Raw genomic sequence first — 119,145 nt, forward strand, 5'->3', positions numbered from 1 at the left:
CCCTACCTTCCCTATCTGGAGCTCCACAGCTCCCCAGCCCTGAGGACCTTGGGGTGTCCCTGGGCTGGCTGCTACAGGGACTGCCGAGGAGGTGAATCCTCTGCCCACACCCCACACTTGGAGCCTGCAAGGTATCACTGTGGGGCTGTGGCTGCAGCTGGAATGTGGGCCCGGTACAGGAGGGATAGCAAGGGGGCTCCCCTGAATCCCAGCCTGGGGCCTGGGGGAGAGCTGTCCATCCCCATCCCATGAGTTCTTGTTTGTTTGTTTGCTTTTTGTTTTTAAAACAAGCGGCCAGTTTTATTAAGGAAAAATTCTGCGTGATATACTTTTCACCAGTCTGTTCTGGCATGCTTCTAATCACCTGGATCAATGATACTCTGTAGTATCTCTGTAGTATCTCCCACATGCTGTACCCCATTCAATATTATTGCCACTGTAGTGATGGACACCAGTTTTGGCCAACATGGCGTAGTATTCTATTTCAGATTTCCTCAAGGCCAGGCAGTTGTTGGCGAGGATGATCAGCTTCGCTTTGCCATGTCTCATCATTTTCAAAGTCTGCTTGTACCCCAGCACGTACTTTCCACTTTTCATAATGAGCTGGAACCTAGAGTTGATCAACTCCAGCGACTTTTTCGCCTTCTTTGCGGCCACCATCTTCCTGCCTTAGGTGTGGGACAGCCCCAACCAAGAGCAGCCGCCACAATGACAGGGAGAGAGAAAGGGCTCCATCCCATGAGTTCTGAGGCAGTTCCCAGGGAACCAAGGAGACTCCGGGAGTGCCTCAGTTGGCACAGGGAGCAAGTGTCTGTGACCTGTCCCAGTGGGAATCTTGGGCCACCCCTTTAGGTGCCTCTCGTGGTGGCTCCCTGTAGCTCAGGCCTCCCACCAAGGAGGGGCAGCAGCTGGGATATTCACCTGTCTCTGCCTGCACCCCCGCCAGAGCGAGCCCTGTCTCTGCCGTGTCTGGCCAGCGCTCCCAGCTCCAGGCTCTCAGTTCCCAGATCTCAGGCACCCTGGGCCCCCACAAGTGTCCCTGCCTTGACTTGACCCTGAGCCTCCTACATCAGTACCACTACAGCCCCTGGTCCTTCTGGATCACCTGCCCAGCAGTGCACCTGTCCTGGGGCTAGGTAGCACTGCTGTGGACCTGGCCTGCACTTGGCCTAGGATACCCCAGTGGCACAGGGGAAGAGCCCCCCCAGATTGTTCTCCTTGCACATGCAAGTCGTCCTCCATATGATCATCAGATGTGTGCTGGACAGCCTGGGGGCAGGTCACTAAGGGGCCATCTGTCCCACACCTGCCCCCACCAGGGAATCTGGTCCCTTGCAACGGGGGTGCCTCCTCTGCTGGGGAAATCTAATTTCCAGGCTGAATCCAATTACCATTCTGTCCCTGGAAATCCCTCTGCTTTCCTCAGCCCGCAGGTGGCACTGCCTAGGCCCCTGGGGAGCTGAATTCCCAGGCTGCCTCCTTCACTTGTCTGCCTGCTAGGGCTGGCGACTGCTTTTCTGTCTCTTCCTTACCTTCAGCTGTAGCAGTAGCTTGGCCCCTCCCTGAGCCCTGGCAACACCGGTGGGTGCAGAACTCTGCCACCTAGAGGGTCCCTGCGACCTGAGATGCCTCTCCCTATAGTCTTTCCGCAGGGCGTGGGAATCACTTGCTGTTTTCCATGATCATTGCTTTGCATCTTACATCTCTGGCCACATCGCTTGTTTATGGCCTTTACTCAATTGGAGTTGGGGTTCTGATTTTTCCTTATGGATTTGCAAGTGTGCTTTATAGATGAAGGGTGTCACTTTACTGCTGGGTGTCACAAAGACCTGATGTCCATGTGTTGATTGTCTTTTCGTTGTCTTTATATTTTTTTCTCCCGCTTTCTATTATGGAAAATTGCAAATGCACAACAGCAGAGGAGTTGGTGTGATGCCTCCCCAGGCGCCCCTCACCAGTTTCTGCCGTGATGAAGTCAAGGTCTAGAAGTAAAGTCATTGCCTGTCTTTCATCTGAAATGCTCACCGCATATGTTACTCTAAATGGTGTCCCTTCAAAAACAAAACCACCATAAACCACAGTTTGTGACGCTGTTTTGCGAGGATGTACAGAAATGCTTCGTTCTTATAAAGCTGAGCTGGTCTGTCTTTCCTTGGCAGTTTGTCCCACTGCTTTGAGGTTAAGAATAGCCTTGTCCTGCCCAGACACCCCTGGCCCTACACTGACCTCCAAGCAGCACTGCAGTCCTGCTGGGGATAGACAGACGTGGACTCTGCCCTGTGTGAACTCCCCAGCCCTGGCCTCCTCCTCCAGCCGTGGCCCAGTGCCCATCCTTGTGGGCTAGCCAGAGGCTATCCCTGCAGCTGTGGGCACCGTCTGACCATAGTACAGGTGACAGGGTAAAGATGGGCCTCCCTGCTGGCAGTGTGGAGGGTAGGGAACATGACGCCCTCCTGGGCAAAGAGGGCCTTGGAACCACCAGGCCAGGGTTCTGCTGCTCACACCACTTCCCTATCTAGATGGGCAAGCGGGGGTGGGGTGGGAGGAGGGAGGGGCAGAATGGGGTTCAACCAGTGGCCAGTCCTCTCTCCCCACTCTTGGGGGACAATTGGCAGTGGGCCAACAGATGGCCGACGAGGAGTCGGGACTGGAGCCCAGGCCTCCTGCCTGCCTCCCCCTGCCGGCCTGACCCTTAGGAAATTCCTCTAATTCCTCAACCCAGATTGGACTAAGGCCCCATAATTTGATTTTCTGGAGCAGGGTTTGGCTGGACTCCTCGTGAGGAAGAATGTCTGGGTCAGCAGGAAGACGTCAAATGTGGGTTTAGGTTTCGGGGGAAGGAACAGCGTCTCCCTCTAGCTCCTCTGGTGGTGTCTTTGCTTTCCTGATAGACCCAAGTGTTGGCCACAGTTGTGCCCTGGAGTGCTCAGGCTCCATGCTCCCCCTGCTCAGCAGCATTTCAGAGCCTTGTTCTTATCTACCCACGCACCCATTCATCCACCCATCTGACTCTCTGCCCACCCACTTCCGACCTACTCATTCACCCGCCCATCTGACTCCACCCACCTTTCCATCCACCACCATCTTCTCGCACAGCCACCTACCTACGCACCCTCCTATCCATTTCCCATCCATCCTGCCTCCTGTCCTTCCATCCCTTCATCCACTCAGCAATCTATCTACCTGGGGTCACTGGTGGGATGTCCAAGCAAAGATAGGTTTACCCCAGGTTCACTACCTTCATTCCTACCCGGGGTCAGTGAGACTGGGTCTGCACTGCATATTTTTTCCTGGGCGGTCGGGCGTGGTGAGAAGCAGCCTCCACCAGGGACTGCAAAGCCAGCAGCTGGGGTCTGGCTGAGGGTTGTGAGGGCTCTGCCTGATGGGCAGTGTGGGGCCCTTGCCAGGTGAATGGAAGCTGTGATAACCCTGGCCAGAGAGGAGAGCAAGGGTCAGCCAAGACCCCCACAAGCATGGTGCTTCCCTGCTGGCCTCAGGCCCTGCCCAGGATTGGGCCCCTCCCTGATGTCCCCCTGGGGATGATGTCTTTAAAGTTTCATGGTCCATCTTAAAAATTCATGCATAGGGGTGCCTGGGGATCTGAGTCCATTAAGCAACTGCCTTTGGCTCAGGTCATGATCCCAGGGTCCTGGGATAGAGCCCCGCGTCTGTCCATCAGGCTCCCTGCCCAGCAGGGAGTCTGCTTCTCCCTCTCCTTCTGCCCCCACCCTCCTGCTTGTGTGCGTGTACACGTGTGCTCTCTTTCTCTCTTTTTCTCTCTCTCTCTCAAATAAAATCTTAAAAAAATTCATGTACAATTTGCTTTTCATGTCATCATATATTTATTGTTTAAATATAAACATAGCATTTTGAGTTACCATCAGAAAAGCCGCCCTCTGGAGCACTGGCCTGGCTCGCCTGTGCCCACACGCACTACTATGCACAGCCATACACTGCGAAACCAGGAAGGCCACCACGGCAGGACCTTGCATACCCTAGGCCTGTCTTCAAGGCCACTGAGGTGAGGAGGCTGTGGACTACAGGCCCAGCATCCTCCCCACTCACAGGCAGAGAGAGGGGTGCACCCTCGGGCTGGGGCACAGAGCCCGGGCCCCAGACCCAGAGTCTCTGGTCTTCGTAGATGACTACAGGGTATTCTTCCTCCAAGCCAGCTGGCGTTTGGGGGTGTCTCCTGGGAAACACACAGTCATTTACCTCCAGCTGAGAGAACTGGCCAATGGGAAGGTCATTGTGGGGTTTCTCCCCATAGCCTTAGATTTCTGGGCCTCTCGCTGGCCCCCAGCCAGAGTAAGTGGGCTCCCTTTATGGGGGGGTTCCTTGGACCCCCTTGGAACACGCTGGAGGGCCCAGGGCCCCAAGCTGGAGGCTGGGGCTGCCCCTCCCCTGCTGTCCCCTAGGCCTGGTCTGAAGGGGAGCCTGAAGTCAGTCAGGAACCCATGTCTCGGCACAAGGAAGGAGGAAAGTCACCTAGGTACAAGGCCCACAGATGTCCTGATCCCAACCTCCCAGGGCCTTGAGACCCATGCTGTGACCTTGAGACCCACTCGAGTGACCCGGCTCCATCCCCTGCCCCACCTTGGGCTGCCCCCCAAGGAGGAAGACCCCACCGTGCCTACCTGGGGCCACCAGGCTCAGTCCCTACTCTACTGCCGGGTGGTACCAGCTGTGGGGCTGTGTGCTTCTGGGGCCCGTACCCAGGTAGCAGTGGGTGTGTCCAGGAGGTTGTGTGCACACAGCCGTGGACATGCCATGCTTTTTGTCCCTTACTCCTTGCTGGCCTCAGAACCCAGTCTATACTTTCCTCATCCCCTCTGCCACCCAAGCTCCTCCCCTCTCCCCAAGATGGTCACCGCCTCTCCCAGCCCAACATGCTGACTTCGCTGCCCCTCTGCTGGGTCACGCTGACAGTTTTCTTTGTGGCAGGTGCTGAGGAAAATGAAGCTTAGCTTCTGGGACCTATGCTGGCCTCTTGCTTCATCGGGCCTTGGTTTCCCCAGCTTCAGAGTGGGCTGGGCTCCATGGTATCTTGAACTCCGTGTCCACGCATGCCCCCAACCATGTCCCTGGCTCAGTTGGTACCAGTGGCCAGGCCCAGCACCGACCCCTCCTTTCTAGGGTTCTGTTCTTGCAGCTGGCCCTCCGAGGGTGTTGCCTACTGCGCCATGTCTCTAAGCTCAGGCCCTGTGCTGTGCAGGGGCCCTGGGGCTGGCCGAGTCAGCCTCAGCAGGCTGGTGTGGGCTGGCCCAGGAGGAGGCCCCGAGCAGTGCTGGGCATCACACCACACCCCGAGTGCCTAGCCATGTGGTCTCATGGCCCACACCCCGCCTGCTGGCCTGTTGCTGTGAGCGGGTCTGTGCTCCACATCCTTCCCCCGCTTCTTGTTGCTCATGAAGAGCACATAGGCTGGGCAGCCAGGGAGCCAGCAGTGAGGAAAGTGCTGGTGTGTGCTTGCAGTTGCTGAGTCCTTGCCGCCCCTTCCCGCACCCCTGGGGCCCTCCCCACAGACGGGGCTTTACATGCCTGGGACCCTGCCCTCCACCTTCCCTCCATATCCGGCGTGAGCTGCATGGGCTGCTTCTGAGTGCAGCATCTCAACCAGATTTTTACTCTGTCATGCGGGTAGATAGCACTCTTGTCCCCAGCCAGTGTGGCTGTGAGTGGAGGCCTACCTGCTGGTCTGTAAGCCATTGTCATCCCCTCACCTTCCTAGGGGTCTTGCCCACCTGGCGGCTGTGGAATGCCTTCTCTCTCCCTGCCCACCGGGGCACCAGCTCTGCCACACGAGCTGTGTTGTGTTCCCTACCCTCTCTGGGCCGGAGCACTGCCTCCGTGAGTTGGGCCTGTGCTGGACCCATGAGGTTGGGATGAACTGGCATGCGCTGTGGGCAGCAGAGGGCCTGGGTGGTCCAGGTAGCACCTGGACCAGGTAACACCCCATGACTCTGGAAGGGTGGAAATGGCCAAGTAGGGAAACATACTAGCTCTTCCTACCCTTCCCTTCCCAGAAGGCCCCGGATGCTCATGGTCAGTGGTTCTGCTGGGCCGGGCAGGAAGCAGGGGCTCCCAGCTTCCCAGAGCCCCACACTCCGCAGGGAGGGAGCTGGCTGCTTCTGGCCCGCCTCGGATTAATGGCTTTTAATTTAGAATTTAATCAATGTGGCTTCTCTCTCGAGAGCTGGATGCTCTGGTCTGGGAGTGAGTCATATGATCTGTGAGTGGGTTGGGCATGAGGCCTATGATGGCCTCTCTAGGCCTCTGTCCTGGCCCCACCTTGACCTTGCTCTGCTTTGCCTGCAGCCTGCTGGCATCCTGGTCATGGAGGACTGCAACGTGCACTCAGCTGCCAGCATCCTGGCCTCGGTGAAAGAGCAGGAAGCCCGCTTTGAGCGACTGACGCGAGCTCTGGAGCAGGAGCGGCGCCATGTTGCCCTGCAGCTGGAGCGTGCCCAGCAGCCCAGCATGGGCAGTGGTGGTGTGGGCAGTGGGCAGCCCCTGCCAATGGCCTGGCAACAGCTGGTCCTGCAGGTAACACCCCATGACTCTGGAAGTGTGGAAATGGCCAAGTAGGGAAACAATCAAGGGGCCTTGGTGGACCACAAGCCAGTATTGGATGACTTATTGCAAGATATCTTGGGGCCTCTGAAGAGGGGAAGAAAGTGGGATCCCAAGGGGACTGGAAGTCTCACTTGGGTGTACAGGGCACCCTGTGATGAATGGGCAGGACATAGCCCAACCCTCTGATGGCACCCTCCACTCAAGTGAGTCCTCAGAGCCCAGGTAGCTGGGCAAGGTCTATTCTGGGCAGCTCAGCAGTCACCCTGGTGACACTGAGGGTTTTGCCAGCCCTGGAGTCTGCTTGCCATGGTATCCTCCTTTGTCGCATGCATCAGTGAGTCGGCCTGAGGGGAAGGCTTGAGCAAGGCTCTGGGGTCTGCCTGTGGCTCAGAGGGTGACCTGGAGCCTCAGTTTCTCCACCAGCCAATGCCCTTAAACTGGGCTCAGGCTCCTGCTCAGCCCCAAGAGGCATGAAGCCCTGTCTGCTCTGTGGCCAGGCCCTAAGCACTCTAGAGTCAGAAGTAAATGGCCTGGACCCCTCCTTCCAGCCACTGTACCCCAGTACCTGACCTACAGATGGGACACAAGAGCATCTGGTTTATGGGGAAGGAGGGGCAGAACAAGAAAACGGGGGAGGCCTGGAGTTTGGTTTGATTTTTCAGTTCATATTACTGACTAAGGCACAGGGCAGGGGCTGGCAGGGCAGAGCTATCCCAGGAGCCAGGAGAAGGAGGGCCCTGCGTGGGAGTCCACTCTGCAGACCTCCCACTGTTGCCCCTCCTCACTACCAGATCAGAGGCTGGTGGCGGGGGCGCAGCCTACTTAGTCTCCTCACAGGGTGACCCTAGAGGGCTCTCCCAGTGGTGGTCTGCTTCTCTGGCTCAGCTCCCTGAGCAGAGGTAGCACCATTGCCCTCCTAAACCTGGCAGCCAGACCTCTTCCCGGTATGTCCCCCAGCACATGCTGTCATCACTGGGCTCCCACTCTAGGGAACCAGACAGGCTGTTGGCAGCGTGGGGCAGCCTGTACCTATGTGGCTGGAGAGAGAGGGAGCAATGTATTGGTCTCTGTTGAGACTGACTCAGTTGGGCTAGCTCTGCCTGGCCAGGGCACGTGGGGCTCAGAAAGCAGCAGCTCATGTCAGGTCAGGGGACCTGGCACGTGACCTTCCCCCCAGACCGTTGATGGTCTCATCTGTCAGTGGGCAATCCACCTGCACAACCCAGCGTGGTATACAGTCAAAGCCAAAGATGTGTCTCTGAAGGGCCCATACGCACCAGCAGTCCCCACCATTGGGAAGCTATCTTTCCAAGCCTTGGGTGCTGAGGTGGGCCAAGGACCCAGTTCTCAGGAGGCCAGGACTGAGGCAGAGTGGGTCCAGGTGCAAGAGCCCACGCCCACCATCCTCTGGATCTCAGGCACCCCGGAGGCTGAGACCTGCACCCCCAGATGTGGGGAGTAGAATAGCCCAGCTGGGCCACATGGGGACAGTGGCAGTCAGTGACCTCAAGGCCATCCTTCAGGCGCCAGGCCCTCTTTCAAGCTCTCTCAGGCCGGAAAGGGCTTTAGCCTCCAGCCCAGAGGGCACTGCTGAGGGTCAGTGCCCCCACAGTGCCCCCATAGCCTGGAGCTGCCCTGGCCTCCTGGGGCCTGTGAACTAAAGACTTCAGGCTGTGATCTCTCCCCGCCCACTGTCCTCCTGGCCTGCCCTTGGTTTTCTGTCTCTGGGGAGGAGATGGTTTTCTCAGGGCAAGATCCGAGAGAGCGTGTGTTCCCAGGGCTGGGGGTGGACTGGCAGGGCTGATGGGACATTGGGGGAGGCGGGGCCACATCCGCTGGCCAGGCCTGGCAGCCTTGATCCCAGAACTGCTTCCCAGATTTGTCTCAGCAGGAGATGCCTAGTGACCTACCTGCTGGGCCCCAGGGCTGCCTGGAGCTGGTCTTCAAGGTTAGAGCTGGGGTCTGTGAAGCTCAGGGCCAGTGGCAAGGCGGGTCACTGGGACTAAGAGGCTGAGAGGCCAGAGGCTACTGCTGTGTTCCCCAGGGGGCAGCGCTGTCCTGGCCACCTGCCTTTAATCCTCCAGCAGGAAGAGCTCCCGGCTCCAGACACCTGTCCGGAGCAGGGCCAGCCCTCAAGCAGTGTGTGTGTTTGTGTGTGTGGTCAGGGGGAGGCCTTTAGGGACCTGGCCAGCCCTGGGTTAGGCCGAGGTGGGTTTGTGGCTGGGGCACTAGCAGCTGGTGAAATAAGGGAGAAGGCAGAAGCAGCTGAAATGTAAGTTCCCTTAGGGCAGTGGTCCAGTCCTCTTGCTGCTGCCCCTGTTCCAGGTGGCTCCCTGTGGGGCTGCCATGGATGGAAGATAATGGGGCCAGTGGTCAGGGCAGCTCATCCCTGTGCAGATGGGGAAACAGAGGCTTGGAAGGACATGTAGCCAACACTCAGAGGTGCCTGAGCATGCTGGTTTCGTGGAAGAAGGGTAGCCTCTGGGGGTGGCTGGATTTTCTGCATGGGGTCTGGGGCAAAGCAGGAGAGGGGCAGGAAGCCAGGAGCCCTCCTCTCTTGCCAGACCCATGGAACCTCCTTGCACTGGCCCTTGCCCTTATTCATCTCAGAGCCTAGTTTCCTTATCTGTGATACAAGAGCCGTTTGGCTTGCCTTTGTGGGATATGACCCAAGAGGGCTTCAGAGCCCAGCCCAGCCCTTCTGGGTCTGCATTTCCATCCAGCACCACCAGACTCTCCCGGGCGTGGCTGTACCTTCATTCCCGCCTGTTTTGGAGAAGTCCTGATTAACCAGCTGCTGTGACATCACTCCCCCACACCCCCAACGGCTTCCGAGTGCATCAGAAGTATGGAGGAAAGACGGTCTGCGGCCCTCTTGGCGTCGGGAGCTTTCACCCAGAGTCACCCAACTGCTGAGCACCCCACAACCACTCTCACCTATTTGATCTGCTCTGACACCCCTAAGAGGGTGGGGGAAACCCTGGGCCTCTGTGTCTTGATGGGGAGAACCCAAGACAAAGTGGATCAGTGCCAGGTCCATCTGGCAGGCCCCAGCTGAGCTTTGTTGAGGCACTTGGGGGCGGGGGGAGCTGTGCTGGGGTTTGGGCAAGGGCCTGGGGCCCGATCTGGGTCACCTGAGAGCCCTTGTCATGCCGAACATGGCTGTAACTACTCTGATCATCCCTCATTTCACAGCAGGGCAAAGTTTCTCGCAGTCTGGGTGAGCAGCCTGTGCCGAAGAGGATGGCTGCCCTGGCCCCAGCTCAGCCAGAACTCAGTTTCCCTAACTCTGCAGGGGGAGGGGCCTGTGAGTTCTTTTACTGGAGGGAAAATGAGGCCTGGGAAACCGCACTCAGCCAAAGTCACTCGGCGGGAAAATGTCAGCCCTGCCGGGGAAGTGGGGGCACGAGGAGTCCAGGCCGGCTGCTGGGAAGTTAGGGGTGACCTCGGCCCCACTCTGGCAGCGGAGCTGCTCCCCGGGCGCGGGGGGGGGGGGGGGGACCTCGCCCCGCCCCGCAGGCTCCAGCCCCGCCACCCCGCTGGCCCCCGCCCCGCCCCGCCTGGGCGCGGCCCCGCTCCATTGGCTGCTCGCCGTGACCGCCGCCAGATCCGCCCCCGCGGGGAGCGAGTCCGCCGAGCCCGAGCCCGAGCGGCCGAGGCGCCGGAGCCGAGCCCGGTTCAGCTGCTGCCACCGCCGCCGTCGTCCTTACCGGCCCGCGCCGTCCCCCTTCCCCGAGCCCGGCCCGATGCCGGCCGAACTCAGACAGGTTGGAGGGAACTTGGTCCCAGGCGTGGGGGCACCGTCCCGGGGGCCAGGCGGCAGAGGGCGGGGCGCCGGCCTTCCCGGGAGGACCCGCTTTTGTTCCGCGGAGCCGCCGGCCGGAGGAGGCTATTGTCTGCGCTTCGGGCCGGCGCGTTCTGCCCCGGGGCGGGCGGGGCGGCGGAGTGAGCGCGCCGCCCGGGGGGGTGTGCAAGGCGCGGGGCGGGGCCGCGGCGTCTCAGGGGACCCGGCGCGGGGGCCCCGGGCGGTGCGACTCCGCGCCGGGAAGCGAGGACAGGATCGGGGTGGGTGCACCCCAGGGCAGCGCCCAGGACAGGTGTCTGGGTCGCGGGTGGTGGGTGAGGGCCTTCCTGAGCAGCCTCTCTGTGCGGGAGGGATGTCGAGTCCGGAGAGGGCAGCCGGGCTAGGCCTCCAGCTCCCTGGGGGTTTCGGTGGGCACCCCCTCCTCTCCACACTCTTAGCGCGGGCTCCGACTCTGGGGACCTGCGAAGGAGCTTCCGGAGCTTTAATGGAAGCCCTGTCTGCCGCGGCAGCGCACGTGAGGGGAGGGGTGGAAGAGGGCCCTGCCCACGTGCGGAGGCGGTGGGAGGGGGGGTGTCTCCGAGGAAAACCCGGTCAGTCAGCCTCCCAGTGCTGAGAAGGAGCGGGAGGGAGGCGTGTGAGCAGCCAGCACCTCCGTGCTCAGAGGGTTTGGGATGCTGTAACAGGCAGGGAAACTGAGGCTGGAGGAACAACTGCCCCAGGCCCCTTGTGTTTGGGGGCCACCTGCCTCTTCCTGGCAGCTGGGTTTGCGCCTGCTATGCAACTTTGGTGTGGCCCCTGGGATCTACCTAGTGACTGTCCCAGAGATGTAAGGGGCAGCTGGGGGCAGCTGGGGCCACCGTGTAGCTGATGGATGTGGCCTGGGCTTGGAGAAACTGCAGTGGGTGACAGCCAGCCCTGCTATCCCCCACAGCCTCGCTTCCCCAGTCTGCTGGGCACCCACTGCCCCATGGTGTCTTGGCCACTCAGTGTGGACTGCAAGCCCTAGCAGGTGGCCTGCTGCCCTGGGGAGGCAGTGAGCCCCCCATCTTCCTGGGCTGGGCAGAGGCTCTGGACATCAGGAGAGGGCATCTGTGGGGGCCAAGGGCTTGCCCTCCGATGAGAGATGCCAGCCTGGATTGTCTTGGACTCTATCAGGGATGGCTGTGCTGGGTGGAGGGGATAGGGGGGCATGTTCATCCCTTCATCCCTCCATTGATTTATTCAGTGCCAGCTGTCTTGTGCCCTTTGTGGGCCAGGACTGGGGGTTATGGGAGCCAAGTGTGGGATCCTACCTTAACCCATTCTCTGAGTGTGTGGTGGGACCATGGGCAGGGTGGGGCACCTGTCTTGAGGTTTGCTCTTCACAATACACACCATGGGTGCTCATCTGTGAAGTGCGGTTGGTGACATGGATCCATGCCTCCGGGACCCCAGTCCAACCCCCCTTCCTCATTATGACTTGGCTTGTTTCCCTATCCCCTCTCTCTGCCATTCCCACATATACCTCGGATGTGGTTGTGGGCCTTTGCGGCCCACAAGGGTGGTGGCCCCTCTGTACGTTGGCCTACATCTTGTATTCTACTCCCCATGTCCCTTAGATCCAGCCACCAAGGTGTCCGGGACTGGCACTATCCCGCTTGTCCTTTGGCTGTGATATCCTGGGTGCCTTCTGTTTCCATATGAGGAAGCTGAGCCCCAGGTGTGTGACGGGGCCTATGGCCCTCTCTCTGTGCCTCTGGTGACCCTCTTGAGAGCGGTGATGGCTGGTTGGGTTTACCTTTCTGAGTACTGGCCACTCTGGCCTCAGACTTGGACTCTTGGGCCAGGCCCCTTCCACAAGTTCAAGGGAGCTCCTGGGAAACCCCAGGTCTGGATAGCAGCCCCGCTCTGGGCCAGGCCTATAGACCTTGGACCGGGTAGACCATGGATGGGAGTGCCATGGGGACAGTTTGGGCCGTGGAGGTAGGTGATGGAAGACAGGTCAGTTGTCCCAGGAAGAGGGGCAAGAATGAAGCTAGGGGTGGGGAAGGGTGGTAAGAGATAGTTGACAGGATTTGGCTTGGGATGCGAAGGGCTGGGGGTTGTGGGTCCAGGCTGGTGTTCATGTCTGGGGTGCAGGGGGGCCCTGAGCTGCATGGCCAGGGGTCTCTGGGGTGTGCTGCCCCAGGTAGGTGGACATGTGGCCCTAGAGCAGAGTCTTGAGGTCAGATGAAGATGAGTGCCATCTGTTTGCCAGTCATCATTCCACAGACCCGTGCCACCACCCCAAAGATGTTGCAGAGGCCTGAAACGTGGTTGACCTTGGGCCTTTCCCCACCGCAGGCTTTGGTTCCCTACTCTGCTGCCAGCTCTGAGACCACCTGGAGTGGGTGGTTGAGGGGGTGTCCAGGTAGTCTGGACACAGGGGTGGGAGACAGGAGGAGGTGACGGGGATATGTTGGCACATGCAAGTCCCTCTGGGGGCAGTGGGCGCTGTGTACCGGGGGCTGTTAGGACAGCATGCAGATGGACGCGCTTGGGCCCGTGGGCCAGGCTGGGTGCTTACACACACACCTGTGTCTGTGCACGTGTCCCTGTTGGAAGCACCAGGTACATGCACGCATGTCCAGTTCCTTATCTGCATGTGTGCCCAGGCGTGTGTAACGGGGGCCGGGCCTTCCTGTGATCACCGGCTGACTCACGCTCCTGCCTGCCTGCCCGCCTGGGTGAAGTCATCGCCTGTTTTTAGCTCCCTGAGGTCATTTGCTAGTGGGGGCTCTTGGGGCCTCAGGATCCCACTACTGGGCTGCCTGGACTGGGCATTGGTGGGTGATGCTGTGGGGTTGCCAGGCCTTGGGGTGGGTTGGGGGTCCTGGCTCTTCTGGACCCCCATCCCTTCATCCCCTGTGCTGCACTTTGTCAGACCCTCGTCACAGGCTAGAGTGAAAATAAACTGAGTCACAGTAGCATTGGAGTCTGAGGTGTGCTTCCTCCTCCTCCTTCCTTATCACACCCAGCCCCTAACTGGGGAGTTGAAGGCTCTTCTATCCACTCTCAGGGCCACGTCCTCCTGGCAGTGCTCTGGTCCCCTCTTGTCCATCTTGCTCCTCGCTCCTCCACTCCACTTGCAACCACAAGGCTGTGGCCCTAGGCCCCTCTATGCCTGGCCTCCCAGGGCCCAACAGAGGAGCTCAGCGCCTGACACACATTTGCTCCCACAGTTGCCATATACAGGTGGGGCAGGCGAGACACCAGCAGTGACAGGCTCTCCCTGAACCTTCTGGTCTGGAACTGTCCCGGCTCCCAGGGCCCTCAGAGAAGAGCCCAGGCCGCCTAGCCTGGCAACTCAGCCACACGTCCCTATTCAGGGTCTCAGCTTCCTCCTCCTTCTCAGGGAACATCGTTCCTCCTTCCTGGCCACGTCCCCATCATGCTTTCCACCTACAACCCCAAACTGAGTGGCAGCCAAGGCTGCGGCCCACAAGGGGCGAGGTGTTAGCTGGAAGGCCTTGCAAAACGGCCTTCCCTGTGGATGCCTGAGATCCCCTGTCAGTGGTTTGTGGAGCCCTGGCTAAGCCTCTCCCTTCTGTCAGGCCTCTGTTTTCTTTTCTATGAAATCAGATACTGTTGTCCTCTGCAGTCCTGCTTCTGGGAGCAGAGGCTGCATTCTGGGGCTTCGTTCTGTGTCTCCAGAGCCCAGGGCATACGCCTGGAGGATGTCCTAAGGTGGTGCAGGCCTATATCTGGACCTCCGAAGAGTCTGCGGGGGTCCAGAATCTCAGCACTGTGTGCAGTTGGGTACTTAAGCATTTTGTCAGGATAGGACTCCAACCTGAGGAGACTCTGCACCCCAAGAACCTTGAGAGGCAGGCCCAGGGCAGCCCTGGGCATCTAGGCTTGCACACCTCCCACGCCCAGGGCCAGGAGCAGAGTAGGGCTCTGGTGGTGGGCAGATAGGGGTGTGGCCTTCCTTGGGCCTCAGCTCTGCTTCTGGGTAGGGCCTCAGAGGCCTAGGGGCCCAGACAGGGGACCCATTCCTCAAGGCACAGCATCTGGGCCACAGAACAGGGCCTGTCCTCCTGCTGACCTGGCCCCCGCTGCCCAGGAATGTGCTTGCCTGCCCACGGCGGCTTGGGTTTCAGCCCTTATCCATGCTGGCCAGATGCTAATCCTGGGACGTTGGCATGCTGTGGGGACCCGTGCGGTCAGAGGCCCAGGGGTGGATGGGCTTCAGCTCTCGGCCCCCTTTGCCAGTCAGCACAGTCAATTCAGCTCTGCTATGGAGCCTCTGCTTCCCCACTGGCAAGTCTGGCCCTAGCTGTATGGCCTTAAAAAGGCCTCTGTCCAGAGTTGTCTTGCCTGGAATTCCACCATGGTCATCTCCTGCAGGGATGAAGGCAAGGGGAGCTGCAGTTGGGGAGACCTTGGAGGGAGGTATATGGAGAGGGGACACCAGGGCTCCCATCGAGGACTAACTGGGGACACCTGGCCTGAATCACCACCTCAGGGTTCTGAGAAAACACCCAGCACCTCAACAGGGAGTGCCAAGTGCTGGCCCAAATGAGGTAGGGCTAGGCTGTGCCCACTCAACACCCCAAGAGTGTCCAGGCCGGAAGGAGCAAGGGTATTTTGGGCATTCTGACAACTGGGTATTTCCGTCCTGTGAGAACGTCTGGCTGGCCTTGGGAGCAGTGGGGGCCTGGGTGTGGCCCTGGGGAGTTAGTGAGTGGTGCTGAAGCTGCTCCCTGTGGCCTCTGCACTCAGGGTTTCTTGGGAAGAGGCCCAGGACACAGGGAGGCCCAGCCGGGGTTAGTGAGCCGTGTCCAGAGTCCAAGCTCCAGGTCCCACCAACCTCCTTGGGCCACCAGGAACCTGTAGCAGCCAGGCTTGCAGCTCAGCCCAGGGAGGCACCAGGACTGGGGGAGGTCAAGCCCCAAAGCCCCTCATGGGATAGGGCAGCAGGATCAGTCAGCCCCATGGCATTCAGAGGCAGGAATGGACTGGGGCTGAAATAGGCTCTGGGGCCTGTGGGTTCCAGGGGTGGGAAGAAGGCCCTCCTGGCCTCTAGGCCAGCACTAGCATCCGCACTCTAGGGCTAGCGAGTTGTGGGTCCTCCCACTGACAACCCCTCACCCCCCCGCCCCCACCACCTAGGAGCAGAGCCCGGGCAGCCAGGCCTCACTGGCCACAATGCCAGAGGCGCCCGAGGTGCTGGAGGAGACTGTGACAGTAGAGGAGGACCCCGGCACCCCTACCTCCCACGTGTCCATTGTCACATCAGAAGACGGCACGACCCGGCGCACTGAGACCAAGGTATGGCCAGGCCCGGGCAGTAGACAAGTAGGCCATATAGCCACGGTTGTTGCACGTACAGAGGGGCCTCCCAGGGCACCTGTTGGGCTGGTGTCTGGGCCTCTCAGGCTGCCCAGCCTGCCCACCGGCCACCCACTTCCCCACCAGGTCACCAAGACGGTCAAGACGGTGACTACGAGGACAGTGCGCCAAGTACCCGTAGGCCCAGATGGCCTACCCCTGCTGGATGGAGGCCCCCCGCTAGGCCCCTTTGCAGACGGCCCGCTGGACCGGCACTTCCTGTTGCGCGGGGGTGGTCCAGCAGCCACACTTTCCCGCGCCTACCTCAGCAGTGCGGGCAGCTTTACCGATGGCCCTGAGCCCCGTGATGTCCCCAGCTATGGCAGTCTCTCCCGGGGGCTGGGTGTGCGGCCCGCACGTGGCCCCGTTGGCCCAGGCCCTGTCGATGGCTGCTTTACACTGCCTGGCCGACGTGAGGCCTTCCCTGCAGGCCCCGAGCCTGTGCCGCCAGCTGGTCGCTCCCAGCCGGAGCGCTTCCAGGCAGAGCCATACGGCTTAGAGGATGACACCCGCAGTCTGGCTGCTGACGATGAGGGTGGCCCGGAGCTGGAGCCTGACTACGGTACTGCCACAAGGAGGAGGCCTGAGTGTGGGCGTGGCCTTCGTACCAGGTGAGGACCCTCAGTCTGGCCACCGCCTCTAGGAAGTCTGCCTTCCATTCCCCAGTAGAGACGTCTAGCTGTTAGGGCTCTGTTAGGACGTCTGCAGGACGTCTAGCTGCTAGGGCTAAGTTAGTTACACACTAGTTTGAATCAGCTTCAATTCAAGGACAGCAGCAAGGGAAGCTTCTGGGATAGTGGAAGTTGCACCAGGCACCCTCCCTGGAAGTCTGGAGCATTAGGGAAGTCAGTAACCATACCCAACACCCACTATCCCTGCTCCAGACAGATTACCATGAAGGTAGAAACATAAGATGCTCAGAACATTTCCTCTGAGTCTGAGGCTCCAGCCTTTCCCCAGGCCTCCGTTGCCCCTGTGTACAGAAGCAACCAGAAACTAGGCTATCAACCTCTTCTCAGCATCAACTCTGGTTCTGTCACCTCAGCCCTCAGTTTTTCCATCTGTAGAGTGAGAACATGATCACAGCCTTGGTATGAATTATGCTGGGTGACCACAGGCAAGACACCTGACCCCTCCTAGCCTCAATCCCTGCCCTAGGAAGTAGGTTTGATGGTGACATCCCACAAGGACATTTTGTACTCTGGGGGACTGGTGGCCTGAATGCCCCTTATATTGTCCCACCAGGATGGGTGTGTGCGGGGAGGGTCACCTCCTGCCCCCACATCCTGGCAGATCTCATGTCACAGAGATGGTTCTCATGGGAAAGCAGGATCCCAGTCACAGATAGATGTTTCATAGAAATGCATTTAACTCCCAATTGGGGAATGGGAGCGAGTGAGCTCCCCATCTTAGGGGGATCCAAGCCCCGATAACCACTGGCTAGTGTTTGGCCAAGTCGCTGGCTGTGAGTCAGTTCTTGCTGGCCTGGGGTGTGAGTCGCAGCACCCACTCGGTACTTGGGGCTCCATACGAATGCTATAGACCTATCCCCACCCTTCATGGGTTCCTGCTCCACTAGAGAAAATAATGGTGGGTGGCCTTGGAGTGGGCATCCTCAGGCAGTGCTGAGATATTCCTGTGCCCTGCCTGCCTGCACAGGCCCTATGAGGATGTGGCAGATGATGGTGGTGAGCTGATGGAGGAGCGGCCCCCGTTTCCAGCTGCGACGGCCCCCCTGGCCCAGCCGGAACGGGGCAGCCTGGGCAGTCTGGACCGAGTGGTACGGCGGTCGCCCTCAGTCGACAGTGCCCGTAAGGAGCCACGTTGGCGGGACCCCGAGCTGCCGGAGGTCCTCGCTATGCTGCGACACCCCGTGGACCCTGTGAAAGCCAATGCGGCCGCCTACCTGCAGCACCTGTGCTTCGAGAACGAGGGTGTCAAGCGACGCGTGCGGCAGCTGCGGGGCCTGCCCTTGCTCGTGGCTCTGCTGGACCACCCGAGGGCAGAGGTGCGGCGGCGAGCCTGTGGGGCACTGCGAAACCTGTCTTATGGCCGGGACACGGACAACAAGGCTGCCATCCGGGACTGCGGTGGTGTGCCTGCCCTGGTGCGCCTGCTTCGGGCTGCCCGGGACAACGAGGTCCGAGAGCTCGTCACCGGTGAGTGACACCTGGCCTCCTCCCATCCCTCAGGGGGTGGAGACTGAGGCTCGGCCAGGGAAAGACCCTCCCCACCACCACCCACCCATTCGGTCAGGAGTTCAGCTGCTGGAAGGCTTAGGCTGAGGTTAGGCTTAGGCTGAGGTCCCCAGTTTCTCTACCTGTGGACTCTAAGGCACATTCCCTCTCCATCTGCTGCCTCCCACCCTCTCAATCCCCATACTCCAGGTCTAGCCTCCTGGTCCCACCCTCCAATGGGGCTGGTTCTAGGGGATGGTGCCTTACGGGACCCAATTAGCCAGGTAGGGTCATGTGACCACCTTTAGGTGGGGCCAGTGGAGCAGTAGTGCCACCTGCCCCCCCACAGGGCTCAGAAGGGATTGGGGAAGGGAATGTACCTGCTTGTCCAGCCACAGGCTCCCTGCCAGCCTTTCCTCTGTGTCCCATCCCCTCTGGTGCTTCCTCCTACCTAGCTACTGTTAGGTAACTTGCCTGGGCCAGGGTGGGCATCCAGGACTTCTCACGGCTTTTGTTACTTCCTGCCTTCCGGGGCATGTCCTGAGTGAGGTCTCGTGGGGAGGTCGGAAGGTCACTGCTTGTGTGGTGAGCACGGGCTGGTTGATGGCGCCCTGCAGGCACACTCTGGAACCTGTCATCCTACGAGCCCCTGAAGATGGTCATCATTGACCACGGCCTGCAGACGCTGACCCACGAGGTCATTGTGCCCCACTCGGGCTGGGAGCGCGAGCCCAATGAGGATTCCAAGCCAAGGGATGCTGAGTGGACGACAGTCTTCAAGAACACATCGGGTTGCTTAAGGTGTGGGTGGGGGCTGGGCTCGGGCACTCTGCAGCCACCCAGGACCGTTCTTGGTCAAGGAGGCAGGAGCCAGGCACCAGAGCCTGTACGCACACCTGGGAATGTACTCATGTCCTGTATAACCTGGAAGGCAATTAGCCACCCAAGTCTCAGGAGCCTCCTAGCCATGTCACAGTTCCTGCCCAAGTCCGGAGAATGGGGCCTGATGGGGCTGTACTCAGCCCCAAGGGCAGCCTCTGGACAAGGTCTGCCACGCTGTCATGTAGGACCCCATGTCTCCAGCCCTGCTCAGCTTCTACCCACATTCCCATCACCGTGACAGCCAGGTTAGGGGGAGCCAGGACCCTCATCTTCCGTCTGCCTCCGGGGCCTCATTGCACGTCCTGGTGACCTCAGCCCCAGTCCTCCAACCCTGGCCATCACAACAGAGTCCCGGGGGATCCTGGGTTCCCATGGTCCTGCCTGTCCATTAGGATGTAGCCCTGTGGCCCTCTGGGGTCCTCATCTCAGGGTAAGGTTGAACTTAGAACTGCTACTGGGGCAGGGGGAGCAGAATTACCTGTGCATGGATTCAGGACTCTGGACCCTCCCAATTCTGCTGGGCATCAGAAAAGGCCCCCTGCTCCACACAGATGCCAGGCCAGGGCTCCCTCCTAGAGTTGCAGTCGTTGGGACACTGTCAATAGCCCTAACAGGCTGGTGTCAGAGCTGGTCTTCCAGATGAAGACCTGCCCCCAAGGCCTGGTGTGGGGGAGGGGCTGGGAAGTCCCCATGGGAGCCAGGGATTACCAGGCTTGCTCTTGGCCACCCAGGAACGTGAGTTCGGATGGCGCAGAGGCCCGGCGGCGGCTCCGGGAATGTGAGGGGCTGGTGGATGCCCTGTTGCACGCTTTGCAGTCCGCGGTGGGCAGAAAGGACACGGACAACAAGGTGGGTGGGACAGGGGGCGGGGTGGATGTCCCTAGCAGGTCTCAGCTGGGTGAGTCTCATAGTCCTCCAAAGGGTTAGGGAGACGGAGCAGGGACTGGGCCCAGGGGGCCCTGAACTATTGGGGCAACGCAGGAGAAGTAGGTATGCAGTCTGGGGCAGTGCCCTGGGCATGGGCCACACCAAAGTGGCCACTCCGAAGTGGACATGCTATGAAGTCCCCCACCAGCTCCTACCCGTGGTGTGTTCTCCACCTTTTTCCTTCCTCAGCCCCTCCCTGGGAGCCCTCACCCCTGTAGGCCCCCTGGCTTTGGTGTCCCCGTCTTTGCACCCTCAGCTCCTTCTGTGCACACTGGCTGTAGCCAGGCTTCCCTGGGGAGGGTGGGCAATCTCTGTGCTCACCTGGCCCTGCTCCACCATTTCTCCTCTCCCCGCAGTCGGTGGAGAACTGTGTGTGTATCATGCGGAACCTGTCCTACCACGTGCACAAGGAGGTGCCTGGGGCCGAGAAGTACCAGGAGGCTGAGCCAGGGCCCCCGGGCAGTGCTTCGGGTTCCCAGCGCCGGAGGAGAGATGACGCAGGCTGTTTTGGTGGCAAGAAGGCCAAAGGTGTGTGGGAGGGACTGGGGTACTGCACTCTAGGACTCCCCCTACTACCCCAGGCTGAAGGGGCACCATACCTGCGGCCATCCCGGAAGCCAGAGACCACCTGGTCAGCTCGTGATGGGCAGGTGGGGAAGCAGGGAGCCCGGAAGGCCGTAGGGTCATCCAACTGACAGGCCAGCCATCCCTCATCTGAACTCTGGGGCCCCCCAGTGGAGGGCAGGGGTGAACCTACATGGTTGTCCCTGCTGCTGCCTGGGCTCAGTCCCTCAGCCCCAGGAAGGGTTCTTTGGGCCCCTGTTTGGAAAGTACTGAAGTCGATGCTGCCTCCTGGCATTCACAGAGCACCTGAAGACCTTGAGATGGCCTGGAGGCAGTACCCCACCCTGCCTTCATGCCATCCTACGCAGTGTTCGCTGGGTGCAGGTTCCGGGATCCACATTCTCAGGCACCTGCTGAGTTGCAGCTGTGCACCGCCTTGACCTGCTCCCCCCCGCGCCCCCGCCCCACCCCCCATGTGGACCTGTTCTGAACCCAGGCCTCCCCTTTCTTGTTCCACTTGCGGGTGCTCAGCCCTCCCCAGTGATTGGGGTGGGGTTCCCTGACCCATCTGTTCAACCTGGGGTATGCATTGGGAAGTCGAGGCCGCCTAGGAGGGCATGGGGTGGGGGGTGCTGCCCGCTCAGGCTCATCTCCTCTCTCCTGTGCTTCCTCCGGCCGCCCAGAGGAGTGGTTCCACCAAGGTGAGTCCCTCTTTGTCCTGCTGTCCAGGCTCAGTGGGTGCAGTGGGCACCTGGGAGGTGCCACCCACCCTGTTGTCCAGGCAGTCATCGCTATGACGACTGCAGGGAGGTCCAGCCTCAAGGCCCTGCCCCATCCCCAGTCCCCTTTCTGGGCAGCCGTCTCCATGACAACTGTGTGGACATGGCAACGGCAGGAATGTCAGCCCTGGACTCACTGGGAGGCCACCGGGCTGTTCCTCTGTAACCTCAGACCCAGCTACCCAGGCAGGGCTGGCCTGGAGCTGGAACAGGGAGAGTCAAGGGGGGGCAGGGTCTGGGTATATATGTCCCCACAGGCTCCAGGGAACAAAGTCTGCCCCTGGGAATGAGGTGATATGTGGCTTAAAGGGACCACACAAAGTCCCCGTGAGGCTGGGCAGAATAGGGAGCCCAGATCATCTGAACTCAGCTCTGCTGCTTTTCAGAGGAGAAGATGCTCCCTCATTTGAGATGAGGGTGACTGTGAGCTAGTGAGCTCACCTCCGCCGCTTCTCTGTTCCAGGGAAGAAGGATGGTGACATGGACCGGAACTTTGACACACTGGACCTGCCCAAGCGAACCGAGGCTGCCAAAGGTGAGTGGACAGCAGCAGAATTCAGCCCAGGCCCATCAAGGTAGCAAGGCTTTGTGCTACAGCAGGCTTGAAGGGCCTTGGGGATCCCGTGGGGAAACAGTCCACAGGTGTGCCCCCCCCAGAAGGCTGTCCAGTCCCTGGGTACCTGCTGTGGGTTCAGAATCAGGGTCAGTTCCGTGGGTCACTCCAGGCAGGGTGGGAGACAGAGGCACAGAGAGACCAGGCATTTACCAGGTCACACAGCATGTGAAAAAACTAGAGGGGATAGAGTAAGGCCTTCATTGAAGGGCAGAGACCAGTTAGGCAGGACCTCTGGTGTCAGCTGAGAGGCTCATGTTCACTCCAGGGGGTTTAGGAGCTGAGGTGGGCAGTCAGGTCTAGTAGGGAGGCTGATCATGCAGGAGGCAGAGTGGTTTGTCTTCTCGTCCCCTGTGTCTGTTGCAGTCCTATTGTGTGCTGGTGCTGTTCTGTACACTGGGAATCTAGCCTCAGTAAGACAGCTCTGCCCTGGTGAGCCCCAGGCCACAGCCTCACCCTGCAAGCCCAGATACCTCCAAGCAGGGTGGAAGACCCCAGCCATGGGATCTAGGGGAAAACATCACACGCAGAGGGACCAGTGCTGGCAAACGCCTTCAGGGGTAAATACCCTGAGTGGTAGACGTGCTTGGAGCATCTGGGGAAAGGAAGCCCAGCAGAGCTGGAGTGGAGGGATTGTGAGGCATGAGGAATGGGGAAGGGGTGAGAAAATGTGGAGTGGGAGGATAGGAGAGGAGGAATAATGTCCAGGTACAGGACAACTGAAAGGCTGTTCAGCCCCTCCTCTCTGGAGTACCTTGGGGCAACTCTGCCGCACTGGGGGGCCAGGGCCTCAGCTGATAGGGAACCAGGAGTGGTTGAGCAGGGTGCAGACTGAGAAGGCAGGCCCTGTTGCTAGGGGTGTGCACTGGTAACAGCCTAAGTTACATAGGAGAGAATAGGGCCATGTTACTAGGAAGGATGGGTCTCATTGCTAGGGCTCCTCCCACCCAGTTAGTTGCACAGCCTATCTACCCAGGAGGGCTGGCCCTGTTGTTAGGGAGTTTGAGTCCTATTGCTAGGGGAGCAGCCCTGGTTGCCACCTCCCTCCCTATCCCAGGCCTCCTGGATGCTCTGGATACCAGGCAGGTCCAATACCATTTCTTTGGCAGCAGGGTCAAGGGAACAACGACCTGGCTTAGATCCACTGCCTCCTCACTGAGTCTCTGTTCTTCCATGAAATGGGAATTCTTTCTCCCTTGGGTGGCTCATAAGGGGTGAACATGTGGTTAAATTTTCCCTGACTGCACATACCCATCCCTGGCCCCAGCTGACTCTTGCCCTGGGGGCATTGATGGGAGGAGGGGGAAGAGGGGGTAATGGGGGGGGGCCTGGGTGACTGTGGGCGGTGGGTGCTCTGTGCCCAGGCTTTGAGCTGCTGTATCAGCCCGAGGTGGTACGTCTCTACCTCTCCCTCCTCACGGAGAGCCGGAACTTTAACACCCTGGAGGCTGCCGCTGGCGCCCTACAGAACCTCAGCGCTGGCAACTGGATGGTGAGAGGCCGAATCTGGCAGGGAGGGGACATAGAGAATCCTAGGTACCCCATCGGTGCCGGCCTCTGCCTTTGCCCAGTCTTGGGGGGGGAGCCACAGGGGACATGGTGCCTCCCCAAAGTCCGGGGAGGTTCGCAGCACAAAGGCTGCAAGGTGGAGGTAGAGTTGAGATGCTTGGGTAGGGCTTTGTCCTGCCGGGGAGGAGGGTCCAGCCAGAGGGAACAGTGAGGGCTCAGGTAGGAGAGTGTCTAGGCCTGTGGGCAGGACTCAGTGTGCTGAGCACCCTCCCCACTCCACTGCCACAGTGGGCCACCTACATCCGTGCCACGGTGCGCAAGGAACGTGGCCTTCCGGTGCTCGTGGAGCTGCTGCAGTCCGAGACTGACAAGGTGGTGCGTGCTGTCGCCATCGCCCTGCGCAACCTCTCCCTGGACCGGCGCAACAAGGACCTCATTGGTGAGGATGCTGGTGGGGCAGAGCCGGGATGCAGAATCCAGGGGGCTGCTCTGGGGTGCTTCCCCATGACCCCTGGCAGGGTGGGGAGAAGGTCAGGGGCCCAGCCCTGCTCCTGTCATTCCATCCCAGCTGCTGGAGCTCAGGTCTTCCCAAACAGTATCAAGGCCTACACCCTGTGCACAATGGGTGACTTTGCAGCTCCCCAAGGGCTCTCCTGGTGGATCCCACTCCTTCCTGCTGGGGAGGGCAGAGGTGTGTCCTGACAACGGCCCCTGCCCTTCAGGGAGCTATGCCATGGCAGAGCTGGTGCGGAACGTGCGCAATGCACAGGCTCCGCCGCGACCGGGTGCCCGCCTGGAGGAGGACACGGTGGTGGCCGTGCTCAACACCATCCACGAGATCGTGTCTGACAGCCTGGACAATGCGCGCTCACTGCTACAGGCCCGAGGGGTGCCAGCGCTGGTAGCTCTTGGAGCCTCCAGGTGGATGAGGGTGCAGCCTGGAGAGGGGGAGGGCGGGGCCGGTGGGGAGGGCGGGATGGGCCAAGTGCTGACCCCGCCCTGGGGCTGGCCGCAGCCAATCGGTGCGCGAAGCGAAGGCCGCCTCCCACGTGCTGCAGACTGTGTGGAGCTACAAGGAGCTTCGAGGTGCCCTACAGAAGGATGGCTGGACAAAGGCACGCTTCCAGGTGCGGCCTGCCTGGCCTTTCTTTTTCTCCTCCACTTCTCCAGGCTAGGTCCCCCACAGGAGTGCCCCTGACCCCACACCCTGTCTGTTTTGTGCCCCTGCCCACCCCCAGTCAGCCGCTGCTACTGCTAAGGGACCCAAAGGAGCACCGGGTCCTGGAGGCTTTGACGACAGCACCCTGCCACTGGTGGAGAAGAGCCTTGGTGAGTATGGGGCCGGGGTGTGGAAAACTATCCGAGGTATAAGAAATGCTCTTCCACCTAGGTGCATTGACTGTGACGAGGCAGGTGAGGGATGGGAGGGCCCCTTTCCTGGCTTGCAGCCTCCTACAACCTCCTCTACACCTACGGTGTCCACATTGATGGGAGGGCCGGGCGTGTCCGTGGCAGAGGACCAGCAGACTGGTGCTAAGATGTTAGTGACAAAGGATACCCAAGGTCACAGAAGCCATCCCTGCTGTGGGTTTGTCTGTCCTGGTGTCCCCATTGGTTCTTGCAACCAGCCAGCCACCTGGCTTGTGCTTTGCAGATGGTGAGAAGCCAGGCAGCCGGGACGTGATTCCCATGGAGGCACTTGGCCCAGGTGAGTGCAGATATGGAACTGCTTGTTTCCTGTGAGGGGGCAGGGGGTGGCGGAGGGCAGTGGAGGCTCTGAAATGGGCCAGGTGGTTTTGCCTTGTGTGTTTGGTGCTGGGAAAGCCTACCAAGGAGGCGCTGGTTGGAAAAGAGATTTGATTTAGGGGTGTTGCTGGGGGCGGGGGGGCCAAAGGAGGAGTCTGTGCCCAGCCAAGGCCTTTAGTCTGTCAGCTGAGGGGGGCTGGAGGGTTCTGAGCCACCACGAAACGACCTGGCCCAAGTCTCCAGCACAGTGTTGGAGCAGGTAGGGGTCATCTCCCAGTGCGCCCTGTCCCAGGGGCCCCCTGTGCCTGGGCTGAGAGGGAGAGCTGCTCCTGTGATGCCTGCCCCTGAGTTCCTCTCCTGTCCCCACCCCAAGATGGATACTCCACTGTGGATCGGAGGGAGCGGAGGGCTCGAGGTAGTGACCCTGCAGGGGAAGCCTCTGAGAAGGAACCGTTGAAAGTAAGTGGCTGTGGGCAGGTGCCCAGGGCATGCCTGAGAGGGGCCCTGGTTAGGTGCTGAGTTTAGGCCACCTGGTCCACTGGGGTGGGGCTCACCTGCAGGGCAGCTGGGCTGGGAGACAGAGCCTGGAGGACTGCCCCCCACCCCCAGCCTCAGGAACTTTACTGTCAGAATTAGTTTCTGGGTGCGGGTGGTTTAAAGCTCACACCCATTGGGAGAGCAGGGGCACGGGACAGAGGGCCCTGCCCCGAAGATGCACAAGGGCCAGGGGAGTCTGAGCAAGCGTGTCTTCACCCTTCTCTGCTTGTGTGGTGTGGGGAGGAGGGTTGGGGGAGGGCCCATTGTTGTCCTGCCTTCAGGGCAGCTCCTGTTAACCTGTTCTGTGACAGTCCCTTGGCTTTGGGCACAGGCCTGTGTGTGTCTACACATCAGTGTGTATCTATGTGGGCCACACTAGCTCAGCTCCCCCATTGTGTGCACCCTGGCTCTGGCCTCGCCCACTCAGCAGCCCAGCCCCCACCCGTCAGCGCTGACTAACCTGCTCTGTTCTGCCTCTAATGCCCTCCTGTCCACTGCCCACTGGTCTGCTGCAGCCCGACCCCAGCAGGAAGGTTCCTCCTGGGCCCAGCAGGCCCGCAGTCAGGCTGGTGGACGCCGTGGGGGACGCTAAGCCTCAGCCCGTTGACTCCTGGGTCTAGTTGCATGCCTGGTACGTTCTCTCGTCTGGTTTTTCATTCAGCTGGTTTCCTGTGCTCTGGGAAGGGGCTTCTCGTTAATCTCTGCTGGCTGCATGTTCTGTCCCTTGGTGCTCCCTGGTGGGACTCCGGCTTCAAGCTCAGCAGGCTCAAATGCCCATCTCTGGGACAGGCTGGGGTTTGAGATGGACATGCCCCCCGGGCATGCAGTCCCGGCTGAGGCACTGTGTCATATGGGTCCAGAGCAGGAACAGGGCCCCCACATTTAAATGTCCCAAGCACAGTGCCCCCCAGTGACCAGCAAGTCGGATTGGCCCTGATGCTGAGATTCGCGAGGTCAGCCTCTGCCACCTACAGCAGCTGCCTTTGTCCACACTTTCATTGGCCTAGCCTGTGGAGGGGTCCGCCCAGCACCCCCCCACCCCGCCCCCGGGCCACCTTGCTTAACCTTCCCCTCTCCCTCCTTAGGTCTCCAGCCTAGCCGTTTGTTCTTAGGGATCTGATCATGGGAAGAAGGGAACTCCAGGGCTGGCCCTCACAGAACCTGCTGTGGAGCTTGGAGCCCCCTGGCGGCAGGGGTTGGCAGCGCCTCTCACCCAGGAGCCAGGGCCGGACATTCTGGACATGCCTCCCTTCCTGCCCCTCGCTCCCTCCCTCCTAACTCCCTAGGCTGAGTTAGCTGTTTACTGACATGGTGCTGTGTGCGAGTGAGAGAGAGAGAGAAGGCAAGCCAGTGGAGCTGCCAGGGTGGGGCCCAGGGAAGCGGCAGGATAGGGCACCTGGCTTTGCTTTGGGGCTGGTGGTGTAGGAGACTGTGCTCCTGTGTGTGCAGGGCCCCAGAGGAGCCTGGCGGCGGGCCCTGAGGGCAGGCAGTGGGGAAGGGAGGAGGGGGCTCAGAGAAGGAGTTTGACTCTGGAAGGTAGACGGGATCCGCTGGGCTCTGTGTCCCACCCTGCGTGGCAGGCAGACCATGGTGTGGGGGGGTGCTGGCCCATACAGAGAGGCTTTGGAGGTAGCAAGATGGGGGTCAGGCTGTGCTTGCCCCCCACCCTGCCCTTGGCTCCATGGAACCCCAGTGCAGCAGGAGCCTTCCCTGAGCAGCTCTGGCCTGGCCGTGGCTGCTGAACCCTGTCTGCTGGAGCCCCAAGTCACAGCTCCGGGACTGACCTTCGGCAGCAATGGGGGACTGCTGCCTAGTGCCTGCTGTTTGGGACATAAACACAGAAGAAAAACACTGACAAAAAGCATTAAAAATGAAACCAAAATAAGACTGTATTGGTAGACACCTAAATTTTTTTAAGAAAATTTAAAAATTAAAAAAAGCAACAAAGGAACTTCCTATTTTCTGTGGCTCAGATCTCTTGCCTCCAGCTGCTTGCCCTTCCCTGCTTGCCAGATGGGGCATGGGTGTCCATGTGCTACATCCGGAGGGGGTTCAGCTCCCTGGCCCCAGTGTGAGGGGAGGGTTCTTCACATGTCCTCCCAGGCCCACTGTGATCCCCTTTCTGCACACACACAGAAGAAGGCTTGCTTCTGGGTGGTTGGCTGGGCCCCAAGTCCCATGGTGGTGTCCTGGCCAGAGGCTGGTCTGCACACAGGTTGGCTCAGCCAGAATTGGGGTGGGTGGGATCCCTGGGGAGCCTCTGAGGTAGCTAGGGGGCCTTGGGGCCAAAAGGCCAGGGTTGGGACTGGGGATTTGGGCAGCTGGGGATTTGGGGAGATGAAAAGCAATTCTATCTCCCTTGCTTGCTGGGCAGCTGTGGAAGCACCAGCACTGACCCAAGTCTTGTCTTCCATAAACAATGCCACGTCGGCTGGGGGAGTTGCTTCTACTTGTGCCACATAGGGACCCCAAGGGGCCAGATGCCAGAGAGCTCACACCCTGCACTGTGGCAAGGACCCCACATCCACCATTCCCTAGTGCCTGCTTGAGATGGACAGGTAGGCTGACCAACTGCTGTGTTCCAGTTTCCCAGGACAGGCCTCCAGATGGGGGCTCACCTCAGCCTGCTGACATCCCCCTGGGGATGCAGCGGGTAACCTCAGCCTGACCACATAAGCCGCCCCCCACCCCCATACCCCGGGCCAGCATTGGCATCCAGCAAAGGGGAGCACTACAGGAAAGGAGGAGCAGGGAAGCAGTTAAGTTGCTTAAGTTAAGTTAAGAAGCACTAAGTTGATCTATGTAAATATTTAAAATTTTATTCCTCTTTTAGCATCTTTTAAACATGATACTGGTATACAAGATTGTTAATAGCTGATTTTAGTAAAGAAGTTGCATTTCATTCTTAAAAACAAAGTGAAAGAACCCAGGAATCACAAGTGGGTGTGAGTTGTTGGGCACGGTGCTATCACTGAGGCATTGCTGCCACCTGGTGACAGCAAACCTCGAGAACAGACTACAAGTGCACAGTCCATTGGTTTCCAAATGTTCCTACTTCCAGGGTCTACTGCATAAGTTGATGCCTGAAGACCCATCCGCGTAAGAAACCCTATTGATTGAAATGCTGGTGGGAGAGAGAGACACTGTCACAGGCACCACCCATCCTGATTTGGTACTCACAAACATACTTTACAGATTTATTGCAGTGATTGTGTATGGCGAGCTGGCTGTACTTGGGGCAGACCAGGGGTGACAGCCCAGAGTTGCCCTCTAGAGGGGCCAGGGCCAGCAGGCTTGTGGGTCAGAGGCCTCAAGTGTCATACACTTGACCCCAGAACCACAAAAGTGGCTTGGCAGGAGCACATCCCTGGTGCCCTTCATAAGCAGGCTTGGCAAGGGATCCAGGAGCAGGGTGGGTGGTCACGGCTGTGTTGGGGTGCCTGGGCCAAGGTAGACAGCCTTCTCTAGGCCGTCCATTACCTTTGAGTACTCCAGGTATGAAGGGAAGTGTGTGCACTCAAAGTGTCTGTTCCCACGCACGTATGCCAGGAATTCTGGTGTTCCTGGGCAGATGACGTTGTCAGCCAGCAACACTGTCCCCTTCCGTAGCAGGCCACACTCCTGCGGGGGACAGATGGTGGGAAGGGGTGAGGGTGATAGAGACCCAGCAAGCCAGTCCCAAACTGGGAGGGTAGGTGCTCTTGGCTAGAGGGTGGGTCCGTACATTGGCCTGTGCCTGGCCTGGAGTCAGCCCCACTCCAGCTCCTGGGTCCACAAGGGTCTCCCCACTGCCTTCCATCTCCTCCCTGGCAGCTGCGCACAAGTCCTGCCTCCAGAATATGGCTCTGGGAGGGAAACTCTTTTGCTCCCCATTAGGTCCTGTGTCCCTGCCCCTAGAACAGCATGTGGCAGCCACACAGTAGTTGTTCAGGGACACTAGCCAGAGGAGTAAGTGGGAAGAGACAATAGAACCAGGATTCAGGCCACAGGCCCGACTCCAGGCCAGTGGGTCCTTCGGTCACCTGGTGCCAGGAACATGGGGCTTTTCCAGGTGAGCTGCCTAGTGCCCAGTGCATGGGCTACCGCTGTGCGCCATCACTGGAGATCCCCAACAGCCCGACCAGGGTGACCCTGCAGGGATGGGGGCAGTGGCAGGGTAGACCTCACCACCCACAGGGGTTTGCTCTGGGCATCCCCAAAGTCTGGCAGGTGAGACACCCCTCTACCAGCATCTGGGCCTGGGAGCTCTGCAGAAGGAAGGACCAGCTGGACACGGCCAGGGAGGAGCGCTGGGGACAAGGCTGCCCAGCTTATAGGAAACAAAAGAAAGAAAGCTTGGGAGGAAATGCTTGCCTGTGGGAGAGGGGCAGCCCAGGGCAGTTGGTCACCCCAGTTGCCTTGTCCTAGATTTAATTTTGGAAGTGTAGAGCTGCTTTTTCACATGATCATAAAAGTTAAAAGAAAAATAATAAGCAATCTGAGACATCAAAAGCAAAATCAGAGTGACCCCGGCATGTCTCAAATTGCCAACAGGACCACATGCAATGGAACATCTCTAAGTGGTTTAAAAACATGGGCTTTAACTCCGCACCCCTCCAGGGATGTGCCCTAGCACAGAGTCTTACAAGTGTCTCAGTGCTCCTGGAGGCCATGGTCACTTCCAGCCTGTGGGCTGTGTGGGGGAAGCCGAGGATCCTCCATCGAGAGTGGAAAACAGAGCTGTGAGATCAGGGAGGCCAGGGACAACCCATGAGCCGGAATTGGAACAGAAAGTACCACTGTGAATCATGGAGCATTTCCTCATATAAAAAGAAAGCTCCCTAGCAGTCTTGGCTAGAAAGACCTAGAATGGAGAGCTGTCCCAGAGGAGGCGGCCCTGGCCCAGGCCCCGGAAAGGCGGCTTAGGTCTCTAGCCAGAAGCGGACAAGGTGAGCAGGAGCTCAAGATGGGTCAGTCAGTGGTCTGAAAGTCATCAGACCCTAAAAACCAGTGAGTTGGCTAGGAAAGAAGGAACGAAAGAAAGCAGCTCTGGGCACGTTTGGAGGGTGCTGGGCCAACCCACCCTTGAGGAAGCTGGAGACAGCAGGAAGGAAAAGGCAGCACCTATCCTGCCCTTCCCTAGGCATCACACACCTCCCAACCGAGGACACAGACCCTCTGGAGAACTCTGCCCAGAAGCCCACCCCGTCTGAGCAAACCTCTTGTGCCAACCCCTGCCTGTACTGGATAATGGTTTTAAACTGTGTCCACAGTTCCTTTTCCACTGGGAGTGCTCTGGGCTTAGTGACTCGCTTCTAACAAAGGGAAGGAGGCAGAAGTGGCGGTGTATGTCTTCCGAGACCACAGCTCCCCTGTTGCCCCTTCTGTTTCCATCCCCTGACCCCAGCTGGGGGAAAGCCAGCCGCCATGTTGTGAGGACACACAAGCAGCCCCATGGACAGCCGGTGAGATGTGGCACTGAGGCCTCCTCAGAGAAGCCATCTGATTTCAAATTGCCACCTGCCCCTGCCAGCCTCCAAGCCCGGCCAAGAGAGGGATAGCTGGGCTGCTGCAGAGCCGGGCTGACCGGGCAAAAGCCAAGGGCTGGCGGAGCCCAGCTGCAGGGCTAAAGAATGCGTATTTTTTAAAAAGCACAGCCATTCCCAATTCGTGACTTCTTTTCTTTTGAGATAATTACCAGCTTTGAACAAGCAGCACTGAGAAAACTATCAGTTTCCTAGTTACTAAACGGCAATATTTGCTACTTTCCTATAATGCAGGCCCCACAATTATCACATATACCAGAGCTGCTGAAATCCCTCCCTCCCTGTGCAGGCCCAGCTGGGTTGGCTGACTGGCCTTTGCCTTCAACAACTGATTTCCAGGTTCATGCCTCCAGCCTGAGGCTGGGCCCTCACCCAGCTGGCCATGCTCCACACACAGCTGCCTGGCTCCTGGCCCAAGGTTATCCTTGCATCACCCCCACTGACCACCTGTCTCGGCAGGTGGCCAGTCCCCTGTCCCCCTCCACTCTCAGAGCTCAGCACCTCCGTGGAGTTTCCAGGTCTCTGTACCACCCTCTATGGCCATCAGTCCCAACCCTCCACGCACCCAGTGGAGACCTTTCCTGGGGACAAATCTGACCTTGTCCTCACCTGCTTAAAACCCCCCATGTTCCCCTCGGTGTGTGCCGTTCAAGGCCTCCACGTGTGGCTCTGACTTACTGCCCTAGGTCTGCCCATCCCCACGATATCCTGTGCCCTCCTAGACCCCAGGCCAGGGCAGGTTCCGTCCTGCCATGTCCAGGCTCCTGGCCTTCCACGTCTGGACTAGATCCACAAGGTGCAAGGTCCTGGCCAGCCTCTAGCCACGGCTCCGGTGGCCAGGCATCCCCCCCTTCACAGTCCCGCTGCGCAGGGCAGAGTGGCCAGCCCATGGGGAACTGAGGTGGGCAAACACGGGACAAACAACACAGAATCACTCCATGCTGACCGCCAGGAGGTGGGGCCAGGGTGGGGCAAAACTTCCAAGCCCCCAGTGGAAGGCCAAGGAGCCACTAAGTGTGACCTTGACCGCCCAGGTAGGGGAAGGTAGTAATCATCGATATTAAGCTCTGTGCATCAGCTCATGAAGGGCCCACCCGGTACTCCACGTGGGGACCAGGCAGCCTCTCTGGTCACCACTTGGGGCTAGCCAAACAGCGGCACTGAGGACTGGGACAGGGTAGGGTGTGAGGACAGGGACCAAGGGGTGGAGAGGAATGTGCCATAAGGAGCCTCAGGGGAAAACAGGCAGGAGATGTCCCTTTGGTGCTCACCCCTCCCTGTCACCCCAGCCTAGGCCACCTAGCAGGCCCAGCCAACTCGTTCTGCCTAGAACCCCCTTCCTCCTATCTCCATGCCACCCTCTGGCCCTCCATACTCCCTGCCCAAATCACCTCTGCCACTGTGGCCAGCCAGGGCTGCCCCTGCACCAGCAGCCAGCAATGAGGCCCACGTGGGCCAGGTAGCTGCACAACTCACCTCCAGGAGCCGCGTGTCCGGCAGGTACCGGTCCTTCCAGTGGTCGAGGAAGACCATGTCTAGTGTGTCCACATCGTATTTCTTCTTCAGCTGGGGGATGACATCCTGGGATGCCCCGACCACAACGGTGACCTAGAAGAGCACTCTGTCAGTGTCTGTCCTCACAGATGGCTCTGCCTGGACACCGGCTTGAGGGTCATCACCAGTCTTCTTTGGGGTTCTGGGGAGACAAGTCCCCACTCTGCCCCCCTCCTCCCCTCTCCCCCCCCACCCCCGGGCCCAAGGACAGCCTTGGGAGTTTCCTCTGCGGGGGTTTCTGGGAAACCTGGCTTGGGAGGCAGCACAAGGCCACGTATGACAGGATGAAAGAACTATTCTGGGGTGACCCAGGCCCTGCCCTTCCCTTTTGCACTCAGCCCCTGGCACCTGGGTGTCTGCACTCTACGCCCCGGGGCAGCCACACACCCTGTCCTGCAGGCCTGCGAAGTCCAGCATCTGCTGGGTGATGGCAGCATAGTCAGGGTTGAGCTCAATGGTGAGCAGGCGGGCCCCGGGCTCTAGCAGGCGGGCCATGCGCACGGCCGAGTAGCCGCAGTAGGCACCCAGCTCCAGCAGCACTGACGGGCGCTGCTCCCGCACCACTGCATCCAAGATCTGGCCTGCGGGGTAGAGGGGAGGGTGAGCAGATCGGGAGGAGATGACCCACTCCTGGTCCCGGACCTGCTCCTTCCAGATGGAGCATCGGCCCCTACCAATGCCTGCCTCCCCCACCCCCACTGTCGCCACCCCCCCCCACCATCGCACTAAACGCACCCTCAGAGCTTCCAGAGTTCCTTAGGCCTCTGGGTCTCAGCACATGCTGGTCCCTTTGGCCTCTGGGTCTCAGCACAAGCGGGTCCCTCTCTTTTGCCTGGTTCCTGACCCCAACTCATCCTAACCCAGAGCTGCCCTCTGCGGAAGCCCTCACGCCACTATGCCCACGGGCTGCATCCTGGCCCCCTGGGCTGGACACTGTCAGAGGCTCCAAGGGGACTGGACAATGGCTATCCTATCTGTCCCCAGGGCCCAACTCCCAGGGGTGCAGCACAGCACAGGCCTGTGCCCCAGGCTGGAGTCCAAAGGTCAGGAGATGGAACTGGGGCCCCAGGGCCCAGGAGAGTCCAAAGAGCTCTGTACACGCCCTCATGCCCAGCAGGGCCAGCTAGGAGCCCGCAGGCTGCCGTGCACCACCACCCAGCTCCATCAGAAGGCATGCCAGGGTCAGGCCTACCAACGAACGTGGGCTGAGCTACTGTGTGGCAAGGAAGGGTCCTGGGCAGTTTATTGAACGTCTGTCCCTCCTCACAAGGACAGTGATGTGGCCGTCAGGGGTCTTTGCACAGCCTTTGCCCCTGGCCGGGGAGCAGCTGGATGAGCAGCTCCAGGGACCTCCAGGTCTCCAGGCAATCCCCCACCCCAACACCCAGAAACACAGCAACAACAGGCCTCCCCTTTCCAGGGCCAGGCTGCCCCCGCCAGGTCCCCTTTCCCATGCCCGCTACCTGCTGGCTGGACTGCCCACCTTTCTTGTCACCCACGTTCATAGCCCACTCCTTTTGCGAGCAATAGGTATCGATGGCCTCCAGCACACTTTGCGGGTCCCCGGCCACTGCGTGTTGCAGCACATGACGCAGGATGCGCTGCTCCTTGGTGTCGCCCATGAACAGGTTGTAGAGGGGCTGCAGAACCAACTCGTTCCAGTAGATAAGGAGTTTGCCCGAGCCCCAGTGTCGCAGGCAGAGAAGCACCAGCAGCACCAGGCCCAATGAGAAGGCTGCCAACAGCAGGGGAGGGGCCTCCGGCATCTGAGACAGGGCAGGGATAGGGTGGGGTGAGGAGGAGGGGAGAGAATGGGGAGGGAAGAAAGGCGGCGTAGGGCAGTGGGTTTCCTCGCTTTGCGGCCTGCCAGGAAGCCCCGTAGCAGGCTTGGGGGCTCGCAGCCCCTCGGCATTAGTGCAGATCTGCCCCTCCCGGCTTACCCACCCTCTCCTCAGTTTGGGGGTGCTGCTATTGCCCCCCATTGCTGACGGGGGCCTTCAAGAGCGTAGCCATATGTCCCAGTGGCCCAGCTCATCTCAGTGCTGGGGGAAGGCAGACCTCCTGTCTGGGGCAGTCCCCTGGGGCTGCTCCCTCAGGTGCACAGAGCAGGTGCTGGGTCTGGCCCTCCTGCCTGGGGACCTGCTAGTCACAGCCCTCCTCCCCCCATAATCTCCCAGACAGCCCTGATGGAGGTGGGCACTGGGGAGGCCCCGTCTGCGTCTCTTGGGTCCTCACACCAGAAGTCTGCGGCCCTTTAAGTGAATTTCCAGGTAAGAACACAGGCAGTCCCCAGGCCAGGCACAAGAGGCAGAGACCCACTAGCCACTCCCCCTGGGGACAGCCACCCACGCTACATCTGTCCCGGGTGAAGGCCAGACCTGCTGCCTGCACCACAGGTAAAGGGGACCTGCCAGCTATAGCAGACAACCACGGGGACGGCACCACGTCCGCCTGGCAAGCCCCCTTCAGGTAGCTAGGTATCCAGCCAGATGGGGCCCCTAGAGACACTGGCAAGGTTGAGCCCCTCAGCCCTGGGCTCTTCGCGGGCACAGAGCAGACTTCACAATATTCTAGGCAGATGCTCAGAGTTCAGGCCAGACACCTTATAAAATGGGAAAGGACAAAATAAAGAAGAACATGGGAGGCTTCTGTTGGGGCCAAAGGTCGCTCACAGGTGACTCACAAGGAAGGGCCATGGAACCCCAGCAGCCATGCAGAGCCTTGCTCTCCTAGAGGCTCTGATTTGGAAGGCACATCCAGGAGAGCAGGCAGGCCAACGGCCTTGGTGGGAAGAACGCTGGAGGAACGCTGAGGGCCCCAACCCCACCACGCGGGACCATGAAGAGACGGTGGGTGGTTTGGGGAACAGGGCAGAGGAGTGGGAAACTGAGGCTCTGCCCCAGGTGAGTACGGACACCCAGATTCTGGTGTTTTGGGCATTGTGGCCTATGGACACGGAACACTTTATCAACGGGTTGGAGTGTGCAGCCACAATGGGCCCCAACCCTCGGCCCACATTTGCTCTTCTGCTCCCAGGGGCCATCCTGACTTTCCGAGCCGCTCTCCCAGGCGCCTCCTGCCCTCCATGCTGAAGGGCGGGTGTGTGCACTCCTTCTCTGAGCTCAGCAGCAAAGCAGAGAAAATTGGTGCAGGATTCTTTTGCCTTTAGATATCACCAATGGAAACCATAACCTGAAAATGACCTGGGTCCAGATATCTGGGCCTCTTCCTCTAGGCCAGCCTTGCCCCCTAGGGCAGCGCTTCACCCTTCCGTCCTCAGCTGAAGGCCCCAAAGAGGTAGGGAGATGTCAGCCTGGGACCCCAGGGACACAGACAACAGCAGAAGGCCTGAAGTCCTGAGCAGATGTGGCAGGTCTCAGCACCAGAGGCAGTGTCCCTGCCTGGGGTGTGCTCCTTGGCCCCACTGTGCCAGAAAGAGTACACCTCAGGGGTCTTGTCTGCCGTATCTCTGGGGCCCACCCTGGGCAAGGGCCCCCTGAGAGGCAGCATGTACCATGACCCAGGGGGCCAGTGAGGGGAAAACACGGGGTGAGGCGGGGGAGGATACAGTGGATAAGGGTAGAGTATCTCTCTTCTAGTGGATAGCCCACAGGAAACAGTGAGGGGAGACCCCTGCAGCCTGAAGGAGCTAGAACTTTCTACCGCTCAGGATTTCCTAACCACGCATCTGTGTTGCTTTATTTGTCATTACCATTATTACTCATAGCACTGTTTGGGTGATGCTACAACGCACCACTGTTTTATTCTCTGTGTTTAAAAAAATATCCAGTAAATGTTGGAAATAATCAAAATATCAAAAATGAGAAGTAATATTCTACTTAGGTATCCCATTACTTGACGGGTTCTAGAGTCATAAACTATAAATTTCAATCTCTGTAATACTTGGCTTGTGTTAAAAACCTGGCTTGTAAATCGCTAATCTCTAGGTCTGTCTGTTTATAACTGCACAGCACTGTGTGCCTCGGGGCTTAAAGGAGGGCACAGGGAGGGCTGCAACCCGGGGGGAGGCTCTGCTTTGGCTCTGAGTCCTGGTTACCTAATAATTATGCGAACAGAAAGGGCAATAATGGGACTTTAAACCACTCTGGGGGGAGGAGGAATCGTTGGGAGGATAAAGGAAACTCAACCCCGGGCCAGGAGGCCAGAGCACGGAAGCCAAGCAGCACTCTCGGATCCTCTCTGTTCTGCATAGGTTCAAAACAAGCCATAAGGGAAAGTTTTTAAGTGGCTCGCCGAGCACAGTCTCAAACGTGGCTTCTTGACCACATCGAGGGCTGGAGGCAAAGCTTTGGTGCAGGATCCTGGGTCTCCTATCTTTCGTGGCTGTTGACCTCAGGGTAGCAGTGCAGGGAGAAGCTGCACACAGACTTCAGGGTTTGGCCAAAGAGGCTAGGCCTTTTATAAGGCTTCCACAGATGATACATTTAGTATCATGAGAGCATGAAAGAAATAAAGGGAGACACAAATTAATGGAAAGACATCCCATGTTCATGGACTGGAAGATTTGATATTGTAAGATGTCAATACGAAAGTCATCTACAGATACAGTGCAATTCCTATCAAAACTGCAATGGCATCTTTTGTAGGAATAGAAAAGTCCTCCAAAAGGTCATTTCAAATTCAAAGAGCCAAAACAATTGGAGAAAGAACAAAGTCGGAGGACTCCTACTTCCTGATTTCAAAACTTACCACAAAGCTACAGTAAATAAAACAGTGTGGTACTAGCATAAGGTAAACATATAAACCAACAGAACAGAACGGAGAGGCCAGAAATAAACCCCCATGCCTATGATCAAATGATTTTTTTTTTAAGATTTTTATTTATTTATATGACAGAAAGAGATCACAAGTAGGCAGAGAGGCAGGCAGAGAGAGAGAGGGGGAAGCAGGCTCCCTGCCGAGCAGAGAGCCCAACGCGGGGCTCGATCCCAGGACCCTGGGATCATGACCTGAACTGAAGGCAGAGGCTTAACCCACTGAGCCACCCAGGCGCCCCGATCAAATGATTTTTTAACAAGAGTGCCAGGACCACTCAAGAGGAAAGAACAGTTTCTCTAATAAATGGCTTGGGGACAAACAGATTTCCACATGCAAAAAAATTAAGTTGGACTCTCACACACCACATACAAAAAGGAACTCAAAATGGATCAAAGCCTTGACTTTCAGAGCTAAAACAATAAAACTCTTAGAAGAAAACATAGTAAATCTTCATGACCTTGAATTTGGCAATGGATTCTTATACATGACACCAAAAGCACAGGCAACAAAAGAAAAATAAATTGAATTTCATTAAAATTAAAAGCATCTAAGGACATTATCAGAAGAACGAAAGGAAAACCCACAGAATGGGAGAAAATATTTGCAAATCATACATCTGATAAGGGTTTAATATCTTAAATATATAGGGGCACCTGGATGGCTCAGTCAGTTAAGCATCTGACTCTTGGTTTCCGCTCAGGTCATGATCTCAGGGTCGTGGGATAGAGCCCCATGTGGGGCTCTGTGCTCAGCGGGGAGTCTGTTTGGAATTTTCTCTCTCTCTGCCCCTCCCCCTGCTTGTGCCACACGCACTCGCGCTCTCTCTCTCTCAAAAAAAACGGGGGTGGTCTTGATTATATAAAGAATTCCTATTTTGCAACAACAAAAAGACAAACAACCCAATGAGAAAATGGGCAAAGGACATTTCTCCAAAGATCTACAAATGACCAATAATACGCATGTGGAAAGATGCCCAACATCGTTAGTCATTATGTAAATGCAAACTGAAACCACCCGAGATACCACTTTACACGCATTAAGGTGGCTCATTTCCCAAAAAAAATTGGTAAATGTTAAATAACAAATGTTGACGAAGATGTGGGAAAACCGGAACCCTTGTGGGCTGCTGACAGCAGTGAGAAACGGTGCAGCTGCTGTGGAAAGCAGTTTGGTGGTTTCTCGGAAAGTTAAATATGGAACTAACCTATGACCAGCAATTCCACTCCTGGGCGCACACTCCAAAGAACTGGAAGCAGGGACTTGAACCGAAACCAGTGCCCCAGTGTTCCCCGTGGCATTATTCTCAACAGCCAAACAGGGCAAACAGCCCGTCTATCCACAGAAGAAGGGACGTGTTGCATTCCCAGGATGAATCGCACTTCATCACTAACATGAATGAAACACTGATTCATGCTACCACGTGGATGAACCCTGGAAGATGTTATGGTACGTAAAAAAAATATAGATATAGATAGATATTATATGATAAAATATATATATGATATAAATATATACAAATAAATATATATAAATATAAAAATATACTATGATAAAAATATAAATATAGATAGATACATATAGTTCACTTCTGTGAACTTTGTAGGGCAGGCAAATCCACAGAGAAAGAGAGTAGAACAGAAGCTGCTCGAGGCGGGTGGAGGGGACGGGGAATTACTCCTGAATGGGTATGGTGCTTGTTTGGGGGATGATGAGAAAGTTCTGGAAATAGTCACAATGGTTACACGATGCTGTGAATGTACTTAATACCACTGAATGGTACACCTGTAACACTGAAATGGCTAAAATGGCAAATTTTAGCTTAAGTTTTTTTTTTTTTTAAGATTTTATTTTTAAGTTATCTCTATACCCCACGTGGGGCTTGAACTTACAAACCCAAGATGAAGAGTTGCCTGCTCCATCGACTGAGCCAGCCAGGCGCCCCGTAACTTAAGTGTGTTTTACTGTAGGAAAAAGAACACTGGGAAACAAACAAAATGGACAAACCCGTTTCTGGCCCTTCCTGTTCTAAAAATGGAAAAGGGACATGCCATTCCCCATAAGGAAGCAGGATCCAGAAAATCAAGTGCTGCTCCTATCTCCCTGGGGGATCCAGGGCGCTCAGGCATCTCTTGCTCTAACCCTGCTGATTGGCCCTGGGGGGCAGCTGGGAGGACGGGTACAGCTTGGACACCTGCCTCCACATTCATGGTCCTTCTCGGAGGCAGGGGAAGGGAACTTCCTGTCTCAGCAGAGTCTGCCCGCTCCGTCTGCTTCCTTCCAACAGGCCTACAGTGTACACCCAGCATCCACCTCAGCCAGCATCCACCTCTCCACAGACCTCTCTCCTCACACAGCAAAAATAACACCCAGCCCCAAACCCTCCTTATCATAAGCCGGTCCTTCAGTATTCCCCCCAGCAACCATGAAACTGTAGCTTCCATCAACTCTGATTACCGTTTATCATCCTCCAGACCCAAAGGGGGCAAGCAAGATGCTTGGCAGCTGGGCCAAGACCCCCAGCCACCCTTGAACCAAGGTAAGGACAGGCAGATGGGCCCCTAACACCCAGAGCCATTGGTCCTGGGACCTTCAGTTCCATGATCCTTTGTGACCAAAGTGCTTCCCCACATACAGCCTGACACACAGCACAATTTCACTGAGACCTGGGCCCCCAGTGCGTGAGTGTGGGGGTGTGGGGGCTCCACTCCCAGCTGAATCTGCCCCTCCCTTGTCCACTCCGCTCTTAAGCTCCAGCCCTGTGGGATGGCCAGCTCGGGGGTGCTTCTGTCTCTCTCTGCATCGTAGCCAGATGGTCTACCCTTTTGTCAGCTGGTCAGTGATCTTTTTACGCATGTAACGTATCCTAGACGACACTCTTTTTTTCTCTAAAGGAAATGCAAATGTTTTTCATAAATACATCGCAAGCAACCGTCGGTGGGTAAGTTACCGAGACTCTTAGAGTTCTGTAAAATGATGAATCAATTGTATGACATCGTTCCTAGGCTCATTTAAAAAAACCCGTGAAAGTGCACTAGAACTTTTGGTCCCTTTGTGAGGCTCTGAATCTGCTGTTAGGCCCACACTGCCATCACCTCCTTCTGAAGAGCAGGTCTCTGCCCACGCTCTTTCTGGAAACTAGGGAGAGCCAGGATGCTTGTGCTTGTGCCTGAGGCTGCAGGAGCAACAGAAGAAAAGTCCAGGCCAGAAGGAACTCAGGCCCCCTCCCTGACCAAGAGCTGCAGCGCCAAGCATCCCAGCTCCCCTGGTCACTTCTGACCCCGTCTCAGCTCCTGCTTTTTGGAGGACCCCCACCCCAGGCCCAGCCCCTCTTCTGGTCAATGGACTCATGCACTAGAAACAGGGCCAGCTGTCTTGGCTCTGAATGGAGGCCAGGCCTCAGAGTGCACAGAACATTCTGGGGGCAAAAACAGGCAGGCTGGCCAGGATCCTTGTGGGGAGGACAGAAAAGATGGGGGTGGAGTGGGCCAGGAGATGCCTGCCAGGGTGGGATGGTTGGCTACCTGCCCCACTGGCCAGCCGTCTAGGACAAAGCCCAAGATATCGTGCTGCCTGGGTACTGAGAGAGTTCTGGCAGTGCACGGGCAGTTTCAGCAAAGCCCCAGCAGCTGCCTGCTTCCAGCCCTGCCCCTGTGTGCAAACTGAATGCGGACTCCCCATCTTACTCCTCGCACGCTGGATGGCAGCCCTTTGTTCCGTCTCCGGTCTGCCGCTCATTTAGGGCATGTGGTGGTGATTCTGACTCCCGATCCAGTGCTCCTAACAAACATCCACTGTGGCAGTGAGGGCAGGTCTCAGTTCCATGATTCTGAATATACTCTCAGAGGCTGGGCGAGAGGCCAGGCTTCCAAACAGCAGCTCTGGGGCTGGAAGTACTTCCTGGCTGCTGGGGAGGCCTCTTTGTCTCTCTGGTTGATCTCGCTCCTCCCACGGGGAGCTTCTCCGTTGACTGAAACCCCCTTCTCACATCCCTGCTGACAGTGTGTCACCGTGGTGCTAATTCTGTACGCTTCCTTTCCGATCAGCATAACTTCGCTAAGGATAATTTGGAACCTCAGTGGCATTCATGAGAAACTGCAGATCTCCCCAGAGTGGCTCCTGAGACCTCTCCCTTCCATCCCCTCTACTCCTCCTTCCTCCTGTCCTGCCTTTTGTTCTCTCTCCAGCTCCCTTGCATCCTCTGACCTGACCCCTGGAAGCCCCTACCTCCTCCTTCCCGTCCAGCCTGCCAGACCTCCCCCTTACCTCCAGCCCTTTAGCTCCCATAGTCACTGCCACAAAGAACCCCTGCCCCATCGGGAGCTCTCAAAGGACTCAGGAACCCCCAAAAGTAACCACCTGAGGTTGAAAAAGAAAACAAAAAAAGCTAACTGGAAACAGACATTTAGTCCACGGCCTCCATAAGATTATATATCAGGGCAAAAAGATCTTAAAGGCCTCCTCCGTGAACACTGGTGAAAAGCTTTAGCCCTCACGTTGAACAGGTAACTAACCTGTTCTGTCTGCTAGAAACACAATCCAGATAAAAATATCAAATGAAACAAAGACAAGGTCCAATTCTTATGTAAACTAGTGAGTTTTATAGAATTGTATTTATGCCTGATGCATGGCTCAAAGTTTTATTTATTTTTTAAAAGATTTTATGTATTTACTTATTTGAGAGAGAGAGAGAGAGCATGAAGAGGGGAAAGGTCAGAGGGAGAAGCAGATTCCCTGCAGAGCTGGGAGCCCAATGTGGGACTCGATCCTGGGACTCCAGGATCATGACCTGAGCCGAAGGCAGTTGCTTAACCAATTGAGCCACCCAGGCGCCCATGGCTAAAAGTTTTAAATGAAAAACATAAGATCTCCATTTGCATCTGTCTGTATGTTTATTTGTGTATGATGCACGGGTGTGTGTGTGTGTGTGTGTATAGCATTTCTCTACCTCCAGATGGTATCACCAAATTAATTTATAAGATCCCTTAGAGGGGTGCCTGGCTCAGTGGGTTGGAGCCTCTGCCTTCGGCTCGGGTCATGGTCCCGGGGGTCCTGGGATCAAGCCCCGCGTCAGGCTCTCGGCTCCGCGGGGAGTCTGCTTCCTCCTTTCTGCCTGCCTCTCTGCCTACTTGTGATCTGTCTGTCAAATGAATAAAAAATCTTAAAAAAAAAAAAAAAAAAGATCCCTTAAAGTAGTTCTAGCTTTATCTAATTGGCTTAGAGAAAAATAAGCACTTAAATAAATTAAATCCTTCCCAAACTCCCAGATAGAAGAATCAACTCAACTGTTTCTCAGGTTTACATAATTTGGGTAATCTCTGGTAAATAAGACTAACTTAATATTATTGATTTAATGAAACAGGTATATCTTCAGTGTTCTCAACATTAAATATAATACAAACATACATTTTTATTCTACTTTGGCTTCTTAGTCAAATAAGCTAATATTGTATCTATTCAATGTTTAAGATTGCACATATGATAAATCTGATTTTCATCAAACTGAGTTCCTATTCTTTACTTAAAGATTTATTTACTTATTTGAGAGAGAGAGAGAGCACAAGGGTGAGGAGAGGCAGAAAGAGAGAGGCAAAGAACCTCAAGCAGACTCCCCATGGAGCTAGGAGCCCAATGCAGGGCCGACTCCATGACTCTGAGATCATGACCTGAGCTGAAATCAAGGGCGGGTCACCCAGCCGAGCCACTGAGGCACCCCTCAACAATCTTCGCGTTTTATAATATATCTGCCTCCGAGTGCCTGGCTGGCTCAGTCAGTAGAGCATGTGACTCTTGATCTTAGGTTCGTGAGTTCGAGCCCCATGTTGAGGGTAGAGATTACTTAAAATATATTTGTAGGGGCACCTGGGTGGCTCAGTGGGTTAAGGCCTCTGCCTTCGGCTCAGGTCATGATCTCAGGGTCCTGGGATCGAGCTCTGCATCGGGCTCTCTGCTCAGCAGGGAGCCTGCTTCCCTTCCTCTCTCTCTCTGCCTGCCTCTCTGCCTACTTGTGATCCCTGTCAAATAAATAAAATCTTTAAAAATATATACATATATATATATTTGTATATGCAGATCTGCTTCTAAAAACTGTCTCCAAAGACACTTCTGGTAACTTGGTACCTTAGAGTTGTGCCAAGTTAAGTCAAATAACAGATATTCATTGAATATGTAAATGATTTCTACATAAGACAAAGTGCTGAAACAGTCATTATTAATTATAGTATAAGTTTTAGGGCGCCTGGGTGACTCAATTGCTTAAGCATCTGCCTTCGGCTCGGGTTGTGATCCTGAGGTCCTGGGACTGAGCACCCCGCCCCCAGAGCACCTCGCCCCCAATAGGGCAGGGAGCTTGCTTCTCCCTCTTTCTCTGCCCCTCCCCCTGCATGTGCTGTCTCTCACTCTCTATCTCAAATAAATAAATAAAATCTTTAAAAAATGTATTTGTGCGATGCCTGAGTGGCTCAGTCCTTAATCGTCTGCCTTTGGCTCAGGTCATGATCCCAGGGTTCTGTGTCTGGCTCTCTGCTTGGCGGGAAGCCTGCTTCTCCCTCTCCCACTCCCCCCACTTGTGTTCCCTCCCTGGCTGTCTCTCTCTCTCTCTGTCAAATAAGTAAAATCTTCAAAAAAAATGTATTTGTACTATTCAGAGTATATACCTCTATAGATTATAACTTGGCATATTCATAAAACTTGATCTGTTACAGAATGCTGGTATATGACTGATGATTCATAATCATTTATCCTAGTTTTCTCTATAAAATAAAGGTTGCAAATGGCTAAAATTTATAATCAGTATATGAAAATAAAACTACTACAGAGAGAGGAGGAAGCAGACTCCCCGCTGAGCAGAGAGCCGGATGTGGGGCTTGATCCCAGGACCCTGGGATCATGACCTGAGCTGAAGGCAGAGGCTTAACCCACTGAGCCACCCAGGCGCCCCGAAAATAAAACTACTACAAACAATAAGAGTGAAGGGAAACAACTTTGTATACAAAGAATTTGAGGAAAATACCATGTGTTTCACATGAAAGGTATGCAAAGAATGTAGGATTTGTTTTTGTTAAGGAAAGGAGGATAGTAATTTTATTCTAGAGTTACATTTTCAAAAGAGGGAAGGTACAGAACAAGAATCTGAATGGATATAGGAAGTTGTAGGTCAAAGCTGGCTAAGATTAAATGGGTTTGTATACAAAGTTTTTGAAATGACCTTTACCATCAGTAAAATACTAATGTAAAACTAGAGTTTGGTTTTCTCTCTGCTCAAGCAACAAAATTTTTTGGATTAGTGGTCTGCTTATAACAAGAGATCATGTAAGTTTTTTTCTTTGGGTAATCTTTACCAACCTTTCCCTTTTGTGGAAACAAAGATTCTCTCCTATCAAAATAATTTCCTGTGTTTCATGTTGTTATTACCGTGTTCTTGATTACGTAAGAGAATCTAGTCTTCTCACTGCCAAAAAAGCCAAGTTTGTTTTTTTAAACAATCATGTTATCACTTATATTTACGTATGAATTCTTTTATTGTCATTTAGGTTATGTAAATAACCAAAAAATTGTTTCACAGTGAACTGGGATCCTATTTAGCCAAGCATTCACACCTTTCAATATTTTTGACAACTCTATCTTCCCCAAATCAAATCCTAAATGAAATTCTTTTCTTTTCTTTTTTTTAAAGATTTTATTTATTTGACAGACAGAGATCACAAGCAGGCAGAGAGGCAGGCAGAGAGAGAGGGGGGGGAAGTAGGCTCCCCACTGAGCAGAGAGCCCGATGTGGGGCTCGATCCCAGGATCCTGGGATCATAACCTGAGCAGAAGGCAGAGGCTTAACCCACTGAGCCACCCAGGCACTCCATGAATTTATTTTCTTGACTTCAAACTGGCTTTGGGATTTCCCAGATGGCCTCTAGAAGATCTCAAAGGGTTTGTTCTTTCACCTCGTAAAAGAGAAGAGTTAAACTAAGTAGTTTTAATATTTTATTTATTTATTTTTTAAAGAATTTTAAAAATTTATTTGAGAGGGAGAGCTCAAGCAGGGGAGTGGCAGAGGGAGAGAGAGAAACAGGCTCCCTGTAAAGCAGGGAGCCTGATGCAGGGCTTGATCCCAGGACCCCAGGATCCCAGGATCATGACCCGAGCTGAAGGCAGACACTTAAGCCAACTAAGCCACTCAGGCGTCCCTAAAACTAAGTAGTTTTACTAACACGTTGGATTTCATGAAAGTCATTGTCTAATTAAGACATGCTGCTTAACCTTCCAAGAGTTTTATTTGTGAGTAGATGTTATTTGATATCAGGATGTCAGAATTTACATAAAGTTCCTATACATTTGTGAGAGCCCTCAGTGACTGTGAAATATTCTGGTATAATGTTATCATCACCATTCCAGTTAATACTTTAAATGGCGTGTATGCTATAGAAACAACCAAGTTTCCTTGTCAGTTGTGTTATTTTTATAAGGGACTCCCACCAAATTTTTAACCCCAGGTCATTTTTAAGTCTTTGTCACCCACAGATAGTTTCTGTTTGGAGAAATTCTTCTCCAAAAGCATTTGCAATCAGCTATAGGCCAGAGTGCTTCATCTTCAACAGAAAGAGACTGTCCCTGAGACCCATGGAAAGGACTATGACAGGTCCCTGGGGTACAGACTTCTGGTGGCCTTGCCTCTGAGATCATCCCATGGGACTGAGTAAGGAGCTTCAGAACTCTAGTGCAGAAACCAATGGGCTTGTGAAAATAGGCAAGAATCAACTAAATGGAACTGGATGAACTGATAAAAGATGATTTTAAGTTTATATGGCTTTCGTCTGGAATGCTCTTGGCTCGTTAGTGTTCTATTTTCCGGATATTAAAAAAAAAAACCCTTTCTTTTTTCTATTAAGCTATCTCTGAATCATCCCACTCTAGCAAGTTATATTTTTGTAAACAAAATTGAAGCATTTATCTTCTTCTCCCTGCTTGATTCCTCCAAAAATTGGAATCTATTGTTGAGTATTCTTATTTTTGTGGCAATATAGTTATCTGCATAGGTTCAATAAAAATCTGTCCTCTTTGCGATAGGACATAATTTTAAAAAGCTGGTTATACAACCAGGGAACGTCATGTTTGAAAATGATGCATGGTACAGACGACCAGAAGGTTTTGAGGAACTGCAGTCAACTTTACAAGGAGCAATGCTCACAAAGCCCTCTGGAAAAAACCAGCCTGGTATTTGGCTTAGAGATTCCCAGCCTTACAAGTGAGTAAGGAAGGTCACTTCCTGGCAGACCCAGGAACCCTAAGATATTTGGGGGAGCTTGAGAAGAGAGGAATTCACCCAAATCTATAGGTGAAGTCTGACAGCAAGTTCTTGCTTTGGCTTCCTAGCCTTGACAGGCCTTTAAAATTCCAATCTGAAATTCCCATGAAAAGTTCCACAAAGCAAACTTAACAAGGCCTATGAGGTCAATTGCCTTTTTTGCTGTACTTATGTAAAAAATCAGACCACATTTAATGAGACCAGAATTATTTTGTAAACAAGAATAACCTTCCTTTGACTATATTAAAAAAAAAAAAAAGAATTATTTATTTGAGAGAGAGAGAGTGTGTGTGCGGGAGCACCCGAGTGGGGGTTGGAGACGGAGGAAGTTGGGGGAGAGAGAGAGAAGCAGACTCCCTGCTAAGTGTGGAGCCCAATCAATCCAGAGATCACGACGTGGGACGAAATCAAGAGTCAGACGCTTAACTGAACCACCCAGGCACCCCTTCCTTTGATTATCTTTGATCAAAAAGGGAGATGGCTCTAAGGGAAATGTTATGTCTCAATGGGGAAAAATAATACAACCTTGTGAGTTATCAGATTTTAATCCGGTTTATTGTGTTTGAGGTGACTGGGACTGCCATCCTGCCATACTACACATTTTGTCGGCCCTCACCAAACCCTCAGGTCCTCTAGTTTCCTTCAGTATCTGGCTACAACTCTCCAAATCGCTGTTTCCAATTTTTCCTCCTTCCCTCCTGACTTGGCATCACTGAGAACTAAAACCTGACTACCCAGACCCTTCCTGGGACACTGGTTATCCTGCTGTCACCCCTTTTCCTCCAGGATCTGAAAAGCCCCTCATGCTAAAGCATGCAGACAGCTTGACATGACCCTCAAAGAGTTCATCACCACAACAAATGGTGTGTGCCACCTTCGTTCCTGGAGCTGCGGTTGCATGGCCCCTCCCAGTCCATGGGAACTCCCACATCTCCCATGTTCTGCTCTGTCAATAACCTTGACTGTGACACTGATGTCTATACTGTCACCACAAACTCACCACTCAAACTACAAACTGGGAAATTCACTGGATTGGTCCTCACCCCATAATCTAGAAATGTTTACACATCAATGCCTAACTTGTCCCAACTGGCCACCTGTAGGGCTCAAAAACCAGGTTTACATTCAGCTCTGACCATTCACCTTTGCTTTTCTTTCTGTTTCCACAGAAATGTCCCTCATTAAAGCCTGATCACTGAATCATCCTGCAAATATCCTCTACTACTAAGCCCCAACAGTTGGTTCCACAAAAGGTGATCAAACGGAAAACAGGTTTCTGTTAGTCAGCAGACAGAACATCTCTTCTTTCCTTCAACAGAGGGGGACCTGCTGCAGGTCAAACTCTATCCAAGCTCCTCTGAGCCTTCAGAATTCTCAATTAGCTCTCAACCTTGGCCTATGAAGACTTCAACAAACACTAAATAGTGTCTAACAGCTCAAGGCTGCATCCTTGGAATGACCTTGGCCTTCTTAAGGTGCATGACAGAGAACTCAAGGGTTCCAAAAGAAAGGACTGTTTCAGACAACACCTGAGGATAGGGCTCCATCTCCCAGCTTCAGGCAAAGCAGAGAAGCCTAACTTCCATAAGCATCACTTAGCATATCCAAACCGGGGTCACAATGACAAACTGCTTTTTCCCACTTTTGTAATTTCTCACTTTCCTGACTCACTCAGGTCTGTCATTCCCATCCCCCCCCCACACTTACTCTTCCTTTAAAAGTGCCTCTGAACAAATCCGAATGGAGCTCAGCTCTTTCCCCTACTACCCTTAGCTACTGAATAAAATCTGTCCTTACTGTGGAAACTACCATCCAGCCGTGTTCATCTATGGCAACCCTCTCCCCACCAGGCCTGGCACTGCTCCACAGAGGGCTTCTGGGAGTTGGGAGGCAGCAGGCAGTCCAGAAAGTTAGCCCCAGGCAATAGGTCAAGAAACGTCCCTGACTCTTACAACCCAAAAGGCTGTTATGTCAGGTCCATTCTGGGGTGACTTCCTCTTTCTCAATCTTTCTCACTTGAGGTTGAGGCCACACCAGCCAGACCCAGTCCTGTGGGGTGCTGGGCTCTGGTCGCTTCCTTTCTGGGGTGGCAGCCATTCCTCTGAAAGGAAATGCCTGAAGGTACCACAAGTTTTCCCCTGAGGGCCTGGATGCCCACAATTCTCCCAAACCCGAGGGTCTGACCCCTGCTCAAAGACCAAGTGTGACCCTTCCTTGGTGAGTCAGGCTCTGACCCCCAAAGCCCATGGAGTCAAAGTCCCCTCCCCAGGAGACAGCCCCCACCTTAGTGTATGGATCCCCACAGGAGGCTGGATCCCCTATCTTTGTCTGGAACCCCATCCCCAAGTCGGATCTTCACACTCCAATACAGATCTTCCACTCCCTCAACCCAGTCTGGTATCCCAGCCCCTTCTTTTCTGTCCAGAGACTCCCACCCAAGGTCGGATCCTTTCACACAGGTTCTAATTTGCCACCCCGCTTCCGGAGCTCCTAGGATAGATTCCCAGGTCCCCCATCCCGGATCAGATCCGCCCCAGGTCCCGAGACCCGCATCCCGGATCAGATCCGCCCCAGGTCGGGAGACCTGCACCCCGGACCAGATCCACCGCAGGTCCTGAGACCCGCATCCCGGATCAGATCCGCCCCAGGTCCCGAGACCAGCACCCCGGATCAAATCCGCCCCAAGTCGGGATACCCGCACCCCGGATCAGATCCACCGCAGGTCCCGAGACCCGCACCCCTGATCAGATCCGCCCGCGGCCCGGAGACCCCACCCTAGGCCGGATCCCCGCGGTCCGCCGGCGCTCTCACCTCGCCCTCGGCAGCGGCGTCCTTAGTCTGCAGGACCCGCCCCGAGCCGGCGCGCAGGCAGAGCGGCGGACAGCCCGAGCGCCTAGAAGGCCCCGCGCGGCGTTGGCTGCGATGGCGGCTTCGCTGCGGAGAGCCGGCGGGAACTTCCGGTGGCGGATTCGGGCTGCTGCTGCGGCGGCTTCGGCGGCGGGCGGGGTGCGGGGCGCGGCACGGAGGGCAGCAGGTAGGGCGGGGAGGGGACTCTCTGCGCGGGCTGGGCAGGGGGTACCCGTCAGAGCTTGTCCACGTGGGGGTGTCCCCGCTAGTCGCAGTTGGCTGGGACCTCAGTCTGCCGGCTTCCACACACCCCAACCCCCTTTCCAGCTGGGGAAACAGTGGGGGGACCCCGCTGGAGGTTCTGCTGGGTAAAATGATCTGTGCTCGCTTCCCCAGCCCCCAGCCCAATATTAACTATAGTCCTGATGATGGTGGGGGTGGCTCCCCTCCTGAGGTAACCAGACGCCTTTACCCGCAGACCCCATTAGTCAGACCTGGCTGCCTCCTTTCCCTCCTTTCCGGAGACCCTAGTGGCCACACACAGCAGGTGCTCAGTCCGTGCACTGCATGGAGTCTTCGAGGGGACGGGGACGCTTGCAAACTGATGGGCAGCAAGCACTGGCTGTCTGCAGAGCTTTGCGGGTACCCTGGGGTGGCGGACAGTACCTGGCTTGTCCTCCTGGAGCCACCAAGGATCACCAATCAAACCAGGATCATTTATCAGAGCACCAGGCTCAGGGGGCGGTGCCAGGCTCCAGAGCAGGGACTGACTGGGTGCCGGGTCACCTGTAGCCAAGCAGATGGCCCCCCCAGTGGTGCCATTCACAGGGCCACCACTTGCCGTGGTGACTTGGCCAGCCCCACATGTAATGATGTGCTCCCCACCACATGCCTGCTTGGTGACTGGCCCCCAGACTTTGCATGACTCCCTGAGGGGCACGAGTGTTGAGGGGCCTGAGCAAAGAAGGGATGAGGACTCCTTCACCGAGATGGTGACTGTGAGAGGGAGAATGGCAGGGCGCTTGGCCAGCTGTGGAATGGTGCTGACAGTAGATATGGAAAGGCAAAGCTGTGTGCTGCTGTGGCCTTGGGGAGCCTTGGGTCTGTGGAATCCTAGGAAAAGGGGAGATAGTGTTGCCCTTAGGATGGTTTTGCTGGCCCTTGGGACCTTGGCCAAGGCCCCCAGTCTTTGAAATCATCCTTGGTGCATGGGTCAGGATAGCAGCTATGCGGTAGGGCCCTCACCCCATTGGATGCAAGTAATAGATGCTGCTGCTGCCGTTACAAGTCCAAGGCCTTTCAGGCCACTGTAACCTTGGCCTTGTGGCAGAGCGGGATGACCGTGGGGTCGAGCTTTTTTGTTTCCAGCTGGCCAGCCCTAGAGATTCTGTACCCATGGTCCTTGGGCAGCAAGGGGAAGGAAGCCCCAAGGCTAGAGCTTACTTAGCTGCAGTGGTGAGGGGCCAACAGGGCCTGGGCACAGTGCCAACCCCCAACAAGCATACACAAGGTCCGATTCTGAGCCCAGCTTTCCATCTGAGAGCAGGGAGGCACGTGCGCCATCCCAGGCTTGGGGGTATGGCCCATGCCACTCCAGAACAGGAACCAGAATGACACTATCACTGGTGTCACCTGTCCCCTAACACCTGCTACCAGCACAGGAGGACTCCCAAGGTGGCTCCCTGAGGTGGTCAGCGTGCCTGTGGACACACAGCAAAGCCTCTGCTGGCCCTCCCAGAGTACTGCACCATTCACTTGGCCTTGCCACACTTGCAGGGAGCAGAAAAGTAAAGGACGATGGGCTCAGAGTGAAAAGAAGACAGGCCTTTCTGGGACTGAGCCCGGAACGTGCAGTGGGGAAAGTGAGGCTGGAAGGCTGCCCCAGGCACTGGAGTGGTTTGTCCCCAGGTAGCCCCCTCAGAGTAGCACCTGCCTCATCCGCCTTCCCTGTCCTTAAGGTAGAGTCCTCGTCCAAGTGTTTATCCGACTGGCAGAGCTCCAGGGTATGGGCAGCAGTTGGGGAGGGGAAACCTACAAAGATAAGCTCGGTGGCTTGCTCTGCCCTCTGCCTGATAGTAGGCAGAGGGGACAGTGTGGAGCTGGGGACAGTTGGAGCTAGCCAGGACCCTGTTCTGTCAGCAGGAAGGACCAACATCAGCACCTGCAATGGAAGGTAGGGGTATTGTCCTGGGCAAAAGCTTCACGTCCCCCCCTCCCCCAGCCCAGAGCAGCCAGAAGAGAGTGCTCCCTGGGGGAACCTGCAGCTGCTTCTCTCCAGCCAGCAGTCTGTCTTCGGTTCTTTGGGCTCATATCAAAGCCACCAGAATAACTGACAAAAGTTGAGGCCTCTTCAGACCCCCTGGGTTGAATCTGGAATTGGTTCTCCTTTGGACTGGCTGTTTGAACCAAGCTGTGGCTCCGTTCGGTCCCACGTTTGCCTGTGTACACATTTCAGGTGCCCTCAGATGGGGTGGGTACAAAGCCAGGGGTGGGCCTGGTGGCAGCAGGCCACCAGCTGAGCATTGGGACACAGCTCCTTTAGCCAGCTCCCCTAGCTTCGTTAGCTGCAAGGCAGGGCCACCTCTAGGCTGGAGCTCCTGTGTCCTTGCAGGAGCTCAAGTCCTGGACCTGTCTGTGAGCGCAGGGACCTACAAAGCCGAGGTCCCTGAGGGACGCAGGACCTCAGGAGTATTCTCTACAGCCTTGCCCACCAGGAAGGTCAAGATGGCCCCAAAGGAAGATACAATCTTTTCATTTCTGAGGCCCTACTCCAGCTGCTCTGGCCTTGGGTGGCAGAGCCTGATTTGATCCCAGGACCTGGGTGCTTGGCCCAGGAGCAATGGTCAGCTCTAGACACAACACAGCAGCTGGCACCCTGTCTCCCTCCCCACATACTGATGATTTTCTATGATTTCTTCCTTTCCCTACAGGGAGTGGACCGGTGCTTGGTGCTGGGTATCTCAGGCTTGGGCCCTGGCTCAGAGCTCTGACCGACAGGCCACACCTAAAGACACACCTGCTCTTCCCCTACCTGCCCCCCCCAATCCCTTCTTCTCCCTCTTCTCCTTTCTGGCTGTCCCTTGTCTGCCTTCCCTGCCAGCGGTTTGCCGAAGAGAGACAGAGAATGTCTTCTGCAGGGCAGCAAAGACGTGAGCCAGCCTCTGTGCTGGGTGTGGGAGTGCATTGCCTCCCAGGTGACATCGTGGGGACCCCAAAAGGCATTTCAGAGTCGCTTCTATCCCAGGGCTCACAGTGCACCAGGCACTCTGAGAGGCCAGGGTGTGCTGCCCAATGCAGGGACTGCTTTTCATTTTTCCTCATGAAGAACAAAAGGTGACTGTTGGAACTGAAAGACAGACTCAAGGAAAGTGTTTTAATCCCTGTCTGGCTTAGAATATTCAGCGAATTTTAAGTTCAGAGCTGTTCTGCCACTTAAATTACCTTCTTCTTGACCTGATTGTTGCTGCAAAGGTGGTGATGCTCCCTGGGCCAACCTCACCTGCCGTTGCTTAGTTTCAGGATTTGTGCCGGTGAGGGATACCGCGGTTGTCTTCTGCCTGGATGTGGGATGCGCTGTCACCCCAGACCGCCATGGGCTGCGGGCTTTGCTCCAATAACACGGATCCCATACCACATTTAACTGGGCAGAGCTGCTTACCCTTTGGAAATCATGCGGCACCTTGTGGGATCCGTGCCCCAGACTTGTCCTGGCCCTTCCTCTCACCTGTCCCCCTTTTCCTCAGCAGGCCGGCAGAACTATGATCTCCTGGTGATTGGCGGGGGATCTGGCGGCCTGGCCTGTGCGAAGGAAGGTATGTGTCCTGTGCCCTGCGTCTTGCTGGCGTGGCAGGGCCTCCAAGTTTTCAGGGCCTCCCCACCCGCCAAGAGGGCTGCATTGTTCTCAAAGTTGGGTGGAGATGCACCCTGAATGGCTTTGTAGAGGGCATTATCTCTGTAGCTGGGGTTCTACATCCTGCCAGAGTCACCCCAGGAGCCTTGTCAGTCCCTCCTCCCTGCCACTCCACAGTGTCTGTGCAGTACCCAGTAGGCAGGAGGGTAGCCTGGGTCTTAGCTGGCTCTCCTGGGCTCCAGTCCCGGGCCATGTGGGATCTGCCCCCACCTATCTGACATGTCTCCCACCACCCACACCTTGCTCCCTTGTGCCACTCCAGCCCCTCGCCACCTCGGTGTTTTGCAGATGCTTCCCGAAGGTCTTTCTGGCCTTGCTCCGTACCCTGGCTGTCTGCCCGGCCTGGTCTTCTTCTCTGCCTGCCTGGTTAGCTGCAGGGTTCCACTCACCTTCCTTCAGCCTTTGCTGCTGAGACAGCCCTACTTAGAATGACAGCCTCACCATCTGGTCCCCGTCCCCAGCTCCACTGTCCTCATTCTTGGCCCCCGGCATGTCCCACAGAGATCCCGGTTTGTCCTGCTGTCTGTGTCTTACTCTCTCTCCTCAACCGGGCACCCGGAAGGGCCTGGGCACCCTGGAGTGCTCAGTGAAGGTGGGTTGAATGGAAGGGCTGGCCCCAGAGGCGTCTGGAGACCGTACGTTGCAGTTTGCCACTAATCTGGGTGGGGAACAGACCCAGCATTTCACTGTGGGGCTCTGCACTCTGCTGGAGGAGCGCCTGGCTGTCTGCTTGCCTGTCTAAATGATAAGGAGACAGATGTGGGTGAGGGAGGGGGGAAGCCAGCGGAGAAACGGAGCTGCAACAAGAGGGAGTTGAGCAGGCACCCTGACCATGAAAGGACAGCCCTCTGACGTTTCCCTTCTTTCTTTCTCTCCCTCCTTTCTTTTTTAAAGATTTTATTTATTGATTTGACAAACAGATCCCAAGTAGGCAGAGAGGCAGGCAGAGGGTTGGGGGGAAGCAGGCTCCCCGCTGAGCAGGGATCCTGATGTGGGGCTTGATCCCAGGACCCTGAGATCATGACCTGAGCTGAAGGCAGAGGCTTAACCCACTGAGCCACCCAGGCACCCCTTTTATTTATTTTTGTTAAAGATTGTATTTATTTATTTGACACAGAGAGACACAGCAAGAGAGGGAACACAAGCAGGGGGAGTGGGAGAGAGAGAAGCAGGACTTCCTCTGAGCTGGGAGCCCTACGTGGGGCTCGATCCTGGGACCCTATGATCATGACCTGAGCCGAAGGCGATGCTTAACTGAGCCACCCAGGCACCCCAGATCCTGGGTTTTTAGAATCATGGCCAGTTGGCATAAAGGAAATTTGCTGTGCACTACTCTTCTCCAAGGGGCAAAGGAGAGTGCTGGCCTGTGGCAGAGGGGAGGAACCTGGGAAGTCTCCCAGCTGATATGGGAGCCCACAGAGGGACACGAGTCCTCATCCCACTGGACCACAAAGCCACCGCAAGAAACAGTGTATAGACAGCCAGTTGTCCCAGTGATGTCCCTTACAGCAGAAGAAAGCCCTGGATGTTGTGTCCACACCAGTGTCTTATCTGCAGAGGCCCATCTCCGTTCACCTGCCACGGTTCCCAGGTCTGTCTTTGCCTTTTGGAACAGCGGCATTCTTCTTGTGGATTATCGCCCTTTTCTACACATTATTGAGCTATAATTGACGTAAAACAAACCAGACATGTTTAAAGAGGACGACTTGCTATACGCTTTGACATGGGCACACACCTGTGGAACCAAGCACCACAGTCACACTGGCAAATGTAGCCATCACCCCCGTATTCACTTGCTGGGGCAGCTCTGGAGGCTGGAAGTCTGAGATGAAAGTGCCAGCAGGATTGTTTCTTCTTAGCCCTCCGTCCTTGTCTTGCAGATGGCCATCATTTCCAGGGTCCTCACATGGTCTTTCGTCTGCATATCTATGCCCCGATCTCCTCTCTTTATGCTCCCCAGTCAGATTGGAATAGGGCCCGCCTATATGGTCACATTCTAATTTAACCACCTCTATCAAGACCCTGTCTGCTAAGGGTCACATTCTGAGGTTCTGGGGAAGAATTTGGAGGGGACATGACTCAGCTCCTAACAAACCCCAAAGTTTCCTCAAACCTTGGGATCCCCTTCCTGCTCCCCACTCCCTGCTGCATCCCCAGACAGCCAATAATCTGCTTTCTCTCACTGAAGATTAGTTTGCATTTTCTAAAATTTTGCATAAATGAAACCGTGTCATATGTATTCTTCTCTGGCTTTTTTCACACAGCCTAACTGTTTTTGAGATTCGTCGGTGATGCTGTGTGTGTCCGGGGCTCATTGCCTTCTATCACTGATCAGCATTCTGTCGTACACATACACCATGTTTTGTCTGTTCATGTACACCTGCAGGAGGACATTTGGGTTCTTGGCACTTTGGGGCTACTGTGAACGGTGCTACAGTGTCTTTGTGTGGATGCGTGTTTTCAGTTCTCTTGGATAAATGCCTAAAAGTAGAGCTGCTAGGTTGTGTAGTATATTTCTTCTTTAGGTATTTTTTTCATTTATTTCCACAACCTTTTGTAGTTTTCAACTTACAGCTTTTGTCAGATTTGTCGCTAAGTGTTTCATATGTTTCCAAATAGCTTTTAAAAAAATATATTTTATTTATTTATTGGAGAGAGAGACACAGTGAGAGAGGGAGCACAAGCAGGGGGAGTGGGAGAGGGAGAAGCAGGCTCCCCGCCGAGCAGGGAGCCCGATGTGGGGCTCAATCCCAGGATCCTGGAATCATGACCTGATCCGAAGGCAGATGCCTAACAACTGAGCCACCCAGGTGCCCCTCTAATAGTGTTTTTTGAGATTAAGTTACATACCATACTATCCATTCATGTAACGTGCATAATTCAGTCATTTTTAGTATATTCACAGAGTTGTAAAACCATCATATCAGTTGTAGAAATTCTTATCAATCCCCAAAACTGCTCTGTACCCCGTAGCAGCCACTCCTCAGCCCCTCTACCCCTCAGCCCCAGGCCACTACTAATCTGATTTCTCTTTCTATGGATTTGCCTATTCTGTACATTTCGTACAAATATGTGGTCTTAGCATGCTGTTTTCAGCGTTCATCCACAACAGAGTGTACGCTGGCACTTTATTTTTTTTTTAATGACTGAATATCATTCCATTGCATGGACAGATCACATTTTATTATCTGCTTGGCCATTGATGGACATTTGGTTGTTTCCACTTTTGGTAATTTTATATTCCCACCAGCACTGTTGGAGGATTCGAATTGGCCCCTATCTCACGCTCCCCCACTGGAGCCAGCCAGGTGCCCCAACTTTGCCCATTTTGAAATTGGGTTATTTGTGTTTTCATGACTGCTCCATGAGTTCATATACATATGTTCCATATTCTTACATAAACATAGTCTGGATACTAGACCCTTCTCAGACATGTGATTTGCAAATACTTTCTTCCATTCCGTCAATTATCTTTTTACTTTCTTGATGGTGTTCTTTGCAGCACAAGCATTTTTTATTTTGATGAAAGTCCAGTTTACCTATTGTCTTTTTGGCATGTTTTTGGTATCTGAGAAGCTGTTGTCTAATACAAGCTCACAAAGATGTATGCCTGTGTCTCCTCCTAAGACTTTTCCAGTTTCAGCCCTGACACTTGGGCCTCTAGTCCATCTCGGGTTCACGTAACAAATATGGTGCTAGGTAGTTGCCTGGGGGTTTGCTGAAGACATCGTGAACTCTTCATGGTCTACCTGCAAGTGATATGGTCCAATGCACATGTAGTACGAGAACCTTGCAATGGTAGTGTGTTTGCACATCTCCCTTCCCAGCCTTTATTCCATGTGGCCATACGTTTTACTTTGACATGTTATGAGGTCCATAACCCATTGTTACATTTTGTCTAAACAGTTGCCTTCCAGAAAGATTAAACTAATGAGAAGTCACCATTTCTGGTGCCCTTTCCTTTGTATAGATCTGAGTTGCTGTCTGGCATGATTTTTCTTCTACCCTGAGGATGTCCATGAACATTTCTTGTACTATGGCTCTAAGAATAATGGATTCTTTCAGCTTTTGTATGTCTGAGGACATCTTTATCTTGCTTTTATTTATTTTTTTAAAAGATTTTATTTATTTATTTGACAGAGATCACAAGTAAGCAGAGAGGCAGGCAGAGAGAGAGGGGGAAGCAGGCTCCCCACTGAGCAGAGAGCCTGATGCAGGGCTCAATCCCAAGCTTCCGAGATCATGACCCGAGCCGAAGGCAGAGGCTTTAACCCACTGAGCCATCCAGGTGCCCCTGCCTTTTTTTTTTTTTTTTTAAAGATTTTATTTATTTATTTGACAGACAGATTACAAGTAGGCAAGAGAGGCAGGCAGGGAGAGAGAGGAGGAAGCAGGCTCTCCACGGAGCAGAGAGCCCGATGTGGGGCTCGATCCCAGGACCCTGGGATTATGACCTGAGCCGAAGGCAGAGGCTTTAACCCACTGAGCCACCCAGGCGCCCCTATTTTTTAAAGGTATTTTCTCGGTGAGGCGGGTGTGTGGGCAGCGCCTGGATGGCTCAGTCGGTTGAACATCCGACTCTTGATTTCAGCTCAGGTCATGATCTCAGGGTCATGAGATTGGGCGCTGCGTGGGGCTGTGCACTGAGTACGGCCTCTGCTTGGGATTCTCTCTCTCCCTCTGCCCCTCCCCTTGCTCAAGCATGGTCTCTCTCTCTCTCTCTCAAATAAATAAATAAAATCTTAAAAAAATACATATTTTCTCTAGGTTGAGAATTCAAGGTAGACAGTTTTTCTTAGTTTCTTTTAGTACTTTAGAGATGTTGCTGTCCTGGCTTCTCACTACGTTGTTTCTGGTGTCATCTGCTGCCCTTTTTATCTCTGTTCCTTTGTCATGTGTCTCTGTCTCAGGTAGTTTCCAGGATTTTCTCTTTTCATTGGCTTTGAGTGACTTTTTAAAAATATTTTATATATTTATTTGACAGAGAGAGAGATCACAAGTAGGCAGAGAGGCAGGCAGAGAGAGAGAGAGAGGGAAGCAGGCTCCCCACTGAGCAGAGAGCCTGATGCAGGGCTCGATCCCAGGACCCTGGGATCATGACCCGAGCTGAAGGCAGAGGCTTAACCCACTGAGCCACCCAGGTGCCCGTTTTGAGTGATTTAAAGAGGGTGCAACCCTGGTGTAGTTCTTAATTATTTTTCTGCTAGAGTTGACTGAGTTTTTTGGGTCTGTGGGTTGATCGTTCTCGTCAAGTTGTGAGAATTTTCAACCATTATTTCTTCAGGGAATTTTCCCATCCTAACTCTTCTCCTTCGCTTTTGGAGACTTCAATCACACATATGTAGCCTGCTCAAAGTTTCCCCTCAGCTCTTGGGCATTCTCTTCATTTTGAAGAGTTTCTACTCCCGTTTTTCCAAATTCACTAATAAAAGATTCTGCGAGGTCTCATCTACCATTAATCCTACGTGATATATTTTTTCATCTCTTGTATTGTAATTTCATCTCTACAGATTTGACTTGGGTCCTTTCTTGTATCTTCCATGGTGCTCCTGAACTTTTCAAACATGTGGGATACAGTGACAATATTCGTTTTTCTTCTTTTCTGCTAATTCTGTGTCAGTTCTTGGCCAGTTTCTGTTGACTGATTATTTCTCTCTTGGGTCTTATCTTTTCCCACTCCTCTGCATGCCTGGTCATTTTTTGTTGAATTCCAGATACTTTGGACTTTCTCTTCCTGGCTTCTGGATATTTTTAGATTCCTAGATACATTTTCGAGCATGTTCTGGGATGCAGGGAAGAGAGTTTGATTCTTTTGCATCTTCCACTTAAGATTTGTTCAGTGGGTCTGGAGCTGGGCCCAGTCGTTCTCAGTGACTAGAGTCTGACCTTAGTACTTACCCAGCTCTCCAGGAATTATGTGTTTTCTCCAGTCTGGCTTCTGGGAACAGGCACTATTTCCTGCCCTGTGTGAGTACTTTATCCTCTAGTCTTTCTGAATGGTTCTTTCCAGGCCACTGTAGTTTCCTCACACACATGTACCAATCAACTATCTGGGGTTCTGGACAGCTCTCTCCTCTCTGGTCCTCTGTGCCTGGAGCTCTGGCTGCCTTAGTCTCCCCAATCTCCCAGCCCTCTCCTCAGCCAGGGAGTCCAGTGGACTCTGCCTGGGCCTCCTCCCCATGCTGCATCACCGTATTTGCTTCCCATCTTCCAAGAATCACTCTCCTTGATCTTCTGATGTTCAGTTTCTTGAAAGCATTATTTTATGTATTTCTTCTGGATCTTTGGTTGTCTCAGATGCAAGGATAAATCTAGTCCCTGTTGCTCCATTGTGGTCAGCTGTGGAAGACAGACCTCGGCATGTGTGAAGAGTCCTCTTGGCTGGATTTTTTCTTTTAAGATTTTATTTATTGGGGCTCCTGGGTGGCTCAGTCGGTTAGGCATCTGCCTTCGGCTCAGGTCATGATCCCAGGGTCCTGGGATCGAGCCCCGCATCGGGCTCTCTGCTCGGCGGGGAGCCTGCTTCCCCCTCTCTGACTGCTGCTCTGTCTGCTTGTGATCTCTCTCTCTGTCAAATAAATAAATAAAATCTTAAAAAAAAAAGATTTTATTTATTTATCTGATGGAGAGATAGAGAGCACAAGTAGGCAGAGTGGCAGGCAGAGGGAGAGGGAGAAGCAGGCTCCCCGCCGAGCAGAGAGCCCGATGCGGGGCTCGATCCCAGGACCCTGGGATCATGACCTGAGCCGAAGGCAGATGCCTAACCGACTGAGCAACCCAGGTACCCCCTTGGCTGGAGTTTTTAAAGCAAGCACTGCAATCCCATTATTGGTCAGTCAAGTGAAATGGGTTTTTACGTGAAGGCTTCTAAAACTTTGTTCTGCTCTTGGTCGATGACCATGGATCAAGAGTGTTCTGTAGTATGTCCAACATTCATGGGTCACGAAGTTTAAGTCAGGCATGCCCTTGAGGGCGGTCAAGTCCAGAGCCCAGGTTCACAGTGCAGCTCCCCAGGCAAGCCAAGGGGAAGCCCCACGATTAACCCAGGCTAATTGGTGACAGGGTTAGCACCTGGGACTCATGGCCCTGGGAGGAACCTGGTGGCAGCCAGTGGGGGAGGCCAGGAGACTCCAGGCAGGAGGTGCAGTTTGGAACCCAGATCTCCCTCCCCCTTTGGAAGTTGGCTGACTCTGTACGTGCCTTTTGACTTCGGAACTTTCGATTCCTCACCCTGAGAATGAGGCAGCAAATGCCCACAAGAGTAGATCTTGGGTGGGAGCCCCCCCAATGTCCGGTGGGGACCAGAGGAGGTGAGCGAGTCCACTGGGAGGGCTTGGGGTGAGAGCCAAGGGAAACTCTGAGTCCAGGGCCTCTCTCGGGGCGTGGGTGCCCTGTGATGCCTACTAGTGTGCGCCAGGTGGGCACTGGGCTCCTGCGGAATGTCGGGGCTAGACCTGGCTGTGGCAGGACACAAGGGAGGGCTGCGGCAGTGGGCTTATGAAGGAGGGAGGGCGTCCCACTAGGTCCTGGCACTGTGGTGGGTGGGATGAAGGCTGTAGTCAAGAAGAGCCCCACGGGGTCCCACCATGGGCAGCACAGCCATGTGGCAGCACGCAGGTGGGGAGACTGGGTGCAGAGCTGGTGGGAGGCTCCTTCCTTGCCTTCGTCTGGTCCTCAGCCCCAGCCCCAAAGGAGCTCCCCACCCTCCCACTTCTCTTGTCGTTCCAGCTGCTCAGCTGGGAAAGAAGGTGGCCGTGGTAGACTACGTGGAGCCTTCCCCCCGAGGTAGGTAGCCCCAGAAGGGAGCCATCTGTCCTGGAGGAGCAGGAGGATGGAGCCCTGGTTCACTTATGGGGGCGGCAGCTGAACCCGGAACGCTTTGCCACCATTGCCCGGGATCTCTGGCCAGTGTCCTCCTTGGCAAGTCAGCTGCCCTTACTTTAAAGTTTTTGTTCTGATTTAAAGACCACTCTGACTACAGTCATGGAGACTAAATTCCCAGGGCAGGGTTCACCCGGAGCGCACTTGAGCGCACTTTGAGAGCTGAAAGGACTCTTACCCGGCTGGAGAGGAACTGGAGAGCCTTCCGGACCCCGACTGTGAATCTAAGCAGGGTCTTCCCAACCTGCCAGGTACCAGGTGGGGCCTCGGCGGCACGTGCGTGAATGTTGGCTGCATCCCTAAGAAGCTGATGCACCAGGCAGCACTGCTGGGGGGCATGGTCCGAGATGCCCCCCACTACGGCTGGGCCCTCCAGCCGGTCCCGCATGACTGGTGAGGAGTCCTGCCCACTCCCTTCACTTCTGTGCTCCTGGGGTGGGGGAGGAAGGTGGGGGAGGAGGTTTGCTGCCCCCTTAACCCTTACGGGAGTCAGCTACCAGACAGGAACACTCACCCAGGGGCGACCCCCTTCTCCACATTTTGAAAAGTCTGGAGACACTTTGGCTATCACTGCTGATTGGGGTCGGGGGCTGCTGTGTCTCCCGGGATGCTGGTAAAGGTCCTGTGGCACATAGGACATCCTCACATAGGACACCCTCACAAAGGACGGTCCAGGGGCCACTAGTGCACAGCGAGAAACTGATATAGCTTCTGCAGGTGGCACCAGGTCTGCTCCAAGCTGCACACAGGCCCCTCAGTGGTGCTCAGATGACTGAGACTCAGGGCCACTGATGTGTCCCGATGGAGGGGCCCAAATGGGGCCCAAAGCCCCTGTTTTCCCTGAGGCCCAAGGCCCACAGCCCCAGACCCAAGACAGAGACAGTGGCTGTGGGCATAGATGTCACGTTTTTCCACCTTTATTTTTATTTTTTTGTTTGAAGATTTTATTTATTAGAGAGAGAGCATGAGAGAGGAAAGGTCAGAGGGAGAAGCAGACACCTCGCTGAGCAGGGAGCCTGATGTGGGACTCAATCCCAGGACTCCAGGATCATAACCTGGGCCGAAGGCAGTCGCTTTTCCAATATCCAGCTGAGCCACCCAGGCTCCCAATGTTTTTCCACCTTTAGAATCAGCTTGTTTCTCAGGATTTCTGCTAACTCGCTATTTGCATCTCCTCATGTGTTGTGGGACTCAGCAGTTCGTGCTCCTGTGGCGGTTTCTGACCTGTCCTGTGTGTTCCTAGGACGACAATGGCCGAGGCCGTGCAGAACCATGTCAAGTCCCTGAACTGGGGGCACCGGGTCCAGCTGCAGGATAGGTACTGAGGCCTTGGCCAGCCCTCCCACCCTCTCTGGGGACCTTCCTTCCCTTGGTGGGCACTCTCTCACCAGAGGCTCGGCAGTGACAAGACAAGAAGTCCCTGCCCGTGGGGTGGGATGTATGCACACAGGGTGGATGGGGCCAGGGCCCTGGGAATGAAAGGCCGGCCTGTAAGCTGGCACCAGCAGAGCCTGGAGTAGCGAGGGGGGAGAGGGGCGTGTTGGCGGGACAGCTGGTGCCTGGGTCTACACCAGGGAGGAGGCATGCTTGGGGCTGGCACTGCGGAGTCCAAGGGCCGGAGAGTGGGGGCACGGAGAGGGCCATCCCGGTGGCCAATGCCTTCCTCGAGGCAGGTGGCCTTTCTTCTGGCAGGATCGACCACAGTGATGTGGAAGGAGCCCAGTGAGCCCCACGTTGCTGTTGCAAAGAGGATGCCCAGCCAGCACACTCTGAACCCCATACCTCACCACGTCCAACGTGATCATTCTGGCCTGAACTGGCCGGGTCCCATCAGCCCTCTGGGCTCCCTCAGCCCCGATGCCAAAGCGTCCTCCCCAAGGAGCTGCTGCCAGAAGGAGAGGTGCCCCAGGCTGCACTCGGCTCTGGCCAGGCTTGGCTCCCAGCCCTATAGCTCTGCCCTTTGCCTGTGCAGGTCATGGAGGGGACAGTGTGACCTCTGAGGTCTGGTGGCTTTCATCTGAGCACTATGTGCTGGGGTCCAAGGAGTCTTCCTGGGGCTATGCAGTAGGCAACCATTTTGTGCCCATGAAGCCCAGGACTGCTGAGCGGGGGAAGTGGCCCACCTGCCCATCCCAGGCCTCCCCCGCCACCTCAGGGAGCTAAGTTGCATCCTATCACTTTTCCTCTGTGTGGGGCTCAGTATTCCCCAGGACAGTTTGTTGGAAGCACAGGGTTCCACCATGCTTCCTGCTGGCCCCAGGCAGCTCCCAGGCAAGTGCCAGGCAGGCCCAAGCCCACCTTCTGAGATGCCCACAGAAGAAAGCCAATGTGGAACTTACATCTGTGTCCTCTGGATGTTACTGGGCCATGGGGGTGAGTGAGGGCTTGGTTCTTACAGCCCAGGTGGCAAATGGAGTCACAGGGCACGATTGTGGGGAGGACGTACAGTCGAGGTGGTGAAGCCTTACCAAAGGCGCCAAGAACCCACCGTACGGAGTGGCCTTCATTATTAGGAGGTGTGGATCATTTCTGCACACCATGTACCTGACTGGCATTCTGTCTTTGTCATACCTGTTTTCCAGCCTTACTATCCCCTAAAGGCAGGGGGTGATGCCTATCTGGTAGGCACCATCCCTTGTCTGCCGGAAGTTGGTCGTTCGGGTGGCGGGGGTCACTGGGAGGGAGGGCCTCTGCTCCCTGCTAGAATGTGTCCAGGTGACAAGGCTGGGCTCTGGGGAGGCCCAGCCACGTCTGTCATCACACGCCAGGGCTATACTTGGGCTCTTGGGGCCATCCCGAGCTGGCTTCTGTCCTGACAGTTCCAGGGATCCATGGCCCTCCTCCCCCTGCACACTTCCCAGTGCTGCTCTCCACTCACCCCTTGCCCTGACCTGGGCGGGGGACAGGGGGCTGTGAGCCCCGAGCTCGCCTTTTAGCCATCTGCTCCCTATCTGGTCCCATCGGGGACGCCTAATTTGCGGAGGAAATTTTTAACAGTCTGTTTTTTTATTTTGCAGAAAAGTCATGTACTTTAACATCAAGGCCAGCTTTGTCGACGCACACACGGTTTGTGGTGTCGCTAAAGGCGGGAAAGAGGTGAGGGCCCAGCTCTCCCGAGTGGCTCCCCTTGGGTGCTGCTGACCCTTCCAAGCACTCCAGCGTTGTTCGACCTCAGTGCCGTTCTCAGTAATGAGCACTGCGGGAATTGACCGCAGATCCCTCTGAGGCTGGTTATGATGCTTTATGGAGGGTGAGACGCGTCACCAAGAGGCACATGGTGCCCAGCTGCCTGCTGCGCCAGGGTGATCAGACCCTCTAGGAGTTTTGCAGGGGTCGGAGGTGATGAGATACCTGCGGGGGCCCGTGTAAGCTGCAGGGTGCTTGGAGTTTGAATGTCTCTCTGCCCCCTCCTGCTGGGCTCCCTCCTGGCTTGAGGACCCTGGACAGGCTCCCAGCTCTGAGGGACCCCATGAACTGCTGGCCCCAGGGTCCACACTGCAAGGCAGGGGCTGTCATTAGAAAGCATGCATCTCTGCCGGCAGCCTCTGCAGACCTGCCTGACCACAGCTTCCTCCGTTTATTCTCAGACTCTGCTTTCGGCTGAGCATATCGTCATTGCTACCGGAGGGCGGCCGAGGTACCCGACCCACGTGAGTGTCCCCAGCACACAGCCTTCCCTCGCACCCTGGGCATGTTCACGGTCTCCCGGCTCACGCTTCCCACACCAGTGGCACCCCCTACTCTTTCTTTTCTTAAAAAAAAAATAATAATAATTTTTTTTTCTATATTCACTCTGGTTACCTTCTCATGCTCTCTCAACTCCGTTCTATGGACACAGGCCGGCAAGGACCCCCACATCCCCCTACTCTTCACATGGCTCTGGGACACCCCTGCCTCTGGTCTCCTTTATCTCTCTTTGCTGATTCTTCCTTTTCTGCTCAGCCTCAGGGTGTTGGAACATCCGGAACTCAAGCCTCTACTTCCTGCCCCCACTCCACATCATGACATAAGATTCTCCTACCATAAAATACACCCTTTGAAAGGGTACGATTCAGGGGCTTTTTCACACCGTTCACAGAGTTGTGCAACCGTCAGTCTCCACTACCTCATTCCAGAACATTTTCATGCCCCCGATGAAATTCTGTCCCGTGAGTGGTCACTGGTGTTCCTGGCTCCCCAGCCCCTGGCAACCACTAGTCTGGTTTCTGTCTCTGTGTGGATTTGCCCGTTCTGGGCACTTCACATAAATGAAATTAGACAACATGTGGCCTTTGTACCTGGCTTTCTGCACTCAGCAGAAGGTTCATCCACGTGGTAGCCTGGGTCAGACCTTCATTCCTTTCTATGCCTGAATAACGAGCCATTGTGTGGCTGGACCATAATTTTGTTTGTCCACTTGTCCGTTGATGGACATCCGAGTTGTTTGCACTTTGAGCTGTTGTGAATAATGCTGCTGTGAACAAGTTTTTCTGTGGACTGAAGTTTGCACTTCTCTTGGCTCTAGACCTAGGAACAGAGTGATGGGTCATACGGTAACTCAGTTTTTAACCTTTTGAAGAGCCGGCCACCTATTTTCCAAAGTGGCTGCACCATTTCTCGTACCCCCTTGCCCCCCAGTAACGTGTGAAGGTCATGCTTTCCTGGTTCTTTGCATTTCACAATTTTGTTGTTGTTTTCGAGCATTGAGTAGTTCAAATAAAGTAACGCACGAATTCTGGAAATCTGAATCTTTCTCCACTACAGGGTTTTGTTTATTGCCATTGTATGTCTGAAGCGATTTTGTAAAGTCTGTTCTTTGTCAAGGGAGGCCACCGAGGTCTCTGCTCAGTTGGCTTAGTGCTCAGCAAGTAACTAGATAGAGATTTCCTGAAATGCCGGGAGAAATGGCCCAGTCTTTGCTGAGGGATTCTGTAGGCATTTGAGGGCCAGCTTTGGGCCATCAGCCAGGCGCCAGAAACTCTGCCTTAGCTCTCACTTCCTGCCTGTACTAGGCCCCGAGGCCAGCCAAAAGTGAGAGCTCAGGTTGTCTCAGGCCTTTCCCAGGTGTGTGTGCAGCCCAGGGCCTACACCCGGCCTTCTAGGTCCCCAGGAGTATGCAGGAGCTTTTCAAAGCCCCCATGGACAGCTCACTCCTTGGCTTTTCCTTTTAAGCTCTGGGATGGTGCGTTGCTTGTTTCTGCTGTCATCCATTGTCTTGGGCAGCTATGACATCCGTCACGGGATAGATCCTGCTCAGAGAGAGGCTTCTGGCCACGGGCAAGGTCAAGCGAGGTTGAAGACCAGCCTTTTGAGTTGGGGTCTCCTGGGGAAGCCCAGCCAGGTCGACCGATGACTGTGTCCTGGGAAGGAGCTCTGTCAGGGCTCCAGCCCGGCTCTGCTCGGCTCTCCCCGGTGTGTCTTTTAAGATGCTCACCCTTGCTCAAGGTTGCTGCTGTGCTGAGGGATGGGTCTATAGTCTGTCACAACACCACAAAACTCACCGTTCTTACCAAGTTTCAGCCATTTTTCTTAACTAAATATTCCCTGTGTTGCCGCAGCCTTTTCGTTCATTTCTGGAGTTCTCCACAAGTTGAATCTGACTGTTGTTGCTAGTTGTCTGGCTGTTTTTATGGAAGGGTGAACACTGGGAGGTCCTTGCACCACTGTTTTTTGACCACGTCCCCCTTACCGGCCCAGTCTTCTGTGAGGGCACTGCTTTGCCGTCACTCCCACAAGGCAGGTGGAGCTAAGGAAGGGGCTATATGGTCAAGGTCATGGAGGGGGGGATGGGAAGCAGAAAGGCGCTTGGCCAAGGCCACATATCTTCGTGGGTCTCCCAGGGGCCCTGGGAAGCAGACAGCACAAGCCCTGAGCCTCCACATGGACTGCAGCAAAGTGCACGAGGCGCACAGACTCCCTGGGCCTAGAGGCCACTTCTGCCTCCAGATGGTGGAAGAACAAGGCACTGGTTCGTTTCTCCTCAGATGCCCAAATCCCAAGCCTCCCCTTTTGGTTCTGTGCTTTCTCTGGAAACGGGGAATAGAGGGGCATGGTGGAAAAGACACACTCTGGTCCTCAGAGGAACACCATGCCTGCTTCCAGCTGTTGGGCTCGCAAGAGCGGCCTCCGGAGGGGACCGGTGGCTTGTGCACAGAGGTGGCCCTTGGCTGGCTTACATGGCTCTGTCGGGTGGTGGAGTGCTATTGTTCAAGGTAGCTGCCGACAGACAGAGGTGCGCAGCCATTAGCGACCCCTCACCCTTCAGCCAGGCCTATCTTGGTTCCGCATAATAGCCCCCGAAGGCCACAGTCTGCTCCTAGGAGCTGGGCGGTCATCTGGGCCCCAGCCTGCTGGACCTCGGCTGGGAGGCCGCCGTATCTCCCTGGGCCAGCAGGGAATAGAGCAGGAGCTGTCTGGCCCCAGGGGGAGGAAGCTCAGTGGCTGCTCCGCTCTCCTACCGCCTACCCCCACCACCTCCTCCCTGGGTGCCTGCCAAGGCTTGCTTGGGTTTTAGTCCCTTTGATTTCTAGACCTTTTGGTTTTCTTTCCACAAACCCGAGAAATTCCTGACTTTATTTGTATTGCCAATTGGAATCATAAACTGTTTGCATTCTGCTTCCTCTCCACCAGCACATCTTACTGTTCTTACTCTCATGGGCCACGGAGAGGACTCTGGTCCTTGGATCTCCCCCATCTGCTTAGCGGCACCTCCTCAGGCTCTGCTGGGAATCAGGGGAGTCCGTGCAATTCCTGGGCTCCCTCGAGGGTGCCCAGGAGCATCAGTGCCCTTGGGGCCAGCCTGCCCCTCCATACCCTGTGTCACTCTGCTTCCCTGCTGCCCTCCCTGAGCCCAGCGTCTGGATCAAGGGCAAGGCCCTGGAGGGCAGGGAGGGAAAAGCTGCGGGCCCCACACCGGCTCCCAGCCACCTCGAACAGCCAAGGAGTACTGGGTGCTTTGCCCAGAAAGCTCGTGGTGCTCCTAGTCAGATAAACCCAGGTCACCTGTCCTTAGAGGCCACAACCTGAAGGATGGTGTGTAGAGCAGGGAAGCACCCCCAGGGGTGGGTTGGGGTGGTTCTGCTTGAGTTGTGTCTATGAAATGGTCATCTTCTTTGAGGGGAAAGTCTCTGGGCACAGGCCGAGTGACACTCTTCTCATGCTGATAGTTTTTGTTTTTGTTTTTGTTTTTGTTTTTCTGGATAGATCGAAGGTGCCCTGGAATATGGAATTACAAGTGATGACCTCTTTTGGCTGAAGGAATCCCCTGGAAAAACGTAAGACCCCATGTGTGCCTTAATGGCAATCTTTTTTTTTTTATGATTTTATTTATTTATTCGATAGAGAGAGACACAGCAAGAGAGGTAACACAAGCAGGGGGAGTGGGAGAGGGAGAAGCAGGCTTCCTACTGAGCAGGGAGCCCGATGCGGGGCTCGATCCCAGGACCCTGGGATCATGACCTGAGCTGAAGGCAGATGCTTAATGGCTGAGCCACCCAGGCATCCCTGGCGATCCTATTTTGTTCACAGTTTCCAAGCATCAGAGCCATTCAGAACAACACATTGGTCCTCTCTCCCTAGTGCATTCTTTCCTGTCTACGGACAGGGAGGATGGTGTTTGTGCCCCTTGGTGGGGCTGTTGCCTGTCTTGGAAGTGATGACCCGTGTATTACTAAATGGATCAGCCACTATCTCGGGCAGTGGTTTTCAAACAGGGTTCCCAGAGCCCTGGGCTTCCAGGGAGTCCCGTCAGGGACATCACAGAAGAAAGATGTTCCAGGAGGAGAAAGCAAGGCCAGGTCCTCTGGGAAAGCCATTTGCCTTTCTGCAGTCCTTGATTAAACATCCCCTTTCCCCTGGCTTGAAACTTGGGCTTCTCTGAAAAGCAGCAAAGTCTCCAAAGTTCTCAGAAACTGTAGCCCAGGAAATGAGACATGCAGTGTGTGAGCAGTTTTACACTCCCTGAGTGGGTATTAATGCACTAAATGCATTTCCTGTCCCCACAGAGCAGGCCATTGTGGGGGGGGTTCCAGGTCCACACAGGCCCTGGGAGTGGCGGCTGGGGGACTCCGTGCTCTCAGGGACTGGGACTGTAATGGCCACAAGAGGGCAGCAGAGGCTTTGTCGTCAGCAGGCTCTCCACTGCCTTGGGACTTGGCTTTGACAAAATACAGGTGGAAAAGTGTGCCAGGGAGGATGGGCGTGTGGGCACAAGTGTATGTGTAGGGCAGTGTGTGTGAACGGGCACGCGTGTGCTCTCCTCCTCGATGTTTCCCACTTCCAGAGGCATCTCTGGCTGGGGTCAGGGCTTGATTCCCTTGAGTGGATGTGCTGTAGTTTATCTTCCCACCACTACATGAGTGTCTCACTAGGCTCTTTTTGTCGGTGTTACGAAATGCTGCAGTGAACACCTTTGGTGTGCATCTTATCTTCTGGCATAATGCTTCTTACGTGTTCTACATACCTGTCGGTGGGGGGTTGTTCTGTAAGCAGAGAACCCAGGTACAGGGCTTCCCACGTCCTGCTAGCAGGTGCTCCCTCCTGGTGGGCTGTCTCCCATTTCCAGGCACACCTCCACCTGCTCCCCACTTCCCCCTAACGGGACTGGGCCATCAGCTTTTTCATGAGCGGGGAAATGGGAAGGGACTCCTGTTTACTCCTGCTCTAGGGGTGGGGGTAAATGGCAGTTGTTTCTGCCCAAGGCATGCGTGGTCCCTCCAGTGAGTGTGGTCAAGCTCACGCTGGCTTGGATCTCTCTGTCTCATTCCACTGGCTCCCCAGGCTGTGCTTTCTCTTTTTACTTGGTGATATTATTTCATACAGAAGTTCGTAATTTTCATGCTGTGACACTGATCGCTTTTTTCCTTGATGCTGAACCATCTGGGTTATCTGTTCTTTTATCTTTAGCTCGCTAAGGGGTTAAATGTGACTTGAGTCTATTTGCACTTGCTATTTTTAGTGGTCGTTTCATGTATTTACTAGCCGTTTAAAACTGAGTGTGTCTGTGAGTGTGTGTGTGTGTGTGTGTGTGTGTGTGTTGTCAGCTTGGTCTGTGGCCTACTTTCTATCTAGTTTTTCTTTTTTCTTATCTGTTCCTTATCTTCCAGCTGTTTCGCGGGCTAGGGCTATAATCTCAGGCCATTTTGATCGCACATTTTCTTGGCTTGTCATGTCATTTCACTTGTGTGGTGTACAAATGGTTTTTTATTTTTTATTTTATTTTTTTCCTAACCTACCTTAGATCTTTCTTTACACTTAATGGCTTTTAGATTTATTGCGTGTTCAGGAAGGCCTGCTCCACCCCCAAGATAGCTTTTGAAAAAGAGCCCCTGTGTTTTCCTCTGGGCTTCCATAGGTCGGATTTTCCTCTGCGTCCTTGGGGTGTTGGCAGTTCATGTTTGGTGTGGCGTGGTATGGCACGGTGGTGTGGTGTGGTATGGTGTGTCATGACATGTGTGGTATGGGGTGGCATGGTGGGGTGGCACCCGGGCTGCCACAGTTCCGGTGTCACTGACCAACAGCCCCACAAGCCAGTGTGAAAGCTCCGTCCCTGAGTGGAGTCCAGTCCCGCTCTGGCTTCTGACTCTGACTTTCCTGTATCACTGGCCCAAGTGCCTGGCACTGGCCTCAGATCTTCTCAGTTTTCTTTTGCACTGATTCCTGTGGGTGGAGTGTAGACCCGTTCTGCCAGCCTCTCCATAGTGGTCCTCCAGCCTTGCTTCAGACAGCTCCAGCTGCCACCAGAGCGTGGGTCCTGTCTGAGGCCCCCGTGCACTTCGGTCACCTCGGCCTGTAACCAAAGGCCAACATTTGCTGAATCCCGGTCTTCTGTCAAATTAGTTCCTATATCTTCTGTTATTTCCTTTGTTTGCTATTTTCCCATCTCCGTGTCCAGGAAGGGGTCAGTTTGCAGTGATCGCCTCTCGAGCCACTGCTCACAGGAGGCTGGGTGTGCAGAGAGGCTGGCCTGGGCCATAACTTGGGCTGGGGAGGTTGGGAGGCCCAGGCGCGCCAGGTGCCACCGGTGCTCAGCGCGGTGGCCCAGGGCCCGGGCCCTTCCTCCGCAACCTTACAGCCAGGGCAGCCAGGCGGGGAAGACACCACCCCAGATCTTTCGGCCGGGAGAGCAAGCACTGTGTTTATTTTCTTCAGAAAAAAAACATTTAGAAGATTTTTTTTTTTTTAAAGAAAAAAAAGCTCTTTCGTTTAGAAGGAATCTAGGTATGTTATTGTTGAAGGAAAAAAAGTGTTTGCAATGTATCAGTCACCCGTTTCGTTCTGAGCATGATTTATGTGAGGAAATGGTTTTTTTTAAAAATTAAGCTGGAGATATATCCCTGTACGATGCTTCTGTGAAAATGCGGCTTTTGTCCGGTGCCGTTAATGCAAGTTGTAACAGTGTGATATGGGAGGCACTGTTTACATGCTGCATTCCTCTCCTGCAGTCAAAATAAGCCCGGAGGGTCTACAGTAGCATTTCTGTATTTTATCAGCTTGGGCTGGGGCTGAGGGGGAGGCCTCCACTCACACTTGGAGGGGCTGTTTCTGCCAGATTTATTTGCCTTATAAATATTCCCTGTGTTTATTTTAACTCGCCTTTAAAATGGAGCTGAAATTAATATGGACCTGAGGGCTGGCCCCCCAGCCCTGTCGTGCCTCCTGTAGCGGGTGGGGCATCTCCACTGGGTCCCGTCGGGAGGCGTGGCTGGTGGTGGAGGGCCCCCAGCGAGTGCGGTCCCTACCAGCCAGCTCCCCACGACCCCATCAGAGGTTCCCGAGGGGCATGGCTGGCCCTGTGTCCCTTGTGTGCTCTGCAGCATGCACATGGGCTTTCCTCCCTCCATCCCTTCCCTTGATGGGGCATGGGCAGCATCAAGACCTTTTGGGGTACATCCAAGTGGAGCACAGGGGCCAGTAGCCCTCGGTGGGGCCCATAGCCCTTCAGCCTCCCGTGGTTGTTCCACATCTTTGTCCCCTCGAGGCACAGACCCCAGTGGCCACAGAGGTGTTGAGCCTCCCAGACATGTGAGGAGCCCCTCCCCACTGTCTTGCTTTGCTTGAATCCAGGCCTGGGGAGCCCAGGGCTAGACAGATGGCAGAGAGGGGATGATGAAGCCCAAGCCCGGCTATTGGGAAGAATGAAACAGTCTTCACAACATGGCTGGGTGCCCAGCTTGGCACCCCGAGGTGACAGATCATGTATGGAAACCTCCACTGTATGCAGCGTGAGCTCCCAAGTCTGTGAGCAGGGCCCTCGGAGGCCAGGCTGGGGCTGGGGGGAGCCCTGGTGCCCCAGACCCTTGGAGCCACACCCTCGGCCCGAGGTGGGACCACAAGATTGGCATCTACTCAGCCTTGGCCACCCGAATGCCAGCTTTGTGGCTGGCACAGGTTGAAGAAGTAAGAAAGATTCTGGGGGAAGAACAGGGTCCCCTGGGCAGGTAGCAGGAGCCCCTTCAGAAGTAACAATCAGGGGAATAATGGTCACTTCCAGAAATTATCGACCACCAGGGGAGGAAGTGGGGGTGCAAAGGGAGTGCGCTGCCTTTCATGGGGAGGCTTAGAGACAGCATCTGCGTGTCCCAGATGTCCAGCCCGGCGACTCCCCGGCGGGTGGAGGGAGGGTGGAAGGGAGAAAGGTAGGCCAGCTCCCCACAGTGCCTACAAGGAGGCAGGCCAGAGGATATCGGCTCAACATTTGATCCCATGGCCTGGTGATCTTGGCTCACTCAGCTGGAGGGCCACCTCTTCCACGCCTTCTGGGCCTGGGCATCCTGGCTGGGACCTGGGCCTGGCCTCCCAACCTTCCCCGGGCCAGGATCCTCAGGTCTCTACCCCCTGTAACTGTTTAGGTGCCCTAAGGGTGGGGAACCGGGGTCACTCTGCTCCACGCCCCCTTAGCTCCCCAGCCCAGCCGGTCAGCACACCCGCCTGGGGTTCACTCCAGGTCTGCAGGCTAGCTCTCTGCACAGCTGGGCTCTGAGCTGGTAGCTTGGGGGTGACCCCAGTGCCATCACTTTTCTCTGACAGCAGAGGACTTGAATGAGACCAGAGCTACCTGGGGCAGCTCTTCCCCCACGTTGGCCTGACACACCACTCTTCCCAGTTGCCGGCCCAGGAGTGTCCTCTCTTCCACAGCTGCTCTGTCCTTGCGGCCCAGAGCTCTGTGCAGCAGGGCGTTTCTTTAACTCAGGCTGATTTTATACTACCTGTCAGACCTGGTCCCAGAAAGAGCATTTTTTTTGGGGGGGGGACCCTTATTTCAAGTCTGGAAGCTGATTAGGTATTATGACCATTCTTCTTTTTCCCTGAGCACAAAAGGGAAGGATAAAAATTTTATCCTGCAAAGAACCACAGCCGTTGGGTTAGAAAAACTCCTTGGTGTGAATTTTCTCATTTCCTGCTTAATACCCATGTTCATTTGGTGTGACACCTTGTGTCCAGCAAAAGGGAGACGGGCCCTCTGCCTGCAACTTGGCTACCAGCCCGTAAAGATCTCTCCCTGGTGTGTCGAGGGCTGCCGGGAGGAAGACAACAAGGAAAACACCAACCCGGGGTGTCATTGTTATGAGGCCAAACAGAGAGGCTCTAGCTGGGCGCAGGTGGGCCCAGTGTCAGACCCCAATAGGTGGGATGGGGCTGGCAGATCCCAGGCAAGCCTGGAGTTAGCCCCCACTGGGGAGGAGGCCTTGCCCCGTGCCCGTGGCCTTCCCGGGGCACCTGCGCTCGGCAGCCCGCCTGGCATTTCCTGCACTGGTGGGGCTGCCAAGGAGCCAGGTGCCCGCTGTGAGGCCCTCACTTTGTGTGGGTGTTCCCCTTTGGGGAGCGGATCAGGGGCCTTCAGACTCGAGAGGCAGGTGGAGGGCTCTTTAAGCTGGGACTTCGCAGGTCTGAATTAAGGCTTTTGTTTCTGCTTCCTCCCCCATTCAGATTTTGAACAAGAAAGCCTGCCCTGTGATTAGGCTAATCCCACGGTTGTTACAGCTTCGCATGAAATGTTTGCACACCGAAGGGCACAGACAGCAGGGTTGCCCAGAACGCATGTATGATCGCATCAGGGGCTCCCAGGATGGAGGGTGGTGACTGCCCACATGGGCCAGTGCCCTTGTGTCCGGGTCTCTTAATGTAGTGACAAGGTGAGGGTTTCCACCCTGCGGAGGCTCACTCGGGCCCTTCCACCCCGGACCTGACAAGCTGGTCCTGACTTCTGCTGCTGCCAGCACCCCTGTCCTGTGGCGGGCCAAGGCTGGCACTGGTCCCTGCACCTTAGCAGCTGGCCTCGGCCCCGTTGTTCCCAGGCCACCTTCCTGGCCAGGAGTCCTCTCAGCCGCCAGAGGAATTTGTGTGCAGTTTCAAGGCTACAAAAAAAAAAAAAAAAAAAAAAAACAAAAAACACCAGAGCCCCTCTTCTGGCCCTCCCTACCTCTCGTGATCTAGAGACTCCAGAGTCTGCCTGTCTTTGCTCTGGCATTTTCCTACTTCAGCTCATTTGAAGGGAGCTTTCTGAATTCTCGGAGCCTATGTTCTGCAAAGAATAATGACCATTTGACAAATTGGGGGTAGGGTGGAGTGTAAACCAGTATTACTGATAATCCTTGCTCACAAAGACAAGAAGAGACCTCAAATTACCTTCCAGAAGGCAGGACGTGTGTTTGTTTATGAGATTTGAGCTCTACACATGCAGTCAAGGGCACCCACTTTGGAGTGGCTGAGCTGGCTGGCACCAGCCTCCTCCCAGATGTGCCCTCTGTTGGCAGCTCAGAGCTGGTAGCCTGAGAAGGGTGGGTCCCCATGACCAGGAGGTGAGAATGGGAGGCCCAGAGCGCTGAGATGGCTCCGGGGTAGGGGGATCTGGGGGTCCCGCATCTGCGTGGCCGCCTGCCTACCTCCCTGTCCGGCTTGCCAACCACACAGGGCAAGAAATGGCGAGGGACCAGGGGGCAGCAGAAACAAAGCAGTCATGCCAAAATCCGGAGACTGCCCTCCCGCATCCTTAGCAGTGTGACACAAGGGTCTGGAGATGTCCTACAGGCTATAGCTGGCAGCTGGCTAGCTCCTGCTGGAGGGCCCACGTCCCAGAGGCCAGGACAGCCCCGTTGTCCAACAGAGGGGAGCCCCTGTGGCCCACGTCACACGACAGCATGATGTGGCTGTCGCTTTCACATCTTAGAGGAAAGCTTGTGCTTCTCACTGCATCCATCAAGCACAAAAGAAGTTAGATTGTGTCATTTTGAAAACGTCCCTCCTCAGAGACCTACCTGGCCACATCCACATGTGGATGCGCGAGAACACCACCGTGTCTGTTTCTTAGACATTGCCAGGCCCATATGGGACACTGAATGCGTCTCCATGCTCCTGCCAGCTGCGGGGCCTCGTGTTCTTCTCAACTTTCTCATGCGGTGAGCTCTGTTCACTCGCCCCGAGCATGACTCCAGCCCAGTTCTGTCCCTGGCCCCCGAGAGGAAGCCGTGTGCCAGTTGCCTCCCGCGGGGCACCTGCGGCAGTATTCCACGGGATAGACTGCTTTTTGAAATGGAATTATATCATTAGTACCTGCCGGGATTAGTGCTGACATTGGGCTTATCCGTCCTTACATCACCTCCTCTTGTTCAAAGGCTGAAGGGGTGATCTGACAAGCCCACCCACATGTTGCCACCCGGGCCGGGAATTTTCGGTCTGTGTTAGGCTGTGCGCATGTGTGTGTGTGTGTGTGTGTGTGTGTGTGTGTGTGTGCTGGTGTGCATGTGTGTTCACATATGCAGAGTGGAGCTGAATCACAAGAGAGGGCTTATGCTACTAGGGTAGATATTTTAAATGACTCTTCTGAGTCCCAGTGTCCTATGTCTCCCGCTGCCCCCAGGTGTCCTCATCTTTGCTCCAGGGAGCTGGCCCTCCTGGCCCTGGCCCATGTGGGGTGGGGCTGGACAGCCTGGCCTTCCATAGTCCAAGGATGTTCTGACCATAGCCACTGCTTTCCCAGAATCCTCCCTACTGTCTGGTGCCCTCCCCATCCTGCAGAGCATGTCTGCCACCGAAGATCCGGAGGGAACCCCATGGCGGAGTTTACATTAGGACAGAAGGAAAACCATTCCCCTTGTTCCACTGGGCTTTTCCTCCACACACCCGTGGACTCCACATCGGTCGCACCCCTGGGATCTCTCGCAGGACATGGGCTATTCTGTCACTGACCACTCACATCCTTCACCACCTGGCAATTTTCTGATTCAGTGACACTGTGTTTGTCATTTATCTCATAGTCAGAGCCTCTGGGAAGTGGGTTTTGTACCTTGGGACTACCTGTTTGAACAGTGAGCCTCAGCTGATTCATCAACAGTGACATATCAGCTGACCAGGCACCTTGCAGGGAAGCTCAAGGGCCCTGTCCCCCCGGCAGAGGCCATATTCAGGACAGCTGCACGGGGGCCATGGTGAGCCACGTATGGAACTCACCATTCTTTCCCTTTGTGTCCTTTCCTCTAACAGGTTGGTGGTTGGGGCCAGCTGTATCCTTTGCCGGCATGCAGGTGACAGCCGGCTGTGCTCACAGGCCTGAGAGGGGACGCCCGGTTCCTACAGCCCCTCCCCCATGGCCCTCCCTTCCAGCAGGGAGGACTGTCTGCCGCCTGGAGTCAGACGTTTCCAGGGCCACTCAGGGCAGATGACCTGTACCCAGGGGACAATTTGAGGCTGACCTTTGAGGCTAGGGCTTCCTGGAGGCATTTCCTGAGCTGCACACTGTGACGCCTGAGCCCTTCAAGGCAGCTGGACACAGCCGTGAGGCAGGTGGTGCTCCCTGGAGAGCAGTCCCATCCGGGCCTGTTCCTTCAGATGGAGCAGTAACACCAGAGAGGCTCCAGGGAGGAGCCATGGGAGGATCTGAGGTCAGGAGAGGGGATAGCTGAGGGAAGGGGAAAGCTGGGACTGCTAGCTGGGAGCCGGGTTCGAAGGCAGCTCTTCCATTTCTTCATGAAGGACACTCTTCCCTTCTGTTGCTACTTGGACACCTTGGGGGTCCTGGCACCAAAGGCTGACATTAAATTTCAAGGAGCCTGGACAGATGCCCCATGGAGGCAGAAGCCACCTGGCCCTGGGTGCTGGAGGGTGCCCCCGTGCCATGGCTCTCAGAGTCCCCTCCTCACTTTGGACACGTGTTTACGAGGTCGGGGTGTGGGAGGGGGTCTTTGTGGCTTGTGTTGGGAGCCTCTTCCAGGCTGACTGGAGATTGTGGGGGAGTGGGTGGCTGGCCAGAGCACTGGGGGTGTCTGACCACAGCTGCTGCTTTCCCAGAATCCTTCCTGCTGCCTGGTGCCCTCTCTGTCCCTTGGCTCCTGATGTCACGATCCATTAGCATTCCTTAGCCTCTGGCAGACGTGGCCCTGGAGTGTGCTGGCTTCCTCACTGGTCTCGGATTGGACACCACCGTCATGATAAGAAGCATCCCCCTCCGGGGCTTTGACCAGGTATGGCCGCGGATGCCCCAGCTCCCACCCTGCGCTCTCTCCCAGGCGGGTGCAGTTGTGGTCTGGGAGTGAGGTCTCAGTCTTTCAAAACTGGCTCTTGTGTTGAGTGAGGAGATTGTTCCTGAAAGAGAAAACACCTGCCAGAGTGTGGAAGGAGGGGCTGGCTCATGGAATGTGTGGCAGCGTCCCCCCAGATTGAAGGGACATTGGTGGGCATGGCAGGCCAGCCTCATGGACCACAAGGTTGGGTCAACTCTTCTATTCCCTCCATTAGAAAGGAGAAAGAATGTGGCGGCTAGTGCGCTGTCCCCCGTCTCCCCTGCTGAGCTCCTCCGGTGTCTGAGCAGGGTGCCACCTCCATGGGGACAGCACCAGGTCGGGAAGCAGGTGCCAGACTGGTAAGACCGTGGGAGCCTCAGGAGGTGGCAGAAAAGAGGGAATGTATGAGTCAGGATGAGCGCTTGGTGGCTGTCCTGGCCGACGGCCACCCTGAGTGCTCAGAGTGTCCCACGCAGTCTCTGAGGCCCCGCCAGTTCCACGTCCTGTCCACTGCATGGGGCCAGCTCCTCTCACGGCCTGCCTGTCAGTTGGCCACTCCTGACAGCCACATGGCAGGAGCTCAGAGGGCCACCCTGCGGGTCTGAAGAGTACCGGTTGTCCTGACCCGCGTTAGGGCCATAGATGCCCCTGATGATGGCAGAGGCATCCATGTCAGGGGCACGTAGTTTGCTGTTTGTTTGCCTGTTTGTTTGAACTAAAGTTCTTCAAGGAAAAGTCACCTGTTAAAACCCAAGTCTAGGGCTGTCACTGTCAAGATGTCAAAATGTCCTCTCACATGCCTAAGAAGGAAGACGGACCCCTGTCCGTCTGTGCTGTCCGGCCTTGTGAGCTCTTGCAGGGGTGGGGAAGCAGTGGGCCTGCCATGTCCAGCCTCCAGCCCCAGCCCACCCAGCGGATGCTGTATATGCTGTGTGGGGCCGTACTTGCTTGCTTGCTTGCTTGCTTTCTTAGATTTTGTCAGAGAGAAAGAGAAAGAGCAAATGAGTAGGGAGAATGGCAGGCAGAGGGAGAAGGAGCCTCTCCCCTGAGCGAGGAGCCCGATGCGAGATTTGATCTCAGGACTTTGGGATCATGACCTGAGCTAAATGCAGACCCTTAACCGACTGAGCTAGCCAGGCCAGACGGCAACCTCTGGGAAGGTCTCGGTGCCTTGGGCCACGGGTGGAGTTCGCCAGGCGCAAACCAGACAGGAGCCACATGAGGCCACGCTGTAGGACACCGAGAAGGACAAGGCCTGAGAAGTAGGGGGGCCCGTAGGGACAGGGACCACTCAGAAGACTGGCCTTCCAGCCCAGGCAGAAGTTGGAGACCGACTAGAGGGGATGCCCTGGGACATGGGGGGCACAGTGGGGAGGCCAGGTGACCCAGGCCCTGCCTCAGAAGGATGTGCAGCCCTGGTGGCAGGCACATGGTCTGGCCACGTGGCTCAGTTGGGCTCAGTAGTTCCCCCCACGGACTGCGACAGAGACTCCAGGCTCGTCAGGAGTCCAGAGGGAGGAGCCGCCTACACTTGTGTTCCCGTGACTCATGTGACAGTCCTGAACAGGCAGGGCTCCTCATGGTGTATGTCTGTATATGAGCAGGCACTGGAGGATTTAAACAGTGGCTTTTATTTTCTCTTCAAAGAGGAAGCTGTGTCTGACTGGGCCTCTGGCTAGCGCAAGCCCTGCCACCCCCCCGCAGCGGCCCCAGGAGCTGAGCCCCCATCTGCAGCCAGGGGGTACAGAGCCTCCGAGGCTGGGAGGAGGGAGCCCTCTCTGCAGATGTCTGGGTCTACCTCCACCCACCCCCACCATGCCTGCTACCTTGTATATCTTGGTGGGGAGCAGAGGGGCCCACCTACTGTCCCAACTCCCCAGAGGCAGAGGAGGTGACAGCATTTGGCAGTGGTGGCAGGAATGGAGCCAAGTGTCATCTCGTTCAGCCAGGCCAGAGCCCCCAGGGGAAAGGGGTGCTTCTCTGTCACTGTTTTCAGTGAAGACTTAGTTAATTGGCATGTAGAGAAGACCCTGAAGGTCAAGTGCGTCCTAACCCAAGGGCCCCAGGTTCTCGGATTTGGAGCTGGCATCAGGTGTTCTCCCAGCTCAGCCCTCAGTTCCACAGAGAACAAGGAGACCCAGAAGTGGGGGTGGACAGAAGCCACTTGGCAGCCGGGGGGCCTTGGACCTTTCCCTTTGAATGGACCTTTCTTGGGCTCCTTTAGGGCTTTTTCAAGCAGGCAGGAGACCATGTCCTTTCCTCCCACAGTCATTAGGAGTGGACGTTCTCACTGCCACCCGGGCCTCACAGCACATCTCTTATGCTTTGCAGCAAATGTCTTCCTTGGTCACGGAGTACATGGCGTCTCAAGGCACCCGGTTCCTGAGAGGCTGTACCCCCTCCAGAGTGCGGAGGCTCCCAGATGGCCAGCTCCAGGTTACCTGGGAGGACCTCAGCTCTGGCAAGGAGGACACGGGCACCTTCAACACCGTTCTGTGGGCCATAGGTAAGGGCGCGCCAAGCCACATGTGAGCCACATGGAGACCAGCAGCATCGCCTCCCCCTTCCTGCTGTCTCTAGGGCTCCCCTCGTCCTGCTGGCTTTCAGGTGGGCCAGCTGTCACAGCACACCTCTTAGGCCATCAGAATAGCCCGTGGAAGTGTTTCCATCCAGTGGATGGTTTGAGCTCCGCAGGAGTAAATGCCTCACTGGCTTTTGTGGAAACCACACTTTGCAGATCTCCCAAGATGGCGTCAGTGATAGGGCCGAGGCCTTGGGCCTTCCTCTGCTGCACATGGCTTGGAAGGCAGCTCACCCACACGTGGTTGTGTTCTCATCCTCCCATTCTCTGAGAGGTGTGGGTCTAGCTTTCTATGGGGAGAGGGGGGCGAAAGTTGAGCAAGCATGGCTGGACAGAATTAGCCCATTGCTGACATTGCTGGACGCACTCCCTCCCGGGCTGGCTCCTCCCTGCACCGTAAGGGAGCAGGATGGAGAGTGGTGATGCAGTAGGGAGACACCTGCCCAGGGCCTGGGCCTCAGCTGGTCTGAGGGAAGGGACATGGGCTCTGAGGAAAGGTGCCCTGGCCAGGAGCCAGGCGGGAAGAGCAGAGAGCTCAGAGTGTCCATCGTGAACCTGCCTGTGGCTGTGAGTGGGGTCTGGCCCTGTGCGCTATTTCCCGTTCACCAGGGTCTTTCTGCACTGAGCCTGGTCCATTGTCCCTCCTCCGTGAGCCCGGGCTCGGAACTGTGTAACTGTCAGAATCCTCAGCCACCCCCATGTTGGTTTATCAAATGTTTACTGAGTGCTCAGAGGGGCCGTCATGTCAGCGTCTGTCAGGACCTGGTTGGCCTGGTCCCGGCATCCCCTGCGGGGAGGCTCCCGGGCAGAGCTGGGCTGCGTCACAGAGCAGTGCTTCTGAGAAGCCTCTCTGGTTTTCCTGAGTCCTCAGAACGCTTGGAATCAGACCATGAGATAAACTCTGAGGGAGTCGGAGCCCTTCACTTGTGTGTGGTCAACACGGGCAGGTTTAAGGAGCAAGGAAAACACCTTGCAGTTCAGTTAGTGCCTCTTGCCCCAAACTTAGTAAACGGCCACAGGAAATACTCTTGTTCAGTTCATAAAAGTAAATTGAAGTAGGTTTATTTTGGTGAACACCGTGAAAGAGTCTATAACTATTCAGGTCCAGAAGTGTAAGTTGACATTTATCTTAAAGTCCATTCTTAAAGGTGCAGTGGCAAGTCTCTCCCCTCCCGTCTGCACCCCCAGCCTCTTCCTTTGTCCCCTGATAACACCTCAGGGACCCCAAACACCCACATCCCTTCTCTCGCCGTTGGACAGAGGCAAAGGCCTATGCCAATATGCCGTCCGCTAAGCCTGAGCTGAGAGCAGCAGCTCCGAGGGCAAGGGGCTGTGCCCTGGGGAAGCCTCGAGATCCTCCCAGCTTCAGACAGGTCCCTGGTGGGTGACACGTGGGGCCCCCGGTGCACATGCCTGCCCTCCCCTCTGCAGGAGTCCGTTTTATTTTCTGTATTTTCAAAAAGAGCATCCCCCAGACAGTCTGCCCAACGTGATTGATGCTGGGGGTGGAAGCTTTTCACAGTCCTTGGCCTTTGACCTTGCTTCCCGAGGCGGCGCTGCGGTGGCGGCGGCGGTTTCTGGCACGCCTCCTGGGGCTGTACGGGCATGTGCTGACTTTGCTGCAAGCTCCCGGGCCAGGTTTTGTAAACAATCGGGAGCCACTTCCCAGTTTAACAACTGGGAATGTTTTCTGCCGGTGTACCCTGATAAGCCTTTAGCCAAGCATCGTTTCTGCTTGCAATGAAGGACGATCCGTGGGCCAGGATGTTAAAATAAAGCTCCCCCGGGGCCCCAAGGGCTGGCCCAGCAAATAGCTCTGGGACCGCGGGTCCTGCTCCAGTAGCGAGTGCTGCCTGCACGCCAGCGGGACTTTGACGTGTGTGAGAAACAGGAGGGAGGGATGGCCCTCGTGTCCAGAGGACACATAGCAAGGGCCACGAGGAGATTCCGTGGGGCCAAACTTGTGCTTGGCACCTCGGTCACAGCTGGTGAGGACGGTCTGCGCAGGGATGGCGAGGAGGGCCCTGCAGTCTGCAAGCCCGAGAGGACTCCTGAGCCTCTTCCTCAGCCCAGCCTTGATCTCCACGTGGTGGATTAAACACATTAGCAGTTAAAGCAGTTAATTGCTGTGCAGGGGGCCGGCTCATTGTTTGTCTCTGAATCACCCACCCACACCAGGTGTCTCAGATAATAGACTGGGAACTCGCAGTGAGGAGGATTTCCTGTCTGCAGATGTGCCGATTACGGTGCTGAGTGAAGACAGTCAGCCTGCGCCCGCCACGGGCTCGAATTCACCCTGTGCAGTTAACCAGTTGTGGCCTGAATCCTCAGCCATCAGGGGCGGCCGTGGGAGGGGGTAGTAGGGGCAGGATGGGGCAGGACAGGGACATGGACGGGACACCTGCGCATGGAATCACTTCCCAGCTGGAGCTCAGCTGAGGTTCAGCTTCGACTTTGTTTCCGAGGCTGGACGGACGGAGGGCCGCTGGAGCAAAGCCCTGGGAAAGCCGGCCGCTCAAACTGTCCTGTGCCCCCCAGCATCTCTAGCCTCCTGGAAGGTTTCCTGGCCCCCTCTCGCAGCAAGGGTGGACGCTATTGGTGCTTCCTTCCCTGGGCCACGAGAGTCCTGCCCACGGTCAGAAGGCCCAGACGGCTGGTGTTCCCACCACCTGGAATGCCAGGAAGGGCTGTCCTGGCCATGCCTCAGCAGCCCCCTTGGTCTATTAGGAATCAGCCACTTCCTCTTCCTCGGACTTTGTCTTAGCAGGGAAATTGGTATCGCCCACCTGGGTGTGAAACCCACAGATAACTTCCAAGCCTCTAAAATGGCATAAAGAGAGCCAGCAGGCGCTGGAGGCCCGGCTTTCTAGTTTCTTGGTTTTGTTTTTGTTTTTAAATCTTATTTATGTATTTGGGAGAGAGAGCATGGGGTGGTGGCAGTAGAAAGAGCAGAGGGAGAAGGACAAGCAGACTCTGTGCTGAGCACAGAGCCCGACGGGGGGCTTGATCCCACGACCCTGAGATCATGACCTGAGCTGAAGACCTGGATGCTCCACCGACTAAGCCACCTGGGTGCCCCCCTACTCCGGCTCTCCAGCTTTAATCCAACCACCATATTGAGGACCCCCCTCCCTATAGAGCCCACTTGCACAGAGTGTACCCATAGACCACAGCCGGGGAGGTGGTGGCACCTGTGGAGACAGCGGTGGGTTCTGCGGTACCCGGGGAGTAGAGTGCAACTGCCCAGGGTGGGCTGCAGACTCTGTCTCCCCTCTCTACCACGGGGACTTCTGGCTTTGGTTTCCAGGGGACCGCCTTGCTCAGGTACATTCAGCTGATGTCTCCTCCATCCTACAGACACCCCCTTCGAGTCCTTGTGGACTGTCTCCCCACCCCCCACCCCTGAGTGCTGGGCAGCAGCACTAGGAGCTGGAGGCAAAACAGAAGTGAGCCCCCGAGGCTGGGAATTCATGGGTGTGTGTAGGGGGGTTCTCTTGAGTCCAGCAAGAAGGATGAAGCAGTCCAGGCCCCTGTGCCCCTGATAGCCGTGAGAGGAGCCCAGGCTGGCGTAGGGCTGCTGTAGAGGGACTGGCAGTTGGAGCGTGGGTGTGACCTTGTTGAGAGAAGCCCAATCCAAGGCCACTGGGCCTGTTCTTTGGGGCCGTGTCATGCTGTGGCTGTAGGAAACTGCATGCGGCTGTGTTCCTCCCGGGCAGGACCTCAGAGCGACCTAACAGGTTGTGACAGGTTCCCACACGTGGACTCCCCGGGTCACCTAAGGCCCACCTTTCTCAGCTCCCCAGGCCTGAAAGGGAAGCACTGCTCTGCTTGTGAGCCTCTCATATTCTAACACCTTTTTATTTCAGTTTAAACGTCAAGCTTGTAACTAGCCACGTGAAGAGAGACTCAAGTCTGTGTGTGTATGTGGTGTGTTTTCTTGGAGGGAAAGGAGATGTTCAGGGAGTTCTTCCTGTCGGCCCCTCCCACAGGCCAAGGGAAGCGGCTGGGCCTGAGACCACGGCCTTTCCCTGCCACACCATGTGGCCCTGGGTGATGGACCCCAGCTTGTGAGCCAACACCGTCGACTTTGGCTGTCATTCATCTCTGCTGTGGCTCACTGTGGCACCAACCCATTGCAGAGGCAAGGCAGCGGGAAAACAGCCTCTGCACTCACAGAGTGGCCCTCTGCCCTCTGGGAAGCCCTGCACCGGTGCAGGCCGGCGAGCTGGCTCCTGCCCTTGTCCAGGGTCACCTTGACCCCCACAACCGTCAGATCCAGACCAGCCTACCTTCGCACTTATGGCCTTTTTACCAAATCAGATTCAATATTTATGATTAGAACTTAGTGGAAGCAAGTTGTTTTTAAAAAAAAAAAAGAAGAAAGTCTTAGTGAAAATGGTTATAAAGATAAATAGGCATCTTTTTTTGTTTTGTTTTGTTTTTGCATTAATGTGCACTATCTAAATTTTGCAAGTGCTACTGGGAGCCGTCAACCAGCAGGAAGGTTATATTGATATTTGTAATTGTTACAGCAATAATTACCACCTACCAGGGAACGTGTCCCTTCCTGGGGGTTCCCGTGGACCAAACTGCCGCTGGGCCTGGAGACTGCACCACGTTCCAGGGCTGGCTGTGGGGGTTTAGGAGCCCATGTGAGCTTATTTTATGTGTTGTCGGTGCTGCACACAGGCTTGAATGGGAAAGGCCCATGTTGTGTCTCATGGGGAGGGGACAGTGGTGAGAGGTGTCCTCAGGATGGCCTGGGGGGCAGTGGCAGGTGCTGGTGGTCACAGTAAGCCTCCAGCCTCAGGTCACACTAAGGCGCTCAGGTCATGGTAAGGCTCACTTATTCATTCAGCAAACGTTGAGCCCTACCTGGACCCCAGGGCAGCAGGTTGGGTCCTCTGCCCTGTTCTCAGGGCCCCTAAGGTTGTAGACTGGGGTTCTGGGGCTATTTTAGAAGGGGCCATTTGAGAAAATAAAAGGAGCCCTTTGCTGTTGTTATCCTTTCACCTAAAGTCCCAAAGATGACAAGAGACACATAATAAACTTTTTAAAAGGTGAGCCTCAAGGGATCTGACTAGAGGTGCCAAAGGTGTGAGTTCTGCCTTCCATGTCTGGCCCAGGGTGACCCACAGGCCAGCCTAGGGGGAGTGGCTGACTCTGAGGGCCCATGGATGTTTCCCCCCAAGGAGGGATGCCAGGAGGGGTGCTCTGTGAACCTGTGTGAAGCTGTTGGTCCGGTCTCCTGGACCCCCACCCTCCTGACACTCGCCTGCATCTGTGTGATCAGAGCCCCTCATTCGCCCTATCATACTCCTGCTGGCACTTAAATCTTAACTCATTATATGGATTGCCCTTCACTCGTCGGAACGTGTGCTCCAGACAGGCGTGAAATTGGAGGGAATGCCCGTTTTCCTGTAACGGGAGACAGAGGACCAGGAAATGGCATATGTCCAGTTGTCTGTGTCCCTGGGCCCAGCTGAGCAGGTAGGAAGGACCAAAACTGCCATCTGGGGAGTTTTTGACCTTCAGCTTTCTCCAGCCTTCTCCAGCTGGCTTGGTGAGCATGGGGGCCGGTCTGCCTCCCCAGACCAGTAGCGGCAGCTGGTGGGACTCTGGGGCCGTGAGAGGAGTGCTGGTCTGGTCCAGCTGCCCCGGGAGCTCTTAGGCTGAATGCGGCTTTCTGTACCACTTCAGGGCCCCAGGATGTCCTGGATGCCAGGACTGTCTTATGTTGGTGACACCAGGGTCACTTAGAGGGACTCAGCAGAGGAGGCTGAGCCTGGTGAGAGAGGCAGCTCTAAGAACCCATCCACACATTGGTTTGGACTCTGCCTCTGAGGAGGAAGTGAGAACATGTTTGTTTGTGGAATCTTGACACCCTTGTTGTTTGCAGTAAATATGAGTGTCACTCGGTTATCATGTGAGAAGCTCTTGCAAGGCAATCAAGTTGTGGAGATACACATAAATGAAATTAAAAAGGCAAGGAATGGGCAGTTCACAAGAGGAAATACAGCTACTGAATATGTGGCCCAAAGTCCTTAGTTTTACTGGTAAATATACTGGCAGTCAAAGAAATGGAAATTAAAACTTTGGTCAGAGGGAAGGAACAAGCCCCAGAAGGGGCCACCGTCCAGGCACAGCTCCCCACCCTGGGCCCAGGAAGCCCCACCTAGTCGGCGGACCTTCCTCTGAGGACTGTCCCAAGGACTAAACCAACACAGACAAACTGCCATCCCCATGCCGGTGGTGTCCAGGGAGCAGAGATGCGGGAACCAGGCCCGGGAGCCATTCAGCTGCACTCAGCAAGCCTGAGCTGGGTACCAAAGAGCCAAGGCCCCAGGGAGCAAGAGATCCCCCAGGGCATGGAGCGAGTGGCCTGCGCGGGGATGTGGGAAAGTACTGTGTGCGACACACAGGGTGATGCACATGGGGAGAAGGGTGCCACAGAGGTGCCCGTCTTCCCCCCCACCCCCAGTCACCTGAGGAGTCCTACCTTTGTTTTTGCATGAGAGGAAAATGGTGAGGGAGAAAGCTTTGCATGTTGCCTGGGTCTTGCTTCTGGCCATGTAAGCGTGACCCGGACTGGACATTGTCCACAGGGCCAGAGCCACCCTTCTCGCGTGGCTGGCCACTGGGTCCCCACATGAGCACCCGTGCTCTGCCTTCCTCGGAGGCTCCAGAACTGAGCTGAGTGGGGGCCCCACACCATCTCCCCGGGCCCCCAGCCCCTGTGGGGAGACAGGACTCTGCTCTGAGCACAAGGCAGCAGAACTCGGAGGGATATGTCTCTCCCTCTTCCATGACCCTCTCCAGGTTGTCTGCTCAGTGAGGCCCACATCCTGGCTGTGGCCAGAAACTTCGATGGAGGGCCTTCCACAATTTGGGCGTATTCTGTCTACCCTCGCTGCTGCTACCCCTTTTAAATTTATCTCCATATTCCTTGAGATCTGGTATGTGGTTAGACTGACATCTCTGAGGTGTAAGGTTACCATGGTTACCACGAGGCCCAAGGAAATGCTCCTGGTGTCCCGGCACCTGTCAGGCAGGAGTGCTGTGTGGCCAGCATCAGAGCAAAGTAGTCTGTGGGCAGCCAGCTTTGTCCTTGGATGCTCCAGCCTCAGCATGGAGCAATCGCCAGGAGACCGTGAGCCTGCCAAGCTGCTGTAGGCCCTGCTCCCTAAAACCGGCAGAGCCTGAGGGCTCAGCTCTGAGTCCCCTACCTGCAGAGACTCTCGGCCCACCCTGCAGACCCCCACCAGGCCTGCCTACGGGGCCCAGCTCCTTCCTTGCTGAGGTGCAGCCCCTTCCAGTCCCTTCCTAGGTGCAGGAGAAGCTCCCAGGCGCCAGCTGGATCCCCTACTCAGGAATCAGGCCTGGGGCCCCCATGCTGCCTCCTCTAGGCCGGACACTGGCCAGCGTGGTGTGATGCACTCCACACGCCCACGCGTCTCTACTCACTCAACTAGGGCGGGCGTTGGTGCCATCAGAAGGCAGGGACCTCCAGATCCTCACGTCGCGTCGCCAGTGTCTGGTATGCTGGGCAACGGGCGTCCGCCCACCCAGCACCTGATTCTTGCGGCCAAGCGCACTGAAGAGGCCGGAGCCGGCTCCCCATGAATTTGAGAAGCACGGCTTAGTTGATTCTCTGTGTTTTGACTTCCCACTCTGGGAGAGCAGCTGGAGACTTAAGGTTTCCTTTTCATAGGACTTGGTCTTCCAGATGCTCAGCTTGGCATCACCCGCCACCCGATCCCTCGTGTATCTGAGGCAGCACGAGCTGTGGGAATTGTGCCTTTGAAACTGTTCGTCTTTGCCTTTAGGACATACTGGGAGCCCTGCGGGGCTGCCTCTGCCCTCCCAGGGCCCCCCAGGAAGAGCTGACTCCACCACCCCTTGGCTTAGTGAGACCACGTGTCTGAACTAGGGGAGAAAGGGACCTCTGCTGGCACTCGGCGGTGACAAGGCCCAGGGCCGGAAGCATGTGAAGCCCAGCGGGGAGTCTGCTGCCGCTGTCCCCTACCCCTGCGAGCTTTGTACCCGAGAGTTGCTCACCAGGATTAGCCAAAAATGACTGCAGCCAGGGGTGGTTATGGTGTGTGGTTTGGGCTCTGCCTTTCTGCCCATTTCTATTCTCTGCTCTAGAGGTCTCCAAGCTGGGGATATCTGCTGGCCAGGTGCCACAGGCACACGAGAGAAGGAGCTAAGGGCTTGTAGCATGGAGCTGCCCAAGGCCAGGCCTCTAGCCCCACTTGACGCTAGAGGGGGTTTGCGGGGTCTGTCCCGAGACCCTGAGCAGGGCTTAAGTCTGCCTTCTCGCTGCCCGCTCTGAAGGACATTCTACTGCCCAGCTCTGGGGCCACAGGGCCACAGCCTATTCACACAGACCCAATTTGAGGGCAGGAGAGACGCATAAATCCATCACAAAGCACCATCCTGAGTATGGGCCTGCGGGAAGAGCATCCTGTGGGAGGGTGGGAACCCCGGGGTTGCAGAAAGAGTGAGAAGGAGCATTCCCTATTCCAGGAAGGGCCATGTAGGGACTCAGGAGGCTGTGGGCTCAATTGGGGCCCACAGGTGTGCTCCGCAGAGACTGAGACACGCACCCTGGCACTGCTGGAAAACATGTGCACAGGCTTCTTCTGTGAGAGGCCCAGGTTGTGTATGTCCCCTGTCTTCCCCTCTAGGCCCGATGCCTTCAGAGGCTGTGAGGCCCTCTCGCGCTGTGTCTGCAAGTACAGCTACAGTGACCTTTGATCACGCTCTGCTATGTCCGCAAGGCATCCAGGCCCGAGGTGGGCTGGCCCCTGCCGTGGGGAAGGGTTGAGATCACTGTCCAGTGATGGGGCATGCATACTCCTGGGTCATTGCTACTTCTAGACTTTTTCTGTGGTCAGAGCCATAGGAACTTTGTATTAAGAAAATGGAGAATGAATGAATTTCCAACTCAAATGTGACTTCACGGGGTTTTACCTGTCTTCTTGGAATGGCTTGTAAGCTTTATTGTCAGGATCTAATCGTACAGTGGAAATATGGGTTGGCATAGTCTCCTGAGCGAATTATCTTTGTCTGTGCTGGGTTATCAACTGCATATCCAATTTGGCCCCTGGGTTTCAGATTGTTTACAAATTATGGGGACTTTTTTTTTTCTTTTCCATTTTTCTTTTTTGTTGTTTGAATATGTGAACTACGTATATAATTTAAAAACCAAAATTGTATCCCAGGACTTGTTTAGAGAAGTCTTGTCCCCATCTGCTTCCTCCACCCCTTTCCCTTCCTTTCTGTTCCTCCTCATCCTGCTTCCTCCTCTCGTCAACTCTGTGCAAGTAACAGTGTGGGACTGCGTGCGTGCGTGAGTGTGAGGCTACAGAGGCCGACAGCCCCTCGACGCTGTTGTGCTTGATGTTTGACCCATGCCAAGTGGGCATGCCGAGAAGCGTTCTGAATCAACCGAGGAATCTCAGTGGAAACTGCTGAACGTCTTTGAGCCTTGCACTTTATTTCCTTCAGGTCGCATTCCAGAAACCAGAAGCCTGAATTTGGAGAAGGCTGGAGTACACACCAGCCCCACCAGTCAGAAGATCCTGGTCGATGCTCAGGAAACCACCTCTGTCCCCCACATTTATGCCATCGGAGACATAGCAGAGGTACGGCCCGCACCTGCCACCTCGTGTCACCTCCCCGTCCCCCCATCCCAGCTGGGCCTCAGGGACCTGACGAGGCTCACAGAGGCTGTGGGCCAAACCCCAAGTACTACTGGTAGACTCAAGTGCTGGGAAGGATTGGGCACCAACCTCTGCTTACTCGAATGTTCCTCCTTTCTGTGGGGGATGGGGGGTTGGGGGCTTAAAAACGAAGAGCACCATCAGCAAATCCCTCTTGTCTGCTCTGAGGGAGGGACATCTGTTTGCACACAACATGGGCCTCGACTTCCTGAAGGTGGGCTGGCAGTACAGAGCCTTAGATATGCTGCTGCTGGGCAGATCCTTGGGGCTGTCTGGTCCTGCAGCCCTGGGCATGACTTCCTCACCTCAGTTTACCCTCTCATCTGAGGATGGATCAGTACTCTCCCTGACTGGGCTGTCAGATGGGGACACAGCCCCACTCACCAGGCCTGCCTGCTCCTCCCCTTGTGAGTCCCTGGCAGAAGCCCTGCCCCCCAGCCTGGGAGGCATCTGGTCAGCACCCCTCTCCTCTTCATGGCCCCGTCATGGCTGGTCAGTCACGGGTCCCCTGTTCCCCCAACCACCTTCCCAAAGCCCCAGGAGCAGTGGGCCTCTCCTATACATTTGAGTCATGGCCTAAGGAAGGTGGCTCAGGTGGGGCCCTGGCCAAAGAAGCCTGAGAGATACACCAGGGCCCCCAGACCCCAGCAGGGCTCTTGCTGGCCAGTCCTGCCAGCATCATCAACGTGTTAGTCCTGGGGCTGCCATTACAAATCACCACAAGCTGGGTGGCTTAGATTGATAGAACTGTATTCTTGCACATTCTGGAGGCCGGAAATCTGTGTGGGCAGGGCTGGGCTGCCTCTGAAGCCTCTAGGGGAGGACACGTCGTCATCCTTCAGGCAGTCCAGACTTGGAGCTACAGCACTCTCTGCCCATCTTTGTGTGTGTGTGTGTGTGTGTATGTCTCCTTGTTTCTTTCTTCTTAGGACCCTCGTTGGATTTAGGGCTCACCCTAAGTGACCAATCCTAAATGGTCTCAATTCTTTCCTTAATTACATCTGCAAAGAGCCTCATTTCCAAACAGGGTCCCATTCTGAGGTTCCAGGCAGACATGAACTTGGGGGATGCCTTAAACCCACTGTGATGTGTTCTAGCCTCAGCCACTTTTCTGGGTTCTTTGACTGCTGCAGGAACAGACAGAAGTCTTAGCTCTTATGGTGACACCCTGGTCGGAGTCACAGATTGACAACTGAGTAAGTGAACTGTTTGAGGGAGATGTCAGAAGATGTTTAGTGTGGCGGTCAAGGGAGACCTGAGGGAGGAGTAGAGCGAGCTAGAGGCCCAGGCCAGCCCAGTAAGGATGCTCGTGCCTGCTCCAGAGTGCAAGCACTGCCCTGCCCCCACCCACCCCAGAGCCCACTTTGGGAAATGCTTGGGGTGGGGGAGCCAGTATCTGTGGCAGGTGGGTCCCTGGGTGGGGCATCCCAGAGCTGAAGGAGTACAGGTGGCTGTTGTCCCCAGTGCTATGGGACCATCCTTCCCTCAGCCTCTGCTGAAGCTTATGATGGCTGGGTCTTCTGGAGAGCCTGGCACACTCATGGAGACAGATCAGGGCAGGAGCCCATGCAAGGCTGGGCTTTCCCTTTGTTCCTGAGGGGCCAGCCTACCCATCTGGCACAGGCCCATCTTGCAGACACTTGACTCCATACAGACCCCTCCTGCAAGGACAACATGGCCCCTGCTGTGCCTATTGTACCAGACGGATCACTCTCTAGCTGTGCTCTGTGCTGGCACATGAGCCACAGGGCTGCCCCTTGAGTCCCTCAGGCTGCCCGTGGACCCAGGCTCATGAAATGGTACATGAGGGGGAGCAGATCACCAAATGGAGACAAGACCCTGGGGACAGCTTGCTGGAGCGTGTGCTCAGAGCTCCAGCCCATCCTCCCACCAAGTCCTTTCTGACCATCCACTTGACCTGTTGGTGTGGACAGAAGTGAGTGGCTTCACGTGCCCACTGGACCGGGCAGTGCTGTTGCTCACATGATCTCTAGTGGTGGGGACGTGGCATTCTCTGGTGGCCCCTCTGTGTTCATCCTATGTGCTGCACCCCAACGTAGCACCCATGGTCCTGGGAGAGAGTGCCGTGCAGATTATACCAGGCTTCCTGCGCACCCCAGGAGCTGAGTGCGAACATAGAGGAAACCATAGTATTTCAGACTGTTTTGCCAGAAATAGTACACACAAAGGCGGCATCTATTGAAATATTAAATCCACTGAGTTGGAAAGGTCCTTCGGGGCAGTCCAAAGAGTTAACACTAACCCAGTGGTCCGGTGTGCAGTGGGGAAGAGTCCCGCAGGCAGGCGGGGCGGCCATTGTCTGGTGACATATTGTGCTGCGCGCATGGACATTTCCGCACTTAGTCAGGCCCGGTGGAATGCACGGGCTGCTTTCACGAGTTTATCTCTGCGGATCTCTATTCATTTCTGGAATGTCAAACAACATCTGCATTTCCTGCTGCTGCAGAGGTGATTGGCAGCCAGTCCCAGGCCGACGCGTGTAGGAACATGGGGGGCTGTGCACCGCCCCCCTCCCCGGCTCCTGGAGGGGGACACACCCTGGGACGGAGGGGCCTCCAGCAGCAAGGCATTTGGATTTGGGATTTGTAATAGACTGTGACGTGCAAGCCAAGCTGCATGTCAGGCACACACGAGATCCTTCCAGGGCCCGTTTTAGCCTGAATCCCGGTTATTGCAGACGATTAAGTAGGAGCGGGTACTTCTTCGAGCTCTGTCCTGAGGGCAGCTCTCCAAGGTCACCAACATGAAGAAGGGGTTCAGAGGGATGCCACAAGCCAGGGTGGGTGGTGTGGCGGGGCTCACTGGCAGCTCACCTGCTCTTCCAGGGTTGGGGGCCATAACTGCAGGTGGCCCCCCAGAGCAGGACAGGGGGAAGGAAGCAAGCAGGACAAGCAAACTGGCCCAGGGCCCTGCGCCCAGAGACAAACAGGCTTCGGAGGTTTTGGAGGGGGAGAAGCTTCACTAGGAAGGCATGGGCGGCAGCAGGGGTCCTGTGGAGACTCCCCCAGATGTGCTGAAGTAACCCTGGGCTCCTCCCATGCATCAGGGGCGGCCTGAGCTGACACCCACGGCCATAATGGCAGGAAAGCTCCTGGCCCAGCGGCTGTGCGGTCAGTCCTCAGACGTGATGGATTACGACAACGTGAGTACCCTCTGCCCTTCAGTGAGCTGCATCCAGCCTGGAGACAGGGCGGCTCTTGGTGCGGGGGTGGGAGGCGTGCATGTGCCTGTGTGCATGCTCACAGGCATGTGGACCTCTGTGTCTGCACGCACACACTCACGCGTAAGGTTTAGCTTTGTGGGAGTGGCCTCACAACAAGCAAGGGTAGCCCCCCCCACCCGCTCTGGCAGGCTGCTAACTTGCACGTCTGGGGACCTGGCCTGACTGGGGATCTTCAGTGTTGGGTACCCAGGCGTGTACCTCAGTTGGGACTGGCTTTCCAGGTTCCCACCACCGTCTTCACCCCGCTGGAGTACGGCTGTGTGGGGCTGTCGGAGGAGGAGGCTGTGGCTCGCCACGGAGAGGAGCACGTGGAGGTATGTTGGGGCTCCAAGGACAGAGGGCTGCCAGGACACAATGCCTGTGTGGCGCTCACACCCTGACGACAGCCCCTCCCCGACCCAGGCCTGGCGGGCGAGTGGGAGCATTGGTGTCCTTGCTTCCTGGGACCTGCACTTTGTCAAGGTGGGGCAGGGGGCCCAGAGTGCTGGCCAAGATATGGCATGGAGGGACACTTGGGACGTGAGTGCTGGAGGACAGCCCCAGAAACCAGGGCAGCATTGGGGTGTGGCCCCTCACAGGGTACGTGTCTCCCTCCACCTGGAAAGGCTCCGACTCTCCCAACCTTCTCTTGCCATCGGCTTCTGCTCCCAGCGTCCTGCCGCCCCCGCCCTGCCACAGCCCAGCTGTGCCTTCAGGTACCCCCACCTCCCTGCCACCCCGGTCTCTGTTCCTGATCTGCGATTCGTCCAGCTCTCACAGGCCCCCAAAAACCCAGATTTAAGTACTCCCCCCAAAGGAAGGCTGCCTCTTGAGAGTGCTCAGCCAGCTTGCCATGGCCCTGGGGTGGCCGCTGAGGGTACCCTAAGTGGCCTGACAGGAGCGGGGAAGCCGGAAGCCTCCAGCATGGCTTCATCTTGCTACTGCAGCAGCTTGCGCACGGACCAGGAGAAACTAGCCCCTGTGTGGCCACCACCACGGGCCTCGTACCCTCTGGGAATGAGTGACTGGGTTCCAGGGCCTGCCCCTTGCCCCAGCGTCCCAGTCCCCTCCATCAACGGGCCAGGCCTGACAGGCCAGCCTTCCCCCCAGCACGTTATTTGCTATTTTTGTTTGATTCATCACAAGTACATGGGGACATATGTTCGTGGCATTCTATAATGTTGTTTTATGTTTCACAATGTTGAATGGCCAAATACGCTTTGTTTGTTTTCTTTTCAATTCTGTCTTAGTTAGAACAATATTCTCTGAAGTTCCATTAATTAATAATGGCTGTGCAGCACATGTGAGGGCCCTGCTCATTTTTTACTCAGCCGCAGCCCTGAACACGCTGTCGAGCCCTTCTTGGGTGCTGAAAGCCTCTGGCCGACAGCTCCGGTGTGGGCCAGGGGCCTCCCCAGGGCTGCCTCCCCCTCCTTGCTCAAGTGAGGGCCCAGCCAACCCCAGGGTACCCTTGGGAGGCCACAGAGCCACTGGGTGGGCCGGGCACCCCCTTCCACTGCCCACCGTCACCCCATCTGCTCCACAGCATCCACCTGGTGTGAAGCTCTGAGACTCGGGCTCTGTGACAAGACATGCTGGGCTCCACTTAGCCAGTCTGGGGCCCACTCTGCTACTGTGGTCCGTGGGGGCCTTGGGCCTGGGTGGGGAAGGTTCTGTTTTGCAGATAGTGTGGCCCTTGCCAAAGGTTGGTTTTGTGTGGGAGGGAGAAGGGTGGTATTCACAGCCAACCCCACCATGTCCTTACTCCACACCACAACCTGGAGGCCACGTGGGCAGTTCTGGGTCCCCACCCCATCCCTGCAGCCCAGGAAGCTACTGACTCCAGGAATTGGTATCTTGTCCCTTAGGTTTATCATGCGTATTATAAACCCTTGGAGTTCACAGTGGCTGAGCGGGATGCGTCCCAGTGTTACATAAAGGTGAGTGTCCTCGTGGGCCACGCCAGGAGGTGAGAGGCAGGGAAAGAGCTGGCACCTGGGGGTGGGGAAGCTCCCTGCAACTGCCCCTACCCCCCCTGGCAGGTCCGCCTGTGCAGCCCTGGGACCCTGTCGCTGGCCAGGCGGACCATTGACCATGTGGCTTTCAGATGGTGTGCTTGCGGAAGCCCCCACAGCTGGTACTGGGCCTGCATTTCCTTGGCCCCAACGCAGGCGAAGTTACTCAAGGATTTGCTCTGGGGATCAAGTAAGTGGGGAGGGATGTTAGCGTTGCGCACTGTTTCGGCGCCTGTGGCTCTGAAAGTTGGTGGCGCCGCAGTGCGAAGTCTGCGGCTGTGATGTTGCTCTTAGGTACCATCATCTGCATGCTTGGCAGACCATCTCCTCAGACACGGCAGCTCCCGTCACAAGAAAGGCAGCTTTCTTCTCCAGCCAGCTCTTAAGCCAGCCATACTGTGTCGGTCTGTGGCCAGGCCACCTAGGGAGCCAGGGGAGAGGCCCGAGTCCCTGGCCAGCGAGGGTGGGTCCCAGTTTGGGTCTTCTCTACTTGCAATGAACAGGGCTGGGGCCCTCCTTCACGTGGCCCAGCATGCAGGCAGTCATGAGCAAGGTCTGCCCGCTGCCCCAGGGATGGCATGTGCTGTGCTTTGTGGGGTCCCGGGTCCCCAGGCTTGCCTGGCACTTTTGCTGCTGGAGGCTCTGGGTGGGGGTGGGTTGTCTGGGGCAGTGGGGTGTGGGGCTGTCAGAGGCAGGAGGGTGGAAGGCGAAGTGGAGCTGAGGGAACAGAGAAGGGCTGCATGGGCCACCCCACCATGTGCTTGGGGCTTAGGGCCGTGGCCAAGATCCAGCCTCAGAGGCTGGTGGAGGTAGGAAGTCTTAAGGACAGGGTGGGAGGTCGAGGGGCAGGCCCCATACCAGGAAGACTGATGGGGACGATGAGGGACTAGTCCAGACACCTCAGGGGCACCCCAGGCTTCCTGGCAGGTAACAATAATAATTTTAGGACAGAGCCAATAGAGAATGTGAACAGGCCATTCACAGGTAAAGAAAGTTAAAATAAATAGTAGAAAGATGCTGTGCATTGTTTGGAATTTTTAATGTAATTAAAACACCAAGAAACCATTTTGGTCAGTGAGGGTTGAAAGGTTTGATACCGTCCAGTCTGGTGGTGATCATTTCCAGCACGTGCACTGTGGAGACACTGAAGGTTTGAGCAAATCAGGGGAGTGAGGGGACCCATGTTCAGAGATAGTCAGGAGGAGGGTGTGAACCGGAGGCTCCCTCTGGGGGCCTTCTGCCCACAGTTTGAAACACACACGCTTGTTCGCGTTGGGAACTCACGCACCAGCTATTGTAATGTGTGTATAGATGGAAGGAGGACTGTTTGTGGCGGCCCCTTCTGCTGACGGTGGCGGCACCCTGCAGGGAGTCCTCACTGTGCCTCTGAGGAGGGGCCCGCTGCCCCGTGGATTTTCGCCGCTACAGGGTGAGGGGACATGTGTGTGACAAGAGCTGGGTGCTGAGCCGAAGAGCGCCGTGAGCAGGACCAGGCCAGGTCGGCGCAGGGCTCATCAAAGTGGGCTCGACCTAGCTTGCTGGGGCAAGTGGGGAGAGGGAGCAGGCCCACAGAAGGAGTAGCTGGAGCTATGGACCGAGGTAGGTCTGCTCCTGGTGGGCTGGGAGCAGCAGGAAGCCACGATGGAGCAGGCGAGGGGCCCGGGGGGAGGGGGGAGGGGGGCATGAGGTGGGGCTGCTTGGCATTTGCTGGGAGACACGTGGGAGACAGGTCCAGCAGAGTTGTGCGTGGGTGTTCCTGGCTGCTGGCTGGAGAAGAGGGTAGTGGCCAGGGCTGGGGAGCAATGAGGAGACTGGGACTTCCAGGGCCCTCCCTGTGTGCCATCTTCTGAGGGATGGGATGATGTGGACGTGCCACCCCGTATGGACTCATCTCCTGAACCCCTCCCCCACCCCCCTGTGTGCAGGTGTGGGGCCTCCTATGCACAGGTGATGCGGACAGTGGGCATCCACCCCACCTGCGCTGAGGAGGTGGCCAAGCTGCGTATCTCCAAGCGCTCGGGCCTGGACCCCACCGTGACAGGCTGCTGAGGGTAAGCAGCCATCCCTGCCCAGCCAAGGGCACGCGGCACGCCTGCAGCCCCCCACAGCCAGGTTCTTCGGAGGCTCAGATCCAGGTACACAGCTGGGGCAGGCTCTGGGTTTAAGGCTGGAAGCGTGGGGTGGGGGGTGGAAGGTGGGGGGTGGGGGAGTGTCGCTGTGAACAGCTCTCTCCAGATACATGGGAGGCCACAGACGCCGTGCCACCTCAGACATGGGAGCCCTGTGCCCCAACTGCAGGAGCTAAAGAAACAGGGCTGGGAAGGAGGCCCTGTGAGGGCACCCCTCCCCCCCAACAAGACACCCTCCCTCCCCAGACACTGGCCTGGCTGCCGCTGGTCCCCAAATGCAGGAAATGTCTGAGGCTGGGCTCACACCCTAGTGGCCTGTCTTAGCGCTGGGGGGAGGCTGGTGGACAGTGGGCTGACTGAGCTCAGTGGGCTGCTGGGTAGGAGAAGCAGGCCTCCCTTTCCAGCTTCACTCCACGCAGAGCAGCACTGGCTCATTTCTCTGTCACCCAGAAGGTGGAGACGCTGCCTTGTGCATGGCAGTGGCCCACACATCTGGTTCTGTTAGAGCTTTGCAAAATTTGGCCCAGCCAGGCAGCAGGCGGAAGCCTCGGGGTCTGTTCACCCCGGCCCTCTTCTGAGGCGGAAGAAATTAGTGAGTTCCTCCCTGACCCCTGCCGAAAGGTTGCATGTGGTCAGGGCCTATTCAGCTGGTCCTGTGAGAACATTCTGCAAGCTCTAGCAGCCCCGCCTGGGGTGTCCCCTGTGGCTATCGGCCCCTCCTGGGTTTGGGGTACTGAGGGGTAAAGTAGAGTATAGACAGAGCAGGGAGCACCCCACAAGACACCCTCAACCAGGCCTGAGGGCCTGAATGGCAGCTGAAGTTCCCATGGATTTGGGCACAGGCCTGGGGCTTCTCTTGGGGGCATCCTGGGCACCCGCTGTCCTATAGCCTCCACAGCCAGGGCTGCCCTTGATACGGACAAATGAAGGGCATCTTGAGGAAACTTCTCATCAGAATATCGTACCTAACAGAGCTGTTTTGTAGAGAGCCAGCTGTATGTTTTTATCATTTCAAAATATTTTTTAATAGTGTAGCATTCCCTGCAACACATCAGTCTGGTGAGGGCGGGGGCTCTCTCTGGGGCCCAAGTCTCACCTGTCCCCAGAGAATCCTTCTGTATGTGGGCACGGGAGACATGGCCAGGCCAATGCAGGGATGGCGTGACTATCCCATGCTGAGCGCCGCCCCCCACTCTTGTAGGACACCAGAGGCTGAGCCCAGGCAAGCCTCACCCCTGGAGAGCCCCGGAGGTCGTCGGCGTGGGTGGCCTCTGGACGGACTGCCCGCGTGCCCCGCAGGGATGGCTCCAGGGCTCGTCAGCCCCTGCACCTCGCGCACCCTCCTGCCCGGGCCAGCCCCACCAGCCCCTGATGCCAGAAGATGACGGTGTGTGCAGAAACCCACCCTGTGGGCTGCCCACATCCGAGCTCCCCACCTGGCATTTCTGGAGTGTAAATAAAGAGGGTGTTTTCCTGACGTGTGCCCCCACCTGCGCTGTCCCCAACGCACCCCTGGGATGGCGCGGGTTGGGGTGGGGCTTGGCCGCCCCAGGCCTGTCACACACAAACCTATTCTCCTCCCCTTACAGTTGTCAGTCAGGACACCACTCTCAAGGTGTCAGCTTGCCCCACGACCCCTGCAGCCACACCTCAGAAGACCCTGACCCTTTCTCCCAGGTACAGGGAGCAGAGCCAGCACCCGCCCCCCACCCCTGGACCCTCTGCCAGGTCTGCCTGCGCCTCACAGCAAGGCAGGGCGCTCGGCAGGGGTGGGGAAGCCGCTGGCTTTGTTCCAGAGCTACCTACCAGTGGTGTGGCCCCGTGACAGGAGCTGGCAGGGCTGTTGGAGGCTTTCTGTCCCCCGAAAGTCAGGCACCTCATTACATTTCCACCGTGGCCCTCCCAGCCGGCATGTCTGCCGCGCTTGGGCTAATCCTGCCCATTGGGGCTTGACGGGCCCCAGGAGTGCCCTTGGGCACCCGGCCGCACCTGTCAGTCACTGCAGAGAGACAGCGCTGACAGTGAGGGGCAGGGCCCTGCATTGTGCTGGGGCTTTAGCGGTGGTTAATCTCGTGTCTTCCTTAAGAAAACATCACTTAGTCTGCCCGCCCAGGAGCCCTGGATGGGACCCTGCTTGTCAGCGAACAAAGGAATGTCTTTGCACCTGATGGGCCTACGGGAGCCTCAGACGCTCGCTCGCTCGCTCGCTCGCCTGGTGCGAAGCGTGTGCAGGAGCTCTCAGACGCCCAGTGAAGACGCCAAGTGCAGGGCTGGGCCCGCGCCCTCCTGACAAGTGCAGCGTGAGACCAGCCGTGTCCCATTTAACGCACGGTTGGCGGCCACACCCCTGCCTTGGAAGGTGTAGTGCAGGCTCCCCTCTGTGCCGGGAGGAGGTGTTCCCTTGCCTAGCAGGCACGGGGAGAGGTCCGCAGAGGTCAGCTAAAGCAGCTGAGCTGCTGGGGGTGGCAGGGCAGGAGGGGCTCCCTGGAACTGGGCCGGGCCCCTGCCATGGGACAAACATGGAGCTTGAAATGGCTCTGCTGCTTTTGGGGATGGCAGAAACGATGCAGCCCATGGGGGAGCTCTCAGCACACACCAGGCAGTCTCTGGGGCTAGTACTTGCCGCCTCCCTGCCCACCCCACCAGTCAGCCAGAGGGCCAGCCAGCCCTATGTCTGTGGCGCCATAAGCCCCATCCCCCCAGCACCACCAGTGGTTTTCTCCATGCACCCTCTCCCTCAGGACGGGCCCTGCTCTGGCACACCTGCTGAGTCCATAACAACCACTCTCATGCCGTGTCTGGCCAGGTCACCCATTCTGTGCCTTCCCCTAGGACAGAAAGAAGCATCTTTGGTGCTGGGCCCCACCAGCCTCGCTGTCCAGTCATGCGAGGACTTGGGACAGCCCTTGTCAGGGATGCTGCCTGTGTGGTCCTGAGGCTTCACAGCCCCCGCCTCAGGCCCACTGACTCACTGGGCATGGTGGCTCTCGTCTTCTTGGTAAACTGTGGGTAGAGGCCTGGCCCGGTTCGCAAACAGTGGGCATTCCCAGCGAAGGCCTGCCACAGAAGGTCATCACCTGGGCCACCTTCAGGGACATATCCTGCGTCAGCATATGCCTGCCTGGCCGTGAGGTTCGGAACCCAGGGTGCCCTTCATGCCCCCACCGCTCTGGTGAGGACTAGCAGCCCAGGGTCCCCTGCCCAGCATTCAGGCAGGTCATGCACTGGGGTCTCCAGTCTGAGTTAAAAGCATGGGGAACCGGGTGGATGTGTTGGGCGATTGTCGTTTCTGTTCTGCACATCCCAGGGACCATCCAGGTCCAGACTCACCGTGTGGCCCAAGGCCCCCCTCCCTGGGCACACCCCTGCCCTGTCCTGCCTCCTCCCAAGGAACTCAGGGAGGGGCCAAAGTGGCACAGGCCGGGTGTTCTCCACCTGGCTCTGGGGCTATCTTCTCACCACCTTTGCCTGTTTTTATGGTGCAATGAAAATATGATTTTAATTTCTCAGATTGTTCGTGTAACCTATAATTAGCCCAGCAGTGCTCTGCGTGCTTCTACTTAATGGCTCCAGATTTCACAATGATGTTGGTTGGGGGTGGGGGGAGTGCTGCCACTCAGGGGCCAAGCTACCCCTTCCCTTGCCTCCGCCTCTGCTGCGAAGCAGAGCAGGTCACCCTCTGGTCACCCACCGTCCCCCTCCTCCTAGCCCCGTGAGGCTCCATCTCTGTAGGTCCTGAGATCCCCAGGAAGGTGGGGATACAGAGAAGGGGTGACAAGTTACTATGGAGGGCTGGACCAGGAGCAAGGGCTCAGCAAGCAAGGAGCAGGTTGGGCCTGAGGAAGACATCTGGGGCTGATGGTGGGCTGCAAGAGGGGGGATCAGCCCCCAGAAGGTGGCCCGGATGCTCAGTCTACAGGTCTCCAAACCTGGTTACTGGTGCCCACCACGCCCCCCATATCCCACAACCCTGCTGGGACCACCAGCTGTTTTGGGTAGCCAGCAGGGAACTCTCTCCCTACACATGCCTCAGCCGTGTTCTCATGTGGCCGGGGTGGCCTGGCTGGGGAAGCGACCACGGTGCCCAGCCAGGGGCCCTCACAGATGGAGTTGCCCCATGAGAAACAGCTTGGCGTCAGATGGTGCCTGCAGTTTGGGGTGTCTGTGCTTGTGGCCTTAGGTCTGGGCTTACCCCTGAGGTCCCTGGGGTGGCTCATCTCCCAGTGTCTCGGCCACATGCCTCATTTCACCTGGCTCAGGCAGCAGCTCCAAGGTGTGGACTGGGCTCTGGGCCCTGGACCACTCCCCAGCCTGAAGCAGGCCCCAGGGGCAGGGCTGAGGCCCTTGCCCCTGGCTCCCCGATGCATGCAGAGCTGTTGGGAGCTGCGCAGCCGGTCCGGGATCCTGTAAAACATGACACCCAAGTTAGCCAGGCAGTGTGCTCATTGGGAGCTGTGCCATTTCCAGAGACTTAGGGCCACCAGACCCTGTCACTGAATCCTCCAGACCCTGTTCAGGCTTCAGGTGCCCAGCCCATTTTGGTCCAGGGGCTCCTTTGCAGCGTGGGCTCATAGAATGTGAAGGAAGCACACATGTAGGGATCTCGTTCTTCCAAGTATGCCATGTGAGGCTCCCTGGTGCTGGGCTGATGGTTTGTGTCTGGGCCAGGGTGGGGGCCAGGCTGCCAGCGGCCATTCCTATCTCCCCAAGCTGGCACACTCCGATCCAGCCAAGTCTCCCATGTCCCAGACGTTTCCCACCCATCTCTCTGTCCCTCTGGGAGCCACTCCTTTACCTCTCTCCATTCTGGGGTCCCTGAGTGCCCCTGGCCTCCATCCACCCAACTTCTTCCTCATCAGTGCCTGCTGCTCCCACTCGACCCACCATGGGTCCTTATCAGGGTGCATACAGGGGACACTGTGGGCTGGTCACTGCCAGAGACAGGTCGGGAGCCCGTCCCCCAGCCCCCAGGTGAGCAAGCAGCAATAGGGTGTTCTCTCTCTGAACTAATTCTTGACCAAGATGGTGGGGGTGCTTGCATACTTGGCAATATCTGGGGCCTAAGCTGGGCCTGGCTTCTCAGGGTGGAGGGTGCCCAGCCTCAGAGGCAGATGCTTTCTTCTGGCCTCAAACTCACAAGCTGTGGATCTTTGGCTTGACAAGGGGCTGTGGCTTTGCCCTCACTTCAGGCCGAGTCATACTGTGGGAGAGACAAGAATCAGAGAGAGGGCAACCCAGCACAGGACCTGGTGTCCCTCCAGTGGAGCCACACATGGGCCTGAGCCCTGCCAGCCTTTAGCCTCACACCACTAGGGACCCCACTGCCTGTCCACCCAAGGGCCCTGACCCCTATACCTTTGCCTTCCCTTCTGCTGACAGGCCACCTGGTATGAGAGCTGGCCGACTGACACCAGAGGTTGCTCCTGCTCCTGCTCCAAGGTCTGTCCCAGAACCCCATGCTGCAACCCCAAGCCCTCTTGGTGGGGTTACCATCACATCACATCTCAGACTCCAGGCTGAGAAAGTGGCCCTTGTAGCCTTTGTAGGCAGCCCTTTACACCCCGCCCTTGTTTCTTCCTTCCCCGGCCGCCATCTTAGACCTGGGCTTTCTGGCTGGCTACTGAGTGGCCCTGGGAGCTGCCTTAGGCCTGTCCGATACCTGGCAGGGGCATCAATAAGTAAGTAGAGATATGCCTTGGATGCCTCCCACCTGGAGCAGGGTGGGGCAGGGACGAGATGGCATGGGACCCCGGCTCTGCCCACCACAGGCCACTCTGTACCCCCAGGCTGAGGGAGGTGTTTGACATTCCACATGAGTGGCTTCTCTGCTGGGTTTTTTCACAGGGGTGGGTGTGTGTGGCAGGGGTCCTTCCCCAAAATTGTGCACACACCAGCTCTCTGCTGCTCATCACCCAGGCTGGGCATCCCAGCTCCAAACGGGCTGGACTGTGGGGGGAGCCAAGCTGCCAGGGACACCCCTCAGACAAGCTGGTGAAGGAGGGAGGTGCACAGGTGCCCTTGGAGGGGGCAGGTTCAGCCACAGCCTGTGGAGATCACTAGGCAGGAGGTGTGGTGATTAATTGGGAGAAAGAGACATCAGTTCACACGTACAGGCCAGGTCACATCTGTGAGTGTGGAGGGATCTGTGCCCAGCACTCCTTGGGTTTCACATCAGGCAGCAGGGCCTGTCTCCCTGCCCTGCCTCCGTGACTGGTGTCACCACTTCCTGTTTCTAGACCACCGCCCCCATGACTGGGAAAGTTCACCAAAGACCAAGGATGCACAGCAGACACTCTGGGCTCCTACCGGCCACAAACAGCATCCACCTCAGGCTAGCAATACATGTTCAGGGAATGAGAAAGACAATAGGTGTGCCACCCACCCGCTGAGTAGCCAGGGCCTACCAGGAGGCCATACTTGCTCTGGATCTCTGAGGCAGCCCTGGGAGGGAGGAGACAAGAACTGGGGGCTGTTTGACAGATGCTGCTTCTGGCATCCCCCCTGAAGAAGCCCTTTGAGCAGGACTGACCCACCATACTGTCCTCCCAGTCCCACCCCTCCCCGACCGGCCAGCCCTTGCTGCACAGCACAGCCTCTGCTGAGCTCTCGGGTTACTGGTCTCACCACCCAAGGGCTCTGGGAGCCCTGCGTGGCCTGGTGCCTGGCCAAGCACCTGTGCCTTCGAGGGCAGTGAAGGGGCCGTGGCGTCAGCCCATGGGGCCCAGCAAAGCATCTTAGAGCTGAGACCGCCTAATCCCAGCCCCAATGTGCTTTACGGTGCTTGGGTTTCCCTAATCCTGAAACCCAAGCCAGGGTCCCAGCAGCCGTTCCAGAGCCATCCGAGCAGGCAGCAAGAGGTCCCCCTCCCATGGGCCCGCTAGGTTTGGAGATGACCCCCTAGGACAGGGCAGAGAGCTGAGCGCTTATGAATGAAAATCCGACCCTGATGAACCCCAGAGGAGCTCAGGAAACAGCCCAGCCCTCTGCTGCCTGGCTGGTCATGTCCCGGCCTCTTCCCAGGCAGGAAATCCAAAGGCAGTGGCAACAACAGGAGGGACTGGCAAGGCAGACCCAGCTCAAGCCCTCTGAGCTCCTGGCCTCTAGAGTTTCACAGGACAGTGATCCGGCCTTGTAGTTCCACAAAATTAAACTGTTTTTTTTTCCCTAATAAAATCGGGATATTTGGCTTATAACTGATGATCAAATAACACCAAATCCTTGGGAATGACGTGGGACCATAAACAAGAGATGGTGTGACCTTGTTACATAGCAGCGGGGGGTCAAGAGCCAGCTGGACCCAGCTCCCTGCCTTCACCACTGGCCACTCACCCAGCCAGGGCTCCCAGGCACTGGGCACCAGGTTTACGGGTGTGAGCATCCCAGCAGAGGGCACCCCACCATCTCTTTTTATAGCTTTATTAGTGAGGCACACAGGCCACGTGTGGTGAGAACAGCTAATGGTGCCTCGTGGTCTTTGGCATCTTTGAAGAATATTCATACCCATAAATTTCCTCGAGCAGATGTAATTAGCTCCTCAGCTACCAGGGTCAAGATATGGGACAGAATGTGGGGAGATCAAAGCAATGTCCAGATGTGTTTTCTTGGGGCCTCCCACTTGGTGAGTGAGACCGATGCCTAGACCCCCCAGAAGTCCCCATGGGGTGCAATGGTGCAGCCAGGGCACAGGCCCGCCGCCATCCTCCCCACCGAGGCCTCAGCGCCAGGGCCCCGCAGAGGGAGAGGGTGGATAGGAGGCAAGACCTCCTCACAGCTTCAATGGCTCATTGTTCTGCCCTCAGTGGCTGGGATTGGGCCGGGTGATTAGAATAATAAAGTCCTAACAATCAGCCAGTGGTTGGGTTTCCATAGCTTGGGGAGTATTTAATTTTCAAAGTCTTTGGCAGGGGAGATGGTGTATAAATGGAGTGTGTTGTTCACATCAGCCTGTTCTTTGGAAGTCAGGGTCCCATCCAGCACCTTACTGCTCTCAAAAGATGCTTACCTGTCAGCTCCGCAGCGCCCAGGCACGTCAGCGCCGGAAGCTGCACCAGGCACGGCGTGAGTGAGTCCTGCCTTCACAGGCTCAGACAAGCCCTGACCCCCAGCGCAGCCTCTGAGGGCTGCCATAAGACCAGACACCCGCCGCCATGGAGGCGCTCAGTGAGTTGGGGGCTCATCTTACTCCTGCCTTGTACCCTCTCCCACAACACACTTTAAGCCTTCGCTCATGCTGTCCCTGTAGCCCCAAACTGGGCCTCCACCGTCCTGTCCTGTCTGACTTCCCCTCCTTGGTTAAGATGCAGTGCAAGGATCCCCCTCCAGGAAGCCTTCCCTGATACCCAGCAAGGGACCTGCCGAGGGCTCCCACAGAATGGTGTTTCCCTCTCAGAGGAGCCGCCCTTATTCACGTCTTTGTCCCCAGCATAATGCCTTGTACATAATAGGTGCTCTAAATATGGCTGCCAAATGAACATTGGCATGAAATCTTTGTGTTTTCCATACCAAAATTTCTATGCTGTGCCACTCTGCAAGGTCTGAGGGCTGTGCTCTCCCCACACACTATGCATCCTTGGAAGAGGGGTAATGGCTTAGAACCTGACCCAACTTCCTTCAGCTTACCTCCTCCTGGTTCTGACATGCCAGGGCCACATGAGGTGAGCGGAACACGAGATTTGCTCCAAGCATTTCATCAGGCACTGGGTGTCCTCACCACAAAGGCAGGCACGGCAAGATCGGTGCCTATAAAGTAAGTGTAAGGAGGGGCCAGTCTGAGTAATGACTGAGCAGCTTACCCAGGGCTAACTTTCCTGAGTTAGTAATAACCAATTCTAGATAAAATAGAAAAGATAGGGGTGCCTGGGTGGCTCAGTCAGTTAAGTGTCTGCCTTCCCCTCAGGTCATGATCCCAGGGTCCTGGGATTGAGCCCTGCATTGGGCTCCCTTCTCCGTGGGGAGCCTGCTTCCCCCTCTCCCTCTGCCTGCTGCTCTGCCTGATTGTGTTCTCCCTCTCTTCTCTGTCAAATACATAAATAAAATCTTTTAAAAAAATAGAAAAGATAACTATTTGAAGGCACTAAAGAACAAGTAAATAAAAGTGGTGGAAACTAGAGAGAATCCAACCTTTGAAAGGAGAGAATTGCCCTGGGTGAGATCCACGTTTGTACTGCTTTTCCCCTAAGCACCCTCTGCATGACATGGCATGGGTGACTGAAATGTGAGCAGAAAGCTGTAATCCTTTTGGCTCGATGTTCCAGAGAACAGAGTTTGGGTCAGTCAGAGCATTTGGAAATGAGGAAGAAAGTCCCTGAAAATGTGCATGTAAATCCTTGTTTGACTTTTGGACTGCTCTCGTATGAATGAAACTCAAGGGGTCTAGTAGGAAAATAACAATGGACAGATATTTCGGCTCTTGCCTACCACAAAGGAGAGAAAGTGTGGCTCTCAAGACCTGCCAAGGTACGGAGACTGTGCAAACACCACGGGTTCTCCATTGAAACCACCGAAAGTCCATGCCTTAGGAGAAAAAAATTATGTTCCAGGATGAAAGGATTTGCGAAATGAGGACCAAGGACAGAACTGCAACAGACCTACCCTCGCAAATATAAAAGTAAGCTTCCAAAACTTTAAAATGAAACAAAAACAAGTTAACATGCTTCAGAAGAAAATCCAAAGCCTCTACCAAGTGCCATTTGTAATGTCCAAAATGCAATAAAAAATTACTAGATGAGTAAGAAACATGAAAATGTGATTCCTAGCCAAGAAAAAAAAACAGCTAAGAGAAAGCATCCCTAAATCAATTCAATTCATTTTTAAAACAGGTATAAATATGTTTAAGTACTCAAAGGAGAAAAAAAAGGGGGTCGCAATGAATGAACAGAAGGAGTTTCAGCAGAGAAATGGTAACTGCAAAAGAGAAACAAACAAATTCTAGAGCTGAAAAGTACAACAAATAAAATGTAATTGGATGGACTCTAAGTGACTGTAGGAACAGATTGGAGATGACTTTGGCTCAGGTCATGATCCTGGGATCCTGGGGTCCTGGGATCAAGTCCTGCATAGGGCTCCTTGCTCAGGGAGGAGCCTGCTTCTCTTCTGCCTGCTGCTCCCCCTGCTTGTGCCCTCTGCCCCCTGTCCCAACATATAAATAAAAATCTTAAAAAAGAAAAATACAGAGAGTGACGATACAAGAAATACAGACCAGCGAGACCATACTAGAAAGTCTAATGTAATTGTGGCTCAGAAGGAGAAAAAGAATAAGAATGGGGCAGAAAAAAAATCTGAAAAAGCAAGAACCAAAAATTTAATGAATTTTGGATCAACTTACATATGTAAAATTATCAGCAAATCCCAAGCAGTATAAACATGAAGAAAACATGGAGGCATATCTTGGTCAAACTCTTGAAAACCAAAGACAAAGGGAAAATCCTGAAAGATGCCAGAGGAATAAGGACACATCACATTTCTGGCTTTACATCAGAAAAAAATGGAGATCGGAAGCAATGGAACAAAATTTATATGAGAAAAAAAATAAAGCCAACTCGGAAAATCTATGTGCAATGACAATATTAAAAAATGAGGGAGAATGGAAGGTATTTAAATGATGGCTGAAATAATTCCTCAGCTGACACACACCGCAAGAAATGCAATAGGAGTTTCTTCAGGCCAAAGGGAAATGGCACCAGATGGAAGCTCAGATTGACTGAGAGCAAAAAAGAGTACTGGATATGAGGAATATGTAGGTCAATTGGGAATACAAACTGGTGCAGCCACTCTGGAAAACAGTATAGTGGTTCCTCAAGAAGCTAAAAATAGAGCTACCCTATGACCCAGGAATTGCACTACTGGGTATTTACCCCAAAGACACAGATGCAGTGAAAAGAAGGGGCACATGCACCCCAATGTTTGTAGCAGCAATGTCCACAATAGCCAAACTGTGGAAGGAGCTGAGATGCCCTTCAAAAGATGAATGGATAAAGAAGATGTGGTCCTTGGGGCGCCTGGGTGGCTCAGTGGGTTAAAACCTCTGCCTTCGGCTCGGGTCATGATCTTGGGGTTCTGGGATTGAGCCCCGCATCAGGCTCTCTGCTCAGCAGGGAACCTGCTTCCCCCCCCCTCTCTGCCTGCCTCTCTGCTTACTTGTGATCTTGTCTGTCAAATAAATAAATAAAATCTTTTAAAAATTTTTAAAAAAAGATGTGCTCCATATTTACAATGGAGTATTACTCAGCCATCAGAAAGGATAAATATCCACCATTTGGATCGACATGTATGGAACTGGAGGGGATTATGCTGAGTGAAATAAGTCAAGCAGTGGAAGACAATTATCATATGGTTTCACTCATATGTGGAACATAAGGAATAGCACGGAAGACCATAGGGGAAGGGAGGGAAAACTGAAGAGGGGGAGATCAGAGGGGGAGACAAACCATGAGACACTCTTGACTCTGGGAAACAAGCTGAGGGTTGCAGAAGGGGAGGTTGGTAGGGGGATAGGGCACCTGGGTGATGGGAATTAAAGAGGGCACGTGATGTCATGAGCACTGGATGTTATACGCAACTGATGAATTATTGAGCACTATATCTGAAACTAATGATGTACTATATGTTGGCTAATTGGTTTTAAATTAAAAAAAATAAGTAAATATAATAAAACTTTAAAAATGCTATTTTTTAAAAAGATTTATTTATTTGACAGACAGATCACAAGTAGGCAGAGAGGCAGGCAGAGAGAGAAGGGAGGAAGCAGGCTCCCTGCTGAGCAGAGAGCTCTATGTGGGGCTCCATCCCAGGACACTGGGATCATGACCTGAGCCGAAGGCAGTGGCTTTAACCCATTGAGCCACCCAAGTGCCCCTAAAAATGCTATTTTCTTAAAAAATTAAAATAAAATGCTATTTTCTTTCTTCTCTTATTTTCTTTAAAAGAGACTGATTACTTAAAGATTATAACCATGTATGACTGGGTTCGTATGAATGAAAAATGTAACAACAGCAAAAAGATGGTTGCAAATTGGCTTATATGGTTGTACTTACATGGGAAGTGAAGTGGTATAATATCTACTCTAAGTAGATTATAGTAAATTAAAGATGCATGTTGTAAAGTCCTAGAACAACCACTGAATACAATACAAAGAGGTACAACTAGGGGCGCCTGGGTGGCTCAGTCATTAAGCATCTGCCTTCAGCTCAGGTCATTATCCCAGGGTCATTGGATCGAGCCCCGCATTGGGTTCCCTTCTCGGCAGAAAGCCTGCTTCTCCCTCTCGCACTCCCCCTGCTTGTGTTCCCTCTCTCACTGTGTCTCTGTCAAATAAATAAATAAAATCTTAAAAAAAAAAAAGAGGTACAACTAAAAAGCCAATCGAGTAGTTAAAATGAAATACCAAAAAAACCTCAATAAGCCCAAAAGAAGGGAGAAAAGGAGGAACAGAAAAAAAGAAGGAAAGAAAGAAAAGATGGGACAAATAGAGAACAAATAGGAAAATGGTAGGTTTAAACCTCATCAAACCTAATTAATATCAATAATAACATAAATACATGGATTAAACTCTCCAAGTAAAAGGCAGAGATTAACATATTTGATTTAAAAAAGCAAGATCGGGGCGCCTGGGTGGCTCAGTGGGTTAAAACCTCTGGCTTCAGCTCATGTAATGATCTCAGGTTCCTGGGATCAAGCCCCGAATGGGGCTCTCTGCTCAGTGGGAAGCCTGCTTCCCTCTCTCTCTCTCTGCCTGCCTCTCTGCCTACTTGTGATCTCTGTCAAATAAATAAATAAATAATAAATAAAAGGGCAAAATCCAACTATATGTTGTCTACCTTTAGGTAAACAGACAGATCCAAGCTGAAAATAAACAGATAGAAAGAGATATACAATCCAAAAGTTAAACATTAGAAAGCTGATATGTCAGGGTGCCTGGGTGGCTCAGGTTGTGGTCCCAGGGTTCTGGGATCGAGTTCCGAGTTGGGCTCCCTGGGAGCCTGCGCTTCTCTCTCTCCCTCTCTCTCTCCCCCATCCCCTTCTTGCACTCTTGCTTTCAAGCTATCTCAAGTAAATAAAACCTTAAAAAAAAAAAGAAAAAGAAAGCTGATGTGGCAATATTAAAATCAAACGACATCGACAGCAAGAGAAGGGATTTTACCGAAGATGGGCGGGGCCATTTCATAGTAATGAAAGGCTCAATTCATAAAAGGCTCAATTCATCAGGAAAGGATAACAATCATAAATGTGTATGCACTTAATAACAGAATGGCAGAATTACAATGAGAAATGGACGAATCCTAATCATATTTAGAGATTTGAACATCTGTTTCTAGCAACTGACACAACTAGAGATATTTCAGGAGAGCTGAACAATATTATCAACCACTGAAACCTAACTGACATTTACAGAAAACTATGCCCAACAACTACAGAATAAACAGTCCCCAACAGAAAGCCACTTTATTTTCTCCTGTACTCTAAAGTGTAGCTTTTCAGTTTACATGTGATAAACTGCACCCATTTAAAGTGAACAATTTGATCCTGTGTTGACAAATGTATATTCTCAGGAAGCTGTCCCAACAATCAAGATATAGAAATGCCACCCCCCCCCAAATATTTCCTTATTCTCCTTTCTACTTTTTCAGGCTCCAGGACACCACTGATCAGCTTCCTGTCACTATTGATTAGTTTACATTTTCTATAAAAGGAGTAATAGAGTATACGCTCTTCTGCATCAGATCTTTCTTTCTTTCTTTCTTTTTTTTTTTTTTAAAGATTTTTTTATGTATTTGACAGAGAGAAACACAGTGAGAGAGGAAACACAAGCAGGGGGAGTGGGAGAGGGAGAAGCAGGCTTCCTGCCAAGCAGGGAGCCTGATGTGGGGCTCGATCCCGGGACCTGGGATCATGACCTGAGTTGAAGACAGATGCCCAACGACTGAGCCACCCAGGTGCCCTTGCATCAGATTTCTTTTACTCAGTTGTATATCAGTAGCTGTTTTTTTTTTTTTTTCATGATGAGTGTGTTCCATAGTACAGATGTACCACATTTTGTTTATCCATTTACCTCTTGGTGGATGTTTAGGTCATTTTTGTCTATTATTAGTGAAGCTGCAATGAATATTAATGAACAATTGTTTGTGTGCATGTATGTTTTCGTTTCTCTTGGAAATGCATTTAGGAGTGAAATGGCTAGGGTCTATGGTAGGTATATGTTTAACATTACAAGAACGCCGAAGAGTTTTTCTGAAGTGATTGTACTAGATTCCCACCATCATTCTTCACATTTGTTTTATTCTTCACATTCTTTGCAAGTACCCATGGAACTTTCACCAAGGAGGCTACACACTGAGAGAAAACCACATAAAAAAAATCACAGAAAGATATCTTGAAAATCCCTCAAATATTTAGAAATTAAACAACATACTTCTAAATAACCCAGGGATAAAAGGACTCAAAAGAGAAATTGGAAAATATTTTGAACTGACAATAATAAAAACATAACACTTCATTGTTTCTGGGATGCAGCCAATGAAGTGATTAGAAGCAAATGTATAGCTTTAAAACATTTGTGTTAAAAAGAAAAAAAATACTCGTGTCAAAAAGAAAACTACTTGTATTTAAAAAATACTTGTGTTTATGATCTCTGATCACACAACCTCCTGAAGAAAGCAGAAGAAGAGCAAATTCAGATCACGGGAAAGAAGCTGGAAATAATAAACATAAAAGTGGAAATCAGTAACATAGAAAACAAGTGATGATCAATAAAGTTAAATATTGGTTATTAACAAAATTACCATTATCAGGAATGAAAGAAAAGAAGAAACATTGTTACAGAGTCTAGAGGCATTAAAAAGATAATAAGGCAATGGAGCCCCTGGGCAGCTCAGTTGATTAAGCAGCTGACTTCAGCTTAGGTCATGATCTCTGAGTCCTGGGATCTAGCCCCGTGTCAGGCTCCCTGCTCAGTGGGGAAACTGCTTCTCTCTCCTGCTTTCCCTCTGCCTCTGTCTCTCTGTCTCTCTCTCAAATAAATAAAATATTTTTTAAAAAATAAAGATTTTATTTATTAAAGAGAGAGAGAGAGAGCACAAGTGGTGTGGGGGCAGAAGGAGAGGGAGGAACAGAGTCCCAGCTGAGCAGGGAGCCTAACAAAGGGCTGGATCCCAGGACCCCGGGATCATGATCTAAGCCAAAGGCAGATGCTTAACCAACTGAGCTACCTTGTACCCCAATAAATTGGGGTGTCTTTTAAAAAAAGATAATAAGGCTGGGTGGCTCAGTGGGTTAAGCCTCTGCCTTTGGCTCAGGTCATGATCTCAGGGTCCTTGGATGGACCAGTGAGGCTGGTCTCTCTACTCAGCAGGGAGCCTGCCCCCCCCCTCTGCCTGCCTCTCTGCCTACTTGTGATCTCTGTCTGTCAAATAAATAAAATCTTTAAAAATAAATAAATAAAGATAATAAGGCAATATTATGAACAAAGTTAATTCAATAAATTTGACAATTTAGAAATGGACGGATTCCTTAACTTACACAGGAAGAAGTAGAAAATATAAAAAGCTCCACATTTATCAAAAGAATTAAATTCTTCATTAAACTATTCCATTAAGAAAACTCCAGGTCCAGATGGTTTCACTGATGAATTTTATCAAAGAAGAAATAATGCCAATATTGTACCAATTATTTCAGAAAACAGAGGAGGAAGAATCTCTTCCTGTCATTTTATGAGGCCAGTGTTACTCTGACAATGACATTCTAGGAAAAGAAAGTAACAAACCAGTATCCCTCAAGAACATAGACGCAAAGGTCCTCCACAAAATACGAGCAAGTTGAACCTAGCAATACATACAAAGAACTGATTATGGCCAAGTGAGCTCAATCCCAGGAATGCAAAGTGATTTTGCATTCAACACACAATCAGTGTAATTTATCACACTAAAAGAATGAAAAAGAAAAATATTGTGATCATAGCAATAGGTGGCATAACAGCGTTTGACCAAATTCAACACCCATTTATGAAAAAACAAAATGCTGAAAATTAGGACTGAAAGGAAACACCTTCAACCGGATAAAAAGGTGTTTTTGAAAACATCTGCGGCTAACACCAGACTTCATTGTCAAAGATCAAACATTTTCCTTCTAAGATGAGGAGTAGGTCAAGGGTGCCTACTCCTACCACTTTTACTGAACTTTGTTACTGAAAGTCCCGGCCACAGCAACAAAGGAAAAAAAGTCATGTAGTTATATGTACAAATATGTATGTATGCATACACACATTATATCTAGATATAAATATACAAATGTCATATATATATAAGAAAGAAGCACACTTGTTTTTATTTGTAGATAACAGGGTCATATCTTTAGAAAATCCTAATGAAACTAGTATGTGAAATTAGCAAAAGCTCAAGATAACATGTCAATTCTAGTTTTACATACATACCAGCAACGAAAAACTGCAAACTGAAAAAATGTAAAAGTACTATTTATTTATAATAACATCGAAAACCATAAAATGCTTAGGGATAAATTTAACAAAACACATGCAGATCTGTGCACTGGAAACTGTAACAATTCCTGAAAGAAACTATTGAAGACCTAAATAAGCAAAGAGGTATAATTTGTTCATGAATTGGAAACGTGATATCGTTAAGAAATTCCCTATCTCCAAATTTACTTATAGATTCAACACAATCCTAATCAAAATCTCATTAGAAATTGACAAGCTGACTTCTCATAGAAATTGGCAAGTTGGTTCTAAAACATATGGCAGTATAAAAAAATTAGAGTAGCTAAAACAATTTTGAAAAGGAACACAAAATTGGAGGATGTAACTATCTGATTTCAAGTCTTACTTTAAAGCTACAGTAAGTAAGAGAGTATGTTTTTTGCCTAAGGACAAAGATCAGTGACAGAGTACAGGGTCCAGAATTAGAACCACACAAATGTGGTAACTGGATTTTAACAAAATTGCCAAGGTAATGCAGTTGAGAAGAGGACCATTTTTATTTCAACAAACGGTGCTAGAAATTGGCATGTCCATATGGATAAAAATGAACTTCAACTCATAACTCCTATCATGCACAAAAATTGATTCAAAATATACCATAGACATGCATGTAAGAACTAAAACAATAGAACTTCCAGAAGTACACATAGTAAAAAACTTCATGATGTTAAGGTAGTGAGGTTTTTTTAGGGTACAAAAAGCACTAGCTACTAAGATGGGAAACTTCTAGTCTTCAAAAGAAAATGAATTGGCAAGTGACAGACTAAGAGAACATATATACAATACATATATCTGACAAACACTTTTAAATGAAGAATGGATGAAAAAACTCTTGTAAATTAATAAAATATGACAAACAACCACATTAAAGCATGAACATCATCAGTTGTCAGGGAAATCGAAACCACAAAGAAATACCACTCTATTCCTGCCAGAATGATTACAAGTAAGAAGACCGACAATACCACGTGTTGGTGAGGAGGTAGAGCTATTGGAATCCTCATGCCATGCTGGAGGAAGTGTAAAAGTTCTAGATACTTTGGAAAACATCTGACAGCTTCTTATAAAGTTAAATATATGTACCTACCCATAGACCCAGCAAGTCCACTCATAGATATTCCCCCTAAAGAAATTAAACCCTAAGTCAACACAAAGAACTTTTTCAAGAATGCTCATAGCTTTGTTCTTGATGGCTCCAAATTGAAAATCACCTGAATGTCCACTAACAGGAGACTGGATGAACGAATTGTGTAGTCATATTCAACAAGTGCCACACAGCAATAACAAATGAGACACTTGGAACCATAAACACAGATGAATCTTACAAATACTGGGTCAAACACAGAGTCCACACTCTGGGATTCCATGGTTAAGAAGTTCCAGAACAGGCAAAATAAAGCTATGCAGTAGAAATCAAAACAAGGCTTGTGAGGGATGGAAACCCTTTCTGGGTAATGGAACATTCTATAGCTTAATTGTGTGTGGTGGTGGCTTACGGTACAACATTTATGGAACTGCGCTTTTAAGATTTGTGTATATTATTGAAGTAAATCTTGTCCCAATTTCAAAAGAGAAAGAAAGAATGTAAAGAAACTGACCAAGACAACAATGGTTTCTAAAAGCTTGTCTTACTTAAGATTGCTATAACAGAATACCATAGACTGAGTGATTTATAAACAACAGAAATTTACTCCTCTCAGTTCCGGATGCTGGGAAGTCCAAGATCAAGGCACCAGCAGATCTGATGTCTGGTAAAAACCTACTTTCTGGTTTATAGACAGCCAACTTCTCCCTGGGTCTTCATGTGGCAGAAGGAATGAGGGAGCTCTGTGAGGTCTCCTTTATAAGGGCACTGATTTCATTCATGAGAGCTCCAAGAGCCACACCTCCTAATACGATCACATTAGGGTTAGGATTTCAATGTATGAATTTTAGGGGGATACAAACATTCAGTCCATAACAAAGCTGAAGCACAAGGAACCCCAGGGGTGCCAGACTCAGTTGCCCAGCCACCTGGCTAAATTAGAAGGGTCTCTAAGGCATCCATGCTAATCACTTAGGGCACAGCCCTACCAGAAGAAGAGAAAATAGACTCTTTCTGCAAAGTGGGACCTTTGAGACAGGCACCAAAGGATTCAGCTCTATATTTTTTAGGGAAATTTTTGGTAGAATGAGAAAGGTGCTGGCCTGAACAGGGAGAACCTGGTATTCCTGGTTCTGGGCTCAGGCATCCACCAGTGGGCTCTGGGAAAGGCCCCTGATGAAGGTCAATGGTGAAAACTGAAAGCTTTGCCTCTATGATCAGGAACAAGGCAAGGATGTCTGCTCTTGCCACTTCTATTCAACTTAGTGCTAGAAGTCCTAGCCAGAACAATAAGACAAGAAAGAGAAATAAACAAATTCAAATTGTAAAGGAAAAAGTAAAAATATCTCTGTTCATAAGTGACATGAAATTCTATGTAGAAAACTCTAAAGATTCCACAAAAACACTGCTAGAGCTAATAAATACATTCTACCAAGTTGTAGGATACACACGCAAAAAAAAAGCTGCATTTCTATACACCAACCATGAGCAATCTGAAAAGGAAATTAAGAAAATAATCCCACTTACAATAACATCAAACAGAATAAGATATATGGGAATAAATTGAATCAAAGAAGCAAAAGACTTGCACACTAAGAACTACAAAACATCACTGAAAGAAATTATAGAAGACTTAAATGGAAAGACATCCCATACTCATGGACTAGAAGACTTAATATTATTGAAATATCCATACCATACCAAGTGCTATACAGACTAAAGGCAATCCCTATCAAAATCCCAACAGCGTTTCTTTTTCTTTCTTTTTTTTTTTGCAGAAGTAGAGAAACCCATCCTAAAATTCATATGGAATCTCAAGGACCCCCCAATAACCAAAATAGTCTTGGAAAAAAGGAGTGAAATTAGACTCAAACTTCCTGATTTCAAAACTTATTTTTTAAAAGATTTTATTTGTTTATTTGACAGACAGCAATCACAAGTAGGCAGAGAGGGAGACAGGAAGCAGGTTCCCTGCTGAGCAGAGAGCCCGATGCAGGGCTTGATCCCAGGACCCTGAGATCATGACCTGAGCGGAAGGCAGAGGCTTTAACCCACTGAGCCACCCAGGCACTCCTGACTTCAAAACTTATTATGAAGCTACAATAATCAAGACTGTATGACATAGTGACAGCCATAGACATCAATGGAATAAAATAGAAATCTCAGAAATAAACCAAAGTTTATATTGTCAGTTGATTTTTGACAAGGGTGCCAAGACTATTTGGGAAATAGGACATAGAAATAGACTATAGGACATAGAAATAGGACATAGAAATAGACTATATGGGAAAAGGACAGTCTTTTCAACAAGTGATACTGGGAAAACTAGATAACCACATGCAAAAACAAAAACAAAAAACCAAGTTATATAAAAAACAACTCAAATGGATCAAAGACCTGAACATAAGGGTTAGAACTATAAAACTCCTAGAAAAAAAACAGGGGAAAATTTCCACAACATTGGATTTGGCAACGATTTGGATATGACACCAAAATAACAAAAGAAAACAAAGGATAATTTGACTTTATCAAAACTTAAAAGCTCTGTACCTCAAAGGAAATCAACAAGAGACTGAAAAGATAAATCACAGAATGAGAGAAAATATTCACAAATTTTATATCTGATGAGGGATTAACATCTAAAATCTATAAGGAACACTTACAACGCAACAACAACAAAACAACAAGAAAAGCCCAATTAAAAAATGGCCAAAGGACTTGAACAGAAACTTCTCCAAAGAAGATATACAAATGGCCAATAAACACACGAAAAGATGTTGAATTTCTCTCATCGCTAAAATTAAAACCATGCAATACCTCTTCACACCCACTAGGATGGCTATTATCAAAAAAGAAAAAAAAAAATCACAAACACAAATAAACCAACCAACCCAGAAAAGAGTAAGTGTGGGGATGTGGAGAAATTGGAACACTTGTGCATTGCTGGTGGGAATATTAGATGATGCAACTGCTATGGAAAAGTCTGGCAGTTTCTCAAAAGGTTAAATATAGGATTACCATGTGATTCGGCCATTCTACTTCTAGGTATATACCTAAAAAAACTGAAAGCAGGACTCACATAAATAATTGTGCACCCGTGTTAATAGCAGTATTAATCACAATAGCCTAAAGATGGAAGCAAACCAAGTGGCCATCAACAGCTGAATGGATAAACAAAATGTGGTACATACATATTATTGAATATTATTCAGCCTTATAATGGAACAAAAATTCTGATAGGTGCTACACTGCAAACCTCTTTAATATTATTGTAAGTGAAAGGACAAATAATGTATGGTTCCACTTAGAGGTACCTAGAATAAGTAAATTAACAAACAAAATGTAATAGAGGTTACCAGAGGCTGGGACAGAGGTAGCAGCCAGGAATTAGAATGGGTACAGTTTCTGTCTGAGGTGATGAAAAAGTTCTGGAGATAGGTGGTGGTGAAGGTTGCCCAACAGTGTGAATATGCTTAATGCCATTGAATTGTACACCTAGAAATGGTTTTAAAAGGGTAAATTTTGGGGCACCTGGGTGGCTCAGTTGGTTGGGCAACTGCCTTTGGCTCAGGTCATGATCCTAAAGTCCCGGGATCAAGTCTGGCTTCCGGCTCCTTGCTCAGCAGGGAGTCTGCCTCTCTCTCTGACCCATCCCCCTCTCATGCTTTTTCTCTCTCATTCACTCTATTGCTCTCAAATAAATAAATAAAATCTTTTTTTTTAAGGTAAATTTTGAAAAAAAAGGAAAAAGGTAAATTTTGTTATGTATATTTTACTGCAATTAAAAAAATATTTATACATAGAAGCTGGCCTGAATGAAAGCAATCTGAATAAAAAACAGTGATTTCTGGGGCACCTGGTGGCTCAGTTGTTAGGCGTCTGCCTTCAGCTCAGGTCATGATCCCAGAGTCCTGGGATGGAGCCCCGCATTGGGCTCCCTACTTGGTGGGAAAGCCTGCTTCTCCCTCTCCCACTCCCCCTGCTTGTTTCCTCTCTCGCTGTGTCTCTCTCTGTCAAATAAACAAATAAAATCTAAAAGAAAAAAAAAAGTGATTTCTGATAGCTTGGCTGGGTTGGATTAGGTTTTTTACAGGAGCCTGCTGCCTGCTCTCTGCTGACCCGCCTTGAGTTGGCCTGAGCTGCCTAGTGCCTGAGGTAAGTCA

At 54.1% G+C, this 119,145-nt stretch overlaps 3 protein-coding genes and 1 long non-coding RNA gene across 11 annotated transcripts; 3 read left to right on the forward strand and 1 right to left on the reverse strand.

The window, feature by feature from the left end:
- Positions 1–6,324: 6,324 nt before the first annotated feature.
- On the forward strand, positions 6,325–27,424 carry ARVCF (ARVCF delta catenin family member; the record flags this gene model as incomplete). Of its 4 annotated transcripts, none has more annotated exons than XM_080821529.1 (17): positions 6,337–6,546; positions 15,515–15,673; positions 15,821–16,344; positions 17,393–17,892; positions 18,528–18,711; positions 19,524–19,641; positions 20,076–20,247; positions 21,526–21,597; positions 23,040–23,167; positions 23,473–23,623; positions 23,907–24,105; positions 24,200–24,311; positions 24,423–24,513; positions 24,839–24,892; positions 25,304–25,389; positions 25,983–26,098; positions 26,553–27,424. In XM_080821529.1, 16 exons carry the CDS (start codon positions 6,337–6,339, stop codon positions 26,085–26,087), a joined length of 2,865 nt encoding a protein of 954 aa, XP_080677655.1. In that variant the 3' UTR covers positions 26,088–26,098; positions 26,553–27,424. The 4 variants fall into 4 exon arrangements, with proteins under 4 accessions (XP_080677656.1, XP_080677655.1, XP_080677658.1 ...); XM_080821531.1 differs by lacking the exon at positions 6,337–6,546 and adding an exon at positions 10,238–10,343; XM_080821530.1 differs by lacking the exon at positions 25,983–26,098 and having other exon boundaries at positions 6,325–6,546.
- An 840-nt stretch (positions 27,425–28,264) lies between these two features.
- COMT (catechol-O-methyltransferase) lies at positions 28,265–49,552 on the reverse strand. The gene is made up of 5 exons (XM_080821537.1): positions 49,432–49,552; positions 34,030–34,312; positions 32,934–33,127; positions 32,469–32,600; positions 28,265–29,088 (listed from the first exon to the last, which is right to left on the reverse strand). The coding sequence occupies exons 2-5, from the start codon at positions 34,310–34,312 to the stop codon at positions 28,888–28,890; spliced, it is 810 nt and encodes a 269-aa protein (XP_080677663.1). The 5' UTR covers positions 49,432–49,552; the 3' UTR covers positions 28,265–28,887.
- On the forward strand, positions 38,451–48,428 carry LOC308354194. 2 transcript variants are annotated; one of them, XR_013967851.1, is made up of 3 exons: positions 38,451–38,771; positions 39,797–39,861; positions 47,790–48,428. It is a non-coding gene; the product is annotated as an uncharacterized lncRNA (long non-coding RNA). The 2 variants fall into 2 exon arrangements; XR_013967852.1 differs by lacking the exon at positions 39,797–39,861 and having other exon boundaries at positions 38,460–38,771.
- On the forward strand, positions 49,516–98,886 carry TXNRD2 (thioredoxin reductase 2). Of its 4 annotated transcripts, none has more exons than XM_080821534.1 (18): positions 49,516–49,654; positions 53,211–53,279; positions 61,106–61,162; positions 61,510–61,651; positions 62,502–62,576; positions 64,276–64,354; positions 64,846–64,908; positions 68,441–68,511; positions 76,718–76,737; positions 77,603–77,694; positions 80,065–80,239; positions 89,828–89,964; positions 93,110–93,205; positions 93,508–93,600; positions 95,134–95,205; positions 95,373–95,470; positions 97,206–97,415; positions 98,611–98,886. In XM_080821534.1, the coding sequence occupies exons 1-17, from the start codon at positions 49,543–49,545 to the stop codon at positions 97,327–97,329; spliced, it is 1,575 nt and encodes a 524-aa protein (XP_080677660.1). In that variant the 5' UTR covers positions 49,516–49,542; the 3' UTR covers positions 97,330–97,415; positions 98,611–98,886. The 4 variants fall into 4 exon arrangements, with proteins under 4 accessions (XP_080677660.1, XP_080677662.1, XP_080677661.1 ...); XM_080821536.1 differs by having other exon boundaries at positions 49,539–49,654; positions 95,308–95,470; XM_080821535.1 differs by having other exon boundaries at positions 49,539–49,654; positions 53,214–53,279.
- The last annotated feature ends 20,259 nt before the right edge of the window (positions 98,887–119,145 follow it).

The sequence above is a fragment of the Martes martes genome (genome assembly GCF_963455335.1).
Source record: "Martes martes genome assembly, chromosome: 13".
NCBI lineage: Eukaryota > Metazoa > Chordata > Mammalia > Carnivora > Mustelidae > Martes > Martes martes.

What these genes read in the sequence shown, in the direction of transcription:
- COMT (XM_080821537.1), bottom strand. Translation starts at nt 34,312, where the DNA reads ATGCCGGAGGCCCCTCCCCTGCTGTTGGCAGCCTTCTCATTGGGCCTG. An exon ending in GAACGTGGGTGACAAGAAAG is followed by an intron (nt 33,128 to 34,029) that starts GTGGGCAGTCCA and finishes TCTACCCCGCAG; the next exon opens with GCCAGATCTTGGATGCAGTG. An exon ending in CGGACACGCGGCTCCTGGAG is followed by an intron (nt 29,089 to 32,468) that starts GTGAGTTGTGCA and finishes TGTCCCCCGCAG; the next exon opens with GAGTGTGGCCTGCTACGGAA.
- TXNRD2 (XM_080821533.1), top strand. Translation starts at nt 49,543, where the DNA reads ATGGCGGCTTCGCTGCGGAGAGCCGGCGGGAACTTCCGGTGGCGGATT. An exon ending in CAGCCGGTCCCGCATGACTG is followed by an intron (nt 61,652 to 62,501) that starts GTGAGGAGTCCT and finishes GTGTGTTCCTAG; the next exon opens with GACGACAATGGCCGAGGCCG. An exon ending in GGATTTGCTCTGGGGATCAA is followed by an intron (nt 95,471 to 95,574) that starts GTAAGTGGGGAG and finishes TGTTGCTCTTAG; the next exon opens with GTACCATCATCTGCATGCTT.